Source organism: Gossypium hirsutum, chromosome A13, assembly GCF_007990345.1.
Source record: "Gossypium hirsutum isolate 1008001.06 chromosome A13, Gossypium_hirsutum_v2.1, whole genome shotgun sequence".
Lineage (NCBI taxonomy): Eukaryota > Viridiplantae > Streptophyta > Magnoliopsida > Malvales > Malvaceae > Gossypium > Gossypium hirsutum.
The window spans coordinates 2559392-2693155 of NC_053436.1; the positions used below are offsets into that span (position 1 = coordinate 2559392).

A 133764-nucleotide genomic window follows, 5' to 3' on the forward strand; every position below is an offset into this window, starting at 1 on the left:
ACTTTTATCATTTTTTTTTACAAGCATAAAATTCAATTCGCCCCCAATATTATAAAAAAAATTCATTTTAGCCTTCTATTTAATTTTCACCTTTTTAGTTTTTGAACTTGTAATTATTTGTCAAATCACCCTCAAAATGAACAAAAAAATTAACAAATGTTAACTTTGTTGACGTTGTGGTATCACGTGGACTGTCACGTTAGTAATTAATTTATCTTTTCAAAAAATTTAAAAATATATTATTTTATAATTTTTTAAAATTTTAATTAATTGATGATATGGCAATCCTCATGTATATCATGTCATCCAAGTTAAATGAATGTTACTTTTTTTTTTATCTATTTTGAGGCGATTTAATAAATAGCGTAAATTAAAGACTAAAAGAGATGAGAAATTAAATGAATAGCTAAAATAATTTTTTTATAAAGTTGAAAAATTAAATTTTTTATAGTTAATATAATTTTCATTAAGATATGATACTTAAAAGTTTCCTTCTGTTACATGGTTCAATCCAAACGACATAAAAGAAGGGCTAAAATTTTTTAACCTAAAAATCGCACCACGTGTCATATTCAACCTATAATAACACACCATGTGGCACATATAAAAATACTTTAAATTAAAATTTCAAAATAAAAATTATTTGTATTTTTATTTTTCAAATAAAATGAAAAATAATAATAATTATGAGTAAATGAAAATTAATTACTTTAATGTCTTTAATTAGTGAATAATTATTATTTTTCTAATTGCTTCAATTAATAGAAAAAAGTTACAAATACTAATAATTCCAACTTAAGATTTATCAAAGTTTACATGAATTAAGTACTAGTTTAAAAATAATTAAATCAATCTTGGATTTATTAAATATTGACATAAATTAACTACTAAATTAAAAATACAGATTGATATACATATAATTTATATCCTCATATGTTTTAATATTATATTCAAAAAATCATATTAATATGATAAAAGATAATCAAAATAAATTATTTATTATTAGATTATATGTGATTAAAAGAATATTTTATTCAGGCCGCTCCTTAAAATAAAAAAAATTTCATTTGAGCTATTTAAAATTTTTAAAGATAAAATTACACTTTAAACTCTTCAAAATTATAAAAATTTGATTTAATCTTTTAAAAATTATAAAGAGATAGAGTATTAAAATAGTAAAATTACCTTTTTACTATAGTAAAAATTCCTTTGATTTTCTTGATAAAGAATTTATATATAAACCATAACTAGCTGATCAGTTAAATTCTGAAAACAGTGGATTATACTCCCCGTGTCTGTATTTCTTATTTTGGAATGTTTGCGATTGTAGGGATGGTAAGTGCAAAAGGTGACCAACAGCCATCAATTTGCATCAAAATCTCAAGGGTAAAGACATATATACACTAGAGTTGCGTTTGCTAGGATCAGTAGAGCTAAATAAGAAAAAGGAAACTAGAAAGGAAGAGGATATCCACGGAGATACGTCGAATCCACACCCGACTCCCGCACCAGTGCCACTCTTCCGGTCCGAGCCACCTTCAACACATTAAACAAAATAAATAAAGGTTGACCAACCATCTGGGCGTTTTTACCAACTAGTTATAAAACTTGGTAAAAGAAACTTGAGCCACAAACCTCACAAATTCCATAGGGCTCTAATAATTTCTGAAGAGCAACCATCTTGTTTAAATCACCGGTAAGCTGTAGAAAGCAGGACAATAATAATGATCATCGAAATATAAATTCTGAAGAAGGAAGCAATATGTCAAATGCGTGAAGGTGACTTAAGGTATATAACAAGATTTGACCTCGAGAGTAATCGTGTGATCAGACACGTCAACAGCTTTGGCTCGGAATATGTTAGCAATGTCAAGGATGTCCCTTCGAGCAGGAGGGCTCACAGCAACTTTTATCAACATTAGCTCTCGCTCTGCAAATGGTGAGTGAGTCATATCCTGCACCTGAACCACATTATTGAAATAAGTCATTTTTTTCTTTACCTCAAGGCTGAATTTTCTAAAATTTAAAGTTCTTATCCTATGCCTCTCACCTCATAAAGATCTACTAACTTTCGAAGCTGCTGAAACAATTTTGCTAGTGTCTCATCCGTCCCAGGAATAACAGTTGTAATGCGAGAAAGTCCGTCTTTCTCAGCAGGTCCCACAGCTAGACTCTGGGATAGTCGATAAGCCTTAGATGAGCTAAATAGAAGGCATAGAAAAAGCAGCATGAAACAAAAACCAAGCTGACCTGAATGTTATAGCCTCTTCGGGAAATAACCCCAGTAACCACATTTAGAACACCAGGAGAGTCATTCACAATCATAGATAAAGTATGTGACCGAAGCCCACTTGACTGAAGCATTGAATTAAGCACAAAAGGAACACACATGAGAAATAGATTATTAATATAATGTGAAGAGCCATCAGCGAAAAAGAAAAAGTTATCTTACATCTTCATCATAGAGAACCCCCCAATGAGGATCAAGAACTTCATTTACGGGGAAGCCGTCAAAAGGTTCCACAGGATATACATCACCCTTCATGCAACAAATAGAAAGCTTGAGATTATCTAATTTCCTAAGACTTGATGCATGGTGAAAGTACACAAAAATATTAAATGAAGAGTGTAGAACAATGATAATGCAAATTCAGCAAAACACATAGACCAAGCTATCCAAATCTATTTGCAAGCTTTTGATTTATCCTCGTATGGGACTTGGGATGCATAAATCAGAAAAGGAAAAAAAAAAAGTACCCCTTGTAAGTGTCTCTTCAATTTCCCAATGGCATGATATGCATAATTTTAAATGGAAAATTGTTTAATAATCGTTAAACAAAGAGGCGTATACAGAGAATAGCATGTAAAGCCTTCCAAATAGAAGTAAAAAATGGTGGATACCTTTGAGTATGTATTGATATCACCATTAACTAGTCGTTTTGCATCCCTTATAACCACACCATTGGTTGATCTACCTTCAAGATCAGGATAAGAGGAAGCAGAAAATCCCCAAAAAGGAGCTGTTTCCCCCATCTTCTCACGCCTAAGAGCAATCTATCGTCATGTTCAACCTTAGTAAACATAATGATCTGATATCTTGATAGGAGGCCTCAAAGGTCCATTCTTTTACGTTACTATAATTCAATGAAACTTTCACATTAAGTCACAGTAAGTTCACAAAAGTACGAAGCTAAAGTGTGATAAGCATCTAACCTAAAATCAACTGGCGAAAGAGGAAAGATTCAACTTTAATATAAAACCTCAGAGAACTGAAGACTTAATAGTTGTCGATAAAATTAAAATGGGTGGTCCATCTCACATGAGGCTAGGCAAGAAGATGGACTACATTTGGGTTTTGTTACCATGTTAAGCATCCAATCTAAAACCAATGGTAAAATGCTAAGTGCCACCTGCATGAATATAAGACCATAGGAAACCCAAGACCTCATAGATGTCGAATAACACCATTTAACAATGTGAGAGAAGAAAATCAAACGAAATACTTTTGCTCTCTTTAGCAAACATCTAAGCACATGCACAACAGAGGCAAATAAACATACGTGAAAGAAGAGATCAAGTACATTATTATGATATAGAAAACCGAAAACCAAACCATCACGCATTAATCCCAATAAATAAAGATATAGTACAAAGAAATTTCATAAACATAACTTCATTTGAGGCATGTTCAAGAACTACATCGATAACACATGCAAAGCATAGGAAACATTATTGACACGATCCTTTAAACATACCCAGTGACCTTTCCAAGTAGTGTAGCACACCAATGATTCCCGATTCATAGTTTATGAAAGAAGATAGTGACTTATTTGAAGATCTCAAGTATAGAAGGCTGGTTAGGAAACTGAACTATCTTACAATAACTTGTCCTGATATTGCATACTCTGTTCATGCTGTTAGTCAATTCATGTCTTCTCCAACAATTAGATATTAGGCGGCTCTGGAACAAATTCTTTGTTTTTTAAAGGGAACTCTAGGACAACATCTATTACGTAAAAATTATGAACACACTAACGTTGAGTGTTTCTTAAATGCAGATTGAGCAGGATCGGTGATTGACAGAAGATCCACTTTGGGGGCATATTGCATCAACTATTAAGTGAAGTCAGTTTAAAAACTACATTGCTGGCAAAACTGTGGTGTGAATCCAAGCTGCTCTTCATATATTCCATAATACAGTGTTTCATGAAAAAACTAAGCATATTGAAATTGACTATCATTTTGTCCATGATAAGATTCAAAACAATTTCATCTCTACAGGCTATGTTAAAATTGGAGATCTACTAGGATACAACGTGAATGCATACAAGTTTTTCTCTTCTCATAATCTCTTCTTAATTTTTTACTTATGTAACAATTCCAATCATACTCTAAAATGCTACTAACGAAAATCTAGTGAAAATCTAGTGAATCTCATGCACATACTATTTTTTCTTCAAGAAAACTATTTATACAAGTTCATGGGAATTTCATACCTTCCCAGTCCTTGCAAGTTCTTTTATCCCAAACTTGCTCAAGTTTCTTTGAACCGCTGCCATCTTTCCTGGGTCTCCAGTAACCTAAGATATGCACATGCATTCAAATAATAAATGAATAAAAAATTTCAAAACATAAAGACCAATTTTGCTTTTTAATAAAATCCGCATATTAAGAAGCTTGTAATAAAATCGATTCATTCACAATGCTGATGTCAAGAGCAACTATGACACTTACAATGCCAATGGACAATAATGTCCAACTTAGTAGTGTTGATTATCATTTGACTGTACAAAGATTGCAAATTATTGTAAAATGAAATAATCACCTCACCTCAAGAAATAAACATCCACCTAAGATTATAAAGTTGTGATAATTTACAGTGTTTTTCTTTTCTTTTCTTCAACAATTTTGCTTGTCATAGCTTTTGATATTTTCACTAGTCCCATACCAAGATATTTAAAAGTAAATATGTCTAATTGCCAAAATCATACATATACAAATAAAACTAATCATGAAATATTAGAAGATCAAGAATCCACCTCAATAGTTAAAAAGTGTTCTGATGTATCCACAATCCTTGCTCGGAAAATGTCTACTAGCCACATGATCTAAAAAGTATAGTACAAATTAGAGACTGAACGCAGAGATGTAGGGAAAGAAATAGAATTGAAATCAAAGTTTCCAATGAAAAAGGATTGTATGAAACAATGACGCCACGTCATCTGTATCCCTTTCCAATAGTTTTATGCCACATCAGTATTCTTATCCTGAATTTCAGGATTTTATCTTGAATTTTAGTATTTTAATTTGGATTTAATTTTTTTCAGGATAAAATCCTTAAATTCAGGATAAGAGTACTGATGTGGCATAAAACTATTGGAAAGTGATACAGATGACGTGGCGTCACTGTTTCATACAATCTTTTTCCGTTTCCAATAACCCTTTAAGAGAACAATTTCCATCAACTTGCCACAAAAATTAGTTGAGCAAATAATTTTAGATGCTCACGTAATAACAAAAAATTAGCTACTCCAAACAGGTCAATACTTGCTTCCAAACTACACGATACCTCAGCACGAGTGGTTGGATTAGTGTTGAGTTTTATAAGCATTAATTCACGTTCTACATGTGGTTCCATCGAGATATCATCAACCTAATAGACAAGGTAGTTAATGCACAAATAGAAAAATAATAGATATTCGTCAGTTCCAATAGAAAATATAAATAATAATACCTATGAGCATTTACTTCAAAAAATTCCAAGTGATATAAATTCCGAGCAAAGGAAAAAACTGAGAAAACATTGGTAAGATTATCTGCATTACTATCAGTTTGAGATGTATGACGGCTAACTAAAGTTTAGGCAAGCAAATTTATTACTAAAAATAAATGTGTCATTTTAGTATTCTATAATCTTTTGGCTTAAGAAAAGTGTACATTATTGAACCCTCGTTGACCAAAAACAACAATCAAGTAGATCCTTCCATTAATGAAAACCGTCAATTGACTGATTTGACCGTTAACATCAGACTAACAAGCTGATGCATGGCATGCCACAAGGATAATATTCTGATGTGGCATGCCACAACCATATATTTGTTTTTTTTTTTTTGTGATTTAGTTCCTCATGCTTTGTATTTAAGCACTTTATCAAATGAATACAAATACTTCATTTCAACTGGTCTATCTGCTAATAGCAAGGCCTGCATTCAAAGGCGGACCATAATGGTGGCTTAGGAGCCTTAGCCCTCCAAAGATAGAAAAATCTTGATTCATCCCTTGAAACTTTTAGAAAATTTTAATTAAGCTCCTTAAATTTTTGAAAATTATCACTAATCTCAGAAAATTTTAAAAATTTTAATTAGACCCCAATTTTTTTAAAATTCTAATTAAACTATTATCATTTTTGAAAATTTTTTAAAATTTTACTAGGCACTGCAAAACTTAGTTCCAATATCCTCCACTTCCTGCATTGTTTTGTTTGTCAGCAGAATATGGAAATTGGGTACTTTGGTTGAATGAATATTATGTTATCAAAGTCTGTTGTTATAAAAACAGATCAAGAAGCTGAATTTATAAAAGCATAACATGATGTAATTGGCAATTTAGAAAGATCAAACCATATCTTAAAGCTAAACTATAATTGGAAAAAAAGACAAAAAAGAGTTGAAAAAGTTGAAATTATTATATTACCTTGATGACATTAACAAGCTTGTTTAATTGTTCAACGACTTGTCGCAAAATCCTTTCAGTCCCAGGTACAACTATGGTAAAAAGAGCCTTGTCCTTGTTGAGACCAACAGCAAGGGACTCAATATTGTAACCTCTCCTCGCAAACACCCCTGCTATTCTGTTTATGATCCCACTCTCATCCCCAACGAACACTGAAATTGTGTGGCGTTTAACCCTGTCCCTGAAGTTACAATTTTACAAATCAATTTACAAGAAATGATTCTAAAAGAGAAATAGTTAGTAAAGGCACTGAAACTGTGAATACTTACTTGGAAGCAGTGGGAGGAGATACAGTATCTATGGGAGGCAACGCATTGGCTTTGTCAGTAGTGGCAGAGGGTACATGCAAGGCCTTTGAGCTTGAGAGTTCAAGAGCTAATTCCTTAGCTTTGAAATTGGGTTTAGACCCAATATTGTTACTACGAATGCGGCTGCGGTTTGTGGAAAATGGGTTCTGAAATGGAACAGTGGCTGAAAGTGAAGCCGCCGCCATGTATGGTTTCTTTTCAAGTTACTGCTACTGGACTTGGCTTAGGAAAGGGGGGAGAGAGTTAAAGTTTAATCAGGCAAAGCAAGAAACAAACTCTTTTGTCGCGACTCACGAGCTACATGTGAATATGCAATACTAAGACGCATTTTGTCAGGTTCATTACAACACGTGCTTTCATTTGCCAATTTCAAAAGATTCCCGGGTTAATTTAGAGAGCAAACTAAAAAGAACAGTATATCTGTTTGTTTCTCATTATATTTTAATTATTTATATTTAAAATATTACGTTTTAGTCACTTACGTTATTTTTTTATTACGAAGTGGTCACTCTATCATTAAACTCTGTTACCTTCTTAACGGCAATTATACAACGCAGTCTAAATGGATTTTAAATGTTAACTTAGATGTTTAGTTGTTGGGATGAAAATATGTTTTTAATTAAATAAATTTAATTTGGACTGTGACGTAGAACATCTAAGTTAGCACTTAAAACCTATTTAGACTGCCATTAGAATTGTTTTTCAGGAGGTAATTAAGCTTAACGGTAAGGTGATCACTTCATAATAAAACGATAATGTAAGTGACTAAAACATAACATTTTAAACATAAATAACTAAAATATAATCTGAAGCAAACAAAAATGAATATTTTTATAGTTTGCCGTTAATTTATAGGTATATATCGTTTTCTTTCTAATATTTATGATTTTAAGCGTCTTTTTCTAATATTTATGAGAGTAGGTTGTTTTTCGAGAGATAATATGAAAACGCGTTTTGCAATGTCATGTTAGTCAAAACGTATCCTACAAAGCACATTTTCCTTAAAAAATTGCGAACTTAGTTTTTCTTTGAAAGTTAAATGTTAGTTTTTTTATTCTTAAGTCCTAAGTTCAATTCTTCTCTTACTCACAAAGTAATTTGATGAAAGCGTAATTATATCGTTATTCCCTATATCATGTTTGGTAAAACAAATTATAATTACATAGTTATATAATTTATATTTTAAAAATATTAATTGCTATAAAAAATTAGCAATGTAATATTTTTTTTTTCTAAATAAGTAACAAAAATTAAAATTAATCATCTTATATAATATGTTAGTTTAAGAAAGTAGTCGATAAAACGGTTACCAATAAAAGTAAAAAAAAAACATCGTGTGCAATTTTATGTAATTGATTTAGCATTCCATATGTGTTGCTCAAGCTATTCCCTTAATATTTAACATATACTCATTATCATCATTTGTTAGTCATTAACTGAGGTCTTCATCGTCTAAATTTGATTTTATATTATTGAGATTATTAATATCTTATTCTTCAGTGTTCTCTTCAAAAAACGGATCATTCCAATTCTATCCACGAATGAAGTTATGAAACATGCAACATACTAATATGAACCAATTTTATTTTTTATGTTATACTAAGGTGATGTTAATATGATTTTTTTAAATAACAAATGTACACTCAAACATATTTCGAAGTTTTGAATGTCTCAAATTAAATAGCTCGCAAGCCATTTCTAGTGCGTGTACCTGACTCCATCCTTTCAAACAATATTGTAACACTAAATATTGTGTAAAAGAACATTTTGTATTTGTATAATTAGCATCTACCATGTAAAAATATGGGTTCATAATGCAAACAATTAACAGTTTTGATTATATAAACTTAATTTGGAGAAATATTCATACTAAATTATAACATTTTTATAATACCTAAATTAGGTAAGTAATAATATAAAATATAACATTTATAAAAAAAAATTAGGCTATAACTTTAGAATTTATAAATAAATTATGGCAAAAACTATAATATATGTTTATAAATAAGTATATTATTTTTTATAATATATAGCATAGAAATTAAATAAGTTATATTTATATCTTTAGGCCATATTTTTTTTATAAATAAGTATATTATAATACGTAAATAATCTTTATAATATATTATTTGACCAGAATTTTAGAAATATTTTATGATTTAAGTAATATAATTTTTTGTTATAACTTTATAAAATACACATAGGGAATGTTTAGTAAATAGAGTTATGAGCTTTTTCATCTAATTTGGGCACAAATGGAAAATTGGACAGTCAAACCCTCAAATTGTTGTGTTTGGTGAATGGAGTTAATAGCTTATTGAGCTAAAACCTTCAAAACTAAAAATGTTGGGATAGACAATTTTTTTTCAACAATTGATTGTGAATGAGATATGTGATATGACATATCTCACTATACTTGCTAAAAAATTGCTCCATTTGCCATATGCTCTCAAATCTAATAAGAGTATCAAGATATCAGTAGCCTCGATTCTCTCATTTTCAGTTTTAACTCCAAAGTCCAAAGTAAATCTAAAAAAAATAAACTCCATCGTGAATTTACAAAAATCAACATTGTCGTTAGAAATTTTCAGTCGAGCCCATTCGTCCTTAAATATTTATGCAGTCTTAATTTATTTTCAGTTTACTTGTGAAAATGATTTCTTATGTAACTTTATATTAATTGAAATATGCTACTTGACAATTTTATTCAGTGACATAATTATCACGAATTTACATACTAAAAACATGACATAATCATTACTAATAATATAATTTACAATTATATTGATACAATATTAATATTTATCAATTTCCATAAGGTTAATATTTGTAAATGAGGAACTTAAGAAATTTATTTATATAAAATTTAAAAAATATTCACTAATTAATTTTCATAATGGATGTTTTAATTCATTGGAAATAGCGTTTTATTTCAATAAATTTACCCAAGACTAAAATATTATAAACAAATAAATACTTAACAATAAACAAATAGATATCAACTAAGTTTCATCAAACACTCTTAAATAAATCATTAATAAAATAGGGCCATAAATTATTTTTATAATATAATTTTTTTAGGATTTATAATATAACTTTAAAAATGTTTGGCTATAATAGTCTTAAACACTCCTGGTATTCATTCTTATAATATAGTTTTTATAACTTAAACTTGAGTAAAAGGTTAATTTTTTAAAATTAAATTATGAGTGTTTAGAAAATTATAGGGTAATTAGATTTAATCCTAAAAATTAAAGCTCTAATTACACTAAATTTAACTAGACCTGTACGTTATAATGATTAACTATACAAGCTCTAAAAAAACCTTCAAATTCTCGTAAAAATAAAAATATTAAAAATAAACACATTTTAGAAAACAATCCTAAATTCAGCATGTTTTAGAATTTAAAAAAAAATTCAAATAAATTGGACGGGGCCTAGAAGTTACAACTGGTCGGGTCAGGCCGGGCTCCAGTAAGACCAGCAGCACCAGTGTTTGGAAAATTCCCACTTCTGCAAGCCGAATATTGTGATTCCACGAATGTGAATAAGGGTTCTTTTGGTAATTACAGAATCTCTGATTTTTCTTGACCGATCCTTATTCTCAGCCCCTAAATATATAATGAAAACGACGGGTTTAAATTCTGTCTCTGTATTCTCTCTTCGATAACTCTTGGGTTTTTCACCTTCTTCGCCCCTCTTCTCAAGTTTCATCGTAAGCTTATTTTCTTCTTTCAATTTCTTATTTTTTTAAAAAAATTGAATTCTAATGCTCTTATTTGTTTAATTTCTTGATTTTTTTTATCTGTAGACCTGAAAGATTATTGAGCTTTTAAATCTGAATTCGCTCGTTTTTATGTTACTTGTTTTTCATGCTTATTATTCTCTTTTTAGGGCTTAGGATCTGTATTGTTTTTGGCTTTTTACATTGTTACAAATTGAATTCTGAAAAATTAAATAATACTCAAGGTGTTTACATTTCATGTTTAAATATAGGTTTCCATAAAAAAAAAAAAGATTGTGTTATCTTATGATACTTGTAATAAGAGATGATGCATAGAAACAACGAGTTCATTTAGGCACTGTTCGTTGTTGCTTTTATTTCTTTATTTTTACTTGTAATTGGATCCAAAGCAAATGATATTTTTGAAGAATTGAAAAAATCTTACTGAGTTAGTATTGCATTCCAATGATGTTATTTTAAAAGTAATTACTAATTTTATGTTCTACAACAGTAACCTTTTAAGATTTCTCGAGCTTATTGTATACTATTGGTTTTTATATTGAAGAGAAGAAGTCTTTCTTCTGCTATTTGTTCTAAGAACTAGAGTAATTTTATTATGTAAATATGTTTGATTGTATTGTTTTGGTTCTAATGGAAATAATGACTGCAGGTAAAGAAATATGCCTAGGTATGATGACCGACGTGGTGGCACTCGTTTGTATGTTGGTCATTTGTCTTCAAGGACAAGATCACGTGATCTAGAGGACATGTTTAGCAGATATGGGAGGTAATCAAGTCTTTTTTCATTGTTGAGTAATTTGTGAAATTTGTAGTTATTGCAATTAGCTCTGATTGGTTTACCGGTTGCATTTTTTTTATTTATTCCATTTGGGAGTTATATTCATTTTTTATGTAATATGGCCATTCAGATAGGTTCAGGGTGGGAGAAAATAGAGTCCTTGTTTTAGTGCTTGACATCTGGTCTTTCTTATATGAGCGAGAATGTTGTGACCCTCCACGTGTCTGTGTGGTTAACTTGAATGATCTTGTTGAAGGCTGTTGGCTTTTGCCTAACCTGGAGGTCTATGGTGAGAGGGTGACCTTGGTGGATTTGGCGTGTCTTTCTATAGTGTTATTGCGTGTTTTTAGCAAAATGGCAACAATCTCAAAAGTGGTGTTTTTGGTTCATCTGTGAGGGGCGAACTATCAACCCTTCAATAATTGTGTCATGATGGCCTTACTGTATCTGGCACCCGTTTACGCAGAGTACGTGATGTGGATATGAAGCGTGACTATGCATTTGTTGTACGTATTTCTTTACTCTTTTTGTTTAATCCCGACGGACATTTCTTATCTATAATATTCTTCACTATTTTAGTAAATATGATCATTTTGCTTGGAACTTTTTTCCTTCTTTATGTTTTGTATATTGTTGGCCTCCTTGATTGTAGGAATTCAGTGATCCTAGAGATGCCGGTGATGCAAGATATGCATTGAATGGTCGAGACTTGGATGGAAGCCGGATGATTGTTGAATTATCCAAAGGAGTAAGTTTTCTGATGACTTTTCCACATACTGTAGATTTTGCTAGCTTCTTTTTCTTTTTAATTGTTAATATCTCAAAAATGTAGAGAAGGTGGTAATTGATATATGTAAGCCTTTGGTAATTTGATCTTTTAGTGGTTAATCTTCTGGTCAAAAACAACTCTTTTATGTAACTACCTGAGTCAATATATCATTATTTGCCACTCGGTTTTCACATTTTGATAAAAGTGGTAATGGGGAAAATCATATTTTAGATGAACTTTCATTGAAGTTGTGGACTGGTTTTCCTATTTTGAAGGTTAAACTGGTCTGCATCATTTTATCTTGTTTTCTGTGACTCTTTTATCATTATTGTCCTAGGATTCTTCTGTGAGCTCACTAGCTGATATTGTTTGAATGTTGGTTCTGATTTGATTTGCAATTTAGGTGCCCCGTGGTTCAGGTGGATCTCGAGATTACCCTGGAAGAGGTCCCACTCCTGGGTCAGGACGCTGCTTCAACTGTGGAATTGATGGTCATTGGGCTCGTGATTGCAAAGCCGGGGATTGGAAGAATAAGTGTTACCGCTGTGGAGAACGAGGCCATATAGAAAGAAATTGTCAAAACAGTCCAAAGAAACTAAGGTCATCCCCCTATCCTTCCCATTGGTTTTTCTTATTCTGCTTGGTTTTATCTGTTAAACATTCAAATCTTCCATTTATTTACTTTGAAGACAACTCTTTTGATGCAGCCGCAGACCACGCAGTTACTCTCGCTCACCTAGCCCCTACCGTGGTAGAAGCAGAAGCCGCAGTTACAGCAGGGGACGCAGCAACAGGTTTGGATTTAGCTTTCATTGGCATCTGCTTTTGGAATGCAAATTACATTTGAGTTTTTATTTTAGTGTTGACCTGGAGTAAATATTCTTCCAATTTTTTCGTTAAAGTGTGCCTATGCAATTCAAGAATCAAGAAAAATTAAATCTGTCAGGAAATGATTGTTCTTTGTGCTGAATCTTGGCCTTTCTGCAGTAGATCAAGATCACCTGTGAAGAGAGACCGAAGTTACGAGCGCGAGGATAGAAGATCAAGGAGCCCTAAGCACCACAAGGGTTCTCCATCACCATCTCAAGGGAGGAAGCATAGTCCAGCACCCGATGAAAGAAGGGCCCAAGAAGGGGGTAGTCCTTCCCCAAAGGACCGCAGGCATGCGAATGGTTCGGATTATAGTGCAAGTCCTAGGGGAAGGAGCAGAAGCCCCGATGCTGAGGATGGGGCTTATCGGAGCTCTAGGAAGGAAAATGGCCACAGCCGCAGCCTTAGTCCACCCCCTAGGAATGACAGGAGCCCTGTTTACAATGATGATGATGATAATCATGCGTCTCCCAGACGCAGTGAATCAAATTAAGGCAGGCAGGCAGGCGGTGGTTCAAATTCATGTTTTAGGGACATTGTGTGTTTTCGCAACAACTTTGAATTTTTGTTTTATATATTGATGGATATTTAAGGTGCTGTTAAAGACTATATGGATTCATCTTTTTTATTTTTGCATTTGGTTATAATTTCAAAAGTATGCAGAAGGTTAGAAATATTGAAATTTAAACAAAGAGGAAGTAGATATCAATGAATAGTCAGAAAAGATCTCGATTTTGTTTGGTAATGCTTCACACGTCTTAAAATAGGAAATCCTACTAATTCTGACTTTGTTTTTTATAATTAAATAAATTTTAGCATCATTTCTTTTGTTGTTATCTGGGAGCAATGTAATTAAAAAGGATGATATAGTAAATTTAAATTTAATAAAATAATTTTAACACTATTAATAGTTAAACTAAATTCAAAAAAATTAAATTTATAAAAACAAAAATACAAAAATTAAATTCAAAATTTGTGAAGAGTATAAAGGTTATGGTATAGTAATATTTGTCTGCTTTTACTTATTTAGTATTTTTGTGTAATATGGGTGACGAAGGTCATTTGTCACATAATGTATACACATGTAAAATAAAATCCAATAATAATAATAATAATAAAACAAGAAAAAGAAAAAAAAAAGAGACTATTTGAGTGAGTCCCTAAATGGAGATTGGGTTTTACGTTGGGGAGACATAGGTGTGAAGTCTGTAATGACGGAGGCTTTGTGGTAGTTATCTTTAAAACTTTATTTTAATCCTCACATTATCATATTTCTTCTGTTTCTAGTTTCAGGTTGTTGTAGATGTATAAGCATATGGTTTTGGTCCTTCGCACCCTCCAAATCCAAAATTGATAATGTGAGAATTAAAATAAAGTTAACGCCATACATATATTTGGATAAGTAAATTTCATTTCATGCACAAAAAAGGAAAAGAAAAGAAAGGGTAATGCTTTGTTTTTGCTACAAACAAACAAAAGCAAACTTAAGTTACTAATCATCTAACAAACCCCACAAAAGTTTTTCGGCCTTTCAACCAATAATTCAAACGCTCATCTAGTATAACTTGAGTGTGACAATGCCCTTCTAGTAGAAATTTTGTTAGCTAGTGGAGTTGTTTTTAGTGGGTTGGTAGAGCTACGTTTAACGAACAACTTATTCTAACGAGAGAGAAAATCGCATAAAATTGTGATTACACGTCATTTATATCCCTTTATTATATTTTTTTTCTCCTCATTTTTAGCTTTTTCGGTTGGATTTAAAATTTTTAGGAGGAAAAAGTTGAAAACCTGAAGGAAAAAGTTGAAAATTAGGGGAAAAAATCTGATTTGTCATTCTTTTATTGAAAAAGAATAGGGATGACGTAGAATCATAATTTCATACAACCTTTTCTCAGAATTTGACATATCCAAAAGATAATAGAATCTGACCGTAGATCAAATGGCTAAGTATGCAAATAATGATACACCAAGACTATTATTGTTAATGGATCCACCAAACTTAATTTAAGAAATTCTAAGTAAAGACAGAAATATCTATACAAGAAGTTGACATTTTAATGTAATCGTTTAGAGCTATTATTTTCTAAAAATAAAAATAAAATTCCAACCAATAATTCAAACAATAAAAACATTCAAATTTATAATCTAAAGGCCGAAGATATAAAAACACATAATGCAAATTCCATTTAAACTCCAAAATTTAAAAGCATAATCCAAACTAATCCAATGTTCCAAACTCAATTATCCATAGTTTGCATATGAAACAAAAACAATAGAACACATTTTAATTTTAATAATCTTCATTAATATTCCAATTGTCTTTATTTTCATATTGATCATTGCTTCCATTAGCCCCAACACATGAAGATCCAATCCATTTTGAACTACGAAGACATCACTTACATTATCATTGGACACTTTATTATTAATATTCGACTCATCTAACGAAGTTAATGTTTAAAATGAAAATATGAATAATTTTAAACATTGTATTAAAAATAGTTCCGAACTTATATTTTCCTTGAATTTTTCTATTCTTTTTGCTTAATTTTTTTAATATAATAAATTGGTTTAACTAATTATCAAATCGGTTGAACTGAAAAGTGGTGTCTGGATAGACCAAAAACAGCTATATTATGTTGGCAGAAAACAAGTAACCCATATCCTAACACTTGCCTCAAAACCAGCCAGACATGGCAGTTTGCTATATTAGTGGTATTGGCTTTGGCCCTTCCGCTACCTTTCAGGATTCACCAAATCGTACAATACCCTTCTCATCCAATCAAATAACAACAGCAGCACTACCCAGAACCAAAGCCTTATCTTGTTTCCACCATGCCACAACTTCTGTCCAACCGACTTTCTCTTTTCACTGCAAAACTAGAACCCACTTCCCATTTCGCCCTCCATTGCCTGCTTCAAACAAACCTACCACCATTTCTTCAGCAATGTCATCTGGGTATGTAATCCATTCTTTCTCCTTCTTCTTTACTTGATGATGTCAGTCAGTAGGAAAAGCTCTTGATTTCTGGGTTTTTTATTGTCTTGATTCTTGGTTTTGTATTATTTTATTTCAAACCAATATATATCTACTTACAGATATGTGCAAGAGGATCTTCCACCAGCTCTTGATTCTACTTCAGACCCACCTCCAATCTTTAATGGAACAACAAGGTGAACTATTTTAGTAATCTGTCGTTTGGCTTTGCTTTTTCCTTTTTTAATCAGTTTCGAAGTTTTCAATACCCATATGATTGTTAATTCCATGTGAGTTTTCTAGATTTGTAATTAAGAATCTGGTTCTTAACTTTGGTTGGTTTTCCATCGTTACAATGTTTAAGGTTGTATATATCTTACACATGCCCCTACGCTCAGCGTGTTTGGATTACACGAAACTGTAAGGTACTTTTCTTTTCCTTATCTAAGTTCAAGCTGAGTTAGAACAAAAAAACATGAATTTGATTTGTTAATTATCAAGTCAAGCTCAAGCAGATCGAAATATCAATCAAGTCGAATTCGAGCTTAGTCTTCTTGGCTCGAATGACTCACGAGCCTACTCAAGCTTTTCATTTTTAATATATACTTTTATATTATTAAATTACGTTATTACTCTTAATATATATTATTAACCCTAAGCTTAAATTATCAAGTCAAGCTCGAGTTCAAGCTAGAATATGAAAATTGATAAACGAACTTAATCAAACTCTAATTTGAATAGCTAAATTATATCTCAAATCTAGCTCGAGCTTGACAATATTCAAGCTCTTGCAACTTGATTACACTCCTACTTTTGCCGTTTGTTTGGTTACCTTGATAAGTAGAGAGGGAGGAGAAATGTGTTATGTTATTGTTAATGCTGAAAAACCTGAACAGGTGGTCGTTAAACCGGTGAAACCTTTGGTTCCAGTTGGACTGATTAGTTTGATACATATATACATGACTAAGGGTATAGGATATGATCTTCCAAATATATGAAAAACTTAGCTCACTTTGTGTCTGGGTTAACCAAAGCCAATTTTGGGTTCATTTTTTTATTTTCCCTGTAGGACTGAACAGTATCATTCTTCTTTGCTATTTCTGAAAGCAGGGATAAGATAAAACTAGTTCCAATCGATCTAAAGAACAGGCCTACTTGGTACAAGGAGAACGTCTACCCACCTAACAGGGTCAGACCACATGTCTTATGATACAGCCTGGACACTATATACAATAACATAAGATGGTTGCATATTTGTTCCTAGACCACTTGCCAATTAACTCTGTCCTAAATATTATGGAAATGAAACTGCCAATTACTAATTTAAGTTTCTCTAGTGATGGTAATGGCTACCAAGAGCACCTACCAGACAAGGATGATGGTATAAAGAAAGTTAAACATTAGATTCTAAACAATGTTTCTCGGACTTGGGTGTGACGTGTGAGTGTTGGATACAAGTATGCGTCAGATATGGACATGTTTCAATTTTTTTCCAAGTCTTTTCTTGTATTTGGAAAGTCCTTGAAGGGTTATATTCTCGTACCCAAGTACTTTGAAGAGTTAGAGCAACATATATGCTAAAGGTCTGGAAAATGTAAAATAACAGAGTATTGTAGTCCTCTTTTCTGCACTAATGTGAAATCAATGCAGGTGCCAGCATTGGAACACAATAATGAAGTGAAAGGAGAGAGTCTAGACTTGATCAAGTATATAGACAGCCACTTCGAAGGGCCTTCACTTTTCCCCGATGTACAATCTCAAAAGCTCTTGATTAGTTTGTTTTTCAGCTCCATGGTTCTTATTTCATGCTCATACACTAAATAACAGGACCCTGCAAAGAAACAGTTTGCAGATGAGTTATTATCCTACATTGACTCATTCTATAAAACAGTGACTTCTTCATTCAAAGGAGAGGGCACTGAAGCAGGTGAGTTTGAGCACTTAATTTCACTTGATTTTGGATTCTGTAAATGAACTTGTGTCACCGTAATCTTAGTCTGTAAACTACACCAGGCATTGCATTTGACAACATCGAAACAGCTCTTACCAAGTTTGAGGATGGACCTTTCTTCCTTGGGCAGTTTAGTCTGATATGTGACTAAAACTGTATCATTGCTCTTCAGTTATTGATATGCGCCTAGTTTTCATCAAGTTTCAGAAAGTAGATTGTTAAACATTGACTTCCTTTCCAATGTAATATGTATGCATGTATGTATGTGTACATAAATAAATATATCTGTGTCATCTTCAGGTGGATATAGCTTATGCACCGTTCATTGAAAGATTTCATCCTTTTTTGTTGGATGTGAAGAAGTATGATATTACTCTTGGCAGACCTAAATTGGCAACTTGGATTGAGGTACCGCTAGACATTGCTTTATTCTTGTTGTGGCATTGCAATTTATATATACCTGAAACTTTTTTTTCGGCATTCCAGTTAAGGGTGGGAAACATGATATTTTGAACTTTGATATCATGGCCTAACCATGGTTCAAAAGTTCTATTTTTTTTAAGTCGATTCTCTATCAAAGGGTAATTGATTATCTAGAAAACATGTTCAATGTCAAACATGTTCAATGTCAAAATGGCTTCATGATTCTGTACAAATTGTAGCAGTTTGGGCTTTTTGGCCTTTAGTATATCAATGGGAAATCTATCCTTGACAGGAGATGAACAAAAACGAGGGTTACACACAAACCAGGTGTGATCCAAAGGAATTAGTTGAGAGCTACAAGAAACGCTTCATGGTAATCAAAATTTAAGGCTTAAGCAGTATTAAAAGTTGTATGGGATATTACCCTCTATCCTCCCCAACCCACTTTTTTACCTGACTTGTTTCTTTTGCAGGCTCATCTTTGAACAAATGATTTCCTAGTACAAAATCGAGGAACCTAGTCTGTTATTTCCAATGGCAAGCACTAGTATTGTCTGGTTCATGCTTTTATCATTGTTGAGAAAAATAGCTCCCTCTTTCCGCCGATCAGAAAATGGAAAAATAAGCATATTACTTCAGTTATGCAAAATTGATGTACTCTTACGCAAATGAGCACTCACCTTGGATTGAAAAAGTTGCTTTATTTCTAAAGCTTTTGCCTGAGATTGGGTAATCAATGGAGAAGTATCCATTGTTGCTTTGTTCAACAGAATAGAGGACCTGTTGTTATTAAAACAATGAAACAAGTATTAACCAGAAAAAATACGCTTGTCTATCTGTTATGTATGGCAGAACTTTTAGAATCTAGTTATGCCAACAATCATAGTTTTCTGTTCTCTTCATTTTTTCTATAACACCCGAACACTCGTATAGTTGTTTGACACATTCAAATATGAGTACCAGGATATTATATTTGTGTTAGATATATACTGGAATCAATTACCTCAAATCCTGAAAACATAAAGAGGTCAATGCCTAAAGAAACATTACTCATGGGGAGGTCGACGGCAACTTACTATTGAGAGAGAGACCTACATCCAAATGTTTCAGAAAAAGAAGCTTTCTTATCAGGAAACTCCATGAGGAACTAAATCTAGAATTTGCTGAATACCCTGTGAAACCATAAGCCTGCCTTTATGCTGATTGAAGAATATTCAAGGAATGTGCGCTAATTCTCTAACATCAATTTCATAATCTATTCACCATAAAACTTAGTTCATAAAAAGACAAACGTATAACAAGGAAAGCAATTACATTATACATAATATAATCTGCTTCAAATATTATCCATCACTTGTGTATAAGCTGTGTCCAGCTACTTGACTAGTAATTGGCATTTACAGTAGAATACCTCAGTAAGAATTTATCAGTCTCAAGTTGCAGTTGCAAATTATGGTGTAAAATGTGTTTCTATTGGGACTCAATTTAGGTACTCAGCATCCTCCACAAAAATAAAAGATGGCTCGTCCCAACATCTAAAACCTCATATCATTTAAAATGACCCTAAAACAATTATGAATTTTAAAACATAAGAACAGCCCATGAATATATGAATGTTGTCATCACCAAAATAGCTTAATCAAAAAGGACATTCCAACACGTGAACTTCAAGAAGCAAGGGCTTTCTAGTTAATCCGGTGAATAATGGCGGCAGCTTCAATGTGTGAAAATATTCATCATAAAGGGCATGAAGTAGCATGAGAAATTGCCACAAACAGTCCACGACAAAAGAACGCAGCCATTGCAATCCAGCAGGTGAAGTTAACGACTCCTATAATATTTTCCGTATCTTCTCCATATACACGACCAATGACATTACTGAGAGACCAGCTGAAAGATAAAGAAAAATAACACCCGAAGCAACTAAGATCCCAGTTTCTCCGAGACTGCATAAAGAGGGAGGAAGAAAAAACATGACAGTCAGATACTGCAACCAAGCTTGTTTGGCATTTATCATTTCATATTGGTCAAGGAAGAAATTTAATAAACCTGCTATCTCGTGTAGCCAGAAGGATGGTTAGTGCAGCCATTTGCGTGGCAGTTTTCCACTTCCCCAGCTTATTTACGGCAACAGCCTGATTTATGTATCAAACTTAAAAAATAAGCTAGAAGCAAAACTCAAGCATTTCCTACTTTAATATAGTAAAATAGGTAGTTTTTTGACATCCAAGGGAGAGAAACATACCGCTAAAAGCTTACCATTTTGAGAAGCAGCCCATTCCCTAACAGCGGACATAGTTATCTACAAATAAAATGTCAACTATTTGTAAGATATTTATAAATAATTCATACAAAGTATAGAACAAGACCAGCTATGGTATATATTACCTCCCTTCCAATGATGGCTATTGATGGTACATTCAGTAGCCATGGCACTTGCCCAAACACAGCAATGTTCAAAGGTCTAGAACATAATAAGACCAATGTAGCAGCAACCATAAGCTACATTCAACAGGCAGTGATTTCAGCAATTAAACTCAATCCAATGAATAACTTAAACGTTCGGAAAATAAAAAGGAAAAAGAGAAAACACCTTGTCTGCAACTGGATCCAAAAGAGCACCAAAGGCAGAACATAACCTCATCTGAAAGACAGAAAAACGATTTTACTATGATGAATTATATAGAATAACTAGCCTCTTATAAAACAAGAGGAAAAAGAAAGGCTTCCATAGTATTACAACAAGAGGGTGTGGTAGAAAGCATACTCTTCGAGCAATGTACCCATCAAGCCAATCGGTTATAGCAGCCGCCATAAATATGCTAGTAGTAGCAGTCCTTCCCCACCAACTATCAACAGAAAAGGCTAAAAAGAAGAAGAAAATCATTTCATTACTCCCGCAACATTGGCAATACAATTAACAATTGCCACTAAGAATCCAAAAGTACACCATCCATACAGCTAACAATAATCCATAGATTTCTTTACACCATCTAAACCATATCACATTGCAACCTATCATCATTGGTTGTCATAATTCACAAATTTATTCCAAATGCAACTAAAAGCTACAATTGCCAAAAATCATCAGAGTTTATCCTAATTCATGGCCCAAAACATGAAAATAGCAAACAAACCAGGCAGTGATTTTATACAGTCGCATGATCGTTAAGCATGTCATCACTTAAAACGTATAAAAAACCCAAACGAAAGCAAACCAAAAACCTCGGAAATGGACACTTGATTTTTTTTTATTTATCCAAACATTAAACAGATCAAAATTAAAGATCCAAACCATGGAGGAAACAACAAATCCAGATTGCACTGCCTCGAAATCGAAACGCCATTGTCAAAACATAGTCATCATAATTAGAAAATCCGAATAAATATTCAACAGGTAAACCAAAATCTAAAATCGCAGTTGACAAGAATTCAACTAAAATATTGCAATATACGAAAGTAAGGAAAAAAGAAGAAACTGAACTGAAAATCAGCAACGGCACGGCGGCGACGCGGCCGAGAGTTAAAACAGTGGGCAAAGTTAAAATTTTGGAAGAAGAATGATTAGAATAAGCTAAACTTTGGTGGTGGTCCAGTTGCTGTTGCAGCAAAGGCTCCGAATCCATATCCGCGAGAATGCCGGAAGACCCGGATCCCGACCCGTTAAAGAATCCTTTATTGATCGCTTTTGAAGAGGAAGAGAAACAACGCAAAGCAGATCTAATAAAAGGTAAAGATATTTTTGTGTTGTTACTGGGATACAAAATTGGAGATAGGGTTAAAAGGGAAGATAAAATGCGCCGGGTTAGGATGGTGGCTGTGGCGGTCACGGTTACGGTTCGCACTTTAATTTCACCAACTTTCAGGTTGTCGGCAGTAAATCTGTCTTTTTTTTTTTGTTTAGGCTTGGTTAAAAAAAATATCATTTTTTGTCAAATTATGTTTTAAAAAATATTTAGTATATGACACATTAATAAATAATTATTTTTAAATTTTTTTATAATTTTATTTTTTAAAATAATTCTAATAATACTTAATTTTTTAAAATATTTTTTAAATTTTTTAAATTTAAAAAATAATTAATTGTTGACGAACATACTACATAAATAAAATGATATAACAAATAATATAAATTTTAGAGTTAAAAATTGTGAAAATTAAATAGAGCACAAAAATAATTTTTTTTATAAAATTGTCAAATAAATTATTATACCTTCTTATTATTTAATTTTAATTTTTTATTTAAATACTAAATTTTTTTATTTAAATACTAACTTTATTAATATATGATATTTTAATTATCCCATCGTTAAATCATTAATAAATTGTTTTCATGGTTTCTTTATTTTTCATAGTAATAAATTTATTTCTTTTATTTATAAAAATTTATCACTTTAATCTTAATTTTTAGAATTCAATAATTTATAGCTTGATTGATTTACTAAGGCTGTAGCACCTATGAATGTTCCACGAGAACCGAATGGACGCATTGAAGCATGGAGGTATAAATTTCACAGCATTCACAATTTCTACTAGGGATGGTATTAGTAATAAGGCGAGGTGGAGTGGATTTTATCCCCTTACCTCGACTCTAAAGAAAAAATTCACCTTAAACTTAAATTCGAAATTTAGTAAAAGGTTCGATTTTGTTTTGTCTCATATCGAATTTTATTTTATTATTTTATTTTTATTTTGAAGTTATATATTTATTTATTGAAAGTAAAATTTTAGTATATATATATTAGGGGTATTTTTGTGAATATCTCAAGAAAGGGCGGGACAGATTTATCTTAAATCCGACCCTGGCCCATCTTGAACCTGATTTTTCAAAAAAAAAAATCTAACTTTAATAGATCAATTGGGTTGAAATTATTGGAGTCGAGGTTTTTGCCATCCTGATCACATGGATATATGATGATGACCATTAATTGTAGCTTGAAAACTACTTGTTGGTTAGGGATCACCATAAAATTCTCAGCGATGGCGAAATCATATACCATGGTCAGAACGGATAAAAGAATATTCACGTTCAGTGATTTTAAAGGAAAAATTTTAAAGTTATATATATTTTTATCAAAAAAAATTTTAACAATTTTATATTTTTTGAAAGTATTTTAAATTTTCATCTATTTTTAATTTTTTTATAGAACTTAAATTGAATGAATGTATAAAGTTAGGGCTAAATGTGCTATTCTTTTAGAATTAAAATCAATGTGATAGAATCTATAAATATTCGAGTGTTAAATTTGTTATTATGTCTAAAAGGCTACATTTGCGTTCTCTTAATGATTTAACGATGTATGACCAAATTATTAAATGTCAATAACATTATTATCTAAATAAAAAAATTTTGGAGTTAGGTGACTAAAATAGAAGTATTTTAATAGTTGTGCAACTATTGTTATAACTTACCGTAAATTATTTAAGAAAATATTTTTAAATTTGTTAGTTTTTAATATTACATGTTTTACATGTAATTTTATATTTTTGCAATTTATTGAATAATGTATCTATTACCATATTTAAGTGTTTTACTGGTTGGTATCAACCTCAACTGGGTCACTCGTTGAATTTATCAAAAATCCCTCACTCTTAATAAGATATATATATTATTCTAAGAGTAATTTTGTCTTTTTCATATAAAATCTAGAAAAATACTTGTATGTAATAGTATTTGAACACAAATTATTGTGATATTTGGCCTGTTAACTTTACCATTTCAGTCAAAGACATTTTATTGTTAGGAATAAATATCAAAATTATATATGAAATTTGATACAATTTAAACTTGAAAATATATTTATCATTTACCAAGACATAATAAATGTCTTATGAAATTGATTATCCTTTTTTCTCTTCGTCATCCTTATAAAGAAATTAAATTGCATTTGTATTTAAAGTTATCATGTAAACTCTTGTATTTAAAATTAAATTGCATTTGTCTTTACCTAAAAAAATGAACAAATTACTCATTGTACATTAGATCAAGGAGCAAATTGATTTTTAACAAATTACTCTATTTTTACTGTTAAAAGTTGATCCATGTACACAAACATGTGGTACATGTGACACGTCACGTGTAATCATCTAATTATTTAGTCAGTCATGTCAATTTTTAACAGTAAATATGAATGAAATATTTAACAAGAAATACTAATTTACTCTGTATAAAAAATATTTTCCTATTTTTAAATAGAAAGATTAAAATAGAATCTAACTTATAATATAAGGCATTTTTCGTAGTTTTACCCAAAAAGGTGGCGCTAATCTCGCCTTTCTTTTGCATGGGCCTGCCCGCCCTTCCATCCATTTTCCCTCCCTTTTCCATCCTAATAACCAAAACCGAAACTCCCTCTCCACCCTTTCTCTCCCTTCATTTTCTCTTCGCTTCTTTCCTTTCTTTTCCGTTACTGTAATTCAACCAACCAAACCACCAAATTCTCCGAACGATCCTCTCCATCCGTAACCGTCACCCTCCAAAATCTCAGTCACAGACCAATCAAATCCATCCACCTCATCAAATACTGTAACCAAAATGACATCCTCCACCTCCACTACCACCGCAACCACCACCACCAAAACCGTGAACCCCCATTTAACCTTCGAACACAAGAGGTAAGCTTTGCTCACCACGTGTCCCTTCTATTCCTCTCTCTCTGATCCATGACAGTTATGATCAGATACTTTTCCCCTTTTTTTAGTGAAAAATATTTAGACTGTTCTTTTTTTTCTACTCCGAATTTTTATCCGCGTTTATTGATTTGGATTTTGATAGTGTGAGATGTGATTTAATTCTTTTGAAAACTAATTTGAGTGGAAAATATGAGCATATGTTGTTTTCTACCGTAACTCGGCAATCTTCGGATGCCGATTTCAGGTATATTCGAGCTCCATTTTCATTGAAATTTTCATTTTTATTTTTATGATTTTTTATTTTTTATTTGTGATCAAGATCTTATTGAATTTCATCACGGTTTGGTTTAGTAATCGAGGATTGTGCTATCTGGCTGCTAGCTATTTAATTTTGTTTATTTGTTTGTTTGTTTTTATGAGAACGTTTTTTGAAGTTTGTGATCTTTCATTGAGAAAAAAAAGTTTCATGGAACCTGGTGTGATGTTTGTCCAAATTGAGTGGAAAATATGAGCATATGTTGTTTTTTACCGTAACTCGGCAATCTTCGGATGCCGATTTCAGGTATATTCAAGCTCCATTTTCATTGAAATTTTCATTTTTATTTTGATGATTTTTTTGTGATCAAGATCTTAATGAATTTCATCACGGTTTGTTTTAGTAATCGAGGATTGTGCTATCTGGTTGCTAGCGATTTAATTTTGTTTGTTTCTTTATTTTTATGAGAACTTTGTTTGAAGTTTGTGATCTTTCATTGAGAAAAAAAAAGTTTCATGGAACCTGGTGTGTCCAAATTGAGTGGAAAATATGAGCATATGTTGTTTTCTACCGTAACTCGGCAATCTTCGGATGCCGATTTCAGGTATATTCAAGCTCCATTTTCATTGAAATTGTCATTTTTATTTTGATGATTTTTTTGTGATCAAGACCTTAATGAATTTCATCACGGTTTGGTTTAGTAATCGAGGACTATCTGGTTGCTAGCGATTTAATTTTGTTTGTTTCTTTATTTTTATGAGAACGTTGTTTGAAGTTTGTGATCTTTCATTGAGAAAAAAAAGTTTCATGAAACCGGGTGTGATATTTGTCCAAATTGAGCGGAAAATGGTGATAATAAGAAGTAGACTATTTTAAGGTTTGACTAGGATACGTTTTGTACTGTAACTAGGCAATGTGTGGAAGTTGATTACAGGTAACTTGGAGCTGTGCTTTTGATTATTTTACACTCTATTTTGCTTTTTAGTTTGATGCTTTAGCTTATTTCTTGCTCTAGATTTTATTTTGCTGTAAGTTTAGGTTAGAAAGTTGTGGAAATTTGCAATCTTTCTTTGAGCTTCTTTTCTTGGAATAATCTGCAGTTAACTTGAAGATTTGTTGAATTTTGGGGTTATTAAATCTATCTTTTTATTTTTTTTCATTTTATAGGGATGCGTATGGATTTGCTGTGAGGCCTCAGCATGTACAAAGATACCGAGAATATGCTAATATCTACAGGGTATTTTTCATGACTCTGTTACTCCTTTCTGTTTTAAGCTCATCGCCTTCTTTTGGCTTCTGAGGAAAGGACAGGAAAATTAAATGCCAACTCTTATATCTTGGTGAACATTGAATTTTCAAACCTCTCTCTCTTCCTCATTGTTTGGATACTAAATGATTACAAACTCTATAGTCAAAAGTCAGAACTTTGATTTAATCTCGTATATTCTCATGACTTTAGGAAGAAGAGGAGGAAAGATCAGGTAGGTGGAATGATTTCTTGGAACGCCATGCAGATTATGCTCAATTGCTTACCAATGAGATGCCCTCGGAGGGAAGAAAGGAGGTCTCGCACATTGAAGTTACAGAGGATGGGAATAATGAAGCACGAAAGGGAGTTGAAGGAGATGATTTATGCAAAAAGAAGTTGGGTTCTGATAGTCTGTCTGCTAAGGATGATGCAGAAAAAGAGAAGGTGCTGCCTGCTCCAGAGAAAAGAGGTCGTCAAACTGCAATATGGACTGAAATTAGACCATCCCTTCTGGCCATTGAAGATATGATGAGTACTCGCGTAAAGAAAGGCCGTTTATCTGAAGAAGAGCAAGAAACCAGTCGAGTAAAGCCACTATCTCTTGCAGAAGATGCTAGATTCAGTAAGGGATCATCAGAAGATGATTCTGAGGATGAATTTTTTTATGCTGAGAGATCTGACCCAGTTCGGGATGCCCCTACACTTGACAGAACCGGAACTATAACAGGTGCTGCTGCAAATGCAGCTCCTACAAAATCTTCATTTCCCTGGAAAGAAGAGTTGAAAGTTCTTGTCCGTGGTGGAGTACCAATGGCTCTTAGGGGAGAGGTATGTATTTGCTCTCTCTGTTTGCCACACTCTTTCTTTGTCTCTCTTGTGAATTTGGTCATTGCAGATTTGGCAAGCCTTTGTTGGTGTAAGGAGACGCCGAGTAGAAAATTATTACCAGAATCTGCTTGCCAATGAAACTAACTCTGGCAATAACACCAATCAAAAGAGCTACCAGTCAGATGGTAAGGGTTCAGCCACCAAGTCTGCATGTGGGCCTGAGAAATGGAAGGGGCAGATTGAGAAGGTTGTTCCATTTGCAGTTTGAAATATGTAGTAGTTTTATACCCCTGCAATGGGTGCTGCCTTTTTTACTGGTGTTATTAGTTTGAGATCCCTAACTACTGGTTCTGGAAACAGGATTTGCCACGAACGTTCCCTGGTCACCCTGCTCTGGATGATGATGGTAGAAATGCTTTGCGACGTTTACTTACAGCCTATGCTCGACATAACCCCTCTGTTGGATACTGTCAGGTATTAGGTTCAGAAATATATTAGCTATGGTCATGGTTGCAGTGTTATGGCTTTCTGGGTTAAGTGTTTTCTTATGCAGGCCATGAATTTCTTTGCTGCCTTTTTACTCCTCTTGATGCCTGAAGAAAATGCGTTCTGGTATGTTGAGAGACTTAGTTGAAATCAACTCCTTGCAAATCCAAGTATCCATTGTTCTGTGAAATTTTTTAAGGTTACGGAGCAGAGCATATTTTGTTGCTTGAACATGATAATTTTTGTAATCCCATGATTTGCATGTTCTATTGTCTTGTTTATTTGGTGGGGGTTCTCTATTTTTAATTGCAAGCATAGCTTTCCAATTTTAAAATTAAGCACATGATTGGTTTTATATTCTTCTAAAATATCGTATTTGCTTCAGGACTTTGAAGGGTATTATCGATGAGTATTTTGATGGCTATTTCTCGGAGGAAATGATTGAGTCTCAGGTAATAACCTGCATTACTTTGTTGATTGATTTCTACTATCTGTTTCTCCTAAATGAGATTGTTAAAGTGGCTGATGGAATGATTATTCTTTCTATCTCTCTTGGTAACATTGTGGCCTTTTGTTAGGTTGACCAACTTGTTTTTGAAGAGTTGGTGCGTGAGAGATTTCCAAAACTTGGTTTGTTTTTTCAATATTCGTCCTTTCTTGTGTTTGAAATTTCTCAGATGTTATCTTTCCATCATGTTTTTTTGGGCAGGCAGTTTATGATTGACAATTTCATGTTTATTGCAGTCAGTCATCTAGATCACCTGGGAGTACAAGTGGCGTGGGTTACTGGACCATGGTTCCTTTCCATTTTTATGAACATGCTTCCATGGGAAAGTGGTCAGGTTTCATACCATGTCTTTTAGCAATATTTAACGAGTGCCTTTGTTTCTATTTTACTGGTGTTTGTACTCATTTTATAATCGGAATAACCCGTGCTTAGTTACAAGATTCCTGATGGATTTGTCCTCACTACAGTGCTTCGAGTCTGGGATGTGTTCCTATTTGAAGGAAATCGTGTTATGCTGTTTAGGACAGCACTTGCTCTTATAGAGTTTTATGGTATGGAGTAAAAGACGCAAGAATTTTGAACTTCTATGATATCTTTACGGTAATTGAAGCCTGGAAATTATGACTAAATGAACTGCTTTATTAAAATGTTAATTTTCTTACAGGCCCTGAATTGCTTACAACTAAGGATGCGGGAGATGCAGTTACTTTACTACAATCATTAGCTAGCTCAACATTTGACAGCAGTCAACTCGTATTGTCAGCTTGTATGGGTTACGAAAATGTAAATGAACAAGTATTACTTGAGTTAAGGGAGAAGCACCGGTCAGTTGTAAAAGCTGCAGTTGATGAAAGATTAAGGGGGCTTCAAATTTGGAGGGAATCACAGGGCCGGGCATCTAAGCTATATGGTTTTAAGCATGATTCTATGTCAGCGCTTAGGAAAACAAGTAAGACAGGAGAATTGGTTGATTCAAAAACTAATGGAGATCTTTCACGTTCCAAGTCCGAATCAATGAATGAGGATGAAAATCTTCTTTGTCTGACAGGAGATGCTAAGTCGGATTCTGTTCCAGATCTTCAACAGCAGGTAGTATATAAGTTTTCCTTTTGATGAATACAATATTTCATTACAGACCAAACTAATGTTTGGCAAGTTGAATAGATAATAGGCTACGTCTTACTCAAAATGTATATTTGCTTGCCTTAAGTTCATGCATGAGAATTTTGTTGGCCTCTTTTGTGATGTTTCACTCTTTAATTTATTATAAACATTCACATCAGGTTGTAGGGTTAAAGGTCGAGTTGTGCAGGTTGCTGGAAGAGAAAAGATCAGCTGTTCTCAGGTTAATAATTTATATTATGTCTATTACTTTTGGTTCTTCGATTGTCAGTTCTCTATTACCTCTGCTATGTCATAATGTTTTATAAATTGGATATAAGTGACTATTTAATCTTTGCATTTTAAGGAGGAACTTATCTGTTATTTACTTTAGAATTGTCTTTCTTCAGCTGAAATAACCCTTGACAAATGTGACATTGAATTCCTCACTTGTATCAGATCTGATGAACTGGAGACAGCATTGATGGAGATGGTTAAGCAGGACAATCGACGCCAATTATGTGCTAGGGTAAACTGGAATAACATATTCAATTTGCCAAAATTTACAGTCAATTGCTGACTTGTTTTTAAAGATAATTATAAAACTATGTCATTCCTATCATGCAACTCATTTTGCTTGCTTTTACCTGGCACCTTAGGCTGCTTCATGAAATTTAATGTCAATAGCATTACCAGAACTTGCTAAAAACCCTTGTTTCTGGTTTTCATGATTCATGAATTGAAAGTTGCTAGTTTTCTTAGCAGGAATATATTGCATACTGAGCATATGTTTCTCTTCTTTAGGTAGAGCAATTAGAGCAAGAAGTTGGTGAGCTTCGTAAGGCACTGTTTGAGAAGACTGAACAAGAAACTGCAATGCTTCAGGTTTGATTTGTTTTCCTCATCTTCAATCAGTTTGAAGATTATTTTCCTCTATCGATATGTATGTGTTTATGATAATGATGTTTGTTAAATATTTCATAGATCCTAATGCGAGTTGAGCAAGATCAAAAGGAAACAGAAGATGCTCGTAGATTTGCCGAACAAAATGCAGCCGCACAGAGATATTCTGTTGAAGTGCTTCGGGTACTCATCGTGTTCAAATCTCTTGTTTTCTTGTTTATAAATTTTCCCCTCAAACATACCTTACTGAGGCACTTAAAATCCTTTTTTTTTTCTTGTGAAAAGTAAGCAGATATTGTATGTAATTTTCCCGGTCCCATCACTGCTCTTAACTTCAACATTTATGTTAATGCAGGAAAAGTATGAAAAGGCCATTGCTGCGCTTGCTGAAATGGAGAAAAGAGCGGTAATGGCAGAATCAATGGTGGAGGCTACCTTACATTACCATTCTGGACAAAATAAAGCTCAGCCGTCTCTTTCTCTACGGTGTGTAGTTGACTTCCCACTTTCAAATCTTTTATGCTTGGGTGAAAAACGTTTTATAATGGATGATAAAACCAAACCAGACCAGCTGGTTCAACTAGTTCTACAGAGAACCTGGTAGTTTGACAGTTCAACTATATAAATTGAACTGCAAAATAAAAGAATCAGCCAAAACTCGGGGACTGGCGCAAAACCGGTCAATTAATTGTTGGCCGGTCGGGTGTGTGGTTTGGGGAAGACTCAATTAACTGTTGTTTTCTCTTTCCTATTTTTTTGCAACGCCTTTTTAAAGCTTTGCTCTTTACAATGCCTATTATTTATATTTTCCCTTTTCATTATCTACCCTCTTCTCACCAACAACTTAGTGAAGAACTGAAGGAAAAAATGCTTTAATTTTCAGCACATTATTTACATGTAAAAAAAATGTTGTGAGCCTCTCTGTTTTCATTCTATGCTTATCGTTGCTTTTGGATCGGTTTCTGCTATTTGAACATTGGCTTGCAGATCACCCCAGCCAAATTCACCACCACGCAACAATCAAGAGCTACAACAAGAGAATCCTACCAGCAAGCTTAATTTACTTGCTCGACCATTTGTACTTGGCTGGCGCGACAGAATCAAGGTTAGTTTTCACACGTTTACCTTCTTCCTAGTTGTGGGTGATCAGATGTGTGTTGGACATACATGTGTTTGACACGAGTATACTCAATTTTTTCTATCTTTTTCTATGTATTTAGAAATCCTCGTTCTACTTCAAGATTGCATCAGACACTGGTGTCAAAGAAGTAAACTTCTCAATTTTGACCCGAACTCAGAAACTCAACCTATTAACGCGAGGCAGCTCAATCCGATTTAATTATAAAACATCAATAATTCAAATTTGTTCAACTTGAACCAAAAGTGATCCAAATCCAAAATTATCCGTACTAAAAATGATTGAACCCTTAAAACTTGACCATCAAATTTGAACAACAAATTTGACTGACTTCAACACATAAAACACGACTTGCAAACTCAAATGACCCGAATTCCAAATAAAGCTGAACTTAAAATAATTGAACTTGAAATGATTCGAATAAAAATATTCTGAAGCTAAAATGATTCGTAAAATGTAGAACTCAAATTGACTTTACCTGCGTTGATCGCTTTCAAAACCAATTTAATCCACTTATTTTCCAGGCCAATCTAATTATAAACCTTTTTCATCATTTATGTATTAAACCAAGATTGTTATGACTTATGGAACAAAACAGGGAAAGATCAGTAATGCTGATCGACCAAATGATGGGAAGTCCTCTAGTGAAGATCAGAATACTGCAACACAGCAGGAAACAAACATTAAGGAAAACAACGCCGGGAATACAGATGACAAGGAAGCAAATGGCAACGAAGTTCATGGTAAGGAGTGTACGATTGCCGGTTTTTCATGTTAATAATTGCATACATATCCTTCATTTGCTGCCTTCAATTCTTACATTCATTGGCCTCGGTATGTATTTTTTTTTTTAACACTGCCATTTCTAGAGAGTAGTTGCTTGTTTGCCTCTATTAGAATAAAGATAATGTTAATTATAGTTCATAATACTTGTAGATATTTGAAATCTTAGCGTATATTTTTCGTTTGAACATATTTGGATTTCTCTCCGACAGCTGATTTGATACATCATGTTTCAGATTCAAGTAGATGAGTTAACCTATAAATTCTAAAATTGCTAAATGTTACTGGGACTGGAGAAAAAAATTGAATAAAATATTGACAAGCAGTTATGAATGATCTTTAACTATGCTGTTGGACTTACCTTTTGATAAATGAATAAGGACTAACTTGATTCTATTTAATGGTATAGGGACTGATTTTGAACTAATCCTTATAATAGAAAAGCTTTTAAGTACTTTTACCGATTTGGAATAGGTAAACCTTTAAAAAGAATCATATCTGTATATTCATATCCAAATAGGTAAAAGTAATCGAAAGGCTTTTCTATTATAAGGATTAGATCAAAATCAGTCCCTATACTATTAAATAGAATCAAGTTAGTCCTCATATTAAAAAAATGTCATTTTTACTACTTAGGTAAGCTCTTACGGTTTTACAAATAAAACTTTTGTTTGGAGTTGAATTGTAAGTGAAAAAATAATAATTTTTTGTCATTTTTAAATAGTAAATTTATTAAAATTTTAGTTTTTTTTACTAATACATAAATTAAATTGATCCATTTAATAATAAAAAGACTAATTTGAAACAATTCCTATAACAGGGGTATCATGAAATTTGACCCTACAATTATTTAGCTATTAGGATTACGTTCTATATTATTCTTTTCATGTTATAATCGCATTTAAATTGTAATATCTATAGGTCTTCCTTCTTTGATACTTGACTTGCTCCTCTTTCTTTCTATAACAATAATGGTTAATTTTTTATTTTAGTCCCTCTACTTTTTAATTATATAAAATAGTTAAATTTCAAATTTGGTTTTTATACTATATTAAAATTTGAGAGGCCTTCTTTCCTTGACACTTGGCTTGCTCTTTTTTTTTGGATTCTTAACAATAATAATTAACTTTCAATTTTAGCCCCTCTACTTTTTAATTATATAAAAATAGTTAAATTTTAATTTTGGTCCCTATACTATATTAAAATTTGAGATTTGATTTTTATACTTGAATTTTTTAATATAATTTAGTACGCCAATGTTTATAATGTCATTAGTTAGTCTAAATATTTTATTCTAATTAAACTATTGACGTAAATTTAAAGATTTGTTAACATTGTTAATTTTTTTGTTAAATTCAAGTTCATTATAATGCCATTTTGTATGTTATGATTATCGAGTGAGTACTATTTTTTAAAATTTTAAAACATCACACCAATAAATTTAACAGAAGAATTTTAATGATGTTAACAATTGGACCTAAATTTTTAAATTTAAAAAATAGAACTAAATTCTTATAAATAAAAAATTAGAGATTAAATTCTAAATATACAGAGAACATGAGTAGGAATAATTATGTAAAATTTGAGTTGTTAATAATTCATTTTAATTTTTTTTTTTTTTTGTTTTATGTTTTAGTTTTTTCTCGTATCATGTCTCTCAACTTTCAGAAGTCCACATCATGGAGGGAAGCATGGAAGTAATATATAAAAACCTCAGCCAAGCCCAAGGGATACATTTCTTGCCTTACAAGCAAGGCTTTTGTTCCCCTTAGCTGCATTGTTCTCTTTTCATTCTTGGAGTGGAGGAATCAACCTATGCCACAATCCTTCAACTGATCCAGTTTTAGGATCCTACTTTCTTTCTTTTTGATAGACGCAAGTTATATATATGTCAAAATTTTATTTAAATTATAGTTCTTATTCTATTATTTGTATAGATTTTTTAAAATATTTGTAACATTTTCATACCTGATCTGATTACTTGATCAATGCACCAGAATATCACATTAATTGTCGGAGCAATTACAATTAATTGTATATTGATTTAATTTTTTTATTCAAGTTTCTATGCTCATTACACATTTATAGCATAATTTATAAACAAACTTTATGCAAGCTTATGAAAACTCTCTTGATGTCCTATAGTTGATTAAGGACTAAAATATAAAACTTTAAACTTTACTCACTGACTTAGCTCATCACGACAAGATGAACTTGACGTTGCGACGTGTGTTCTATCTCTATGACTCCCATGAATTTCAATTCACAACTCCTAAAACAATGTTCATGTCTCAGCCGTGTAACCCCTGTATCTAAATTTTTGTAACTTTTCCTAAATTTTCTAAATGATTTTAATTTAGTCTCGAATTGTTTCTAAAGTATTTCTTGGGCCTCGAGGGCTCAATATAGGGATGATGTGTGTCCGTATGAATAGTTTATTATGTTTATGATATTGAATGAAATTAAGTTAAATGTTTTGATTGTACGATAATGCTCCATAACCCTAATCTGATGATGGAAACGAGTTAAGGGTGTTGCAGTTCATATACCAAAATTCAATCAAATTCAACCATTTATTTCAACTAAAAATATTTTACACATTCTGTGTTTTACCTATGTACATCTCCTATTCTATATCATAAATTTTATTTCATACCACTTTTCTTCCAACATTTGATGATGTGATGAGATTTGTTGAGATTTTTACTTCCAACAACTTGAATCTAGAGTTTTAGTCCAATATTTCATCTATGCATTTAAAACATGAGTTAAGTTCATGAAAGCTTAGTAAGTATATCAAGAATTAAACTTACAGTTACCTTAATTAAATTTAAGGCGTCAATACTTTAAATATAACAGAATGAATTAATAAAATGATCATTAAATATTTACTTCCACTTACAATCTTATCCTATTTCACTTACAGGCTCACTATTGATTTCACTTTACACTTTTCATTTAGCCCACAATATACTCAAGCAAGATATGTAGAAAGAACATTGAAATGCACCAAAGTGCAGAATCAATTAAATGCTCTAAAGAGTCACTATCACTTATTTGCACCGAAGTGTTACTGTCACTATGCACACTTAAAGTTTCTTAATAGCATGCCATCTATATCCAACAGGATCAAATATTGTCTACTTGAGCATTTATATTAGCAATTTTCATCTTCGTCACTTAGTAATTAATAGCATATAAAATTTTACGTTCTTTACAATTTAGTCTTTATTTTCATGAAAATAAATATTCATTTAATTATAACTTTGATTTCACTTAGAATTAAATTCACTATCATAAACACTTCATTCGAATTTTCAATTCGAGTGTTTTTATTTCATACTTCTAATTTTTTTACGCTCTTTGCAAATTAATCCTCTTTACACTAATTTCACTACACTTAACTTTACAATATTTCCAATTTAGTTATTGCTAACATATAATTAAATAATCAATTTATCCTCACTTTAGGATACATTTCACTTCCATATATTACTTCGTTTAAACATTTCATTACAAAATTTTACAATTTAGTCCTTATCATTATAAAATTTCATAATCACTATAAATCCACTTCAATATCACTTTAAATTTAACTTGCTACCATATAACCTTCAATTAAGCACTTATTCATAATATTATATTCTACACATTAATTTTTGTACACTTTACAATTTAATCACTTATTCCATATTTTCATTACACAACATTAATTCACCTAGAAAATTAAATTAAATGAATATCTTCACTATACTTTAATCAATTTCAAATTAAATAATAACACAAATATTTTTAAGTTAATCGCACAACTACTAATATAACAATTTCACATATTTTATACTTGGATTTTAATAGGTATAGCAAAATTCTTGAAGTACTTGCCTCTCTTTTGTTAGAATTTCACTATTTTGCCTTTAATTTTCTTCCTTCCTCACTTTTGTCACTACCTTTACGTTGTTTCCAACACTTGCATTATTTATTCTCTTTTTCTGTTTCATGAACACATTAAATACATCATCAATTTTTTTTTACTAGAAACCACTTTCTCATATCTCTACTTCAACTAAACATAATATTCATAAGAAAATGCTTAAAAATTCTTACATTGCCTCTTTAATCTCTTTGCTTTCTTCTCGATTTCTCCACTTTCAATTCCAATTTCTTGTTTCCAAGTTGATAATCAAACTCTCTAGAATCTCTACTTCACTTTTTATTTTTGGTGGTTATGGAAATTATCAATATTTTTTAGTGAAAAAGGTGAAATTGATGGAAAATGATTAATTTATGAATAAATGAAGGTTTCTTTTTTTTTTATACTAATTTTTTATAATTAAAATAATAAAAAAATAACTAAATAAAATATTATTAAAATAATTTAAAATATCACTAATATAATGATTACAATCTAATGGTCCATATTTTATACTTCAAGGCTAAGCAAATCCAATGACCATAATTCATCCACACATTCAATGGCATTTTGATAATTTTTTTCAAAATTATCTTTTTAGCTAAATGACCATTTTGCACTTGATCGAATTTTATATTTCCAATTATTTCCTTTCCACTTTTGGGCATTTTCACTTTTAGTGCTTTAACTTTTTAAATCTACAATTTAATCCTTCAACTTTTAAATATTCACATTTTGACCCATCACTTTTTACTTTTTCATAATTTAGTCAATCCCTCATAATTATATCTCACAACATAGTACCTTTTTCAACTTTCTCGGCATTCAATACCTTCGTTTACTAACACCAATGTACATTATTTCATTTACTCGATAAATTAATTATACACATTTCGAGTATAATACTTTACAAATTCAACATAATAATTTTAGAGATGTTGCAATATTCTTGTTTAAAATTAATATTTATTTACATTTAACTCAGTAGATTACATTTTTGTTTGTTACTTTCAAATATATGTTTCTGATCTACTCAAGAATTTGTGGAAATTATATTTATGAATGATTTTTTAAAACTACATGTACAAGGAATTTAACTCTTATTGATGATTTAAAGCTATGATTACAATGATTAAACTAATAACTGGTATTGTAAAATTTAATTTATAATAAAATTGAGATTAAAAATTATATATAATTTACATAGGATAAAATTTAAATTCAAAATTAAAAAAACGAATTCAAGTTTTAATTTTATCATTAAACTAATGTCTCATTGATATTAAATTTGTACCCAAAGTTCACTGATAATAGATTAAAAAGTGAGAAAGGATTGCTTAAACAAAAAAAAAAATTCACCATTTTAATAGTTTATATTTTTTTAATTTTTAAAAGATTAAATCAAATTTTTATTATTTTTAAAAAATCAAAGTATAAATATTTTATTAATTTAAAATTTTAAAAACTTTAAAAGATCTAAATAAAAAAATTTCTATTTTACGGAGTTTGAGACCCTTTCCAACCCCTATCTAGCATTGTATACTAATATATATATATATATATATATAAAGCATTGAAAAGATACTTTATAGCTTTATATTTTGATTATAATAAACAGGCATTAGCATTTATTCCCTAAAAAAATAAAATCAAATTACACATTTTCTAAAGTTCCCTCCAACCTATTAACATCAATCTCAGGGACAAAAATTAAAAAAAAAATTAAAAGTTGAATTGTTAAAAAGAAAAAAAAAAAGAATATAACCAAGTTGATTAATCAAACAATCCTGAGAGCAAATTTTAGCTTTTCAACCTTAAAAAACCGTAATCTCTAAAAGATACTTATACCAATGTCACTAATTTAATTAAAAAAATATTTATTTGTTGAGAAAGGGTTGGTTTCAGATTCTCAATGAAAATATTATTCTTGTATCAGAGTTTTATTTTTTGTATTTGAGAAGTGTCCAATAAATTTACACAGTAACGAAGCGTAGTGGATGATCCCCTAAAATGATAAAATTTTAATTTAAATTCTTTATAATTTATAAAATTTTAAATTAATAATAATAAAATTATATTTTAGGCCCAAAAATAATAAAAATTTTATTTAACAATTTAAAAATTATAAAGATGTAAGCTATTAAAATAATAAAATTATATTTTATTATTATGAAAATATATAATTTAATTTCGGCTCTCTAAAATAAAATAAAAAATATTTCAAGACAATACCTCCATTAAGAGTATAAAATTGAAGATATGAGAACCAAGACTCCAACACCAGGAGAATATTTTCATTGAAAGTCTCTAAAAATTTTAATGAATTTAGAATTTAAATTTTAAAATCTAAAAATTAAAAAGATAAAAGTTTTTGAAATAAAAATTTGACATTAAATTTTAAATTTTCAAATATATTTTAATAAAAACAGCAGAATGATGAAAGAACTAAATCCAAATCCCAACTTTTCTATGTTCCTATAAAAAATATTTGATTCTCCCTCCATCTTCCAGTCTATTTAGTTCCCTTCCCATTACAAATCAATTTTCCATTCCAAACCCTAACAAATGGCACCTTTGGACCCTCACTCCTTCATTGACTCTCACCACCCTTTAACCACTGACATCTCTCTTTCCCTTTACTTAGACTTCCCTTCCGCCACCATCCACGGCGTCGCTTTCTTCATCCTTAAATCCCCTCATGTCGGTCAACTTTCTTTTGATACCCGTTCCCTTTCCATTCACCAGGTCCTTTCTCCTATTACCCTTTCCCCTCTCCCTTTCTCTCTTTCCTCTTCACCTGACCCTATCAAAGGAACCCAGCTTTCCATCTCGCTACCAGACGACGACGTTTTGAACTCCTTCTTCATCGTTTTCTCTACTTTCCCTTCTTCTTCTGCTCTCCAATGGCTATCCCCGCCGCAAACGTTTAACAAAAAACACCCTTTTGTTTATACTCAATGCCAGTGTATCCACGCGCGTTCCATTTTCCCATGTCAAGACACTCCCGCGGCGAGAATCCGTTACTCTGCTTTGCTCAATGTCCCTCGGGAGTTATCCGCCGTTATGTCCGCCCGCCATGTCGATAGGAGGTCACCGGTTTCCGGTGAAGGACATTCGCATTTGTTGCCCGGTGGGTTTAATTCGTTGTGGTGTTCCGAAACGAGGGTAGTCGAGGAATTTCAGATGAACCAACCTATTCCGCCGTATTTGTTCGCGTTTGCAGTTGGGGAGCTGGGTTTTAGGGAAGTTGGACCGAGGACTAGGGTTTATTCGGAGGCAGTGAATAGTGTATTGGATGCTGCGGCTAAAGAGTTCGCCGGGACGGAGGAAATGATCAGGCAAGGGGAGAAATTATTTGGGGATTATGATTGGGAAAGGTTCGATTTGCTTGTTTTGCCACCGAGTTTCCCATATGGTGGAATGGAGAATCCAAGGATGGTGTTTTTGACCCCAACTGTGATTAAAGGGGATGCCAGTGGAGCTCAGGTGGTCGCGCATGAGCTTGCTCATAGTTGGACCGGCAACTTGATTACTAATATGAACAATGAGCATTTTTGGTTGAATGAGGTAATTTTCTTATTGATCAAATTTTGATCTTTGCAAATTGGGCTAATTTGATTTCACCTTGTTTTTCTTTTATTTGTGGTTATAGGGTTTTACAACATATGCAGAAAGGAGAATTGTTGAGGCTGTTCAAGGTGAAGACAGGGCTATATTGAACACTGGAATTGGTTGGAAGGGTTTAAATGAGGAAATGGAGAGATTTAAAGACAATCTAGAATTCACCAAGCTTAAAAACAATCAAGAAGGAGTCGATCCTGACGATGTTTATTCCGAAGTTCCATACGAGAAAGGGTTTCAGTTCCTATGGCGAATCGAACGTCAGGTATGTTGAATGCTTTTTCCTTTAAAGTTTTAATAAATCATGTTAGTACGTCATTATGTATTTGTTTCTTTGTGGAATGTTTAGATTGGTAGACCAGCCTTTGATGAATTTATCAAGAAATATATTGCTACCTTCAAGTTCAAGTCAATTGACACCCACACGTTTCTCAAATTCCTTAAAGCTAATGTCCCTGGCATAGAGAAAGAGATAGATCTAGTGTTGTGGACCGAGGGGACTGGTATTCCACCCGATGCATATGAACCGGTATCCAATCTATACACCAAAATTGTGTCATTGGCGAATGAATTTAAACTCGGGAGGATGCCGAGGGAGGATGAAGTTGCAGATTGGCGAGGGCAGGAATGGGAGCTTTACTTAGAGAACCTACCTAAAGTTATTGAGGCTTCTCAGGTAGTACTGGTTTTCTCTTAAAGCTTCATTTTCGTATGTTTCTATAAGATGTAATGATCGTATAATGCTTTCTTGAAAGTTTTTAAGATTACTCGAGTTACCTTGTACTGCATTCCACTTTCTTTGGCTGCTGTGAGGGTTCAATATCCTTTTTGCAGAGGATGAATTTGCCTATGTTGCTGAATATAAAGCTTTACTGTTTACTCTGATTCAAGACCAGTTTTAAGGTTTTAGTGTTTTTGGATGTAATCTGCTTACTTTCCCTGGTAAACTCTAGGTTGTTCTTGAAGATGAGACTTTTCTGCACACCTTTAGATTTGCCTAAATCCTGTATGTGGTGCTGCATACCATTAGATTATGCTTGGCAGGCTATTAAATTGTCTCCTGTATGTGGTGCTGCATACCATTAGATTATGCTTGGCAGGCTATTAAATTGTCTTTGTGCTGCTAAATGTCTTTTGGGAGTAAAATTACTATGGAGGTCCCTGTAGTAGAATTTAGATTGCATTTTGCACGCTCTACTCAAAAAATTGGCAAATTAGTCTTTGCATGTTAAATTAAAGAGCAAATCTGTCCTTTCTGTTAAAAATTTCATCCATTTCTATTGTTAAAATTTGACAAGGTTGATGGACTAACTAGACAGTGAAATGTGGCGTGTCATAAGTATCTCATATTGATTTACAGGAATTAATTTTTAACAGAAAGACCAATTTGCTTTATGATTAAAAGTACAGTGACTAATTTGCCAATTTTTTGAGTAGAGGTTAAAATGAAATCTGACTCTTGGTATAGCCGTATAGGGGGCCTTCATGGTACTTTTACCTCTTCTGGGTTGCCAAACTGGGGTATATTTGACATTTCTACTTTTATCTTGGAAGATAGTATCTTTTGTTTTTCTTGTTTGGTAGTGTGTGTGTAGGTTTCACTAGAGCTCATGTGTATGTCTCCTTTGATACATTTTCCGGAGTTGAAAACTTCAAATCATCGCATTTCATAATTGTCTCTGGTTTACAATACTGTTGTTTGTGTCATGCAGGTCTTAGCCTTGGATGAACGCTACAGGCTATCAGAATCAAAGGATTACGAGGTAAAAGTGGCTTTTCTTCAACTAGCAATTATATCCCAGTGCAGGAATTTCTACGGCGAGGTGGAGAAAACTTTGAAAGAAGTTGGGAGAATGAAGTACCTTCGGCCACTTTATAGGGCTCTCGTACAAGGTAAAGGGAAAGAGGAAGAAAAGATTTTGGCCAAACGAGTGTTTTCGGAGGCTCATGAGTGTTATCACCCCATAGCTCGAGGAGTTGTGGAGTCCATCTTTGCCAAGCACCTCTAAAATGGAACATTAACACTTAATGTAATAAATGGTATATAGGATTCTAAACCGAAAACAATGCCTAGAATAGAGATTCACTTGTGATGTTGTTGATAGATGCTTCTTGCTTGGGTGACATGCCTTGTTGCTTTTGGGCAATGTATGCTGAATTCTTACGCTTGAACTTCACTCTTATGTCATCTTTAACACCAGTGGAATATTGTTTCTGTTGGGATTCTTTTTCCTTTGCTAATGAAGGAATATTGGATTTGATTGGACCCAGAATATGTCGGGATATTGGTCTGGGCTCCGGAATAAGGGGTTAGAATGCTTAACCGTGTGCATGAATGACCGGTGGTTAACTCGTTTTTTTCTCTCTAATTTTTATGTTATTTTAATTTATTCAATTAAACTGGATAAATCAATCAAATCGGTTGAATTAAAAATAGATGATTTGATTGATTTGACCACATGTTCGATTTTGGAAACTTATGTAGGATAGGATTCAAGAACTAAGAATTTATAGCAAGTATGCTATGTCAAAAACACATACCATTCTTTTTGATCATTCAAACAGGCATTGCCTTTTAGTTATAAACTCTTAACTGAAGAAGCTTTCTTGATTCTAAACAACATTGACACCTTTGATTAGGGTTTTATAATTCTGATGTGCAGGATCCATATATATGGCAAGCACAGGGCATACTCTATCAAAACTAATAGTTAACTTATAAGCTCAACCTTGTCTAAAAGGAAATCCAGAGAGAAAGCAAGAGAATTTAGAAAGCTCTGGATCTAAAATACACTGATATCTTATTAGATAAAAACTCGATAATCTTACAAGGTGAAATACATCTTCTTTTATAGATAAAGGAGATAGAAACCGACAAACATAGTTGTACAGACTAATAATGCATCAATACAGTACACACTCATATCTTAAAAAGTAAAAGTAAAAATTCTTAATAGTACACACTCGTGACTTATTAAGGAAAAGCAATAAAACAAAAGTAGATTCTTCAAAGTGCTTTAACTGTTGGCATTGGAATGAGGAAGCTGTGCACTATCCATAGAGCTTCCACTATAGTTGTCTCTACACGTATTCTCATCTTCATACTTATCTTCTTGAATTGAGCTATTATGAAGTCTTATTCTTTCCATCTTGACTTGGCTACGGGACGTTGGATACGCTTGGGACCATTCAGTGGGATTTGGAATATCGACTTTATATTCATGAAGTGCTTGAAGAATTTGTTGATAGGCCTAGCATAGTATCCCAAGGAGCATCAATATTTGGAGGCTTGAATGTACTTTTTTACTTGCTTGGAGGTGCTATGAATCAAAGTTTTTATAGACCTCATAGGAGAAAAATGAGTTTTTAAGTAGAATAAAGATTTACAGTAAGAAGACCTATAGGTTGAACCTTATCTTCTTCTTTAAGATAATCTATTTCATTTTTGATCTAATCAGTATTTGGACTTATATTTTATCGCTCAGATAGGTACTTAAACTAACTTCTTCAGTTTATATTGATGTAGCATTAATAGTCAGTCTAGTGACGACACATGAAAACTTTTCAATATGCCATGTGATATACATAAATTAAAAAAATTAAAAATAAATAAATTAATAAAAAAAGTATAATATTTTTTCATATCAAGAACGAACTCGAATAAAATGGTTTTTAAAATACATATGAATCTAGGAGCTTGTTTGTCTAAATTTATTCTAGATGAATTTTTTTTAGTAATTTCATATATTTTAAATTTTTATAAAATATTAATTTTTAGGTTATCAACATTTCAAAAATATATAAAAAGCTTATAATATTTTGAAAAATATATAAAAAATTGTAATATATAATATATAAATTAATAAAAAAATAAAAAAATTTACAAAAAATAAAAGAATTAAAAAATTACAAATTTATAAAAATATATATATAAACAATAAATTAAAGTTTTATCTAAATTATCAATATAGATAGTTCAAATACAAATAATAATTAATTACTTTTTTAAGAAATTGGGAATCAAGTATTAAAGCAAACAAAAACAAAAACTTATGAAAGCCTTGAAAAAAGAAAGTATGTTTTGTTAAACAGAAACTCTGGTATCAGCTCATCCATGTGAGGCTTGTGAGCTTCTCTTCCTGCAATTATTTTCTCTCTTTCTGAGTCTTTTTTAATGTATATCCTTTTTGGGACTGACAAATCTGCTTAGAGAATAAGATTCTAGGGTCACATTTTAAATATATTAAAATAATCAAATAAAAAAACAAACTAAAAATATTAAAAGAAAAATAAAATATCAAGACAATGTTTCCTACATCTTCCATTAATTATAAATGAAGAACTAACTGCTCTTTAGAAATCTAAAGGTTTGTAACCATCCTTCTCATAAATGTTTCGTCCTGTGATTTTGTTAGAGCATCTATTCGTAGAAATAATGAAATAGAAAAGGTAGAGAAGATCGAACATAAACTTTACGTGAATTTTTTTTTCGAAAAAGATAAAAGTCACAGATCAATAAACGAGAGTTTGCTTCCATGAGAACCTTATGGAATAGCAAATCCACACCACCTTTTAAGCCTACTAGAAGTATCCGTCAAGGATGCTCACTTCCACCCTATTTTCAAGGTGAAGTCAGAATTAAATTATATATTTTTATGATAGTAAAAATATAATTTTACCATTTTAATAGTGTATATATTTATAATTGTAGAATATTAAATCAAATTTTTAGCATTTTAAAAGGGGTTAAAGTATAATTTTACTATTATTAATTTTAAATTTTATAAATTATAAAAAATTTAAATAAAAAAATCATTTTAGAGTAGATTGGGCCCGTTCAGCCCCTTAGATCGGACCCCAGGGCTTATTTGTTCTTTGCATGGAGCATTAGGGATAAAGCATTAATTATGCTGTGGAGACGGGCTTGTAAAAGCCTATTGTTCTTTCTTTAAATAGACCACATCTTTTTTTTTTTTACTAAAGATTTAGTACTCAAGTGAAAATTTACAATGTTTTTAAAAATTGGATTGGTAATCAAATAGGGTAGCCTATCAACTCGTCAATCCAATCTGTTTGATTGATTCAACTGAATTTTTTTCTTGAATTAACCTATCCAATGTTTTTCTTCAAATTGATGCTCTTACGATTTCTAGTACAATCGGTCCGATTCAACCATAAAGATTTAAGCTATCCATGTGTCAAAATTCTAGGACTCCGCATAAATATATTCATCTTTTATGAGAATTGAGAAGCTTCAGTTTTTAAATATTATATATAATATATAAGATTTAATTATGTGGAATTAAAGAAATAAATTTAATTTTTAAATAAAAATATTATTTTATCTATTCAATTAAACCTACCAAATTAGATAATACTCTATTTTTTTGTTTTTAAATTACTGTTCATTTTATAGTAAAAAGTATATTTTATATTAATATATTATAATCTATATTCTTGAATATCTATTATGTTGGTTAAAAATAATATCTATGACATTATGCTTCGCAAAATAGAATTAAATTATAAAAAAATATTAACTGAAAAATATCACAAACATATAAAATAATATATATTCATCATAATTCATATAAATGTATATATGTGTCAAAAATAAACAAAAGAAGGCATAGCATGTGGCTGCTGGGATTCGAGCCCAGGTCTCTACGGCCACAACGTAGAATTCTTACCACTAAACTACAGCCACTTCGTTGGTTGGAAAACTGTTCGAAATCATAAAATATAATTATGGGTAGTATACAATGTGCTCTTCGGAATTTTGAAATTTAGTCCCTATACTTTTATTTCTAAAAATTTAGTTATCTACTTTTTAGATTTTAAAATTCAAGTCAAACTATTAACACTGTTAAAATTATTTTATTGAATTCATTTTTATTACAACGTTATTTTTTTAGTTACATTACTACGAAGTGAGTATTAGTTTTTATTTCAAAATTTTACCACTAACAAATTTAACAAAAAAAATAAAATTAACAGTGTTAACAATTAAACTTAAATTAAATCTAAAAAATAAAAAACTAAATTCTTAGAAATAAAACTATATAAAATAAATTCCAAATTTAATAAATTTAAATTATGTAAAAGCTTCAAATTTGAGTTTTTTTTTAACAATTCTATAAATTTTACTAAATTTTACTTTCGTAAATTTTCAACACCGGCACTATGGTTGGGCAATGTGAAATATTAAGTTGGTGGTAATGCTATTTACTAAGTTTATATTTATATAATATTAAAATAAAACTAATTTACAAATTGGGTTGCAATTATTAAATAAAGTGAGGGATTCTCTTTTACTGATTGATGTGTTGGACTAAAATCCTCAATTATGGACGCATATTTATAATGCATAATGCTATTATAAAGTGTGATACAAAATTAAGTGACCAATTATGTTATAAATGTTATAGGTATTAAAGTGTCATAGAAATAATGTGTAGATACCATAAGTTGTATTTATAATTTGATGAGGGGCCAAATTATAAATACCCAAAATTGATTTAATAATAAGTTATTTAAAGAGGTAGTGGTCGCAAGAACTAGGGTTATCTCGTATTTCTTTTTCATCCCCATCAGAGAGATATACTAGGAGAAAAACTATTTACTTGGAAGATCAAAACTTTCTGGGTAATCTCCAACAATAGATTTAGATACTCTTTCGCATATAGTATTATTCTTAATTTATTTTTGATGATCTGACATAACAGATATTGATTTATTAAATTTTATATTAGATCTTATTTTTACTATTATAAAATAATACAATCACTTATAAACAATATTGGAGAAGAAAAAAAAAATGAAGAAAGATTGAAGGCAAGGCACTTTCAAAAGGTTTCTTTAATATGATAGTTTCTTGTTACAGTACAAAGTAGAACTTTACTATATTGGACTAAGCTTAGTGAGGATAAGCTAATAGGACTAGACCTGATTCAAGAAACCAAAGTAAAGGTGAAGTTGATCAAGGAATTATTGAAAATTGCTTCTGATAAACAAAACTCATATGATGCGTTTAAAAAAAGATATCGAATATAATGTTGGTGAAAAAAGTGTTTTTGAAAGTGTTACTGTGGAAGAAAGTTTAAATTTAGTAGAAATAACAAGCTAAGCCGAGGCTTATTGGTGCGTATGAGATCCTTGAATGTATTGGTCTAGCCTACAAATAAGCTCTATTATTAGAGTTAGAAAAGATTCACAATGTTTTTCATATTTCAATATTGAGTATATATAGATTTAATACTTTTTATGTAATCACCTTTGATACGGTTGAAATTTAATTAGATTTGACATACGAGGAGGAACTGATAAAGACCTTAGCTCGGGAAATCAATGAATTGAGAAATAAAAAGCTTTATTGGATAAAAGTTTTATGGAGAAATCATAATGTCTAGAAAATCAGTTGGGAGAGTATAAAAGTAATGTGACATAATATCTTCAATTATTTAATTTAGGTAGATTTTAGGGATGAAGTTTCTCAAGAGGAGGAGAGCTGTAACATCCCCAAAACTTGCGGAATTTGATAACGACACTATTCTAAAGCAGGATAGTAACTCTAGAATATTTACGTTTAAACTAAATACCTTGAAATGGAGTAGCTAATGGTAAAAATAGTTGAGGGACTGAAATGACAATTAATTACCGTTCAATTGAATAAGGTAGAAGGATGTAAATGGAAATTATACCATGGGTAAATTTTTCACGTCAAACATCATATCATCATAAGCTATCATATTACCATTTAACAACCCTTTAGAGATTTCACTGGAAAAATATATTTCAAGAATTTACTTTCGATTAAAAATTTAATTAATTTCGATTTTCATTTAAAAATTTGATTTTACATCTAATTAAATCGGTTTAACCATACTAAAAACATGAGAGATGTTAAATATGTAAATATTATTAAAAATGTTTATAAACAACGCCTACGTAGGTATATAAAATGTGCAAAGGCAAAGGAGCAAGTCCCTGTTCGTCTAAGCACAAAAAAAGCAATGTGGCGTTCCATTCGCCAACTCCCTTCTTTCCCCGTCCGTACAACCCGTACCCAAACGCTGCCTTACTCTTCCATCCTCTCTCTCTCTTCACCTCTCCCTAAACCCCAACCCTCCTCTTTCTTCTTCGCTCCCGCTAAAACCCTACGATCCGCCGCCACGTCATATCCCTCCTCCATCATCTTATGGACATTCAACAGAGGTTGCTGCAACGCTACCCGAAGTATCGCCGTCAGGTGCATTTCCTCGTTCCCTACTCCGCAACCGGAAATGGTGGTCGATTGGAACGACGCCGTTTCCTGCTCGGAAGTCGGAGATGGTGTTGAAGACAAAAACGGCGATGATGGAACGTTGGAAGAAGGCACTAAACGCTCTATTCCAGTTCGAGCTTATTTTTTCTCCACCAGGTTTTTGTTAATTCAATTGTTTTTTTTTCAATTAATTGTTGGTTTTTTAATGGAAAATGATTAGAATCATTTTGTTCTCGAAAGCTCCTTTTTTTATGCTGGTCGAACTTCTGAATTCTGATATTAAACCCTAAGTTTATTTACTTATTATACACTTCAATTTGTTTTTTTTTTGGGTGTAGTGTGGATTTAAGAGGATTGGTGGAGCAGAACAAGCAGAATTTTATACCGCCGACATCACGAATGACTAATTATGTAGTTCTTAAGTTTGGAGATCTTTCTAGTTCCTCTGTAAGTTAATTTTTAACATTTATTGCTAAGATCGGTCACTCTAATCAATTACAATTTTGTATGATGATATATATATTTTGAAATGCTTTCTAATCACTGATAGTATTTGTTTCTTGTGTAAAATATTTTTTTGAAGCTAAATTTATTCATTTATTTTATTTCACATAACTGTGACAATCAGGGTAAAAAAATAAGCTATTTTATAGAGGAAAAGATAGTGAGTTTGAATTGGTGGTAACTGCCTATGAACCAACAATGAACCCTTGAAATGAGATTATGCTTCTTGAGTTTCAACACTTACTTAAAGTTAGGGTTTTTTGAGGGTTTCTCGAAAACAATGTAGGGAGGAACTTGGTTCTGCTATGTATTGTTGCGACTGCCTTTTTATTTAAAAGGGTTTAACTGTTTATGTATCAGGTGTTTAGGACGGATTAGGATTCTGTTGTTTTCACTATGGAGAAAGTTGATGAAAAGCTTTCTCTGTTTTTCTTCTAGGGATGACGTATTTGAGATATTGCAAGTAAAACTGAAAACTTTTAGTTACGAATATCATTCCTCTTAAGAAATATTGGAAAAGTTGAAGAATAAGGAACTTCCTTGTCTCACCCGGTGTGCAAAACTTAATAATGCTTGCTATAATCCAGATTTAATTTTAAGATGTGTCATATTGTTGTTTATACATTTGCAGCTTGTTTGCTCTCTATCTCCTTTTGGATTCAAGTGGCATTTATCTCTAAGCCTTCTGAGTTTCTTTTAGAGCATAAATTACAAAATGACAACAAGAGGAACGTGTACAAATATATGGTTTTCATCCTATAAACAGCCATATGTGAAAATGTTTCTCGACAGATTTTAAATTTTTTTATGAAATTTCTGTATAGATGTGAGATTTGCCATCATTGTATGAGCATTCCCATACTCCTGGCTATGTTTTCTAGAAAGCAATGTCTCTAACATTTAAATGACGCATCTTAGTATTCTCTGGTCTCTTTTCATATACATGTGTGTATGTGTTTGTTTCTGGATTGTTCATGTATGAGTAATCAAGTAAAGTGTGTTCTTGAATTGATAAGTTCCTTATTTCAGGGTCCTGGTGTTTTCACAAGTGGAAGCGATTGCTGTTTCATGGTGGTATTCCAGTATGGTTCCATTGTTTTGTTTAACGTTCATGAATGTGATGTGGATCAGTATCTTAAAATTGTTGAAAAACATGCATCAGGATTGCTTCCTGAAATGAGAAAGGATGGTGAGTTTGTAAATTCTTATTTATCACTATTTTACAATTACGCTTATTTTGAAGTAGCTGGGAATAGAGACCGACGACCATTAAAAACTTGTAATACTTGAACTTGAGAACTGACATGATTATACCAGTATATATACATAGGATAATTAATGTGGTCATCATGCAAATGAGTTCCTTGGTTGGCCATGTCCTTTCTTTTTTATTTAGCACGGTAATACAAATTCCTTTCGCCATCTATCTCCATACCCTCTTCCTGTGAAGGATTGATTTGAAGTCGTGGAAAATCAATGGCTTAATTATCTTTTGTCTATTGCCCTCATGTATTTTCCTCAACTATATTTTATTTTTAATTTTCTATTAACCAGATTTCTTGCCAGTTCCTTTCTCTCTTGCTTATGCATGCCCCACACTTACATTCTCTAGGTATGTTGTGGTTTCTCATATATATGTTACCATATGCACATAATTACATATACAAGGGCATGTGAAATGGGTTTTGGTGGGAATGTCATTTTCCGTATATTTCTTCTTGGTAAAGATTTTCATTCACTTGATGCTATATTTTATCATTCTGTTTTTGATGAAACATTTTTTTCTGAACATATTTGGGTTAATCATAATAATTTTTCTGCATTATGACCTTGTTATTAGAGCTAGATCTGTTGCAATAGAGTTTTTGTTTTTTTTTTTATTGTGTTTCAAACTTGCAGAGTATGAGGTAATAGAGATGCCTACTCTAAACACATGGATGCAAGCTGGGTTGGATTACATTATGTTGCAGTTCTTGAATATTGATGGAATCCGTACCATTGGGAGTGTTCTTGGTCAAAGTATTGCTCTTGACTACTATGTGCGCCAGGTGTGTAGTATTATATTGTCAACCTCTATTTTCGAAGTATTTAGCTTGATAATGACAATCAATGCTTCTTCCTTAGGTTGACGGGATGGTTGCAGAGTTTACCGACATAAATCGTGGGATGGAAAAAACAGGAACATTTACCATGGACAGCAAAAAACTTTTTCAGATAGTTGGAAAGGCAAACTCTAATCTTGCTGATGTAATTCTTAAGCTCGGACTTTTTGAGAGGTAACTTTTTACAGCCCGTTATTCAGAAGGTAATCGACCCCCAATATGTATTATGACCATAGAACTTTGTATAGGGCTACTATTTCCAAATTAATTTGTAATAATCCATGATATTCTGGGTTCATCTAATAGTGGGACAAAAGTACCAATAGGAATGGGTCTCTTGGAGTGTTACAATTTAGCTCATGTGTTTTTCTTGGTTCTAACAGATCGGATATCGCTTGGAAAGATGCCAAATATGCCATAATATGGGAATTTCTACGAGACGAATTTGAATTAACTCAAAGATTTGCAAGTCTTGATTTTAAGTTGAAGTTTGTTGAGGTATGATATTTCTCTCTTACTCTCTTACACTTATATAATGTATATACATAAATGATATTCTTTTATGGTAAAACCGTATAATGTATATACATATACATATATGCATGAAAACGAAGTCGTCATAAATGATATTCTTTTATGGTAAAATCGTATGAAATATTGTAGATTACATAGCTTCCAAGTTCTCTAACATGTGACATCCTTTTCTCTTTGCCTTTGCAGCACAACATTCGGTTTCTTCAAGAAATTCTTCAAAACAGGAAATCAGATTTTCTGGAGTGGCTCATCATCGTGTTGATAAGCGCCGAAATCGTTATATCCCTTTACGACCTCATTAAGCGGTCGCTATGACACCCTTGGACAGGGGTTAGTAATTTTTCACATCGATATTTGTAGTAATTGCAATTCATAAAGAGGCATTAGTGTGAAAGCGGTTTCCGAACAAAGGTGACTGTGATGTACATTTACTTTCTCTAGTTAGCTTTTTGCTTGTAACGATTAGATTAATTACATGACCATCTAGTTTGTTGTAAATGATAAGGGTTCATACATATTTGACTTTCATATATATTTTGACTTTCATTTTCCTTTTTTCAGAAAACAAAATCTGAGTTTCTTTTTTTTTCTGAATTTAGTAAATAGTTAAATTTTGATCTTGGTATTAAGAACATTGATGGATTTAAGGAACTGATCATCATTTCATCTTATTTTCCTTTTAATGCTGAAGTGAAACCTTGGCATTCAATTGCCCCATTAACTGAATCTGGTTTTATCCTCTAATCTTTTAGCTTTATGTTAAAAACAATGTTAAAATATGCTATAAGCACCTAATACTCTTCTCAAATTTGAAATTTAGTCTTTTTTTTTTAATTTTAGGAGTTTAGTCCATCTATTTATTGGATAATTTAGGTTCAACTATTAACATCGTGAAGATTATTTCGTTACAATGTAACATCAATAAATTTAACAAAAAAAAAGTAATAGTTAATAATTGGACTTAACCTATAAACAAAGTTTAATCAAGTGTTTTTTCTTTTGTGTATTGATTACTAAATTTCGAACGTTAGCCATCGACAATCAACAATAAAACTATTAATCATAATCTATCATTCAATTATCTATCTAAAGCACTAGTAAAACTTCCAAATTAAACCAATTAAATAGTCTATAGCGTCCAATTACAACTCGACAATTGTAACTAAGTCTAATTTTAAATCTCATAATTTAGCCTCACATTGCTTTTCTTATTGGGTTTGGGAACACAACAACATACTTAGGTGTAGCATCGTTATGGATCACTTGCACACTATATCACTGTAATATTATAAAAGATTGTGTAAGTTTATAAAAACTCAGTGAGTAGTTTGAGATACTACATTTAAACTCCTATGCATAGGCTAAGATAACATATGCGAACCTCTACTTAATTAATATGCGAACCTTGATTTCTTCTGTGCAAATCATTTTTTTTTTTTAATGTGATGTGTATTTTCTTTTACCATTAAAAACACTTTTATCACAATAAGAAAACAATTGGTCTAACAAATAAATGTAGTAAAGGCAAATCCTTTAATTTACAAAAATATTGACATACTATTATAAATAAGGTGCAACTTCACTACAATATTTTGGTTCAAATTAATACATCTTCATTAAAAATTATATTATAGTTTTAAAACAACAATACTGTATAACAAAACTGATCTTTGAATGATGAGCATCCAAAGAATAGGACCAACTTTCATTGAAGATAATGGGATTCCACCTTTGAAGGCGATGACTTATGGTTCTTACGCACATACTTACGAGCCCAAACATGCTTTCCATTGATTGAGAACTTAGCTTTCTGCTTCCCATTCAGTATCATTTCAATGTCTGAACCATACTTCACTACCAACTTTGCATATAATGGCTGCTCCCCTTCAACCACTTCTTGCATCTCAATTCCTTCAAAAATTTTCCCAAATTTCCTATTACACCAACATCACATTATCACTATAGGTAAAAAAAAAAAAACACATGTATAAACACCTGGTGAAGAAGTCTCTCACTTCAGCCTCAGAAACAGAGTACCCTTTAGAGAATGTTAAGAAAACAGTTCTATCATCTGCTTCAACTTCTTTATTTTCTTTCTTCTTACCATTATTCTCTTCCAAGCTTTTAATGTTAATATTATGTATACCTTTCCAGAGATCCTCCATTTCATTGCTCCTTTGAGCTCCAATGAGAAAACCCAAATTTGGCTTCAAATTTTGCTGATTTCCCATCTTCTTCTCACTTTAAACAGGCATAATCAATGGATCATGAATCAATTTCATTATATCATCGAAGGCTCTTAAACAAATGTGGCGAACAAGTTGAGTGATCCTACAAACAATCTCGACACGATTTTCGTGAAAGAAACGGAGAGAAATTTCGTTGCCGGTTAACTTTCGAATCAACGGGATTGTACATTTATCGTCATGGAAATGACTGAAAGGGAACTCGTCGGTGTTTAAACAAATCAAGCATTGGACAGCTTCATCGGCTAATGCATTGATGAGTGGATCAGACCAGGGTTGGATATTGTAAACAAGGTTCAGACCAGGGGTACAACTATAGTTTTCGAGCCAAAGGAATAGAGCCATGACGTGCATTGACTCGAAGGGTTGGCGTTGAAGGTTCAAAACAAGCCTGGAGAAGATGGCTCGGTCTATGGTGTGGAACAGCTTGAGTTCTTCCAAGGAAATTGTGTGGTTCATTGAAGATGAAGATGAGTCCATTGTTGGGTTTTTTCTGGAGGGAATGGGGAAATTGGGTTGTTAATGAGAATTGATTTAGGGGATTTAAATTCATAGAAGGGAAAGGGCGCCATGGAAGAAGGGTTGAGAGTGATGAGTTGGGAATTCTGAAGAGACGCCATGTTTGAGGTTTTTGGCAGAAATGGAAGGTGTGAGAGGGGTTACTTCATTAAGAGTTTTGGAGGCAATGGTCATATATTGAGCAGAGGCTTCGTTTGGTTTAAAGAAAAAAAAATCATAATTTATCAAAATTATTTGGCGGCAACAATTACAAAACATAACCCCAATGTCTAAAGTTTTATAGAAACATGACAAATATTTTTTTAAAATAAATATATTAATTAATTTTTATTTAATTTAAAGTATATTTTTCGGATTAATATTTCTTTTCTTTTACTTTGGCTACCAACTTACCAATTTTAGTTAAATTGTTTTCTTTCGGACCTATAAAATTTTAATGACAATGACATGATAGTTTATGTGTATTAACTTTTAACATGGATAAATTTTTTTAAATCTTTAATAGATTTTTTAAAATTTGTTGAATTTTAAAATATTTATATATATTTTTAATTTTTATAAAATATACGTGGGTGCCACGTGAGTGAACACGTGAGTGCCTGTTAAAATTTTAATATGTTGTTTAAAAAAGATTTTAGAAAAAAAATATAGATAGTGCAAAGGATGTGTTAATGAAAATATTTATTTTTCTACTTGCATTGAAAATTTAATATATGAAAAAAAGTTATAGTAACCATATAGTTAAAAGAAAAATTAAATTAGTTGATTGAGTCTTAACTCGATGCATCAACATTGTTGTCAATGTAAGAAGATATTGATTTGAATGTGCTGAAATGCATTATCCTCTTATTTAAGAGTTGGAGAGATGTTATGAGTAGTTTTAAGTATTGTATTAGAAAGAGCAGATATGATAAGAAGTTAATGAGATAAATGTTCAAAAAAGAAAAAGAAAAACTAAATTGTCACACTTGATCAATTAAGTAACACAAAAGAAATAAATTAGTTTTATTATAGGCCTCGTTCATTTATTTTGAGCAAACTCTCTACCAGTTCACTTTAAAAGGTAACTTTTGGTCTCACTAGCATTGTGTTGATAAATGTGTAAGGTATTACCTTCTCTTTAGATGTCACGAGCAACTCACCTTAAAAATTTTGAACTTTGAAGAGAATTTAAAAACACCTCTTAATATATGAATAAATAAAACTACGATTGTTGAAGAGTTTTGCACTACTTGAGCTTGTGAAATTTAAGATATAGTCATCATAAATGTAAATATGGTACCACTTGGACTACCTTCGATATGACCTCTATCTCTTAGAAATCAAGAGACACTTAAAAGGGCGAAACGTTTCATGAGCAGGAGAGCTTTGGTCCCCCAACAATTTAAAAAAAAAAATTAATTAGTATATATATGTATAGTTAAATCAATCAAATTAACCTCAAAGATTATTTTTTAAATTCTTAGCATATGTTATATATTAAATTAAATTATTAATAAAACTAAATTTTATAATTTTGTTTATAATTTAATTGACACTTCAAAATGAGCTAAAGATACTCAGTTGGGGTTCTTATTTTTATTCTATATGCAGTCTAATAACAATGTTTGAAGCAAGTTGTTTTGTGCTTGAAATTATTAAAGTTGAAAGATTTACTTATTCTCAACAAGAGCCAAATAATAGGTTTAGCATGCAAGCACTGCATGCTTTGAAACCAAATGAAGAATACACTTAGCTCAAAAATATTATCATTTTGAAAGTTGAATTTGAGATTTCAATTGAAGCGTTTTGAATATGACATGCACAATGATGTGAAGCTACAAAATTTGTTTTGCTTGTCACAACTATGCCTCGTTTTAATAGAGACAAGAAGATCAAAAGTTTGTTATCTTCTTGACAAATTTATTAGATTTGTTGTGTCTACAATAATTAGTGAGCGACTTTTTTCAACTATAAAAATTGTTAAAACAAGATTGTGGAATAAGATGAAGGACGAATTTCTTGCAAATAACTTGGTTGTCTACATCAAAAGAGAGATTGTTAAAATATTTACTTCAGATTCAAGTCTTGAAGATTTTTGTTTCTTTAAAAGAACATCTTCACTAAGTTACAAAATAACCAAATCTATGCCACCTCTAAGTGAAAATGGCAGAAGTAACTGTAGTTGTTATTTTACTTTTTGAGAGCCTAAGGTTTATATCTCTAGGTTAGTTAAGTTTAGGGTTGATGGTTGTTGATGGAATATTAGCTCTCTTATTGGAATAAGTTTTTAAAATGTTTTTCTTTGAGGAGTCGATTCAGACCTTAAACAGTTAAGTATTGCTGGTAGAGTATTTATATCCGAACAACCACATGGTGTTACATGCATGCTCCTCCTATTAGTGCAATCTAATTGCAAATCTAATCAGAACCAAAATTATTCAAGTTAACCTGATCTAACCCCTAATACAACAAAGCGGGACGAACAGTGAAGAAGAATTGTTACAAAAGCTATTGGAGAACCAGGCTCAATCATCATGCTTTTGTAAATCAGCCCAATATCCTTGGATTTTGGGTATAACTTCTTTCATATTTATTTATTATTCATGTTAATTTCAATGTTGTATTTTTCTTTTAAAAGAAAACAAAAAAATTACATTAACTTAAGACATGAAATCTTTTTAGGAGTAGCTTTAAATAATATCAAACGTTTCTCTCTATTAAAAGCCATTTTAGTTATGCAGTTATTATTTTTATTTCCTTCTTTAGAAATATATTATAGGAATAATTGTCCAATCTTCGTCAAGAGTTAATAAATCTATATAATCATAACAAAGTTCGAGAATGTCGTGACAAAGTCTTGAATAGCCTTCACAACTTTCACACTATTAGTCTGAATCAATACTCTCTCATAATTTCAAGGTTATATTATATATGCTCTTATTATATATATTTCTTTTGGTAAGAATTAAGGTGTAAACAAATTGAGCTTAACAATTTTTTTAAAAGATTAATTTTTTATTGTTATTTTGTTTCGGTTTCTTTAAAAATATTTTTTGTTTTTTCTTATTACTGTTTTAGGCCAATATCTTAATTGGTTCATGGATAAATAAAATATATATAAAAAAAAACATAATTTATATATAGTAATCATATATTTGTTAAATCTTATAAAAAATTTAAAAACAAAAAATTATTTAATCAAATTTAATTCAACATATATAATTAAATCGTGCATATCACGAAAAAATAATTAATTATTCTAAAAATTAAATTTTTAAAATTAAATTAATATCAAATTTATTCGCAACACTAAATTAATCAAGCGCTTCAATAATGTATATATATTTTTCCTTATTTATTTTACTATTCTTTTGATAAGTACCCTTTAAAAAAATAATATAACAAATTATCAATTTGTAAATATTTGAAAAGTTATTAATTTGTTGGCGAAAGTATACTTCATGCAACTATACACGTGCCATGTTCTCATTTGCCGTTGAATATAAAAAATTACCCGTTTTGGTTACGTTATTATATTCCCATTTTAAGACAAAAATTTAGAATCTTTCCATCTTAATTCATGCTCATAACATCCGCTCCAAGACTCAAATTAATTAGTAATAATTACAAATTAATTGTCAAAAATCTTCAATTTTTCTAATTTTTTTTAAAAAGCTCTCACTTTTTCCCTCTCTTTTCTGTCTCACTCTGTTTTCTTTTCTCAGTTATTTTCTTTATATGCCTTTCAATTCCAATGCAAGAAATAGATAATAAAGAAGGAAAGAGAAATCTTGAAGAACAAATTGTCATCCCAAATGAATATTTTGCATGAACTTCAATTTCCTGGTACGTTATTTTTTCTGGGTTTTTGGTTTTTCTTTTTGTTTGGATGCTGAGGGAAAACAGAGGAATTTTAGGAACACTTTCTTGAATTCTTAGTGATTCATTGTTTCTTTCTTGGCTTTGAAATGATTGGGTTTTATTAATTTTCTGTAAAGAATAAATCTTTACGTTTGGTAGTTAATCATATTTCAAGGAAAACAAGATATTGATGATCTACAAGTTTACTAATTTTAAAAATGATATCTGGATTGAATTTTGATCAAATTATTGTGAAAAAATAACTTTAAACCATTGAATTGGGGTTGATCTTTCCCATTCTTACTATTTATTCATTGAGTAGATCAATTTCTTGATGGAATGTTATTGATTTAGCAGAGGCTTCAAGGACCAGAAAGAAGGTTGATATTGATGGATTCATGCTGATGGAGGCTTCAAAAGATGAAGCATGTCGAAAGGAAGAAGAGAAAAAGACCGATGGATTGGAGTCCAAGTATGATCTTCGCAAGAGTTTGGCTTGGGACAGTGCCTTTTTCACTAGTCCAGGTTGGTTTTTAAGCTTTTAAAATGACTGGTACAATTCCCCAGTAAATATCAACTCATTCATTCGTGATTCATGTTATTAGGAGTTTTGGATCCTGAAGAGTTGTTTGAGACTTTGAATATTAATGGTGGTGACAATGGACTTAAGGAACCAAGTGCTTTACCTTCTGAATCCATGGCAGCAAGTAGGATTGGTGAGTGTATTGCCCGAAGAAGTTTAGCTTGGGATGCTGCCTTTTTTACCAGTGCAGGTATGCGTATTTACACTTTTTTTTTTTTGGTCCTATGAAGGAGTTTGTAGATGTTGAGATTTAAACCTATACTAGCAGAATATTGTATCTTCAAGAGTTACTGTATGAACCAATTAAACTAAACTCGAGTTCCATATTGTATTGTTTTCAAGAATTGGTACCTATTTCCACTTTTTTTATGCTTAGGTGTATTGGATCCAGAAGAGTTGTCTTTGGTAAATAATGGATATAAGAGGTCTGAAATAGTAACACATATATTGCCTGGAACTGAAGAAGAGTTCTGGAAATCTACTGAATCAAACTCAACAATGGAAAGTGAATACTCTTTGTCAAGTCTTGAGATTGATCTCTTTGATGATATGAGAGCATCCATGCACAAATCATGCAAAGCGTCAGATTTGTTGAAATCTAGTTCCAAATTTCAAAGTCAAACAGGCATTCCAAATCCACATTGTAAGTATCTACTTCTTTCAACAATTCTTCATGTGGAACTTATTGAAGGCCAATCATTCTCTAGTTTGCAGCTAAATCTATTTTATTATAGGTTTGACTGTAAAGTTATGCATGTAACCTATGTTACTTGGACTCTTGGAGTTGGTTGAGTGTAGTATATGTGTATGTTAAATTTTTTTATGTATTTAGAGGATTTTTTGAATGTCATATTCCATAGCCACATTCGATTTGGTCCAACATAGCAACTAGCCTCCTTGCTATAGGCTTCTTCAGGATTAGCAAGCCCAAATTTAAGTTCTAGTAAAATAATTTATAACTTGTCCATATGATTCTTTTACATCATGAATTGGTTCTTGAACTTTTTTGCCTTACTATCAATTCTGCTTCTCCTTTGCAGCTTCAAAAAGGGTGGATACTACTTCAATGAGGGTTTGTAGATTTTCTTTTTGATGTCAAAACTGACACCATTTATGTTATTTTTGAGACTCATTCGTTTCAAAATCTTAGGTTAAAACCTTGCCAGCTTCCAGAAGGCCAAAAACTACGGCAGATGGAGTGGGGAAGACATTAAAAGAAGTTACCAATCCTACAAAAGCACAGGTAATTTTCAGTTCAAGATACTGCTACAGACTTCATGGTTATACTCAGACTTAGGGGGACATTATCCCGTACCCATATATGAGTATGTGTCAAACATGAATGTTGGACATGGATGCCTTGGGTAAATGATGAGGTGGGATTAACATAGCTTCATGGTATTACACATGTGCGCCTCATCCATGTTTCATTTGAGAGCTCAGATATAAGCTGACCTTTAGAGATAAGCAATTTCCTATATTTCCTTTCACATATGGTAGGCTCAAATTCTACGTAGTCGTATTTTGCTCATGTTATTTTTTCATATAGTGTATTGTGTCATGTTTTAGTTATGTTTTTCGTATAGTATTCGTGTAATTTTCATGCATGATTGAGTTGTTACAAACTAACCTTTGGATCTCACTGACTTAACTTCATTACTTATGGTTAAACAAACAGCATGGCACTCGAAGTGGAGAACTTGATTCATCATCTTCCCTTAGGCTGTCCAAGGCATCTAACCAGGCCAACCCTTTCTCACCTGGTGCAACCAAAAGAGCTTCATTGGGTGCAAACCAGATGAAAATTAACAATAAAGTCAGAAAAGCTGTATCGGGTAAACATTGCCGTTAACTTTGATTTACTCGTACAATGTTTATATATCTTTTTTGCTTAAATATATATTTTTTGGATTCTGTTTGATTAATGATTATAGGACAGAATATGTCAAAGAAACCTTGTATTGGTGACCGTGGTACACCACCTCCCGAATCAACTTCACGTGTACATATTGTCTCTAAAGATCTTTCAGGATCTGTTTTTGGTCACAATGCTTCTACCCTTAAGTCTCCGAGCTCTCTTAGAAGAAAGAATGATTTGATTGCTTTGGATTCAGATGCTCGGACTCCTTCAAAATCCTTAACAGGGCAAAAAATCAAACAGATAGATTCTTCTCAGCCAACTGGTTTGCAATCCACACCAAAATCTACGAGCACATCTCTTTGTAATTCCATGGATTGTTGGTCTTCTGAAACCTCAGCTTCTTTGAATCATGTCAACAATGATGCTTCTCAAGGTTTAGACACTCAGAACTGTTCTAATGATCAACTTGTTCCAAGTGGAAGTAAAGAAACAAGGTTGCCACATCAAGATGTCGGTAGATTCTCAAAGGGTAGTTGTCATCCACCATCGACTGTTTCAAGAGAAACAAAGCCTTCTGGCCTTCGACTGCCATCCCCAAAGATCGGATTCTTTGAAGTCGTGTGTTTCTTTATTCATTTGCTTTGCTTTATCTTGAGTTTTAACATCACATTCTAGCTGTTGAATGATTTGTTTTTTTTTTTTCCTCGATTGACAGGGAAATTCCAGGGAATTTACTCCAAATGGTGTGAAGTTCCATTCTGGTTTACAAAATAATTGTAAAACCAGAACAAGTGTGAATCATATCAATGGCACACCAAATAGATCAAGGTCTGGAAAGCTTCAATCACCAAGAACATCATCAAGAACTTCAAATCTAAAGGAGAAAAAACTGGGTTCCCTTCAAAATGGAACCCGAAGTTCCATGGATATCAAGCTTAATTGTGCTGCAAAGCTTGAAGTAGAAAAAGCATCACCCGGGACTCTTGAAAGCTCTCCAGCTGCAACTTCAATGGCTGAGACTGAATTATCTTGTGAGTCAACAATGGATATCGCTTGAAAATTTATGGTTTTGGATCATATGTAAAAGGAGATTACAAGGGTAGATTTCAACCTGAAAGCAAAGAACATGACACTCAATTGGTTGAAAAGTCATCACAGGATCAAAAAGAAGATAGATTTCAACCTGAAAGCAAAGAACATGACACTCAATTGGTTGAAAAGTGGTTGAAAAGTCATCACAGGATCAAAAAGAAGAGATTATAGCACCTAAATTCGATGAAAATGAAAACTTATTTAGTTTCAAGAGTCGAGTGGATGTCTTAACTAAGCAGATCGAAGCCATTGATGTCAATGGGGGGATTCGGTGATAGATTTGTAAGGTGAAAAAGAGCGAGATAATCATTCAAAATGTGTTTAGCTTTGATGTTAATCTTGTAAAACATGGTTCATTAGTCCATATTTTTTCCGAGTGTAGTGTGTAAAGGCTGTGTGTACTTCAAAGCATTAGAATCAAGCTTGTCAATTTTGCCCAAGTAACCTAAAATGACTTTAATCCAATGCGACCCAAAACTGAAAGTGACAATTTTTAAAACCTAATTTGACTTGAGGTTGACTTGACGTCCAATTGACAAGAACTTAAAATGAAAAAATGTGAAGCTTGTGCTATTTGTTTTTTGATTTTGAAATAAGTATTGAAAAACAATATTGAAAGAAATTGCAAAAAGGAATAAGTATACTTGTATCAAATGCAATCCATATACCTTACACTCATCCTCAAGTCCAAATAAACATAGGCTATGAATGTAACAAAGGGGGTAAATTTGGTACAAGGTTTTGTGATGGTAAGAAAGAATTACCAGTTTTCTTGGTGTAAGGATAAAAATCACACTCCCAATCAAATGGGAAACATATTACAAAAGTATATTAAACAATTTTGGCATAAAAAGGAATTTGCCATCAAACCGAAGACATAATGAAAATTAGCAGTTCAGGTCTGCCAAGACACTGACAAATTCCAACAAATTCAGGTTGCTGCCATGTTTTTCCTCATCACATCATCTGCACGATAAGTTAAAATGCATAAAGTACGAATCATGTCCATGTAAGTTGATCTAGTTTCCATTGCATTGCACAAGGTGTACCAGACTATGCTCTTGGTTTTCGGAGATGATTCTATATAATATTGTTTTTTTATGCCAGGAATTTCTTATGATAGAAAACAATAGATGTATGGATATGTCGATGATAACCTTGAATAAGTCGCCAAACATCCCTTGAAGCGGATTTCTACGCTGTATACCATAGAACTTTTCTGCAATTTCATCTAGCAACTGAACCATCATGTTTGTGTTAGAATCATATACGTGTAAGCTTTAACTATAAGCCAAAGAGATGATAAAAACGAAACATAATGGCCAGAACAGTTACATGCCCGTTGGGAACTGAAAATAAAGTCGAAAACATGTCTTAAAGGAGAGGAAATAACAATTGGAATAATAAGAGTATTTATGATCTGCAAAATCGATTGCCCACCTCATTGAATGCCGGTTCTCTGTCTATGCTAGACTTGTAATTCATCTTCAACATGTTAAAAAGTGGCAAGGCATCTCTCTCCAACCTGCATGCAAAAAGAGTCTTCAGAACAATGTATTGGACTATGTTAAAATGACCAAATATGGAAAGAATATGCTCTTAGCCAAAAACCAAATACTATGGTTTTAAGTCGGTTTTTTTCATGGATTAAAAAGTAAAATACAAGCATTACTTAATCATCATTATTGCAATTTTATGGTTTTTATCCATGTTACTTGGATTGAGATGTAAGCAGATATGAGAAAGTGCCCGACATGAGTATGTTCACTTTTTTCTAATTTTTCCATGTACTAAAATGGTTCTCGGAAGATCATATCCCCATATGCATGTCCAAAAATGTGTTGGAAATAGTGCTTCAAGAAAAATGAAGATGAAGAGTTGTAGTAACACAGGTTTTTATAGCTTCCCAAACCAAAACCAAAAAGAGTTGTGATATGTTTTGGAGATGGGAGCAGGTTTGTTTATTATACTTTCTTCATCAGTAATTATCTTAAGGCAAGGAAGTTCAATCCAGTCCAAGCACATAAACCTTGAAAATCTGACCACTTAACTGAGGATAAAAACTAGGTCGGAAGGTGAAGTATATGCATCAATATCATCCTTCAACTAAATTGTAGAGAATGCCGACTTCTAACAAGGAAGGCAGTATTGTCAACATTACATGATACTCAACAACATTGCATCGACACCTATTCGCATCGAGAATAGTAGGACCATCCCCTATACACATGGAGCATGAAGTGATGAAAGAGCAAAAGAAAAATAACTTACGTTAGCAACAGAAAGGTGATAAACTGAACCAAATCTGATTCAGGGAAATCAAGCTCCTGGGATTCCACTTGTCTCTTCAATTCATCCATAAGGCAATTAGCACCCCGAAGATTACCCATGGACAAGTACCTATAATGTAAAAGTCAAATTTTCTTCATTAGCTCACAATTTATAACTACATTAAAAATAGAAAAAACAGTCTCCATTTTATCAAGTTTGGACCACGTAAAGATTGAGGGGGGGAAAGGAACCTAAAATCCTGATCACAGATGGAAATTTATAAGTCACGTATGAAAGTTCAACAGATTTAAGTGACATAAGAAACACAAAAGGCAATGGCATATCATTGTAATTCAGTTGTTTTCCATCCATGGATTTTGTTTAGCCTACTCAAATGAATCAATGTATGCTGAAAGATCAAGCAATAGCTAAGTTCTAATTCTGCAATCCAGTTTACTTTTGAAATCAACAGAAAATTTTCAGTCAATGAATATTTTTGAATTAAAAAATGAAATTAATATATAGGTTGAAAGGGAAAACCGGCATGTTAATAATCAATTTATATAAATGTACAAAGGACCACTTTGAAAGGGGGGAAATGGAACCATAGAATTTTGAATTTGAGAACAGAAATTTATGATGTAATGTCAAGATTACAGCACATAGCGACTATAGGTTTCAACGGTAGTTACAACAGGAACAGTAAATTACAGGCCAACTGAGCAGGTTTCAGCAGGCTTACATAAGAACTGCGCGTGCAATTGCTATATCATCTTCATCAGGATAACACTGCATGGTTGAAAAGCATATCAGTCGATCGCATTGAATAAGTATCAAAGGAGAAGTAATCCCCACAGTTGATCATAGAGATGAATCAAAACCCAAGTTCATCAATTGAGTTATGCCATCTTCCATGCACTCTAACTCAAAACTCTTAATTATTTAGAACTCAAAATCCAAGTACATCGACTGAGCTATGCCATCTTCCATGCATTTTTTATGGCAAATATGCTAATTCCTTAAAACAAGCATAGCTTCTTAACCCAAAACTTTAAATAATTTATATACCTTAATTCTTTTGAATACTAATAAGAAATAGGCTTAGATGTAGGATCACCCTAGCAGAAGTAGCAATACATGCAATCGAATTTGAAGACTGAAACTTCCCAAAAAGTATTTATGTCCGTCTTTGATACACTAGCATTGGAACTTTTTAACTCCACAAGCAGGTAAAGAGTTTGTTGTGTGCCACACTTTCTAATTTTAAATAGCTTTTTTTTTTAAAACTTTTTATTATACCTAAGGGTATGTTTCACCCTGTTAAGGTCTCACTGTTCATCTATTATATATTGTATTGCTGCGCGGGGAATATGACTTTGAACTGTGTGCCTCCAACCATATTCATAACAAGGAGAGAGAAAATAAAAAGAAAATTAACCTTGCTCATGAAATTTACTAAAGTAGAAGCAAACTTCTTTGGGTTGTTTCCTCTAACAAAATGATATGACACTTTAGCCATGTTCTGCAAAAGAAAAAAAATCATATAATTGTTGGCATCCACAATCCACATGCATGTTAAATAATGAATGGACAATGAAAAACAATATACAATGAGGAGCAAGAAATAAGGTCACTTTTCAAAGTCTTGCATGGATTAAAAAGGAAGCATCTAATTTATTGACCAAGCATATTTTAACAGAGAGACAAAGGACCTCAAGAAAGACACCACAATGAAAATGATGATTTTGCCATAATAATAACTACAATGAACGTAATAGGCTTACTAAAGTTTTAAATGCAAAATCCCAAAATCTCGATACATAACTAAAGCTGAGAAGGTTTCAATAGGTGTAAATAAACTAGTTCAAGCCAACCAATCAACCAACAAATATGGAGATATCATTTTCGAGTACATAACGAACAATGTATGGTTACTAGAACAGTGTACGTGTTCTTTTACTCATTTTGAAGTGAATATAGGTTTCAGATTGGGATCATCTCTGCATGAAGTGCTCATACATACCATGCCAAGAGCATGCTTCCTTTTTATCATGAAGGATGCATACATTTACTGAAGTTATTCACATTTAGAAATTATATAGAATCTACCCATCTTAATTACAAATGTAAACGAAATGAATGTATCAAATAATGCTAGTGCATTATCTGCAAAATATTAAGTTTTTCATTAGCATACAGTAAATTATTAAAACCTTGTAAATCAAGACAAAAGAAAAATGTGGTTGAAGCAAAAGCAAAGTCAATTTTACTTCAAAACCTACCAACTCGGTAGACTCGGAATATATGTATTCAGCCAGCATAGCATGCAGTTGCGGATCACCATTTCTGGAAGCACCGAACTCTGCAGACCACCTAAAACCGAAAATAATAAAAACAGTTCAGGGAAAATAAGTAGTGTTACCATTAAACACAAATAAAAAAGTCTTTTATTCTCTCTTCTGTTTTCATGTCTTTCATTTTCGTATTACTCGTGACCGTAAACAGTATAATCTTATGCCCCCACACATATTGCAAATGTTGAGAGGATGTCATTCATCTCTCAAATAAGAAGTATAACTGGAGAGGCCGTTCCTTAATAACTTCAATCGACATGCCAATACTTGATATAATAGCAATTGGATAATCTGCCTAATATAATTTATCTCATGAATACATAGCACAGAAATCATAAAAAGAAAGAAAACAGCTAATCAACAAAATAATATGGGAGTGATGCCTCACTTTATTGCAGCTCTTAAGAACGATGAGCAGCCCTCTAGACATGTTTTTGCTGCCCCAAGAGCTTCAGTAAATTCTCGAACATCTTCATCATCTAACATGTTACTAGGCAAGGGCACCTTAGGAAACACCTCATAGATTTTCCTGACACGGTCTAACATACACATTTTGTTATAATCACAAGAGAAGAAACGGCAGAACTAAATAAACTGAACAGCTATATTTAAAATGGCATAATGAACTTTATGGTATCTTTTTTCCACACTGATAAGCAAATCAAACTACAAGCATGTACTGACCAAGGATGTCTTCATTATATGGAATTTTCCCTTTGACAAGTGTATCAACAAACAAGACAGCGAGCTCTGCCCCACAAGTAACCTGAAAATTCATTCCTGTGACTTCAATACAATGGCCTATGAAGGACAACAATGAAGAATACCAGCACAATGATTTCTTCATGCAAATTTCACATAAAACAGCACAACCGTTTTTAAGTGATTATCAAGTAAAATCCAATGCTAATTTGCATTTAAAACCATGAAATAATGCTAAGCTGCAGTAGATAGCTTATCCTAGCCTTTCCAATGCTAATTTGCATCATTCTTGCATATGAAGTTATATTTTGAATAGGAGGAAGGTCAACCATGTATGTAAAGCTTATAAACCATGAAATAATGGCATTACTATAATGATGTCATCTTATATTACTTTCAATTTAAGCTTTACAGTAGCCTTTCCAATCTGAAAACCCACACTCTAACCTGAAGAATCCTAAGGAGATAAACGAAAATAGACTGATACCAATCATCTTCACTACATTCTGAAGCCAAATTTCAAATAACCAATGTAAACTACATTATGCTTTAGCACAAAACATTGAGCAAAAACTTTACTAACAATCTCTGGACCAATGTAATTGAAGGAGGAAAAAGAAAACCTGGCCATGCTTCAACTGGAGACATGCACCCGACTCAAGCAGATCCAAGGCCTCAGAATATCTTTCAGCAGATACATATCTGAAATAAAAAATGCATGTCTCAAAATCAAAGATAAGTCTTCCAAAGTAAACTAAGGCATCAAACGTGGTATGCACCATTGCTAAATTTGTCCCAACTGCATAATTAGTAACATAAAATAAAGAATAAAAAGGGAAAACTCAAATTACTTGCTCCCTTACTTAACTACTAAGATAGAATCCTAAAGCAAATTGGAAACAAAGAATAATGCAAGCAGAACATGCTAGCCTACTCAATCTTACAAGCCTTTTATCCAACCATAAGGGGATTTACCCCATTAAGCCCCATCCAAGACTAAGTACAGTTAATTCCTATGTTGCTCAGGCTCTTTTCTTTTACTTTATTTGTGAAGTCCCTTTGTTTGACATGTACAATGGGCATGGCATTCCAACCCGACATACACCCGAGAAACGTAGAACAATAACAGTTCTAGAAATTTTTAACTCTTAAAAATAATAAAATAAAACTGGTGATGGCAAGCAGTCATAGTGTCATACCGTGCACTTATTGATTTGTACATCTGCTGAGCTCCATAGAAATTACCCTCATTTATAGCTTTCTCTAATTTATCAATATTCTGCATTTCATATCAAACGCAAAAACCAAAGCAATTAGAAATCATTCTTCACCAAAAAAATAAACTCATACTTCGATATAAAACTACACTATTAATTGGTCTAATTAGAAACCATTCCTCAGCATAAAAAAAAAGAGTAAAATCATACTTAAATCTAAAGCTACACTCTTTATTAGTTTTCTCTTGAATTATAATAATAATAATAATAATAATAAGAGCTTGTTTTTTCAAAGAACAGAACTTTCCACATGCAAATACTACAAACCCAAGATTAAAATAACAAAAAGGTTTAAAATCTCCTCTTTTTGAATGAAACTTTCCATCCTTCCAACCTCCTACACTTCTATTTTCTTACCAACCAAACAAAAGCTTAGGGAACAAGTACATAAATGTAAAATATACAAAATTATCAATTTGTTTCTTTTTTTTCCAGTTTTCCACGAAACAAATGATGGGTTATTTCTAATTTTTTTTCCTTCACTGAAAATAATCTCAAAAAAAATATATACTGAAAGCAATAGAAATAAAAAAGAACACCTCTTGAACAGGAGGAAGTGCGGCTCTTCTTAGTTTTTCTCTTGACATTTTCCCTTGATATCCTCTTTCACTTCTACTTCTTCAACGGAAAGAAAGTACTGATTTTTCTTCTTCTTATTCAGAAAGATCTGATTTCTTTTTCCTTCTATTGATTTTTTCAGTTCACTTCGATCATCTTTCAATTCAATCGGAGAGAATTCAAACAAGTCGAAAATGGGCTGGGCCTTTTTCAACAAATGGTTTGGCCTTTCCCCTTTTTTTCTTTCTATCACTAAAAAGGTTGATATATAATTTATCCTGAATTTGTCCGAAAGCACTTAGTTAATACTCAAATCTCGTTACTCACTTTCGCACTATCAAAATTAATTTGTATTGATGTGATATCGATAGTTAATTCAATAATGACTCATAATAACCTCTTAATATGGCATATAACGAATATAAATTTAAAAAATTAAATATATATAAATTAATAAAATAATATTTTTGTTACTTAAAAAATAAATCTAAACAAATGTTTATTCAAATACATTCGAATCTTGATACTTCTTTATCTAAATTCATTCTAAAATATCAAGTTATTATTATTTAAAAATTAAAAATATATAATAAAAAAAAGTATAAAAGTATAAAAAATTATATGAAAAATAACTGGATTATCCAAATTCAATGTATTTTTAAGGTTTAGAACCCACCATCCCATCAGACGGGTCTTCCTCCTTAAACTGAACTTTCTTCGTAGCCCGTCCAACATCCCGCAGCCCCACGCCGTGTCTGCCGCCACCATCACTCACTCCCATCGACACATCCATTATATATAATATATTTTCAAGGTGCTCGTTAACAAAATTTAAATTTATCAGTCCATCACCAATGTATTAGTCCCTCCTTTTTTAACTCTATTGCCTTTGTTTAATGATTCATTTTCTCAACTATTAATTTTATATTAAATAAATTAATATTTTTTATCCATATAATTATAAATTCAATGATTCAATTCATTAAAATATTATAAAATTATGTAAAATTAATTGTGATTGGGTTATCACAGTTTTTTTTTTTTGGTATATTTCATATTTATTTTACGTTTATGTTTGAAGTTCGTGACTGCTCATTCCCATTATGTCATCTCTAAGGTTTGAATCTAAGTCTTACCCTTGAGAGTGTAATGTGCCTTACTATTAGAACCAAGAAGCAAACAAGCAACAAATCATGTAAATTTAAGGATAATGTAAATCCTGACATTGGTAACCTCCATACTCTGCTTTCACTTCATCAAAACAGATTTGGCAATCTCCAAGTTTTCCTTGTTTTAAGAGTGGAGAAGAAGATGATGATGTCGCGAGACTTTTGATTTTGAGCGGCAATGAAGTGCAATTTGTCTGGACTTGGAGGTGGCATGGAAGACATATATAAGAAATAAACTTGCCAATGGTGCCACATGCATTACAATTGAAGGAATCATTTCTGAAAAGCAAGCTGGATGGATGCTCATGATACCTATTATCTTCAGTGACAGGTCTTGGCCAGATGCATTATCATCGTCTTCCTTTTGACATTCATCGCAAAAGAATTTGGTTTTATCAAACTGAAGATGAAGGGATTATCATCCCTATGATTTTCGAGGAAGATGAAGGGATGTTGGTGGCCATCATCCTTGAACACGTCTTTCTTTATCAAACATAAAGCACATTTGATGTTAAGACAAAAGGAGCACTCGCCGCACGTATAAAACAACATTTTACATTGTTCCTTGCAGAATGCACAAGCAGCCTTTGAATTCCACTCTTTGGAGTATAAGCCAGTGATTGGAAAGGGTGCCACTTTATGTAAGAGGGAGCATGGGCACATTCCCTATGAAGGTGATTGTTGCAGTGTACACAACTGAAGCGTGAAGCCGATGCCACTTCCCCACATCCCGAGCAGCAAGCTTTTTCCCAACACCAGTAGATGCTCATGAAATTCATGTAAACTATATATGCATAATCTTGTATTCATATAAAAATTCTTAATTTTATTCAACAAAACTATAACGTATAATAATGTGTTGAGTTGGATGTGTATCTATAAAGTTGCTTCCTTTTGGGTTTTTTCTTGAAAGAGTAAGAACATTGTCGGATGACGAGGTTAACCAAGATTTTCTTTTTCCTTTTTTGGAATAATTCTTAATGTTTTTGCAATTAATTTTCTATTTAATCAAGTTTGTTGGATTCACATATAATATATATTGGTAAAACTACCTTATTTTAGGAGTCAGATTAATTTTGCTCTTATTACTTAAAAAATAAATAAATTAATCCTTGTACTAAGAGTTAGCAAATTAATCCTTATTACTTCAAAAAAATTTTATGTGAGTGACATGGAATTAAAAGATGAGTAGGATTAAGCAAAAGTGTTATGGAGGTCCTTGTACTAAGAGTCAGCAAATTAGTCGTTATACGTTAGATCATAGAGCAAACCGGTCCTTCTATTAAAAAATTCATCAATTTCAATTGTTGGGTGATGACGTGGCTGATGAAGCAACTAGATAGTGACACTTAGTGTGTTGTGTGTACCTCATATTAATGTGACCTTTTTCCATGTAAGCAACTATTTTAAAAAAATTGAAAGTCCCAAAAATAAATAATTTTTAATAATTGTTTAAAAACTATGTCCAAAATGAACAAGGATAACCATGTCCATTAATCTTGTTAAGGCAATTCAAGCCAAGAACAAAGTCTTAATTCAAGTGAATTACCTCAAAGTTTTCTTTACCTTTCCATTGACCAATCTGTAGCTCAACTCATTGTGTAACCCCTACAGTTGGGATCTCTTTGGAATTTACTGTTTTGTTCTTCTTAGTCGATTTGCTAATTGAGAGACCAAATTTACCCACAACTTTTTCAGATATGAACAAGTTTGATGCCCCTGTATCAATAAAAGCACCCCTTCTTTGACTTGCAATGTTGATGTCCACAAACATCAACCCTTTCTGCTTACAATCCCTCTTCGTTTTTGTAAAATTGAGTATCATTGATCCAAGCTTTAAAGTCTTACTTTTTGGCTTCGCTTTCTCTTCTTTATTGATCACTAAATATCTTGAATTGCTTTGGATAGTCCCATATCTTATGCAGACCACAACATAAGAATCAATTCATTGACTTCTTTTCATTCTCTCTGACCCTCTTGGCTTCGATGGAACTCAAGATCGAACCAAGCTTCAATGGTACTTTTTCTGGCTCATCATCCCCTTCGATGGTAGAAAAGATATATCATTTCGAACAATCCCTTACAATATGTTGACTTTCACAAAGGAAGCATCTCACTGACCCCTTTGGTTTGTTGTTGGACTTCCACTTCCTATTATATGGTTCCCCGTTACCACTATTGTCGCTGTTATTCTCAACCTCCCTTTTTTCATCTCCCCCACCATTTCCCTTCTCTTTGGGCTTGGAAGGCTCAAACTTGTCTTTCCTTAAAATAAGCTCAATTAAGGACTTGCTACAATCATGGCTTTGGAAAGATTTTTGACCATTGATATTGCAATTCTTACATTGCCCAAGGCTTTAACCCATCCATAAAGGAGAAAAACATCTCATTCTCACCCAATTTGGAAATTAGGAGCATGAGCTCATTGAACTCCCGCACATACTCCCTAATTGTGCATTGTTGTGTAAGCCAATGCAACTTAGCTCTAGCCTCATCCTTGACATACTCTAGGTAAATTGCCCCTTGAATTCACTTTGTAACTTCTCTCAAGTCCCAATGGTAACTCCACCTTATTTTCCATCTGTGGACCTACGATGCCACTATAACAAAGCGATACTAGTAAAATATATAAAAGTAATATTTACCTTAGTAGCATTATTCTTGATGTCTTTGGCACAGAAGTATTACTTCATTCCCACAATAAGTTGTCCACATCCTTTGCAAACCTCGGCTCATTGAACTCTTTTAACTTCGAGACATCTACTTTAGGCTCAGGTGCCCTAACCAACACCTCATTACCCAAAGTTGCTTTGCCGATAACGTTATTATTACTCTTCAATTTGTTCCTTCAAGGCTAACATCAAGGTCTTGAGAGCATCATTCTTCTCAATCAACTCACCCAAAGCAGTATTGAGGACCCATTGCATCGCATCCACATTAGTATTGAGGGACTTTGCCACTTGTTCCTTAAGTTGATCTTTCCTCGATTTCAGCTCTGTGGTATGCCCATCAACTTCCTTAAGGGTCTCCCTCACATCACCTATAGAGTCCTCAAGTTTCGCAACTCTACCTTCCAAAACTGACGACATATCCCTCGAGCAGCTAGCTTTCTTGCCCCCACCACGAGTCTTTATAGGTTCAACATACTCGTCTACTTCTTTTGTCATCTTAATTGGTGCCTTCAAACCTTAGCTCGGATACCAACTATCACAAGGCTAAAACTTTAGTTTATCAAATCGTGTGGCCTTAAACGATTTCTTTGTTTCAAATTCGCTCAAATTAGCTTAATTCTCGAAAATGAAAATTCACAAAAGAATTTCACTAAGCCACCGAAATAAAGCAAAAGCAACCTGAAAAGATAAAGAGACTTGAATTGAATAGAAAAGCCACAAGAGAATAATGACACGCCAAGTGTTTGACTAAATGCTTTAAAAAATATTCTTTTAACTCAAGAATGAAGTGATTACAAATGAATGGGAGGACTCTATTTATAGTTGAGATCTCCCAGATCCAACAGTATACATCGAATTACATCAATGACTGAGATTAGTTTCCATCTACAATTAGAGGATCGTAAGGGTTTAACCTTTATACAATCTTATCCTTTAAGATTTACATTAACCATGGTAGCTCCAGTTTTACTGGAGTGTTTCACTAGGCCATCAAGGCTTCAAGTAGAAGAATTTCTCCATGGTTTCAACGAATCGAGACAATTCAAGTAAATCAAATGAACACCATTTAATCAGTTGACCTCTATGAAACAGTCTGTGTACATTTGTCACGGGTTTCGATCCGCAGCTTGTGACATTCTAAAAACGGTCTATTAATCACATTAGATAATAAATATTAAATATATTTAGAAAATTTACAAGTAAATAATCTTAAATATATGATAGTAAATTGTTTGATTTTTTGCCATCCATAATATTTTTTTTTCTCTTTGAAACGATTCCAAATTCATCAATTCTCTTATAAAAAGCACATAGATAAAGTAATCTAGTTTAAAATAGTTTCAACTTAACTGGATTCCAAATTTATTGGGATTCAATATAAAACAAACGTAAGCACTAGAAAAACATGTGGTTGGACATAGATTCAACTTCTGAAATGGCTTTATGTGCATTCATTCATGTCAATATTCTGCAACTTTACACTGCTTGACATGGATCTCTTGATCTGTTCCTTTCAAACATCTGTTTTCAAAGTATTCTTATGCCTGGATGGAATTAAATCAATTCCTACAACTGTTTGTCATTTGTCCAAATTTGCTCAAATCATGATACTTCACGAAAACTCCAGAAATGGTTGCTATGATGCAATAATTTAGCAAAGCAATGACGTCAAAAGTTTGTATTTTTGTTTATTTGGTGGTAGATACCTTAAATTGTAATTTTCTCACTTAAACAATAACAAAAAATATTACATCTAGCTTATTGATGATAATTCGATTAACATATGTATTGTTGTCAATATAAGAAAACGTAAATTCAAGTACGCTAAAACGCATTATTCTTCTAAGATTAGGGATAGACTATAAATAGTTAATTTTATCAAAAAGAACACACTAATTTAGTTATTTAAATTCTGAATTAAATTAATATCACAAGTTAACCAAACACTAACTTAATTATGTAAATTATAAAAATATTTATCTGTAATTAAAATAAGCTATATATAATAGAATTTGAACTCACACCTATTAGATAGTAAATTTTATTTATTTATCATCCAATCAAAATTTAATTTTTAATATATTTTATACATTTTTTTAACTGCACAATTTATCATTTTTATAAATTATTACTTAAGCTATTGATTAATGATACTAACTCAAGATTAATTATAATATTATGATGAACAATTATACTTCATTCAATATTCTTAATATAATGTATTTACATGTTTAAATTTCATATTACATAATATCGTATATATTTAACGTTTTTATAAAGATTTTTGTAAATAAATGTATAAAAAAGAATGTTTGACACAAGTCAACCAAGAAGCTCATCTATACTAAAACACTCATCCTCGTTAAAAAGCCATCCACCATCCCACACACTAATGTTGTTATTCCCTCCACAATTCAATGCAATGTCATCCTTAAACTCCAATCCATTAAGCCAACTATAATCCATCTCGTTCATGCTCTCATCTTCTTCAGCTGCTACTTTCGCCTCCTCCCTCACCTCAGCGTTTACATCACTTGCCGTAGCCGTAGTAGACTCCGAACAAGCTGATGTGGTAGTAGTAGGATCGGAACTGTGTGGCATGTTTAAGATAGCTTTTTCACCATACATGGTCTTAGCAGCTTCATCATAAGCTAAAGCAGCTTGGAAAGCAGTGGGAAAAGTACCGAGCCAGAGTCGTTTTCCTTTATTAGGAACTCGAATTTCAGCTACCCATTTACCCCAAGTCCTTTGTCGAACACCTCTGTAAATACAATTTTGATTTTGAGGACCTCCTTTGCCTTTCATACAACCCTTTTTTGAACCCTTTGCAGGGGGTTTAAGGGCTTTTTTGGTATCGGAATTTTCACTCCATTGTTTCAATGTGTCAGCTACTGATAAACCATTTCGCCTCTTCCTTTTTCTAGAAGAATCCGAGAACAGAGGAATACCCACATTCGGATTTTGATTCTCGGAAAAACCCATGGTTTATTTCTCAAAATCTATGAAAATCTGCAGGTATTTTGAAGTTAGAAGAGGACCCCAAATAACCCAGAATAGGGAGACAAAAAAAAAGAAGAAAAGGAAAACGAACCTGTGTAAAGAACAGAAGCAGAAGTAAGAAGAAGACCAACAACCTTATTTATTGGGTCTGTGTTTTTTCTTTTTCTTTTTTGTCTAGTGATCTTCGAAACTGTGTTTTGTCGAAAAAACTGTGAATTATTGTGAAGAACTCTGGTTACTTGGAGAAAATCCGCAGAGAGGGAAATACTGCGAGCCGAAAGAGTCTAGAATCGACTCTCAGATATTTAAATATTTCCGTTGTGAGATATTTTCACTTTTTTTAAATATTTTATAGTGTTTGTAAATGACGTGCAGATTTTCAATCGCTCTTGCACGTGTTACTCGAATCTTCCGAATTTATCTAGGATTTTCTCGTTTCCTTCTCTTTTGACTCCAAGTTTTTCATTAATTTCAGATTTGCCACTGGACTGTCCAATTAAAGGCCCAAACTGAAATTATGTACCGTAAACTTTAATTTGAAGCCCCAAGCACCCAATTTTAGTGACGAGGGTTGAGACTGAATATTGCTAAATTTAATATTACCTTCTATTTCATTATCACCTCTGTAAATGTTATATGTATTCATTATCATTCTGTTTTAATTTAATTTTTACTACTTATCTTTAATTTTTTTAAATATTTTTAAAGTAAAGTAAATATTTAAATATAATTTTTTTTAATATTTAAATAAAATATTTTTTTCTATATACGTTATTATATTTTTCCTTTTTTAATAGTTTATTTATACAAGAATAAAATAATAATTTTATACAGTAAAGCAGGTTGGGGCAGGACAAGTGATTATCGTTATGTTCCATACTTATTATCCAAAAGAATAAATTAACCCTGCCCCATCCGCATCCACTTTTGAAACAAAAAATTTATGGTTTGGAATTTATTTATTCCGCATCTGTATCCAACAAGATTGGCTCGGAATTCATTGGGTGATTCGAATTTTACCATCCTTATCCAAATTTAATCTGGGTGGGACAAGATTGGTTCGGTCCTATCAATTTTTTTATTTTTTTGGATTTTTGGGACCATCAATTATAATTTGATTTTGTTTGATTTCCTTTTTTATATAAATTTTTAGATTTATTTTGACAAAATAAATTTTGTTTTGTGGCTTTTAGATATTATTTTGTATAGTTTCAAAGAGTTTTTTTTTATATTTCTAAAATTTTAATAAAAAATAATCAATAACTTTTATATGATATTTTTAAAAAAAAATATTTTCTATAAAACTTTTTATAAATTAGATGAAAAATAACATACGGTTTAATTGGGGTAACTGTAATTTTTTAACTTGTATTCAATAAACCGTTCAAATACTTCAACTCAAATCATATTTATCAATTTTTTTCTTAGTCCACCTTAATTATGAGTTTCATTAAATATGATAGATATCATAAATTTGTATTTATTTTGATAAATAAATTATCTTTTTATAATTTAAAAAAGGCATAATGATTTATTTGGCCCTCCGACATTATAAAAAAATCATTTAAACATTTCATTTTTCACTTTTTTTTAACCTTTAAACTTGTGTTTTTTTGTCAAATTACCCCAAAATGGATGAAAAGGTTAACGTTTTTTAAACTTCGCTGATGTGACAAACACATGGATTGCCACATGGATGCCACATCAAAATTTATTATTTTTTTAAAATTTTAAAAAATTAATTAAATGTTGACATGTCATCGAACATGGTAGCAAAGTTAACAATTCCATCTATTTTTGGGTGATTTAAAAAAATGTAATTTTAAGTGCTAAAAGAGGCAAAAAAAAAATAAATGGATGCTAAAATGACATCTTCTCTTCTTCTTCTTCTTCCTTTTTTTATAAAATTGGAGGGTCAAAAAAGTTATTATACCTTTTAAAAAATAGTAATGAGAAAGTATTTGTAACACATTTTACCATTTATATATCATTAAACAATTTTCCTAGACACTCCTTATTAGGGATGGCAAAACCTGAACCGTCCGATGGATTTCGAATTGGTTCACTCCTTATTAGAGATGATTAAAATTCGATTGAATTCGAAATATTCGATAAAAAAATTAATTTTTTAATTAAATAGTTCTAGTTAATCGAGTTATTTGGATCAACTTGAATAAAAAAATCAAAATTTTCGGTTTAACTCGAATATGAATCACACAATTCAAGTTATCTGACAATCCAAATAAGAAAAGACAAAACTATGACATTTTGATAAATGATTACTTTTTCTAAAGTTAAAAGTCAAAATCATTAAATTAAAAGAAAAAATTACATCATTTTGATTAATGTTTACCTATTAAGTTAAAAATAAAATATTATATTATTTATATAGTTAAAAAATATTGTACTTCGTCTACTAGTTAAATAATCGATCTATTTAAACGCAATATTGAATATAAATAATATGATTTGTTTACTCGACTCGACTCAAAATTTTTTAACTTGATTCGAAAAAATTTCAAATTGAATTTGATTCCTAAAATAAGATTTGTCAACGCGACTAACTCAAAATTTTTTTATTCAATTCGACTCGATTGCACACTAACCCCTAACTTGTAGTAAAATTACGAGAGGACACGAGAATAAAGCAAAGTGACAAACTCTAGTAAAATAATAATAGGAAGATATAAAAGGAACCTTGAGTTTTTGTTTCTATTTTTAAAAAAATTTATATATTTTTTCTTTGAATTTTATGTATTTTTTAAAAATTCTGAAGAAAAATTTAAAAAAATTTATTTTTTAAAAATTGATATATATATATATTTTTACTTTTTCTTTATTTTATTTCATATAGTAAACATTTGGTGTGATTTGGCATTTTCCAACCCATCATATAAATCTTTTCAAGGGACAAAAAAAAAATTGGACTAATGGATATAGCGATTTGCAATTCAAGAAATAAATTAAATAATTTTTTTTTTCAAATATCAAAATGATGATATAGAGGTGTTATTGGATCGGGTTAGGTCATGTAAATCGTAATGGGCTAAACTTGTTCAGCCCATGACCCACAAATAAATAAACAGAAATAAAAGTATATATTTTTTTAACAACCCAAGATTCAAAAAATAGATGCCCAAACACAACTAAACCCAAACCCTAAATAACCCAAATGAAACCTAGGCCAAAAGGGCCCAAAACCTTAACACTTTCAGCCAACCTAGGAAACCCTAGCCCCTAATACTTGCAACAGCCGCTGCTCCAAAAGCCTCCGTGTCCCACGCCACTCGGACCTCTAACGCCGCACCACTCACACCTCCACGTTAGAGCTCACGTCCACCACGCCACCTGCAATGAAAAAACAGTTGTAAAAAGGCTATAAAAGCCTCCAAAAATCATTGTAAAGGGACGGTTTTTTTAATACACGAAATAAAGAGCAATCAAAGCAGAGAAACTTTTTTAAAGGTGTTCTTTTATTTTTTTTACTCTTTTGAGTTTTTTTTCGTTTTATTTTATTATTATTATCATTATTTTTCTTCTTATCATTTTTTTCTAAAAAATGGAAAGAAAATAGAAAAAGGAAATTTTACCTTTGGCGACTGCACGTGTGGTGGCGCGTGCGGCGCAGTCTTACCGGTCCCCTGGCCGGATTCTGGAACCCTTCAGAGAAAATAGGGTGTTTTTTTCCTTTTATTTTTTTGAAACTGAGGAGAAGAATGAAATTTAAAAAAAAAATCAGCTTTTATAGTAGGCCAAAACGGCATCGTTTTGTGCCACAAGCCCAGGCGCCAAAACGGCACCATTTAGGCACACGACCCGCTCACGTTACCCGACCCGGGGAGGATCCTCGTGTTTTCATTAATGGACTATTTTCCACTTTAGCCCTTCCATTTTTTAGAGTTTTGCAATTTAAATTTTCTTTATTTTTAATTTGGCCCTAAAAATTTTGTTTCTGTTTTAATTTGATCCTTGGGCCTTTTAAATGTGAGTATTGAGACGACGCCGTTTGGGAATAGGGTATATTTTCCCTGTGAGTCCCTCCTCTATGACGCGCGTTCCAATTCGATCCATAGATTGGTCCTATCCTTTCATTATTTTAAAATTGGCCACCAGAATCTCATCTAAACTCCATTTTAATCCCTATGCGCATGTTTCTTTAAGGGTTTACCCCTACATTTCATTTTTGGTTCTGATTTAGTTTTTTTATTTGGTTATTTATTTATCTATTTCAACATTTTATATTTTTTTTTGAATTATTTTATTCGTTTTTTATTATTTACATTAAAATGGTTCATTACAAATCATTATATTGTTTTATTTTGTATATTTATTGGTTAATTTAAACTATTTTCATGTATTATTTATTTTATTTTTTTACGTATTATTTATTTTAAAAGTTGTTTTATGATTATTTATTTTAAGATATTGTATTTTATTGTTTCACGCTTTTTATATATTATTCATTTCAAATTTAATAAATTTGAATTTATATATATTAGATTAAGTTGTTTTTAAATTAATTTTCTTTTCCCTTTTTTAAAATCAGTATTTTGCATATCGATTATTTTAAATTATCTTATATTGTTGCTATTGATAGAAATTATTTTAAATTTGTTTTGTTATATATTACCTATTTTCATCCTGCTTACAATAGTTTTTTTTTTTTACTTTTATTTGCTTTTATTTCGTTGTTCAAAACCTTTATTTTTTTACTCTTTTCATTATTTATTCAAATCTTTTTCATATCCTCTTTTATCCTTTATTTTGTTAGATATACCATTTTGTGTCATCTCCACCAATTGAAAATGTTTAGATTATATAATATGTGTTTATTGTGATCACGGGTATTAGAATTCTTTATTAGTTGTTTGTGATTAAATGTTGTGGCATTTTGTTTATGGATTATCACTTTGCGTTGTACACTATTGTATTTTATTCACCTAAAAAGTCATGTTTTAATATCATTTAAGTTTAAAATCGTTTTACTTAAAAGTTTCCAAAATTAGGCAATACTATATATTTAGCATTGACAAGGTTGTGCGCTAACTTACTGGGTTCCAATTTTTCTCGTTGAGTTTGAGTAACCGAGTACCATTTTCAATCAAAACGTGCAAGTTTCAAATAAAAGCTTATTCTCAGGATTTCGAAGTGTTGTGTCTTAACTCACTGGATATGGCTCTTTGTATCTCGAGATAAGGATTTCTAAAAAATAAAGGCAATGTTCTATGTTTGGAATTTTGAGAAATTGTGCCCTAACTTACTGGGTTCCAATTTTTTCTCAGTTGACTCAAATAATTGAATATCTTTTTAAACTTCACTGCATGAGTTTTAAAAAGACAAGCTTGGTTTCGAAAATGTGAAATGTCGCATCCTAACTCATTGGGTATGATGTTTTATTTCTTCGAAATAAGAGGGTCTTAGTATCCAATTTAATTTGCTCAAGTGTTCTTTTTAAAATAAAAGGTCCATATTCTAAAATCTTTTCAAATTTTTGACATTAGAACATTAATTACCCAATTAGGTACCAATTTTGGGCGTTACGAGGGTGCTAACCCTTCCTCGTGCGTAACTGACTCCCGAACCCATTTCTCAAATTTCGTAGATCGAAGTCATTGTTTTAGTAAATTAAAATGTTTTATTAAAATGATCAATTTCAGGGTGATCCGATCACACCTCGGAAAAGATCGGTGGTGACTCTTTTTTTTTTGTTTTTAAGTCGACTCCCGTTTTTCAAAATTTAAAATGGTTTTGACATAAGTTACCTAAGCCAAAATTTTAAGTTTGGACTTAGTCCAACTCGAAAAACAAGCTTATTTTTTTTTATCATTCAACCCAATTTAAGAAATATAAAGTTGAGCCCGACTCGGTCTATCTATATTTGATTTTTTAGATTATTTTTATTTAAAAAAATCTTTTAAAAAATATTATACACTAAATGCACCAAAAAATACTAAAATAAAAGTTTTCTAACATATTAACAATACATTGAAAATATTTATATTAAAAAATACTACCATAAATATAATAAATATTTTATTATATTAAAAAGTAAATATAATAAATATTTTATTGTATTAAATATAATTTTTAAAATTTTATATTTTGGGTTGGGTTATTTAGTTGGGTAAGTTTTTATATTAGATTTTGAGTAATGAATTTAATTGTTATTGGGTTAATGATTTAATATAAATATATATAATTAATATTATTTTTTATAATATGATATATTCGGGTTGGGTCAAGCCAAAAAATATTGCCTAAGGCTCAACCCATATAGAAAGTAGGCCTTAAATTTTACCCAAGTCATTTTTCAGGCCTTGTATTTTATTCAAACTTTCTCATTTTTCGGACATACCTTAGAGCCTAGACGAGTGACCTAGCTCATGAGGAGGTGTAATACAATACAACTTTAAGGGATAAGTCAATTTTTAATCCTATAATTTATTTAAAAAAAACACCCTATCTGAGATAGGGGTATTCAAATGGTTAATCGAACCGAACTAATATTAATCAAAATAACTGAATTTTTTAATCCTTTAACAGTTAACCAAACTAAATTTTTTCAAGAATAATTAGTCGAACCGAATATTTCGGTTAATTTGGTCCGAAATTTATTTATTTTTTTGTTAAAACAAGTATAAAACATATAAAAAAAATTGATAATGTTCATTTGACCGATTTAATCAAATTAGCAATAGCCTAATACATATTATATATATAATATTATTATTAAGTTTGATTAATTATTCGATTTTGAATTGAATTAACTGTTAACCAAAATTTCAAAAAAAAATTAACCGACTTCTGACCGAACTATATCGATTAACCGATTTTCTTTTAAAGAAAGAAAATCTAATATTTGCTTATGTAATCATTCAAAAGCTTTTCAACTTTTACAGATGAATTGTAATTTTGCAAAATTAATTTCATTACTGAAAACCCTAATTGAAGGAGTTATTTGCGCTAACTTTCACATAATAATCTAGAGCTTCCTTTATGATGGGCTGTCATACATTAAAAAGTAAAAATAAATAACAATAATAATAAAAGATTAGACATTTGCATGCATTCACAACAAAGCATAAGCTGACAATGTAATGATAAAGCAGACATAGCAAATTTTGGAAGACATGATTTTGCATTTAAGAATTGGACCCCATTAAATGCATGGATTAGGTTTGACTTATTGATGATCAAATGCATGTGACATCATTATTCATGATTATGCAAACCCTCAAGCCAGTTGTTTGCTTTTCTTTTTTCTTAGTGTTTTTTTTATTTGTTTAAAAAATTAAAACCTTTAATCTTTTATTATAATAATGTTTAGGGCTTTTTAGTTATGTCTGACGAGGCTCAGTAAAAATATAGTATTCAGGATTGAAACAAAGGCGGTTCTTGAATGCCTGCATTTAATAAGGGGCAAGGGTTTCTAACAATTGAAGTTCGAATGTGATAATGCTCTATTGGTGAAAACGATTTTAATTGGTGGATCTGTCGATAGTAATTTGATGGAATTATGCGTAATACATTGTCTATTTAATCGGAGTTAGAGGGTACATATTCGTCATGTTTCAAGAACCCAGAACAAAGTTGCAGACTATTTGACCAAATATTATGCTACAGGGTTCACAGGATTATATTTATTTGCAAAGCCACCTCCTTCAATGTAGAGTCGATGTTTCAATTTAGTTGTCATTTTATAATCGCTTAATATTCTCTTTATCTAAAAAAAAAAAACCATCTTGATTGTGGTAACACAAGTCCCATAAATTTTTATAAAAAACAATTATCACTTCATCAATAATAATTTATTAAAATATTTTTATAAATATATTTTTAATGTAAAATAATTTCATTTTCTCAATTTGTTTATGATTATTGATTCTATTGAGAATATTAATAATAAATTAACTATAATTTAAAAAACCTAATCACACCAGCATAATGCATATCTTAATTAGAGTTTCTAGAACAATCGATGTTTATAAGAGAAGAGGGTCAAAACCCTTATATGTAGCTTGTATTGGTCTAAATTGAATTACGTTTAATTTATTATATCAAGAAAAGATGATGGATAATCGATGATCCTCATGGATTATATTGTTAATATAATCAAGAAAGATATGGTTAGTGTTAGTATCAATTTTTTTTTTATATGTGCAAGACAGTCCATATTCCATAGTTTTTTAATGACTATACCTTAGTGGGGGGCACCATGAGAGGGGGAAAAACCCTTTGTAATTAGGGTTTTTTTATTAAAAAAAAAAGGAATTTCAGCTTTCTAGTTGACTTGCCCTAGAAAGTCTAACAAATTTAGAGAATGGTAAAAAGGAAAGGGGAATCCTATCCCCTTCACAAAGGTGGATTCTTTTTATGAAGGATTTTTTAAATAAAGGAAGAGTTAATTTAAAAAAATTGAAAAAAAATTAAATTTAATTAAATTTTGTGTCAACAAAAATTACAAAAAAATAATTTTTAATTTATTTATAAAAATTTAAAAATATTTTAAACAATATATAAGGAAAGTTAAAAATTTAAAATAATTTTAAAATAATAAATTTTGGGACCTAAATAAATTAATTAATAATTTAAGTTTATCATACTATTTTTCTTTCTTTGAAAAATTTGAAAAAGTTTTCAAATATATACGGTTTCAAATTTGTTTACTCTAACCTAAAATTAGTTATATTGTAACAAGATTTTAATTTGACATGTTTAATTTAACTCGAACAATTTCACTCAACTCGAATTTCATTTCACTCAGCTCAATTCAAAAATATTTTAAATCGAGTTAGAATGATAAAATAAAACTCATTAACTCAACTCGATTTAGTCTAATGATTACCCTATTTTTGATAATGGATCTCCACTCATTGCAAGGAGCCTCTTAATTCATCAAAATTTATCTCATATTTTTTGGGTTTCTTTTTTGTTCATAAATTAGTAATAGGCATGGGTGGTCATAAAAAGAGGGCTAAAATTAAAAGAAGTCATTGTCTTGGTTTGCATGTTGATGTTCCTTTGTGGGGGAGAGGAATAACTTTTTTTTCCCATTTTAAAAAGAAAGGGCAATTTATTTTATTTATCCTTTTAAAAGGTTGTCTTTTGAAGGTTTAAAAGTAAGTGGGAATAGGAAACTCCACTCAAATTCCCTTATCATTTACAATCTTACTCTTTTATTTATGTATTTTCTTTTTACAGTCCATGTAAAGTATTCATTGAAAATGGTAGTAAAAATAATTATAAAGCAATAAGAAAGTAAATGAAATTTTATTTGACAAAAATAAAATCCAAGTCGAGTCGAATGGAGTAAAATTGTTTGAGTTAAAGTAAAAAATTAAACATGTTAAATTAAAATCTTATTACAATATAACTAATTTCATGTTAGAGTATGTGAATTTAAAACCATATATATTTGAAGAAAAAATTCAAAGAAAAATAGGAAAAAAAATTAAGATAATTTAGTATGATAAACTTGAATCATTAATTAACTTATTTAAGTCCCAAAATTATTATTTTAGACAATTTTTAAAATTTTAACTTCCTTTATATATATTCTTTATAATTTTTTAAAAATATAAAATATGAGATTTTTATAAATATTTTGAACTTTAAAAATTATATTGATTTTTTTTTGTAATTTTTGTTGAGAGAGTGAGATTAATTTGCTCATTTCCAAATTTGATAGGGAGCAAATTATTTGAGTTATTCAAATTGTAAAATTCAACTTGAACTCGAAACTCGAATTACTTATTCAAGTTGACTTGAAAATTTTGAATAACTCGAAATTCGATTTTTATTTTATTTTTTCGAATTGAATTGAATTTTGTTCACCCCTAATTAATACGTCAAAAGCATATTACATCCATTTATTTATTCATTCACCAAAAAGGTATTTAATATAGAATTTTAGGTATAAATTCCATACTTAAATTTAGGGATGGCAATTATTGAAAATTAGCTCAATTAGCATAGTTATTATTTTAACAATTTAATAGACGTGAGTTTAAGAGCGCTTAAGCACAATTATTTTTTAATTTAATAATTTAGAATGTTATGAATAATTTAGAAATTGTATAGAAAATATTAAGGAAGACAGGTTACCATACAAAATTTAATAATTTGAAAATTTCAATAATTATTTAAAAGTACATTTAATATTTTTCTCCAGTTTTGAATATCAAGGAGAGGAATGCTTAAAATTAAATGTTTAAATTGAGCACAAGATTTTGAACACTTCCTTATTTTTACACTTTCAACCAATCCAGATTAATGGATGAAGATTTTTGGGCATAGACTTCCACAAATATGAACACAATGATTTTATCAAACCTATATGAGAAGGGTAAATTTTAAAAATAGTCACTTTTATTTATCCCATATTACATTTTAGTCACTTATGTTTGAAATATTACGTTTTAGTTATTTATGTTATCGTTTTGTTACGAAGTGGTAACTTTGTCGTTAAGCTCCATTACCTCCCTAATGGTAGTCCTACATGGTAGTCCAAATGGATTTTAAATGCTAACTTGGATATCCAGTTGGGATGAAAATAAGTTTTTAATAATTGAAAATTTTCAATTAATTACGCTTTGAACTGAAAATAAAAAATTGTTCGTTTCCTTTTTCTTTTAGTTTTCTTTTCTATTTTATCTGAAAAAACTCATCCCAACTAGATATTCAAGTTGGCATTTAAAATGCATTTGAACTGCCACGTAGAACTACCGTTACGGAGGTAACGGAGCTTAATGGTAGAGTGACTACTTCATAACAAAATGATAACGTAAGTAATTGAAACGTAATATTTCAAACATAAGTGTTTAAAATATAATTTGAGACAAACAAAATTAATTATTTCTATAATTTACCATATGAATATTATTTTCGAAGAAAAATTCTAGATTTCCCGCCGGAATTAATGAATACGTCTTTTTCTTAATCCAGAATATTGAGAATTTACCAAAGCTAATGTTTTATTGTTTTTAATATAAGCTGCACAAATTTCAAATAAAAAAAATTAAGGCAATGTTGAAATTTTCGTGCCAAAAGTTTTGACCATTGAATACCAATTTTTGAGGAGATTAGGGTTCACAGACCAAGGTTTTTGTAAGGAACACTAACGACAGTGCTATTAACAACTTCAAATTATTTTTCAATACTTCTAAAATAACGAATAATATAATAATTTATTTGAGCTTCTAATTTTATAAAAAAATTATTTTCGTTTAATTTTTTATTTTTTTAGTCTTTAAACTTAAATTATTTATCAAATCACTTCAAAATGAACAAAAAAATTAACGTGTGTTGACGTGGCATCCATGTAGCAGTCCAGATGTAGCCACAACAACAATTAATTACTTTTTAAAATATTTAATAATATTAAGAAAATTTATATATTTTTAATATTTTTTAATAATTTTAAATAATAATTTACGTGTATATATCACGTCAATAAAGTTAACAAGTATTAATTTTTCATCTATTTTGAGAATGTTTTGACAAATAACGCACGTTTAAAGGTTAAAATAATATTATTTAATTATTTATTTAAAAATATTATTATTTAATTATTATCTTAAGAAGTTTTAGTTTTGGTGGGCATCGGACCTAGGAAAGTTCAACATCATTATTATTTATTACGATTTATTGGCCTTTGCTAGGTGTCTAACACAAATCAATGTGTATTTGTCTATTTGACAATTTATTTAAGGAACTTTGTGCCATAAGAATTTTAAAGAGAAAAAAATATCCTCTTTTACCTATAAAGATTAAAGCAAAAATTAATGCTGGCTAGTACACGTAGCTTTCATTATATTAGATTTCTTTTATATATAATAAAAGAAGGTAATTTAATGCCTTAAATCGATTTATTTATATAGAATTCTTTATAGGGTTTATCTAATTCCCTTAGGTATCTAGGAAATTAGTTTATAATTGTGAATAAAAATATCTTAAAGATAGAATAACTATAGGAAATAAAAAAATATATAAAAATTTCAAAAGAAATTAAAAGGAGGTCTTCAATCTTGATGTAAATTTACTTCAGAGTTGGCTCCAATAGTGTTTGTTTTCTTCAATATTCTCATGGCCTTCTCCTCTCTTCTTCTATTTATTATTTATAGATTTTAGAATGCTCAGAAAGTTTAAAAATTATGTTTTTTCGTGTGTTTGAGATGTGAATCTCGAAATCAACACATTTTTGACACATGGCTGTGTGTCCAGCACATGTAGCTCCTGAAATCCGCTCTATTTGTCTAATTTTTGCTCATTTTGCTCCCAAATGCTCTCTTAAGTATAGAAACATGAATTCAAATGATTAGGAGTATAAGATTTACCAATATGCATAAATAATCATCCCAAAAACGCATTAAGAACGAGATTAAAACATGTTACTTTTATCAATTATCAGTTAGTTGATAAGTTATAAAGGGCTAAAATTGAAAAATTTTTCATATAATTTTTAAAGTTAGACTAAATTGACAGGTTTTGTAAATGTTGAGGGCCAAATTAGTTGAATATTTTAGTATTAGAACTAAAATGAAATTTTTTATAAACATTGAGAGCTAAATTTGTTGATTTTTCTATATTTAGGATCAATTTGATAAAATGTATAAATATTAGAAGACTAATTTTATTACTGAACCAATAAAAAATTTATAAAATATTTAATTTCAAATAATTTAATGATTAGAAAACTATAACTCATTTCAACTCTTAAATAAAAAATTAAACGTGCTACAACATACTGAAACTCATATTCTCCTGAACTAATAACGATGCCAATACTAACTAAGTCAAGACTCAATCCACATCGAATAATACTTAAATATTAAGGAAAAAGAGCAAATAGGGTTGACATAGGATGAGGGAGATCAAAGAAGAAAAAAAGAAGAAAGCGGCTAAGTTTGGTCTGGTGTGATGATGTGCACGTGTGTGTGAACACACATGTAATCATGTCATGCGGAAAATGCTACGCCATTTACCATTATTACGTTGCCCACCTTACTGATTTTATTTCTGCTTTTGACTGTATGCCTCCTCCATTGCCCTCTTTCTCCAAAACAATCATTCCTCACATACTTCCATCATCTACCGCCACGTGGACCAATATCATAAAAATTTACTCAAATTAATCCGTTGAATTAACAACCCATAATTTATTTAATCAAATATATAATCTTCCCAACTAATTAAAAACTTAATAAAAAATATAAAATAATTTAAATTTATTTTTAATAAAATAATTATTATACATCCATTAAGTTTATATTAAAATTTGCACCATTCAATAAAAAATATATTTCTATTAAATATTTATTTATATTGAATAATTTACAAATATTTTATCATAATAGTTCATTTACTTTATTAATAAATATAATGTATTTAAAAGTTTATTGAAATATTATTAATAATATAAAAAAATAATATTTGATGCACTGTCAGTGCATAAATCTCATGTATCATCGTTAAATAATTACATGACACATCATTACATAAAACAAAAAATAGTGGAGGACTTAGAAATAAATATTAATATTTTTATTTAAATTTTATTAAATAATAATTAATTATGAATAAACATTAATAACTCATGGATTTAGGATCTGGGTTTAATACAAGGGTAAAATTATCATTTTCAATCTATTCCATTCCTATTCAGTAATATTATTTTATTAACCAAACAATGTAATACTATTATAAGTCTATTCTATTATAATTCTATTCCATTCCAATGAATCAAATGTGCCGTGAGTGATTACATATGAGGATGAAGACCTCTATTTATAGTTAAATTCCCCTAAATTTAACGGTATAGTTTAAATTATATCGACGGTTGAGATCAAAGACTATCTATAATATGAGAGTCTTAAGAGATTTAAACACTATACAATCTTATCTCTTAGACTTACAAAATATTCACCGTGATAATTTTAGTTTTACTGAAATGTTTCACTCGACTACTAAGGCTTCAAGTAGATTAAAAATTGACATGTATCTCTTTATTTAAAATATTTTTTCAATATTTTATTATATCCCTATAGGATACTTGTCAACCTTTTAACTCTGCTTATGGAGTCTAAGTGTACCAAATAATTTATCTTTCTTAAAACATTAGAAAATTGATATAATTTTTAAAATATTTTTATTATAGTATATGTACTATAACGTGAAGATATTATCTTTTTTGGACGCGGTTGAAAAATCACACACCCTCAAATTTTTCGATGGTTATTTTTACAAAGGTAAAAGAAATTCAAAATGTCTAAATAAGAATCAAATATTTTTAAATATCCTCAAATAAAGTCTTTTCGTGCACTTCGCCTAGTTTATAGTACAAAATTATGTATACATTGACTTATTTAAAACATAATATATGTCAACTGAGACGTGTACGACTTAAAAAGGAAAACAAAAAGAAAAACATAATCTAAATCTATACAATATTTGAAAAGCTCTTATTTGAGGGCACTGAAAAAGATTTAGTTATTATTTGATTTTTGTAAAAAATAAATACAATTTCATTTTCTCCGCTTCAATAAATAAATATTTTTTAATGCAAAACAAATAAATAATTTGAATGGAAAAAATCATTAAATATATAAAAATAAGTAACATAAATAAATAAATATTTTTGAAAAAAGACTAAAAATAAATATATATTAATAATCATACAAATAAATATTAAAATAAACTAAATGGGGTGTGAATAATATGATTTAAATAGTCAAAATAAGAGGCTGTAGTTGAAAGGATTACACAATTGGTCATTCACAGAAGAAGGGTTAATGTTATATTCCAAATTGGTTTATTAATTTTATGAACTTGAAATTTCACACACGATACTAATATAATATAATATAATTACCATTTAATAATTAATTATTAATATAATAAAATTAATTTGAAATTTTAATTTTAAAAATATATAAAATACGAGATGAATTGGTAAGGGACAGTATAATTTGGCAAAGAGACATTGATTACTAGAAAGTATGATGGAATGTTTCTCCCATTTGCTAAAGTTGAACAAAAAGTCTGATAGTTTGCCATTCGTAATAAGAATATCAATTTCCAACTTTGATAATAAATTATTAAATTTATTTTCAAAAATAAAAATAAAACAATAATATCAGATTTTGTAGCATCCAAAGATATATATATATTATATTTTCATCAGTTGAGTCTTAACTCGATTTGTATGTGTGTTTTTGTTAATATGAAAAGATGTGAGTTTGAATGCATTAAATGTATTATTTTCTTATTTATATTTCAATTTAATGGATAAATTATTTTATGGATCATTCTCGCTACATCATTTATGTTTCATTTCCAATTATTTAATGACATTCAATAAGAATTTTCATGTTATTGATACATAATTTTGATAATTCTTTTACTTGAACCTTAAATCTCGAACCCTAAACCCTGAAATCTTAAATCTTGCATTATAAATCCTAAACCTCGAATCTTAAATACTAGATCATAAATCCTAAACTTAAAATCTTAAAACCAAAAACATGAACCATAAAATAGGTTAAACATTGAACCTTAAGCTCGGAATCGTGACCCTAAATAGGGTTCAAGTTTCAGATTCGGATTTTAAGATTTTAGATTCTAAGGTTTAATTTGAAATTTAAGATTTAAAGTTTTGGATAAATTTTATTAAAATCATGTATCAATAATATAAAAAATTATTAAAATATCATTAAATAATTAAAAACAGACCTTAAATGATATAATAGGATAAGTTATAAAATAATTTCTTAATTTAATGATTTTTTATTTTTTAATTTATAAATCATTCCCACAACTTTGAAAATACGGACAACAGAAAAATATTACATTCTAAAGGAATAAACATTAAAAAAAGGTACAGCGATAATAGATATGGTAGTATTAATTAATTAATGGAGCATTATAAATTATATAAAAAAAAGAAAGAAAAAAGTAGAAAAAAAAAGAGGTTTGCTTTCTACTATTAAAGCAAAACGTGGTTTTGGACCTGTCCCAACATCATCAACAACAAAGGTCAAACATTTCCCAAATCTCAATAATAAAAAAAATCCCATACCTCTCAGCTCAACCCCTTTCTCCTTCCCTCTACAATGGCGGCCACTAACACCAACAAGAAACCGAGTATTGTATTTGTAATCCTTCTCTTCCGATAACCCTGACTTAGTCCCTAGCTTTGACATTTTACCCACTACCAAAACAAAACTACAGCTTTATCAATCATCTTTACGTTTAAAGTTTAAACCTCTATCTCTCTCTTCTCTTTATATATATTTGTTTTCTCTTGGTTTTTGTGTTCCATTTTCACTTTTTTTTAAAGACCCTCCCTTTTTTTTTTCTCTCTCTGTCTTTCCCATTCTGAAGAACAATTCTGTAAAAGATAGCAACTTGACATAAGAATCAACTTCAAGATCCAGTTTTTAACTTTGGGTTTTTGTTTTTAAGTTCTGAAGACTTTATTTTGAGTCAAAATGGGTAGTAAATGGAGAAAAGCAAAGTTGGCTTTGGGTTTGAATCTTTGTGCTTATTTGCCTAGAACTTTAGATGATGACGATGATGGTTATTCTTCACTTCCTTCTACTGAGAGGTTATCTGATGCTGCTTTGTTATCTCCTTTAAGCTCGGTAAACATGGCAGCTTCTGGGCCAATGACTCCTTTGCCTTCTGCAAATGGTTTAAGGTTGTCTAAAAGTTTGTCTAGAAGTGCAAGCAAATCATCCAAGGTTTGGTTCTCTCCTTTCTTATAATGTTTTTTGAGCTATGCTTTTGATAAATGAGATTTGTTGGAGGAGTTAAAACTTTAGTAATTTTTTTCCCCTTTGGATGGTTTCCAGTTTCTTGTTTTGGTTGGTGAGAATGGAGAAGAAAAACATATAGTTAAACGAATTTCTTTATACCAAATTACCAAGTTCTGTTTTGATTTTTTTTTTTGCAATTTTCCTTTTTCTGTGTGTGTTTGTTTGCTTGTTGTAAATTGTGGGGATAGAGGGATGAAGGAGATAAAAAATTATTGATCTTGGTTTTGTTAGTTTTGTGTTTGAGGTATTTTGGATATTTTAGGCTTGTCTTATTTATTGCTTGGAAAAAGGAGGAAAATGAAGTTTTGGGGGTATTAGGCTTTCTATTGTTTAGCTACTAAATTCTAATGATAAATAAGGTTGAGGGGTTACAGTTGTAGTATCTGTTTGGTTCCTCAGAAAAACAAAAAAGGGCTGGAAAGAAAAGGTTACGTAGTTTTGGTAATTGCTTTTGTATTTATTTGAAAAAATAGAAAGCTAAAGGCAGCTAGCTATGTTACCATGAATGGTATGCGTTTGTCATTGTTGTTAGTACCATTTGCTGAGCTTGTGGTTAACTTATTCAGGCTGATGATGCTGATATTTCCAGTTGAATAATAAAGATCTCTACTTGGTTTATGCTTTGCAACGTAAATGATTGCTGTATCGGTTTAAAATATTTCTCTTTATCAGTTGCCAGAAGAAAAATCTATCTGTTTCTCTTGCAGCTCCAATTATGTTTATAGTTCATGTATTTTCCCTTCGAAAGTGATAGGGTGAAAGCCTCTGAAATTTCTCAATGTTCCGATGATCATGACTGCGGCTTAGTTAAATCTTTTCTTGTTTGGTTGGCACAATTGAAAGCATATTTTCTTGTTTATCCAGCTAGTGCATCTTTTTCCATGTTTGTGTTAGGAAAATGTCTAACTGAATAAATTAAGGATAGTAGTGTGGTCTGATCATTCCGGTCTTATTTTAACATTTTTCTATGATTGAGTTGGTTTATTGATCTAACTAGTTGAGCTTTGGATTTTTGCTTGGTTAATGCACAAATCCCTTTCAGGACCACTTTTAATTGCATTACTAGTAAAAGATGGCCAAAAAGATCTACCTTTCCCTTGTGAGAAAGAAAAAAAAGTAGCTTTGCTTGATGGCCTCGTATTTCAACTGTTAAAATTGCTACCTTTCTACCATATTATTTCCATCAAATAATTGTAAAATAAAAACAAGGAAAAAGAAAAGAAATACCTAAAAGCATAACTTGATATCCTTTTTTTGTCGTTAATGCGCCTTTTGAATTTTAAAGCAGTTGTTGTAAAGATCTGGTTCATTTATAGTAGTGAATAGTTTCTTGATAATTTCTCAAAAGTTCTTTGATTCTTAGCTTTATTTCCTTAATATTCCCTTTATTTGTTGGATACCTAACATTGACTTCTTTTTTAACTTTGCTAGGCTGATTAGTTACAGCCTAATCTATTTTTGTCCCTTTTTGTTTTGTGCTACTTTTAGCTCTGGCCCAAAGTAAAATTCATTCACACCTAAACCAGATTATTCTCAGCAATTTTCACTGTTTCCTTTTATCCTATGTTGCTCCAAGTCTTCATTTTTCTTGAAGTGCTTGTGTCTAAACACTTGCATCCAACACATATCCAGATACGGGAAATGGGTTAATCACCCTCTAAGGACTCTTCAAATACATGAAAATCTTGGAAAAGGAATTGAACATAGTTGTGCCTTGGCACCTACTCATGTTCAAAACTAACAACCGAGTCCAAGTGATGTATTTTTTAGGCTTGAGAATTTTTTTTTGATGATTTATCTTTCTTACAGAAAATGAAAAAAAAAGGTGCAGCATAAAACAATAAAAACTGCTACTCTTTGGATCATACCTAATTCCTAGTGTTTGTATAGTGGCAGTGGCACAGCCATAGATGTTGCTATCCTAGTGTTTGTATCCTTCGTTAATTTTGTTATGGAAAATTGGATTTAAATTTGAACAACTGTCTTTGATCATTAGCGCTTATGCTTCTCCTGGATGGTTAAGAATATAATACATAGCAACAGAAGAAACCGGTTATGTTTGATATTATATGTGCCTTGCTTCTTTTTCTTTGGCTGAATGTTCTCCAAAGATTTCCTTTTTTTAACGAAAATGAAATCTATTGCAGTTGATGCTAATTTTGTTTGTTATATGTGTTTCAGCAAACATGTTCAATATGTTTGATGAAGATGAAACAAGGAGGTGGCCATGCAATTTTCACAGCCGAGTGCTCTCATTCTTTCCACTTCCATTGCATTGCTTCAAATGTGAAGCATGGTAATCAAATTTGTCCGGTTTGTAGAGCAAAATGGAAAGAAATCCCCATGCAGAGTCCTAGTTTGGATCCTCCCCTTGGCAGGGCAGCCGTCAATCCCGTTGGTTGGCCACAAAATGATGCTTTGATGACCGTAGTCCGTCGATTACCTCCACCTCGTAGAGATTTAAGTCGGCGACATGTTGTACCGTTATTTCAGGCTCCTGAACCTGGTGTTTTCAATGATGATGAATCATTGGATCACCTACCAGTGGTTGCTGAGAGTACGAATGCCTCAGATAACTCATCCCTTAGAACAATAGAGATCAAAACATACCCAGAAGTTTTGGAGGCACCAAGGTCCAGTTCATATGATAATTTCACGATTCTTGTTCATCTTAAAGCTGCTGCCACAGTTGCAAATCAAAGTTCCAGCCGAAATCATGCTAGCTTGCCACAACTGTATCAAAACCCTCGTGCTCCTGTTGACCTAGTCACTGTGCTTGATATCAGTGGTAGCATGGCTGGCACCAAGCTTGCATTGTTAAAGCGGGCAATGGGGTTTGTAATACAAAACCTTGGCTCCAATGACAGACTTTCAGTCATTGCCTTCTCTTCAACAGCTCGTCGCCTCTTCCCCCTTCGTCGAATGTCTGACGTGGGGCGGCAGCAGGCACTCCATGCTGTTAACTCTCTGGTTGCAAATGGTGGTACCAACATAGCTGAAGGCCTGAAGAAAGGTGCCAAGGTAATGGAAGACAGGAGGGAAAATAATCCAGTTGCCAGCATAATACTTTTATCGGATGGGCAAGATACTTATACTGTCACTGGTGCCGGTGCAAACAAGTCTCAACCAAATTACCAGTTGCTTGTCCCTCTGTCTATGCATGGGAGTGATAACACAGGATTCCAGATTCCAGTACATGCTTTTGGTTTTGGTGCAGATCATGATGCTTCATCAATGCATTCAATTTCAGAGATCTCAGGAGGGACATTTTCTTTTATTGAAACTGAAGCTGTACTCCAGGATGCATTTGCGCAATGCATTGGTGGTCTTTTAAGTGTTGTAGTTCAAGAGCTGCAAGTGGGTGTGGAGTGCATGAATCCAAGTCTTTGCCTTGGCCCGCTTAAAGCAGGCAGTTATCCAAGCCGAGTAGCAGCTGATGGAAAAACTGGAGTTATTGAGGTTGGAGATCTCTATGCTGATGAAGAGAGGGATTTTTTGGTGTCGGTTAAAGTACCAGCTGAGTCTTCTGAATGTGAAACCTCGTTGCTAAAGGTGAAATGTGTTTATAGGGATCCCTTAACTAAAGAAATGACCAATTTGGAGAGTGATGATGTTAGGATTCAAAGGCCTGAAGTAGCTGGGCAGGAAGTAGTGTCAATTGAAGTAGACAGGCAACGCAACAGGTTCCAAGCAGCTGAGGCAATGGCAGAGGCGAGAACGACAGCTGAACTAGGAGATCTACCAGGTGCTGTTTCAATCCTTGAAAATTGTAGAAGGGTGCTCTCCGAGACTGTTTCAGCCAAATCTCATGACCGACTTTGTATTGTGTTGGATGCTGAACTCAAGGAGATGCAAGAGAGGATGGCAAGCAGACATGTGTACGAGGCATCTGGGAGAGCATATATCCTCTCAGGACTGAGCTCACACTCATGGCAAAGAGCAACTGCAAGAGGTGACTCCACTGATGGTTCAAGTCTGGTTCAAGCTTATCAAACTCCATCAATGGTTGAGATGCTTACTCGATCTCAAGCAATGTTACTAGGTAGTCCATCAACTCAAAGGCTTGTCCAACCAGTGTGGTCACTTGGATCACAACCAAAGCCAAGGTAATAGTTTCCCGTAGCTGTTTTCCCTGTATTTTGCGAAATTTTGTTTGGGGAGGTGATTTTGTGGAAGGATTAAGAGTATTACATGTGTAAATGAATAAAAAATATATGGGAAGAAGGCAAAAGAACATATTTTGGGAGTAAAAAAGGAGAATAGGTAGGGTTTACACCATTTTGTATTTTTCTGTGTTGTTGGGGGGGTGTATATAAAGAGAAATTGCTTTTTCTCTCTGGGAAAATCTGGGGTTATGTGTTTGTTTTTTGTTGAAACGATTGTGGTGAGCTTTAACCTAATATATAATTACCTGCATCATTTTGTTTTAGCAAAACTCTATTGCCATCTCTCTTGCTAATATCGACTAGATGAGCTCTTCCGCTGACTTGGACACTTCTTTTGTACGTATATTTATGACTTAGTGCAAGTATCAGCCTATGGAACTGCAGTTTAATGCATATGATTTGTACCGTTGATGTAATCACCGGCTACTCATTGGTTGCTTGGTAGACGAACACCTCATATTTTCTTTGTTAAATGAAGACCACAGCAGTATAATCTGTGTCTCATGTTTGTGGTTGAAATTTAGAAAGTCACGGAAAGAAAGTTACGCGCAGAAATAATTGAGTTGAAATCAACCTATACTGCTAAATCCATTCTATAAGCATCTGTGATATGGAAAACGACAGTTTCAAGAGGAATATAAAGAGGGTTCAATGGCAATGGCAAAATTAATGTTATTTTTATTTTTGAAACATAGCATAAATTCATGGTTCTGTAACATCTTTGGGTACACAAATGGAATTACATGCAGCAGACCTTGATTATTATATAAATTCTCAAATGGAATGCATACGTCAATCTAAAAAGTTCAACATGAGTGACAGATTCTCAGCAAACTAGATTGCACCAAGAATCTTTCAGGATGTAGCAAAAAAAAAAAAAAACTGAGATTTTTCCACCAAAATATTGATGTTTTCAGTAGCTATTCAACATGATTAAGTACTTTGATGCACAATAACCTAAAGCGTTTTGAAGCAGTAAGCGATTAAGCCTGTAAATAGAGTATGGTTTAGTTTTGCTTATAGATACCGAATCATAGGTCCTGCCAGAGTAAAACATCCGCAAGTCATGTAAAAGTGAGTGGATGATTATTTTAGACTTTAAATAAGATACCTTTTTACTTAAAAACTGATTTAACTCAAATTAAGTGATGAATATATTATTATTTAAATTTGATTATATAAATTAGATTATGATATATTTACTTGCTAAATGATTAAAGTTTATATAATATAAAAATAAATAAGATTTTGTTTGAAATGATAAAATTGAGATATTAAAAATTATAGTATTTTAGGTTCAAAACTTATCAAGTGAATATATTTTTCTAAATTTTATATAAAAATTTAAATAGACTAATAAAAAAAATTTATACTTTTAGTAATTTCACAACTGAATTGAAATTTGGTTGATGAGTGGCACTAACTCAAACACTTAATTGTATTGATATGGAAATATTAAGATAACAATATAAAAAGAGATCCACTTTCACTGATATAAAACTAATACAATTTCACACACTTCCATTGTTTTTTCCTACCATTGAAATTTTAACAATACAATTATTATATTTCATACTTTATTTATGTAAACCATGCATGATATATGTAGAGTTCAAATTTTGCCCGAGCCCAACAAGCAGAGCCCAAAACACTAAATAAATTAACAGTCCAATTAACACTCCACTAAATCAACCACTGAACCACTCCACTAACTCTATCACCCCACTTGCCTGCAAAAAGAAAGACGCAATCAGTTGTAAAATTTAGCTATAAAAGCCATTCAAAATTATTATAAAGGGGTTTCCTTTTTTTTAGAGGAAAAAAAGAGAGATTTGAATAGAGACTTTTAATATAAGAAATACACGAGATTAATCAAAAATCAAAGCAAAAGCGGTATTTTTTTCCATCTATTCTCGTTTTAAGTTTTTTGTTTATTTTATTTTATCTTTCAAGTTTATTTTATTTTTTTACATACGAAAGTAAAAATAAAGGGGAATAAGCTTACCCATTTTAAAATTGCCGAAAAAAAGGTTTTTTTAAGGTCCGGCCGCCGTGTACAGTGGCGCCAACAGCAGCTCGTGGGGGGTTCGGTGGCCGAAGCAAGGCCGGACCGATGGCCGAATTTAGAAAGGAGGGAAGAGTATTATTTTTAATATTTTATTATTATTATATATTATTACTTATTATTATTATTATATTTATTATATTATATTTATTTTATTACTGTTACTGTTATTTTATATATATTTATTACCATTATATATTTATTATTATTATTAGTAACATATTTTTATTTTTATTATTTTATTATTATTATTCTTATTATTATCATGGTACTATATTAACTAGTTTTGTACTGTTATTATGACTATTATTATATTTTCATTCTATTTATTTATTTACCTAAAAATAGTATATACCTTTATTTTATTTTATTTTATCATTTATTTATATCTTCTTATATAATATTATTTTTCCCCTTTTATATTATTATTAATATTGTCATTATTTTTAATATTATTGTTTTTAAGTTTTTTTTATCATGTTTATTTATTTCTTTGTTTAATATTAGTCCTTTTCCGTTTAAAGTTTTAGTTTTTTCTGCTTATTATTATTATTATTATTTCTATTTTTGGCTGATTTATTTTATTTTATATTATTTTTCTTTTTTGTATTGTTATTTACATTAACGCATTTATTATTCTATTATGCATGTAAATACCTTAATTTAATTTTCATTCTACCACGAAAATCATGTTACATTTTACCCGATACATTTAAAATTATGTTTTTTTAAAATAAGCATTATTTCGTATTTCGGGATTCGGAAAATTGTGCCCTAACTTACTGGGTTCTAATTTTCCTCGTTGAATCTAGGTAACCGAGTTCCATTTTTCAATCAAAACATAAGTTTCAAATAAAAGCTTATTCTCAATAATTTGAGGTGTTGTGTCCTAACTCACTGGATATGACATTTAGTATCTCGAGATAAGAATTTCTAAAAAATAAAGGTAATATTCTATGTTTGGAATTTTGAGAAATCGTGCCCTAACTTACTGGGTTCCGATTTTTCATTTGACCCAAGTAATTGAATATCCTTTTTAAACTTCACTGCATGAGTTTTAAAAATCAAAAGATAAGCTCAATTTCGAAAATGTGAAATATCGTATCCTAACTCATTGGGTATGATATTTTATTTTTTCGAAATAAGAGGGTCTTAGCATCCAATTTAATTTATTCAAGTGTTCTTTTTAAATAAAAAGGATCATATTCTAAAATCTTTTCAAATTTTCGACATTAGACATTAATTAACCAATTAAGTATCAATTTTGGGTGTTACGAGGGTGCTAACCCTTCTCCGTGCGTAACCTACTCCCGAACTCTTTTTCTCGAATTTCATAGACCTAAAATCATTGTTTTAATAAATCAAAATATTTTATTAAAATGATCAATCTCAATGTGATCTGATCACACCTCAAAAAAAGATTGGTGGCGACTCTATTTTTTTTTAAGTCGACTCTCGTTTTTCAAATTAAAAATGGTTTCGACAATATGTTTGAAGTAAAAGAAAATTTTTATTTTGACTTTTTGTTTTATGTAAAAAAAGTTAAAATTATTATGTATATTAAGAGAAATATTTGATACAAAGAGTTTTTATAAGATTATTTAAAAAAAAATTATACTTTGACAATTTGTAAGGCTTCGAATGGAATAAAAAAAAGCACACTTCCTATATACCAAATAGTCATCCACATATTAATATATAGTTTTTTAGATAGATATATGAGAGTATCATATCGGTTCAAAATTTTATACACATAACAAGTATAATTACATATATATTGATAAATTTAATAGATAGATTATTAAAATATCAAACATAAAAAAAAGTTACGAAAGTGTGTAAAACTATTATAAACATTATAAAAAATTTTAGATAAAATTTTAAAATTTTGTTACACCCTAAATTTTTCTTTAAAATGTTTTATAACATCATAAACATTAAAAATGAGGTATCAGATCGAGCAAGAGCACATTCAAACTAGGGTATAAAAATTCTTTGAAACCAAACTGCAATCCAATATGAGCAGACCCGTGGAGAAGTTTTAGCATATTTGATATCATCTATGTTTCTTCTCTTCAAATAGAAGATTTAACTTGTATTACAAGTATACAATAGAATATAGAAAATAAATGTTAGGGTGTTTTGTTTGTGTAGATCGGTGGTAGTGGGACTAATGTACAACTTTTTTCCAGTACCAAAAATGCTAACAAAGAGTTCGAAATCTTATCTAGAAATCAATAGGAAGACTACTCAAAAATGATAAAGTGTGAGGAGATGTGGACTTCCCAAATAATGAATACCATGGGGGAAGCTTCTCAAGGACTGTTTCAACCTTCGGTGTCACCACTCCGGGAAGATCAGTTCTGATCCTCAAGAGTGGTCGCTGCTCCGACTGCACCATCTTGTCTGAACGGCGTGTTGAATTTTGCAGCCAGAAGAGTGTGAGTTCAAACTTTGTTGGTGCATTCTTCCCTCCTGAAGCTTGAATAGTATGCCATCCGTCTATGCTACGCTTACCATCTGCTGCGACTAACTCTTCCAAACCCACTGCATGTGAGGTTGAAACTAAGATTATTAGACTGACGAACAAAAGACCAAGTATCGCAACCAATAATATCAACGTAATAGTGTAATTCTAAGTTACCTAAAATATTTCTGTTAAACACGTGTTCAAAATATATTTGAACATAGATATGAGGGTAATATCATCTAAATATAGAAAAATCTTTCTATTGTTAGATAATCCAATCAGTTCTAGAGTCATTCCATTAACAAATACTTCACCAAACACTTGCCTCAACTATCACCATTTCAAAAACTGAAATTTCTTATATTCATTCATTTGCTTCCACAAATGCCAAAAAAGATTGAATATCTTTTTGGTACAACATTGAAAATGGAGAATTGGGATTCGAATCCCAAACTTGCAGCACGCTAACTCTTAAAATGACTACATGAACCGAGTCAAACTTCAGGCTAAAAAATAAAGAATACATCCACTGAATCAACCTTACAAGTTGATCCTCCACTGCCCCACTATGGTCCACTATAACATGGAAAAGTCCGTTCAGATATACCTACATGTAAGAACAGCATTCCCAGAAAACACACTACTCAAGACAAGCCAATAAAAAGCATGTTTCAAATTTGAATGCAAGCAACAATATTAAGAATGATTCAAATGGGCCAATACTTCGCATCTGGCACCTTAATGACATGAGTTAGACATGACTTCAAACCCTGTCATCCTCCACCCTGATATTGTATTTATAATGAAAGAAAGAATGAATGAATAATTCAAATGGATTCTTGGACAAAAACTACCAACATGAAACCATAATCAATGCCATCATTACTTCATAGCAAGGGAAACCAGAGGAGAAAACTGGTGTTTTAGCTTATTAGTGCAATAGGAATCAAAAAAAGAGAATCCAAAACCAAAGGGTAAAACATTCTAAATGTTGTGGCATATAAAGTTTTGGATATTTCCTAATTTTCCACGATGAGACAGTCCATGTGGGACATTAATCCCATATACTAACCTGTTCTCACACAATTTTCTCAGTCTATAAAAGTAGAATTTCTGAAACTTTACAGTTAGAAATTGCATATCCGTCCTATCCTTCATAGCATGGCAATTGTTGTAATTTACCCTCTTGTAGACTTGCCAAAACTAGCTCGAACCCGAAAACTCAACTGACAATACACGAACCAACTTGATTTGAACAAGAAAAGTAAACAAACAAAACCCATCCAACTCAAACCTTTAACAACCCGAATCCAAATTAACCCAAATCCAAAATGAGCCAAATCAGAATAAGATGACATGATCTGAAATTAAATTAATTTGACATTAAAACTCAATAATTTGACTTAGATGATCTCAACACCAACAATCCAAATGTGAAACCCAAAATGAACAAATGCAAGTATGCCAATGGGAATATAAGATGAATGACAGACATAAACAATCTTCATCATACCATTAAACGTGAAATCTTCTATTTCCTCAGTATTGATTGCAAGAAACCAGCGTATGGACCTCTTTGTATCGATTTTTACTTGTGTGATTCTCTTATCTCCATTTATATCTTTAACAACATCTAGTGTGGGAATATTGGACTCATCCCATCCCTCTTCGGTTCCATCATAGGTCAAACAGCCATATTTGACTGAAAAAGTAACATAATCAATAGCGTTGTGTCTGCCACATGCAAACCCCTCTTTGATTTCCTCAACTTCCTTGGTGAACTTTCCCGGAGTGAAGGAAAATAGAGATATGTATGAGTTGGGCTTTTCACCAAATCCTCCTGTTGTATCCACAACATGCACCAACTGGAACCAAAAAAAACTTTTGTTACCTCAAGATAATATAAAAACATATTTAATCACATGCTAGAACTATGCTAACACTATTCAACAATCCCATTAATATTCAACATATTCAATAACTGACAACTAAATCTATTAATAAAAAACAAAGACAGTTCAATCTAACATAAGTGTAAAAATAAGTTGGAGCATCCCCAATCTGTTAATGCAACCTGAAATTTACCAATAAAAGAAGAAATGGAACTTGTTAATATCAAGTACTAAAGCACAGTATTCCGCAAGTGGTTCTTTAAATGGTAGCAGAATATCAGGATGAAACCATATTAATTAAAAAATAAATAAATTACAGAGAAAAATATCTCAACTTTTCGACTTTTTTTTTGAGTGTGGGGGTGAGGTTGCTAAGGGTTGAACCTAATCTTTCATGCCTCACAAGCCTCTTTCCACCTTTTTCTTAGCTTATTTGAAAATGATACAGGAATACATGTTCCCTCCTAATTAAAAAGCAAGGATACTACTTCAAGCTCTGCTGGAAGTGATTTCAGAGTTCATGTAATCGTTGTAAATCATCGCAAGTATAAATATCAAAAGGAAAAAACCTCATATAAATCTTGTTAATTTAGTTCCATTCCTGACCCTTTTCTTTATGGAAAATAAAGTACAAGATAAACATAGCTGTTAGAATTAAAAACTGTCTTTTAGACTTTCTTATTAGCTTAAACTTAGAGGATTGGTGCTTCTCTATTAAATTAAAATTCCCACTCTAGCTCTTTGAAGCTAAGCAAGCAAGCAGCTACAAGAATCTAGAACAAATCAAATACGTTAAACATTTCACTCATTGTAATTCTTGAATTCAAGAATCAAGACACTGAAGCACAAACAGGACATTTTCTCAAGTTATAATGTCAAGGGATGTCAACTATCAGTAATATACCGTAAGGTAATACCTTGATATGGTAGTTCAAGAATGCAATAGTTATACTATAGGTATGAAACTTACATTCACAGCTCTGGCAGTTTCCTCAGTGAATGGCGGAATTATACCAGAAAAGACCACAGCAAGTGACAGAGCAAACAGAATACAAGTTGAAAGGACAATCGATGTTTTTGCACCTAGCAAAGCAGTCAGACAACATGAAGAGAATAAACAAGCATTTCAAATACGTAATGGAGTGACAATATAGGAGAATAATTTCAAAGAGATGGTTAATAAGCAATATGACAATAAGGAGGAAAAGTAATTGACTGTGGAAGTAAAAGTGACTGTCAATCTCACAAAATATTTCCAAGGACATAAATGAATACTCGAGAAGCCCTTAAAATCATTACTACACTGGTGATGGCATGTTAATAGCTCACTTAAAAAATTCATTAACTTTGGAAGCAAAACTCACTACTCGTTATTGCATTCATAATAACACCCGCATTTAATCTAGGAACCTAATAATAATAATAATAATAATAATCAGCAGTAGCATGATTAGATTATCTTGCTCAGCCATAAGTTCTTTGCTCTTCAAGATCATCATGCCATCAGCTGATGGTCAAAAAACTTAATTATGTATCAATCATCTATACGTGAAGGGATCTGACCGTAAGGGCAGTTTAAACAAACGATTTATTATCATCTTATTACTCAACAGCCACTGAAATTGGAAATTTTCAGCATGTTCCAGAAGTGGAAAGGTAATGAAGTCTTGCTCATGCTATTTCATACAACACTTTAAATAACATGTCATGGATTAAATTCACATTGGTTCAAACTTGAAAGTCATCCTCTTTCTGCCTGGAATAAAAATACTTTGACCTTTAAATTTGGGTAATGACTATTCTTAATGGAAAATGTATTTGCAAATTTACAGTTTCAATATTCATTGAACAATAAAAACCTAAGATTGATACCCTCATTGTTACTAACAAAAATGTCAATGCCAGGGGAAACCGTAGAAAGCATTTTGTAATAATTAAACACCTGCATTTATTATAAACATATACCTGAAAGATGAATATATGAAAGGAGATACACCAGAGTTAGGCATATAACAACTGCAATAAAAAGGGAAAGTCCCAGACTTGGCAACCACTCAGGAGTACCACCTGGATGTCTAAATAAGCATATAAAGCAAGCAAGGTCAGTAGTGTTATAAAATGTCTAAAGCAAGTATACATTCCAAAACTAAATTAAGAAGCTTTGTTGAGGGCAGAAACATCAGAAGTTTTTATGCTTAAACAGACCATGCTAAGCCAATCCAGCATATACCACAAAGGATGTCAACTGGCGTACTGTCTAAGCACAAGAAAGATAGCCAAAACCTAGAAATCAGAATATCAGAACATGATCACTATACAACTCTAAATATCAGGTATTCCGGATTCTGGATCTTTCTGAATTCTGATCATAAGGCCACATAACAATAAGGTAAATTATTACAAACCACAAATCCCCAAAAATTTTCATAACTATGAAAAACTTGGATAAAATCAAAGAGTGCATCCAGAATCTTGCGTGACCAAAAAATACCAGTTAGGCTAAGGGAATTTTATAGTTCTACTGCAAAAACTTCGCAAACATGATCGAGTAGCCAAGCATAATTATGTATAGAGAAATTGTAGCCAAATGATGATGTTAAAACAGATGACCCCTCCCTCAACTTTAGCAAAATCCTCATAAAGCTCAATTCAAATATGATAATCACTATAATGAAACAAAATGGCAAACTGATTATTTGATACATTCATGCCCTCCAACTAATATCACATTATCTATATGGAACTTGGGTTAGGATGATTTGTAAAACAGAATATCACTTGAGATCGGATGCATATATTCTGAATACAAACACAGCAACCCCAAAGTTTAAGATGATTTGTTTGATTCTGATAAGCAAAAAAGCATATAACTACTCTCATCATCTACAGAAACTTACTCAAGCAGACAATTAATGACATGAGGAAGGGTTAGGATAGTATCTCAACCAAGGAGCAAACATTCAAACTAAGATGATCTCATAAATTTTACCTGATAAATCGCACACTAAGTCCAATGATTACAGTAGTTAATTTAATAACTTGGCCAGCTGAAACTAAAATCGGAATGGCCAAGCCCATCCACAGGGTTGCAAGTTTGAGAGGCTTCGGTAACCGACCCGGGGTTAAAGTTGCTTCCAACAAACCATCTGAGGAATACGGTAAAGAAAATTAGTCTAAAGCAAATACCATCAGGATACGAATTCCAATTATTGGCCAGGAATAAGAAAAGAAGAAGATAAAAGTAATTTCACATGTGTTATCAATATTAAGTATGCCAGGCATGCATCCAATCCACCGGGGCACAACTCAGCAATCAGAACAATGTACATTTTTCTTCTTAATATAAACAGACATCCTATTCATCCAAGTCATGAAAAGTGATGTACAGAAGGCAAACTAGTAAATGTTAGCTTACATGCAAATGCTGGTGGAACAAGCCAAACAAGAGCAAGGTAAGATGATCCAATTTTATAGTAAGTTCCTATAACCAAAAGAACAAGCCACTGCAGGGAACCAGCTTTAAAGAGCCATCTTTCAGTCTCTAATTTGATCAGATCAGCTTGGATAGCAGGCGACAGCTGTTTTCTCTTGGCATAAACATTTGATAAATATCTTTTCAAAACAAGATAGCCCAAATGCTGACCAGTTAAAGCACCAAGAAAAGCAGGGGCAGCAAATAACCCCAAGACCAACGACGGGATCGAAATATATGGCAAAGGTGATGAAGATATCAGGGGTAGAATGAATGCAGCGAGAACAGAAAAACTTATTGAAAATATCCACATGAGGATATTGCTCAAACATGAAAAGGCCAATGAAACTGCAGCTGTAGAACCACCCATAAGCAAAGATGTAGTCCATATAAGAAGCGACTGAAGTATCACTGAACTATGTAGCATGTTTGCAAAACGTTGCCGGTATATAACCATATATTGCCCCTGAAATCAACAAAGATTTAGCAATAGCATCCTGCAAATTTTTCATGGTAGCAGAAAGCCCTATGAATTTAACATGGCTAAAGAGGAAATAAAAATGTAAAAAGAAAGAAAGCAGGTTTCAAAATAGAAAACCATGTGCAAGAGATTATGAAGGTACCAAAATGTCATAATATACAGCAGAATCATGGCTAGATTGTATGTCATCAACCGTAGCATTGGCTTTTGAAAGATGAGAGGATGTTGAAATCTGAAGCAGGAAAGCAAGCATGTTTTCTCCAAGATGTTGGAGAGATCCTGACTTTAATAGCTTCAATTTGTCATTCTGCAGAAAATATTCAAATTTAACTATTGTGAAATAAGAAAGAATTAGAGTTGTCAATGTTCTCTCCATTTCTTTTTTTGTTGTTTCTTAATTAGCATGGAAAATGATTCAATTTCCTTCTTTTTAATTAATTATTTAGTTATACTAGGATTTCATTTACCGTCTCATAGACTATGAATAGCTTCCAAGACCAAGAATGCACAGAGGTAATATCAAGATTCAAAGGGAGCATTAAAAGCGAAAAATAATAATAACATGCACTCAGCTAACTGATAAATATAAGGATGTTAATTAGATTTCCTAATGAAAGTGCAGTTTGTAATACTAAATATCAAACAACTTATTCTAGTTAGAGGGTTACTAAGCAATGTTATGTGCATTGCATCATGTCAACTATTAGACCTAAAAAGAAAATCAGTTTCCAATCTTCGTAAATTACTAAAAGGGATAAATATCAAAACTATACATGAACTTTGATCCAATATGTAATCTCGTACTTGAACTTTGATTTTGTGTGATTTTATACATGAAATTTTGATTTAATTCAAATTTCACAAATCACTAACATTATCGAATTAGCACCACTTTATGTTTTCAAATCTCACGTCTTAAATAAAATGAATGGACTAGAATCAGCAGTATCCTATAAAACTCGATAGTATGGTAGAAAAAAAATATGAATCTTTCTACCATCCTATAAAACTCGATAGTATGTGTAGGAATATTCTGTAAATATTTTAGGAATATTTTGTAGATATTCTTTTTATTAAAATCCCTTATTTTAAGGGATCATATCTCCTATTTAGTATCTTTCCTAACTTAGAGTTTCCTAAAGTAGTGTCATAGGTTGTATATAAAAACTCTGATTTATGTTCTATTTAATAATAATACTCTGATTTCTACATGGTATCAGCTTAGGTTACGATTTCTTTTTCAACCTAGACCATGTCCGAAACTCCTTCTCCTACTTCGGAGATTACTTCAAATCCAGAAAATTTTTCTGGTTCCGATGCTCCATCAGATTCGTCTAGTCAAGGGTCTTGTGAAGGTAATCTGGTCATAAAAGATCCAGAAGGTAACCTTTCTTCTACTGCATTTTTCTCCTCCCAGTTGAATCCTAATTGGATCCTCGATTCTGGTGCTACGGATCATATGACTGGTAACAAGGCATTGTTTCACAATTTTTTCCATACCTTTGGTAAAGCTGTCAAAACGGCTGATGGTACCTTGTGCAAAATAGAGGGACATGGCACTGTTATTCTCAATGAACAGATTGCACTTAAAAATGTTCTCTTTGTACCAAATCTGGCGTGCAATCTCATCTCTGTTAGTAAATTGTCCACAGACTTGCACTGCTCTGTAATTTTTAATGATCGTGATTGTACTTTGCAGGCACTGAACTCGAAGAAGATGATTGGTAAGGCCAGCTTGCATAATGGTCTCTACATCCTCCCTACCTCTCCTAAAATCGAGATCTCCAAGTCATTTACCGCTTTAGGAAAAGTTGATACTGTTATGTTATGGCACTTTCGTTTAGGCCATCCTAGTTTTCAATACCTTGCAAAATTGTTTCCTGCTCTATTCATTAATAAAAGGCCTAATTCTTTTTCTTGCAAAGTTTGCTCTCTTGCCAAACATACTAAATCATCTTATTTTCCTTCTACATACAAGCCTTCTTACCCTTTTGCTTTGATCCATAGTGATATTTGGGGCCCTTCTCGGGTGAAGAATGCTGATAATTGTAAGTGGTTTATCACTTTTATTGATGATCACAGTAGGATAACTTGGACTTATTTGCTGAAAGATAAATCTGAAACTGCTAGTGTTTTTGTGCAATTTTATAACATGGTTCTCACTCAATTTGGGTCTAAAATCCAGCTCTTTAAATCTGATAATGGCAGTGAATTTTTTGCTAGGTCTTTAGGTGATTTTTTTAAGGAAAAGGGCATAGTTCAGATTAGTTCTTGTGTTGGAACCCCACAGCAAAACGGCGTTGCCGAAAGAAAAAATAGGCACCTTCTTGAAGTTACTCGTTCTCTTCTATTTACCACTAATGTTCCTAAATATTTGTGGGGGGAAGCCTTATTAACTGCCACATATTTAATCAACCGGATGCCTAGTAAGGTTTTAAAATTTCAAACGCCTCAATCTATATTTTTGCAGCACTTTCCTCATTTTAAGCCTATCTCCTCCATTCTGCCACTTAAAATTTTTGGCTGCACTGTTTTTATCCAAAATATTGCTCCTAATAAGTCCAAGTTAGATCCTAAGTCTTTAAAATATGTATTGGTTGGGTATTCTTCACTTAAGAAGGGTTATAAATGCTATCATCCTCCTTCTAAACGATTTTTCACCACTATGGATATAACATTTTATGAGCAGGATTCCTATTTCACTCAGGCTGAAATTCAGGGGGAAACATGGAGTGATTTTCAGCCACAACAGGTATCTCCTTCTAATCTTCATTCTCAACCTTCAGAATTGCCATCTTGTTCGCCATTACCTGCAGATCTGTCACCTGTGAATGCTCCCATTAATTCTCCTGTAGTACCTATGACTAATTCACCTACACCCACTTTAAACACTCTTCCTGAAAATACACCTACTCCAATTGACAGTCTTCAAAAAACACCATCACCCAAACAGCTTCGTGTCTACACAAGAAAAAGAAGACATATCCCTGAGACTGTTTTGCAATCTGATTCTTGCCGAGAATTGGATTTGGGTCCAGCTGCCGAAATGGAAGAAGAAATCAGTAAGTCCACTACTCTAGATGACTTTCCTATTGCTATTAGAAAAGGGGTTAGACAGTGCACCAAGCATCCTATTGAAAAATTTACTGGTTATAATTCATTGATGCCGTCTTTTCAAGCATTTACAGCAACTTTGGATAAAGAACAGGTTCCCACAAGCATAGCTGAAGCTCTAAAGGATCCAAAATGGAGAAGGGCTGTTGAAGAGGAAATTTGTGCACTAGAGAAAAATGCTACTTGGACCATTACAGACCTTCCTCAAGGAAAAAAGGCTGTCGGCTGTAAATGGATCTTTGCTGTAAAGTATAACTCCAATGGCAGTATCCAACGATACAAAGCTAGACTAGTGGCCAGAGGTTTCACGCAAACATATGGGATAGACTTCACAGAAACTTTTGCACCTGTGGCAAAGCTTAACACTATTCGAGTACTCCTAAGTTTGGCTGTAAATTGCGATTGGAAATTACACCAACTTGATGTAAAAAACGCATTTCTTAATGGCAAGCTTGAGGAAGAAGTCTATATGCAATTGCCACCTGGCTTAAAGTCTATTGAAGGTAGCAACAAGGTTTGCAAGCTCAACAAGTCTCTATACGGGTTAAAACAATCACCCAGAGCTTGGTTCGAGAGGTTCACTAAAGTCATTCTTCAAAATGGCTACAAGCAGTCCCTTGCCGATCATACGCTTTTCATCAAGGTAACTTCTACAAATAAGAAAGCTATCCTAATTGTGTATGTGGATGACATCATTCTTACTGGAGATGATGAGGAAGAGATTAGCAATTTGAAGAAGTTGTTAAACAGGGAATTCGAAACCAAGGACTTGGGAAAGCTAAGGTATTTCCTAGGAATGGAGGTGGCAAGATCAAAAGAAGGACTTGTGATCAACCAGAGAAAGTATGTACTTGATTTACTCAAAGAAACTGGTTTTCTTGGCTGTAAGCCGGCTGATACACCAATGGAGGCAAACTTGAGATTCAATAAAGAAGATGAGTCCTTAGTAGACAGAGAGAAATTTCAAAGGTTAGTTGGGAAACTAATCTACTTATCCTTGACAAGGCCAGATATAGCTTTTCCCGTAAATGTGATAAGTCAACACATGACTAATCCTACTGAAGAGCATATGGCAGCAGCAAATAGAATTCTCAAGTACTTGAAGAAAACTCCAGGACACGGCTTAATGTTTAAGAAGACACAAGACAGAACTGTTAAGATTTTTACAGACTCTAGTTGGGCTGGAGATCTCACTGAAAGAAGATCCACTAGTGGGTACTGCACTTTTTGTTTGGGGTAACCTTACAACTTGGAGAAGTAAGAAACAATCTGTTGTTTCAAGAAGTAGTGCTGAAGCTGAATTTAGAGCACTAGCTTTGGGGATATGCGAAGGAATTTGGCTACTTAAATTACTAAAAGAACTTGGCACAAATCAGGAGGATCACTTTGAAGTTTTGTGTGATAATCAATCTGCCATTCAGATTGCCAAGAACCCAGTTCAACATGACCGAACAAAGCATGTTGAAATTGATAGGCATTTTATTGCTGATCAAGTCAACAAAAAGACAGCCACTCTTTCTTACATTCCTTCAGAAGGACAGATTGCAGACATTCTTACCAAGGCTTTGCCAAAACCTGTGTTCAATAAATTCCTATTCAAGCTGGGATTATACAATGTATATTCTCCAGCTTGAGGGGGAGTGTAGGAATATTCTGTAAATATTTTAGGAATATTTTGTAGATATTCTTTTTATTAAAATCCCTTATTTTAAGGGATCATATCTCCTATTTAGTATCTTTCCTAACTTAGAGTTTTCTAAAGTAGTGTCATAGGTTGTATATAAAAACTCTGATTTATGTTCTATTTAATAATAATACTCTGATTTCTACAGTATGGTAGAAAAAAAATATGAATCTTTCTACCATACTATCTATATCTATTATTGTAATGTAGAAAGATACAAGCTTAATATAGATGAATCCACAATATGTATCTTCATACATGTCGATATCAATTAAATATATGTACTGTACATAGTATCTCAATTTTATTTCGATATATTACTTACACAAAAAATTATAGTAATTTAATATGAAAATAAATGTATGTATTCATTTCTTTAAATGTGTACAATTGAATCAAAATCAAAGTTTCATGAATACATATGAACCACAATTCAAATTTCATGTGTATGATTGCACCAAATCAAAGTTTATGTATCAAATTGCACATTAGATGAAAGTTCATGTATAAATTTGATATTTATCCCTTACTAAAACTATGAATCTTATAGAGTACAATAAATTGTTTCTTTTTTTTTATATTCCAGAAATATTTTTTTAAACAATTAGCTAGGCGTATGATTAATATAGGCTCTATTTCTCTTGATTAATTTTCAAGCTTGTTTATATATCTGTAATCACAAAAATCATCTAAAAAGGTGCCATATCCAATGAAAATGACAATAATTCTTAGAATTAGCAAGACAAAATATTTAAAGGATGATAAGTTAGTGAATTTAGTTAGAGAGGGATACATTAAGGAGAGCCTTGATCTTCGAAGATGCCAGTTTTTCCATATGGCACCTCTCACTTCCATTGGTTATTCCTTTGTCTTGTGAGAACCACAAGGATACCTTCTTTTTATTAGTTCAACCAAGCATAATGCTTCTTCCGACTGGCTGATCATAATGGCTTTCGATTGATATCAGCCCATCTAAATGTTTTAAATCTCCCTTATACAACAGGTGCTTCCAATAGATGACAGATTTCGTCCTCCACAAATTAATAACTCTCTCGTTTATCCTTAGAGCTTTAATCCAAAGAAGGGAATAAAGTGCTATTTGTAACCTTAGCATTAATAAGCACTAAAATAGATTTACATTATTATTATGCATAGATTTCATAATAAACTTGAGGGTTATCTAACCTATAGTCTCCAAGAGTTGCAACTTCTATCTTACTCGTTTTTCAGCCTTATTCTATCAATTTGTTGTTGCTTTTCTCCCTAAACCACACCATTCATTGTCCATTATTTGATAGTCTGAACCACCATAATGTACTCTACATATTTCAAAACTACGTATTCAGAGAATATTATATTTACTAACTCTTATGCATTAGAAATGTATTCAATCCATCCTGCGGTTACATCAATTTACATCCTGCTCCCCAAAGTTTACAGCGACTCAATGCTTCTCTTGCAAGCATCCCACTTGTCTGTGACAAGAACAGTTAATATTGGGATTCTATCCTTGCCTATCAGCAAGGCTATCAAATTTTGGACATACGGCTCAAGATTAGCATCTAAATTAAGGAGATTATCTTATCTAGGGAAAAGAAGACCTAGTAACTCCACTCCTTTCATCAGAGTAATAAAAGATTGCAGATCATCAATAATTTAATACCAAAATGTAAGTTCCCAATTAAATAGTGAAAAGAGGAAAAGAAAGAGAAGAAACCTTGGTGTGATATACTGCACCATGGTCTGCGTACACAAAGTCAAGCCCTGAAAGACCAGCAACCTCTCTGTACACTTGGAAATCTGTTGCAGATTTTATAACTCCAGAAGAAAAAATGTCCTACAGCATTGTATCATTTAGATTTTAAGGTTTCCTTCTGACTTTAGCAAATTTAACTACTAAAGCATGGCATGAAATAAAAAAGCATATAAAAACATGCACGTGCATTTGAATATGTGTGTACACACACCCAAAAGGAGAAGCAGGAAAAAACACACCTGAAATATGATATTACCAGATGGGTACTTTGCAACTGAAGCAAAAGTCTCAACAGCCAATGGATGAGGACCAGCCTATCAAGTAAAGAACAGGACATAAGATGACAGGAAATATGGTTAAATGTAAGCAAACTAGGTAAGCTAAGGAAATAACAAGTAATCTTGATTTTGATTATTTCGAGGTTCAAAACATATATGAAGAAGTACTGAAATTTTGACATGGTAAATCACAAGAACATCATTATTAACATCAAATCAATACACAACAATGATCTTACAACATCTCATACAAGCCGATGATAGATTCAATCATATGCTTGATGTCACAACGGCAAAAGCACTTCAAACAATACAAAGCATCAACTTTAAAGAAGGGAAAATGAGCATTTTGGTATGGTTGTCCAACAATCAATGTTGGCGACTATGTGTGAGAGGAAGAAGTTCCTGGTTAGTTCCTTCCAGTATTATCACAGTTGTCCAAAGTTAGATTGGAAAAAACTATTTGCCTTATCCACCAAGGCTACAAATCTTTGTTAAAACTAACACATATACAATATTTGACAACATAACTGAAAAAGATGCAATAAAATTGAAGATTGGGTAAATCAGACAAGCAGGTATACACCCAAAATACTATTCGGTAAATCTGCTTAAATCTGTTTTTAAGAAATTACCCTAATCTGATTAAGTGGATTTACCAGTCTCTTCCAACAAGTCAATTGGGGGACCAAAACTTCTCCCAGAGATATACCTGAAAAATGGCGGACTTTCCTCCAATACCCATGGCCTCCAAATCAATAGCCATACGAATAGTTGTACTCCAAGGGTGCTGCAATGGCAAACTTAAACGTTAATCCTTTAACTCAAAAGATTTTGCTATTTGTTGCTTTCTGTACTTGATCTGATAGTAACCCTACACATTCAATATTGGAGTAATACTGCAGAAGAATAATCACTCATTCATGTGTCTAATACTGACAGAACTGCAATTTAGAAGAATACAGAGATGGAAAGTATTCAAGATTGAATGTTCCAGTGTAAATTACCCACTAAAGTTTCATCATCTAACCGATTGTAAAAATCTACCAATAGATACTAATATTTCACTGAACTTGAGCTATGCTAGTTGTCTACTAAAACAATTTAGCAGTTTATCTGCTATGCTCCTTATCAAATACAAAAATAGTAAATAACAGAACTTGCAGCATTCTAAATGAATGCCTCCACATTCCCTTTTTAAGATTTTCAGATCTATGTATGCCTCCACCAATCTTGTTCCTCACCAAACTTCCTTCTCTAGTTTAGCTGTTTTTATTCTCTCTCTGTGGCACTACTAGATCTCGACCCCATGAAGAAAATATATATCTTTCACTTACATGCTTAACTAGAAACCATGCAACTATCCAACTTCACTATTGGAAATTTGTTTCATCAACCATTAAACTAAAGTAAGAAACCAACCATATGTTTCATACAAGTCAATCCAAGCACTATACATGTTGGACACATTCCTACATTCCTGTGCCTATGATATGTGCAAAATAGAAAATGGATAAGACTCTTCTATCTTTGATTAAATCATACTTTTTTTCTTATAAATCTTCCAGTCATTACCTAGTAGAAAACACATAAATGTATCATCATCAAGGAAAATGGAAAACATAAACAAATAAAACCATCAAAACAAAACCATTCACCTTTAAGAGGCTAATCTTCATGAAAATCATAGATAATACAGTTCAAGTTTCAAGTGAAGGCCTTGAAAACACTTCTAACCTGTGTTATAAAGCTATGAGCACCACTTAGACCCTCCTCCTCTCCAGTGTTAAACAAAAATATCACAGCATTCTTAAATCCATGAGCCCACTGAGAAATCCCCCGAGCAAGTTCCAACATAACAGAAACACATGAGCTACAATCACCAGCTCCTTCCCTGAAGCAGCACAGAGATGTTTTCCGAAGGGAAAAATCATCAGAATAACCAGAGCTGATGAAATATAGACAACGATGTCACACAAAAATAGGCAGTGTTGTAAATATCTGGTGTTCCCATATGAAAAGATTGCAACCACACCTTTTTGAAATTTTCAGGAAATGAGCTGAAAACTGTTGCAGCACATTTTTCCCAACCACAATCTTTTGAAACCGGATCTCAAAACTTTTTGTTTTGAATTTTGAACCAATAAAAAGAAGTTTGTATTTTTTCAGGAAACTAATTAATTTGAAGTCTTTCTATTTCTTGCCTTATTTGAAATGCAAATGATATCATTCACTGCGTATTACCATGTATCTAACCTATAATTTTTTTTAACAATTGAACATTATACTGGTTCATTATCAGCATACATATCACAATACAGGCTGTCAGAAGAAATTATAATTAAGAGCACTAGCTGAATTCAAATGGAAGCAACATAAAGGACACATACACTAAATATTGCACATTTTGGTCAAAAACAAAACTTATTTGAACCAACATGAAGTAGAAAAACGGAGAAGGAAGAAACATACGTTGAGAACACAGTATCAATATGGGAAGAAACCAAAATAGCATTTTCTCTTGCTTCAGGTGCATATTTTGGCAGCATTCTTAATACGATGTGATCCAGATCAGAATAAATAATTGTTCTGTCCACAAACATGCCACTGTCCAGGCGAGTTGCACCAACATTAACATGGAAAAGGTCCACTTCAACATCAACCTCCCAGTGAGCTGTTTTTTTAATATTTTCTAATTCTGCCAAAACATACTGTCGTTGAAGGCAGATTAAGTTAAATCTACAACATGATTGCACAAGAAATGGATCGCAAGAACAGCCACTGTAATTTAATATATATATCAATTAAGATGCTTGACCGATGCAAGAACAGCCCTTATAAAATAAGGGATAAATCAAATCATAAAAATGCAAAGTAATCCCTGTAAAACAGCAAAATAAGAACATTTTTAAGGCACAACACAATATACCAACAACAACATAATGTCATCCAGTTGTTAAATTTTTCTCAAAATGAAAATAAAGAAAAGGAGCTATATTAAGATCCTTTCCTATTTTTGTAGCCATAGCAAAGAATCCAATAACAATGCAAAGCGAATAGAATGTAATCAAGATTTGGGACAATAATCCTATTATCATTAGGAAAAAAACTAATGGTTAATTGACCCAACCTGCAGAGCAAGTTCAATAGCATCAGAACCAATGGTATGCGGACCCAATTCAGTCAGTGCCTTAACATGCTTCATTGCAGCCACCTCTGAGAAACCCCTTTTGCCTGCTTGCTCAGCAGTAAGTGGCACAGGCAAATTCTCATACTGGTATTGGTAAACAGCCCAAGAAGAGTATACAATCACTGCAAACAATGTCAGCCATGTGAAGCCTGACCTCCGTGCAGTTCTTATCTGAATACCGTGATTCAGTTTGGCTTCCTCATCAGTTTTAGAGGTACCACTTGATTTCTTGGCTGATGTATCAGGTGCAGTTGATGAACTTTCAGGTCGCCTTCGCATTTTCTTAACCAAAAAATCTGCTCAAAATATGATCGAAAGGTTAGTTTAAAGAGATTCTCCTTGGATGAGTCAAGGTAATATCATTTAGCATTCACCCTTACTTCCAAAGGCCACTAACTAATTCATGAGGGTAATATCTTTTAGCATTCAACCTTACTTCCTACCTTATTCTTGTCTACAATTATTATTATTTGATGAGGGGATAGTTAAGGGTGTCTACAGATCGAACCCAAAACCTGATATCAACTTGGAGTTTATTTCAACATTAGTCCTTTGCCATTACACCATGGACTTGGTTGACTATAATTTTTATTACTAAGAGGACTAATTTGCTACTAAACTTAGAGTAAAAGAATCTAAGCTGAACCAGAGGTGGTTGGCAAAGAACTTGTATTCAAATTCAATTGACACTAGTCCTGAGTTCAATCTTTGGACTACCCTACCCCTTATAAAAAAAAAAACTCCAAGTAATTTAACCTCATAATATATATTCTTATTCATCCAACGCAAAATTTGAAATTCTCCATCAATTCAAATCCATGGGATCATTGCTCTCAATCCAAAAACCATAAACAAAGAGAAACACAACATAAAACAGAAACGGGTATTTACAGAAAACTAAACCTATTCTCTTTTTCAAACTACATATCAATCAAAGTCAATGAAACTACAAGATTACATGAATAAATGGCCAATTCGAAAGCTAAAGAACAGGAACATTATTTAAAAAGAAAAAAAAGTAAATTGAAGAGGGATACGATAAACAAAAACTAACAAAGAAATTTTATTCAGAGAAGAAGGATAGACTTACGATGGAAATTTGATGCAAAAAGACAAAAGCTTCGGTTATATTCTGAGAGTCAAAAGAGAAGCATTTAAGTTCAGCGTAAGCAGGAGATGCGGATTGGGTGCTACTTAGGAGCGTACAATTTATAACATCGTTGAAATAAAGGCTTTCACATGGGCTGAGATTAACCGGTTGAATTGTTTTTAGGTGTAATTAAATAAATTATTAAAAGTTATAAAAATAATAAAAAATCAATTCTGACTTTCAATTTGTACAAATAAATGGGCAAGGTTTAATAAACATGTCTAAAATTTTGATTGAGTTCAAATCTCTAAATACAATGATGTCAAAATTATATTAGTTTTTGAAAACATGTCGAATAACATTTTATATTTTGTTTATTATTAAAAATAAAATAGTCCATTAAATCTTAACTCGATTGACATGAATATTGTTGTTAATACAGGAGTATTATTCTTCTATTATGAGTTAGGAAGGGATTATAAATAGTTTTAGATATTATGTTAAAAATAATAAATTTGATCAAAATATATAATGAAATTGTTAAAAAAATTATTAAAAACAAAATAACATTTTTTTAATAATTAAATTAATAATACAACTGAAAAATATTAAATGCTAAGTGATGTAGGTTTGGAAAATGATGCACATGAAATAATTAAGTGCAGTATTAAAAGCTATCAGCTTTGTTGAGGTGAAAGGTAATAATGAATAATAAGGCAAAGGAAGAGGTTCATTACCAGGGAATTGGCAGTAGGTTTCAGGTATTCAGCCTAGTTCAATGATTTACTAAATGGTATTATTATCTAATTTATCATTGTATTTAATTTGCACATGATTAGGTACAAAAAGAATTTAGAGAAAAAGTTTTTATTTATGAGTAAACCTCACTAGTTTTTATTTTAGTCACTTAATTAAAAAAAGTTATAATTTAGTTATTTAAATATTTAAAAGTTTTTATTTAAGTCATTGAGCTATATTTTCATAAGCAAGCTTCAAGTGATGATGTGACGATTAGTCATCGACAAGTAAAAGAACATACCTTAGATTCAAGTCGATTTAATGGTTAATGTTAGAGATCGGAGAAAAAAATTATTTGAATTTTGGTTTGTATATGCATAACGTTCAAAGTTGTTTCATAACAAAAAAAAAATTAAATTATAGAAGAAAAGAGAAAAAAAAAGGAGGTTTCGATTGATGCAGGTGGTGTAAACAGAGAAAGCTATATACCATCGATTTTAATAGTCTAGTGACTTAAATGAAAACTTTTGAATAATTTATTGACCAAATTGTAACTTTTATTAGTTAAGTGACCAAAATAAAAATTTAGCTATAATTTAGTAACTAATACTTTTATTTATTTATGTTTTAGGTTTTAAACTTTATTTGTTGTTAAAAAAAACAAATAATAAAATATTATTTTTGTTAATATTTATATATCTTATAATTTTTTTAAAGTCATGTATAATCTTATAAGTAAACTATTCCTATGGTGCATGGATATTTAATTACTGTGATAATATATTCATTTTTTTATTTAGTCAAATATTTAAAAATATTTCTTAATTTAATCAAAGATAAATAAAAGAAAATAACCACTTTTAAATATAATGAAGAATGATTAATTCTTAAAAAAAGGAATTATTAATTACAATAAAAACAATTTGACAAAATAAAACACATATTTAATATCAAAATCAATGCAATTAAAATTGTTAGTAAATGTAATTGAATTGATTAGAACCAAATCAATTAAGAATCAAAATTAAAAAAAATTAATTCCAAAAAAAATTAAAATAATTTTAATTGAAATCTATTTAGGGAGTAAAATAATTTATGAAAGATAAAATGGCTATTACTCAAATTAGATAATTATATAATGTAATAATTACGGAAGAAAAAAATATTGAAACATGATTGGTTAAATATATTATTATTATTATTTTATAAGATATTTATTAATATTTTATTTAATTAAAGTTAGTGTAAAAAGAAATCTTCATCTTTCACAAAAGTGTACATCCATGGAGAGGAAAAGAAGAAAATTTTATTTTCTTTACAATTTAGTCTTTTTCCATTAAAACTGTAACATCCTAAAAATTGGACTAGAAGAAATTGAGTTGTGAAACCAAGAACGGTTATCTCCCCATTTGTCGATTAAGGTTTCAGAAATTTTAACAAGTAAGTTATTCTTATTCAGTGGTTTAGTGTTGTGTTTGTGTGTGAGAGGTTCTGAATTTGAATACTTTTTTTGAAATTTTTTGCTACTTTTGTCTAAACTCCTTTTTTTGAACATCTAGCATAAATATTATTTTCGCCTAGTTGATAGCAAGAATGAGCTTGCTGATTCAATGGTTAAGCTTTTGTATACCTTGTGGTCTTGTGTGTGAGTTCATGCGAAAGCAATAAGAAGTTATTTTCTTGCGAGTTATTTTTTATTTTCTGAAATTAATTAAGTTTCTTTCAAAGAAAAACTTCCTCTCCTTTTTACTTTTTTTTCCTTCCATTTTTCTCTATACCGTTTCGTTTTCTTTTCTTTTTGGTTGGGATCTTCTCCCACCCTTATTTTATTGTCTGATGGGTGTCGAAACCATCAAAAACAATTCTTACAAAATAACTCTAAATAGTAGTAAAGAGTGGTAGTAGGATCAAGTCCACAAGGATTGGTGTTATAATCAACTTTCGTGTTTAACTTGTGATTAGAATTTCTGTCGTGTCGATAATCGTGGTTATAGTCGTGCCCACGACTCCAAATGGACCTGCAAAAAAATAAACAAATAAATCAGGGGTTTTGAAAATGTTTAGAAAGTAAATAATCGAATCAACGTAAATAAACAATTAATTAATATGAGAAATAAATTTAAATTGGGAAATAAATTCGGATTTTTGTAAATAGAGATAATAAGCTTTAGCCCTAGACTTAGTAGATTCCGGATTAAGAATCGATTCTCGAAAATTAATCTTCTCCTCCAAACGATAAGCTGGTTATAGTAGTCAAGAATGTCCTAACCACCAATTTTTCCTCTCGTAGCTGGTCCAGGTATGACCAGCAAACCAACCATTACCGATTATCTAACCGAGATACACATGTCACCGATTCAAGATTCCGGTAGCCTTGCCCTCTGAAGAACCCTACTCGAATTAATGGCCTCAACCGCGTGGGTCGTTTAAACCCGATCACTTCTTCATTGATTTGTTCTCGGCGATCCGAATACAGCACGGTCGACTCATTTCTCCAACTGTCAGCAAACACGACTCCAACCCAATGTGCACTTTTTGACTTGAAATTAAGTTAACTTTAAGGGATGAGTTGTCAATCCTGATATTTAGGAAAAATGTGAATAGCGGTTGGAAAGATTTTTAGCACGAATACGTATCTTACTATTCCAGACCAGAAAGAACACTTGCCTGAAGCTAAGATGGAATTTAGTAAAGCATGAAATTATTCATCTTTGTAGATTTTGAAAGGTAATTTGATGATGATGGTGAAAAATGGAAAATAAAGATACTTGGAAAGCAATTACAATTTTGAAAGAATAAAGAAATGCAAACGGAAACAACAGAATACTCACACCAAAATTGGAAGAAAAAGAAAATAATTCTATTCAATTTCAAATTGAAACTAGAAGGTAAAATTAAGTGTGTCTTTCCTAAGTACATTAAGGCCCTATTTATATACATGAAATTTACTAATTTTGGCCTTTACCACTTTAACATATAATTAAAATTAAATAAAAATAAAATAAAATAAGATTTTTTTTTCTATTTTTGGCTTTTACAAAGTCAAAAGAATTTGATGAGTCCTTGGCTTCTTCCACATTTTTGATTCGGCCACAATTTATAGATTGTGTTTTGATTTGGTCCTTTTCTGCTTGTTTTTTACTTTTAGCGTCACAATTACATCCTTGACAAGCTTAAAACATAAAAGCACTAACTCAGCAGGGACCAGTTCAAAAATTAACCAAATTAAACACAAAATGTCATGCAAATTAACATGTTATCACTGTCCAAATCCTGTTTTATTTGATATTCAAAGTTCTGTTGTGATGTAATTCTCCAGTTGGATTGTGTAAGTGTTCTTTGTCAAGTTTTTTTGTGTATGAGTTTTGATGAACCAAGTTATATTTTTCTATATGGAGTAGATTTTTGATTTGCACAAGTTTTTTAGGCGAAGATCTTAAGAGTAACACTTTTCTTCAACGATTTGAGTTGCGTGTTTTGGTTTACGAGCAAGGGTAAGCGTTTAAATCCGTTTAAGATTTGGTGTCAAAGTCTTTCGACGTACTTCACTTTGGATGTTAATTCCAGCGTTTTGTTTTGGTTTATTTGTCTGATTTAGTCATTGTAATGTTTTTTTAGGTTCCAAGATCGCCTCTGTTGCTTCTACGTCAAAACCGTATAAGGTGAGTACCAAAAACCTGAATTTCTGTAATTTGTGAACGTCGAAAAACATGGCCTTTGATGCCACACGGCCGTGTGGTAGACTGTGTGAGGCATTGTTTAAGATCACATGGGCTAGGGACACGAGTAGAGGTGCTCATGGGCTAGGCCAAACTCAACTAAAAATTTAGGCCTATTTACTAGGCCTGGGCCTGGCCCAAAAAATGAGCCTAAAATTTTACCCAAGCCCGACTTGGATAAAAATGCTAAAACCGGGCTCGACCCGGCCCGCCCGTATTAATATTTATATAATTTTTAAATATATATATAATACATCAAAATTACTAAAAACATCAAAATAAATATTTCCCAACAAATTGAAAATAAATTTTAGAAAATATGTAGATTTAAATAACACTAAGATAAATGTAACTTAACAAAGAAATGCCTTTAAAATAATAACAAAATTAACAATAAAATAAGTTTGATACAATATTTAAACAATAACAACAAAATAGTAATAGCATAATAGTAAAATGGTAACAAAATATAGAAAACAACAAGAAAATAACATTCAAACAAAAAAAAATAGCAGACTTTTTTTGTCATTTAGTGAATTCGGGCCAGGCACGGGCCAAAAATGCCTTACTCGAGGCCCGACCCGTTTTTTAAACGGGTCTTATTTTTTCCAAGTCCATTTTTTGGGCCTATATTTTTGCCCAAACCCTCCTACATTTTAGGCGGGCTTTCGGGCTGGGCTGGGTAGCTCGACCCATAATCTGGTCTAGACATGAGCGTGTGTCCAAACCGTGTAACTCATTGTTTGGGATCACACGACCATGTGCGAGATTGCGTGACAAGTCGTGTGAGTCACTAAGATGGCCACACAGGCGTATGCTAGGCCATGTGGGTCAAATGGGCCAAATACCCAAGCCATGTGGGTCACACGGGCCAAACACCCAGGCCGTTTATATCCACATGGGCGTGTGGGTCAAAATTTTAAAATTTTGTATTAATATTTTTCATACTATTATTGTTATATTTTAGGTATTATATCTCTATTTATATTTATGTATTAATATCATTATTTTACTATTGCTATATTTTTCATACTATTATTATTATCACTACTATTACTATCATTTTTAAATAGTTTTGCATAATATTTATTTATTTACTACCAATTTCTTTATTTTCAAATACTTTTAACTTATTTATTATTTCTCTCTTATTTCTTTTAGTTCATCCGTCTTATTTTATTTTTGCTTTTATCGCTATCGTTCACATTCGCGTTTATATTCATTCTGTCATACCTATTAATACCGAAATTTGTATTTGTTTATGCATTCTTTATTATCTCGTTTCATTACGAATTTATATTTTATCCAACCCAATATTAATTCTTTCATAAAGGTGATATTTCGTATTTAGAAATTCGAGAAAATCATGCCCTAACTTTCTGGGTTTCGATTTTTCTTGTTTAGCCTAAATAATGGAATATTCTTTTAAACCGCTGTCGAAACCATTTTTTGAAAAGGGGGATCGACTTTGGTTTTGAAAGTGAAAATTAAAACGGGAGTCGCCACCGATCTTTATTGGGTGTGATCGGATCACCCTTGTTTTAATAAAACATTTTAGTTTACGAAATTTGAGAAAACGGGTTCGGGAGTCGGTTACGTACGAGGAAGGATTAGCACACTCGTAATGCCCAAAATTGGTACCTAATTGATTAATTAATGTCTTAATATCGAAAATTGAAAAGTTTTAAAATAAATTTTGAAATACAATCCCTTTTTATGAATGTTGAGTTTAAAAGTGCTTGAATTGGATCAAAACGATTGCTAAAGATTTCCTTGTCTCGAGACATCAGAGAATCACATCCCGTAAATTAGGACGCGATACCTTGAACTTTCGAGCGCAAGTTTATCTTTAATTTTAATTGAAATTTCATGCGTTTTTAAAACTCGAAAGGATATTTGGCTATTTAGAATCAACGAGAGAATCGAAACCCCGTAAGTTAGGGCACAATTCTTCGGTGTTTTCCTTATTTTCAAAATTTCTTTTGTTTTAAATTTGGACCTAAAAGTTTTAATGAAATATTTAAGAGGTATACGTTTAGAAACAAATCGCGATGAATAATCCAAATAATGAAACGAATGTACACCATAAAAGTCATAATATCGAAATGTTTGGACGCAGTTGGGATGACAAGACTTTACAAATCAATATATGTTTTAAACATATGGGCCACTCGATGAATAGGTGAACCGGGTAAGCGTACACGGTATTGAGGATACACATTTCGAAGTAGAAATAATATATAAATAACATAAATAATGAAAAGACAAATAAAATAATATGGTAAACGAATAAATAACAATAACAGGTAAAGTGTTGGACTTGAAACATAAAACGTACAAGGGTATAATAAACGAACAAATAAGACAAAATATAATGAAAGTGCAATCATCTAAAATCCAAACATAATTTAACTGATTTTGCAATGGAATTTGGAACAGAAGGAATATACATGTATATATATAATTCAAAGTGGTGATAAATGTAAAGAATTTTAAAGTAAATAACATACACAATAATTTAAACCAAGTAATTCATATAAAACTCTAAAATAGAATATACGCAAAGATTTAAAGTAAATCATGTATATAAAAAAATTTAAAATAAATAATATGTAAAAATAATCTTCCAAAATACATAACGTATAAGAAGTATGTGAAAAAAATTTAATATAAGTAATATATGAAGTCTTAAGGTAAATAATGATAAAAGGTTTGTAATAAATAATAACAGAATTTAAAATTGTTTACATATAAAATAGTATAACAAAAGAACATGTAAAAACTTAAAATATGCAAAATGGTTTATCATACATAATGTATAAGATATTTAGAATAAATGGGGTGAAAAGAAAATTTTGAGACAAAACAATGTATGAAAACCAAAAAAAAAAGTATGTATATATATAATAATTTAGAGTACAAAGATACATATAAAAATTTGAAATGAATACTACGTATGATGATTTAGAAGAAATAACATATATGCAAAATTTTTAAAATTGATAATGATTTAGAATATATGATATATTCAAAATAATGCCAATAATAATAGTAATAATAATGTAGATAAGAAACAAAAAAATAATATAATATAATATGGCAAATTTAATATAAAATTGATTGATTTGATGACATAGTGGTGATACTAATGATAACACAACAATAATGACATAGAAAACAATGATATCAATAAAATAATAAGGACAAAAATAGCTCCAATATTAACAATAACGACAAGAATAGAATAACAACAATAACAAATAAAGAATAATAATGATTATAACTATAATGTAAAAACAATGATATAAATAGTAACAACAATGATGATAAAATATAAGAAATAATAGAATAATGGCAATAATAATAAGTAGTAATAATAGAATTAATAATAAAAATAAATTTGATTAATTAATAACAAAATGGTTGAATAATTAAAAAAGGACTATATTGAATTTTGGAACACAAATTTGGGGCGAATTTGAAATAAAAAAGGAGGACCACATTCGAACGCGTCAAGAAAGTAGAGGGATCCCATGCACAAATAGACCATCTGGTCAAAATGCGCGGATCCTCCGTGGGCGCGGGTCGGGTCGCATTCGGGTCAGATGAAACGGTGCCGTTTCGGCACTTAGACCACCCACCCGAAACGCTGTCGTTTTGTGAGTGTATATAAGGCCCAATTTTTGTTACAAAAATCATTTTAGCCTTCAAAAAAAAAAAACTGAAACAATCCCTTAAACTCTCTCTCCCTCCTCCATTTTCTCATTTCAGCTAGGGCTTCAACACCCATCATCGCCGCCATTGTCGTGGCTTTTTGAGGCCACCGTAGTTCCCACTGTAGACAGTGGTTAAGGGTATGCGAAAAGGGGCTTTCCACCTCTGTTCAAGGCGCCCGAGAGTTTATGAGGATAGACCCCTTTTTATTTCCCTTTTGAATCGGTCTCAATCACGGAGCAGAGGCTCCGGCGACGCGATTCCAGGCTTCGGTAAGTCCCCTCCCTTCTCTTTATTTCTGTTTATTTTCAGATGTCTAAAGAAATAAAAATAAAAAGAAAACAAAATATATGAATTTTAGAACTTAAAACGAAAATGGAAACGAAATCAACCTTTTGGTTTTCTTGCTATTATGTTTGCTTAATGTCTCCCCCTTTTACAATCGGTTTCCTTTTTGAATTCGAAAAAAAACCCCCTTTACAAATGATAGATTTTGGCTTTTTAAAGCCGATCTACCAAACATTCATTCCATATTTTTTTTTGTTCCTTTGTTTATTTTTTCTTTCATCATTCGCATGCTTTCTCTTGCTGTTGTTTTTGTCTCTGTTGCAGGTGCCATGCGACGCGTGGAAGAGGCGACGGTCAGGGCGTGGTGACCGAGGTGGCATGCATGGGAAGAGTGGCGGCTGCAATGCTTTGGTGGCTAGGGTTCTTTTTTAGCAGAAAATATTTTGTGGGCTAGGATTTCTAAGCTTTTAGGTTTATTGGGCTTCTTTTGGGTTTTAAATTTTTTTAGGCTGGTGTGGGTTTTACAAATAGACATTTATTTTATTTGGGTTTTGTTACTTTAATGGGTTTGGGTAATTTGTCTTGCGTTGTTTAACATTGTAAATGGACTTGAAAGTTGGTAATGTGGATTTTATTTTTTTGGCTTGTTTGCTTGGGCTAAAATTGGCCATTACAACCGCAATATGAGTTTTTGAATAAAAATGTTTACTCTCGGAGGTATGAAGTGTTGTGCCCCAACTTACCGGGTATGACAGCTTATTACCTCGAGATAAAATTTTAGTAAACAAAGGCAATATCCGATGTAGCGACCTAAAAATTCGGCACGGGCGCTAGTTGAAATGATTATTGAAAAATTAAAGTTTCAAATTTTATTTACAAAAGAGGAGTCGCCACCGATCTTTTTTAGGTGTGATCGGACACCAAATAAAATCCTTTTTTAGAAGAATTTTTTTTTTAAACTTTTCTAAAAAAAAGAGACAATTTTAGGTCCACGTCAAAATCCAGAGAAAATTAGGGTCCGGGAGTCGGTTACGCGCGAGGAAGGTATTAGCACCCTCGCGACGCCCAAAATTGGTATCTCGTTAAACGCATGTTGTCTTAATTTTCAAAAATACGAGTTCCATTTAATATTTAGTCGTGATCCGATTGAAATACGAGAACCCCTTTTTTTTAAAAAAAAACACGAGAATTTTGAAGCGCAGTATTTCTTTTTTAAAACGAAAGTTTTTTTTAAAATACGAGAATTTTTGAAAACACGAGAATTTGTAAACACGAAAATTTTAGAAACACGAAAATTTTTAGAAAAAACGAAATTTTCTTAAAACACGACATTTTTTTCTGAAACACGGGAATTTTTAAAACAGGGAAATTTTAGAAACACGAAAATTTTTAAAACACGACATTTTTTGAAACACGATTTAAAAAACAAAAATTGAAATGCGAGAATATTTTGAAACACGAATTTTTTTTAAACGCGAGAATTTTGAAAACATGGAAACTTTGAAACACTGGAGTTTTTGAAAACACGAGAATTTGTGAAACACGAAAATTTGTGAAAACACGTAAAATTTTTTTAAACACGAAAATTTTTGAAACGCCAGAATTTTTGAAAACACAAAGATTTTTGAAAACACGAAAATTTTTGAAAACACGAAAACACTAAATTTGTCGAATACTGAATTTTTTGAAAACACAATAATACCAAAATATTCACGAGAATTTTTTTTATTTTTTATTATTTTTTATTATTTTTATTTTTTTTTGAAACACGAGATTTTTTTTGAAAACACGAAAACACGAATTTTTGAAACACGGAAATTTTTGAAAACACGATTTTTTTAGAAAGAAACACGAATGTATTTTTTTCGAAACACGGGAAATTTTATTATTATTATTTTGAAACACGTGAAATTTTGAAGACATGAAAATTTTTGAAACGCGATTTTTTCTTTAAAAAATACCGTATTTAACACGAGTCGATGATATTCACCCCGATATGGCGATGAAACCATCGAATTAGTGTTAAATCAATTCAATTTAATCTTTAATCGGGATCCTAATAAAACACGAGAATTTTTATTAAAATACGAGGAATTTTGAATATTTTCGATTTTTTAGAAGGGCGTCCCGTATTTAACATAAGCCATCGATATTCACCCAACATAGCAATGAATTCGATGATTTAAAATTAAATCGGTTTGTTGTCTTATGCATTAAATATTTTTTATTTTTAAAATACAAGTAAAATAAATGTAACAATATTTCTAAAAACTATCTAAAAATGCTAATTTAATTGAAATAATATAATATTTAAATAAATGGACTAAATTTAAAAAAAAAATGAGAAATTACCAAAAGCCCCCTTTTCCTTTTTTCTTTTTCTTTTTTTTTCCTTATTTTTTTTGCTGGGCGTTGGGCCTAGGCCTGCTGGACAGTCTGCTGGGCCGAATCTGCTGCTGGTCTGCTGGGTCAGCTGCTGTTGGGCTGGGCAGTGGCCTGCTGCGCTACTGGGCTGCACAAAGTGGGCTGCTTCTTTCTTATTCTTTTTTTCTGCTTCTTTCTTCTTCTTTTTTTGCTGCTTTTTTTTGCTTTGTTATTTTTTGGGCTGGCCTGCTACTGCTGGGCCTGTTGGGTCGGTTCGCGGGTTGAATCCGGGTCGGGTCGACCAGATATATTATTTTTTTTATTTTTTTTCTTTCCCCTTTTTTCTCTTTTTTTTTCTTTCTTCTCTTCTTCTTCCTTCCCTCTTTCGGCTCTAGCCTCTTTCACCGCCGCTGCCACTTGCGTCGATCTCCTCCGCCCTCGGTGGTTGTGGTTGGGCTCTCCTCTTCCCCTCCTCTCTTCCTTCTCTCTTCTCTTTTCCTTCCTTTTTCTTTTTTTCGAAACTTTCTTCTCTCTTTTTTTTTTTGATTCATGGGGGTTCTTGATTTTTGGAGTTTAAACTCCTTTTTATAGTTGGTTTTGCTTCTTTTTTTGCAGGTAGCAAGTGGGGAAGGAGCAGCCACCCATGTTTATGGCCTGAAAATCTGGAAGTGGGTGCCCCAAATCATGTAACTTGTCTGAAGGACCAAATCGCAAATGCAGCAAAACTTCTGGGGCTAAATGTAATTTTTAGAAAATTTAGGATTAAAATGAAATTTAATGAAAGTTTAGGGGTCTAAGTGAAATTTAAAGAAAGTTTAAGGGTCAAAATGAAATTTAGGAAAAGTTTAGGTGTCAAAATGCAATTTTTTTTTTAATTTTTTTTTTTTTTTGAAATTTTGAAAATTAAACACAAACTCTAGTCGGACAAAAATTTAGTGCTTACAACTGCCCCTCTTTGCTTATCATTGTGAAACAAGGATAGTGCAAAGACTTAAAAGCACTAAATTTTGTTCAATTGTCCAATCTTTATTCTTTACTCGGCATGTGATCCTGAGCTCAACTCATTTCTCGCAATATGAATTGACTCTTTAAAACTAGACCTTAAAAATAAAAATTGAAAATAGCTCAGCACGTGAGCCAAGGCTCAACTCACTTCTCGCAATATGAGTTGATTTTGAAAACAGAATTTGCAAAAGGCTCAACTCACCTCTCGCAATATGGGTTGATTTTTGAAAAACAGAAATTAAAAGGCTCAACTCACCTCTCGCAATATGAGTTGAATTTTGAAAACAAAGATTGAAATTACCTCAACGTGTCTTGAGGCTCAACTCATTTCTCGCAATATGAGTTGAATTTTGAGAAGCAGAAATTGAAAATACCTCAACGTGTCTTGAGGCTCAACTCATTTCTCGCAATATGAGTTGAATTTTGAAAACAGAAATTGAAATTACCTCAACGTGTCTTGAGGCTCAACTCATTTCTCGCAATATGAGTTGATTTTGAAAAACAAAAATTAAAAGGCTTAACTCACCTCTCGCAATATGAGTCAATTTAAAACATAAACTAAAAATACCTCAATGTGTCTTGAGGCTCAACTCATTTCTCGCAATATGAGTTGAATTTTGAAAACAGAAATTGAAATTACCTCAACGTGTCTTGAGGCTCAACTCATTTCTCGCAATATGAGTTGAATTTTGAAAACGGAAATTGAAATTACCTCAACGTGTCTTGAGGCTCAACTCATTTCTCGCAATATGAGTTGAATTTTGAAAACAGAAATTGAAAATACCTCAACGTGTCTTGAGGCTCAACTCATTTCTCGCAATATGAGTTGAATTTTGAAAACAGAAATTGAAATTACCTCAACGTGTCTTGAGGCTCAACTCATTTCTCGCAATATGAGTTGAATTTTGAAAAGCAGAAATTGAAAATACCTCAGCGTGTCCTGAGGCTCAACTCATTTCTCGCAATATAAGTTGAATTTTGAAAACAGAAATTGAAATTACCTCAGCGTGTCCTGAGGCTCAACTCATTTCTCGCAATATGAGTTGATTTTTTTTAACAACAGAAATTAAAATTACCTCAGCGTGTCCTGAGGCTCAACTCATTTCTCGCAATATGAGTTGAATTTTGAAAACAGAAATTGAAATTACCTCAACGTGTCTTGAGGCTCAACTCATTTCTCGCAATATGAGTTGAATTTTGAAAACAGAAATTGAAATTACCTCAACGTGTCTTGAGGCTCAACTCATTTCTCGCAATATGAGTTGAATTTTGAAAACAGAAATTGAAATTACCTCAACGTGTCTTGAAGCTCAACTCATTTCTCGCAATATGAGTTGAATTTTGAAAAGCAGAAATTGAAATTACCTCAACGTGTCTTGAGGCTCAACTCATTTCTCGCAATATGAGTTGAATTTTGAAAACAGAAATTGAAATTACCTCAACGTGTCTTGAGGCTCAACTCATTTCTCGCAATATGAGTTGAATTTTGAAAAGCAGAAATTGAAATTACCTCAACGTGTCTTGAGGCTCAACTCATTTCTCGCAATATGAGTTGAATTTTGAAAACAGAAATTGAAATTACCTCAGCGTGTCCTGAGGCTCAACTCATTTCTCGCAATATGAGTTGATTTTTTTTTTAACAACAGAAATTAAAATTACCTCAGCGTGTCCTGAGGCTCAACTCATTTCTCGCAATATGAGTTGAATTTTGAAAACAGAAATTGAAAATACCTCAACGTGTCTTGAGGCTCAACTCATTTCTCGCAATATGAGTTGAATTTTGAAAACAGAAATTGAAATTACCTCAACGTGTCTTGAGGCTCAACTCATTTCTCGCAATATGAGTTGAATTTTGAAAACAGAAATTGAAATTACCTCAACGTGTCTTGAGGCTCAACTCATTTCTCGCAATATGAGTTGAATTTTGAAAAGCAGAAATTGAAATTACCTCAACGTGTCTTGAGGCTCAACTCATTTCTCGCAATATGAGTTGAATTTTGAAAACAGAAATTGAAAATACCTCAACGTGTCTTGAGGCTCAACTCATTTCTCGCAATATGAGTTGAATTTTGAAAACAGAAATTGAAATTACCTCAACGTGTCTTGAGGCTCAACTCATTTCTCGCAATATAAGTTGAATTTTGAAAACAGAAATTGAAATTACCTCAGCGTGTCCTGAGGCTCAACTCATTTCTCGCAATATGAGTTGATTTTTTTTAACAACAGAAATTAAAATTACCTCAGCGTGTCCTGAGGCTCAACTCACCTCTAGCAACATGAGTTGATTTTGAAAAACATAAATTAAAAGGCTTAACTCACCTCTCGCAATATGAGTCAATTTAAAACATAAACTAAAAATACCTTGGCGTGCCCCTAGGCTCAACTCACTTCTCGCAATATGAGTTGATTTTTGAAAAACAGAAATTAAAAGGCTCAACTCACCTCTCGTGATATGAGTTGATTTTCCTTGGAAAGCATGAACATTAAACATTAAAATACCCAAAACCAGTCTTTTGGTAGAACTCGGGTATCTTTTCCTTTGATTCAGTGCGACTCTCATTCAAGATTTCTTGCTCTGTTGGAGTACCTGTATATGCCATGTATCATTATATGCACATGTTTGTCTTAAATGCTTTTATGCCTACATGATTATGCGGTGCTCCTTAAGCATGTTTGTCGTATGTCCATTTAGCCACGATTGTTGAGGATCTGCGTTCATTGCTTTGATTCTCGACCTTCTCTTCAGGCCTCATACCTGTCTTCGAGCTTTACGAGTAATCGACGTTTCTCAGATATCACCCTTTTGCCCTTGGTTAAACTTTGTTCTTGCTTTGAAGATCTTGCACTTATCAAATTCTTATCCGGGTAATGCTTGACATTTCTTTTGTTTAGAGCATGTCATTTCACTATTTATCATTAAATAAACACATAATGAGATACATGAGAATGGTCAGGTAGGGACAAAAAGGATATCTCATATTCCTTTATTTCAAATGTGGCAAACAAAGAAAGTTAACCAAGGAAAGTAAAAATGTCAAAAAGAAAGAAAAGGTCGTATACAACGGATACAAATGCTCTAGATATTCAACACATGAACTCTTCCACGTTCCTCAATCAATAATCTTTTCGAGCATGGCTTCTTGCGTAGAAAATTTTGAGCTTTCAGAAGTGCTTCAAATACTGTAGTCTCACTACTTGACCTACCGTTCGACTGCCAGGTTTGTTTCATTAGGACGCCCTCTCGGGTTTTCATCCTAATCTTTTTGTACTAATCAAGACGCCCTTTTCGGGTTTTCGCCCTGATCCTTTTTTTTTTAGATGCCCTTTTCGGGTTTTCATCTTAAGCATAATATTTCTTCACCACATCTGAATTCACTGGATTCGGTAACTCCTTCCCATCCATCTCGGTAAGGATTAAAGCTCCTCCTGAGAATGCCTTTTTTACAACGTATGGTCCTTCCCAATTTGGTGCCCATTTTCCTAGTAGGTCTTTTTGTATTGGGAGAATCTTTCTTAGAACGAGTTCTCCTTCATGGAACTCTCTTGGTCGTACCTTCTTGTCATGGGCTGTGATCATTCTCTTTTGGTACATTTGCCCATGACAAATTGCCCTTAGACGTTTTTCTTCAATGAGGTTCAACTGATCATATCGAGCTCGAACCCATTCTGCTTCTTCTAACTTTGATTCCATCAATACTCGCAGAGAGGGGATCTCAACCTCGATAGGTAGCACAGCTTCCATTCCATAGACTAGAGAGAAAGGAGTTGCTCCCGTAGATGTTCGCACAGATGTGCGATATGCAAACAAAGCAAATGGAAGTTTCTCGTGACAATCTTTATATGTCTCAGTCATTTTCCCAATGATCCTCTTAATGTTCTTGTTAGCTGCTTCAACAGCCCCGTTCATCTTTGGGCGATAGGGCGAGGAATTATGATGCTTATTTG

The 133764-nt window shown here is 31.7% G+C and overlaps 13 protein-coding genes, 1 long non-coding RNA gene and 1 other non-coding gene across 33 annotated transcripts; 7 read left to right on the top strand and 8 right to left on the bottom strand.

Moving 5' to 3' along the window:
- Positions 1–1264: 1264 nt before the first annotated feature.
- On the bottom strand, positions 1265–7341 carry LOC107940798 (acetolactate synthase small subunit 1, chloroplastic). 2 transcript variants are annotated; one of them, XM_016874253.2, is made up of 12 exons: positions 7002–7341; positions 6694–6913; positions 5570–5653; positions 5040–5108; positions 4497–4580; positions 2902–3054; positions 2453–2539; positions 2251–2355; positions 2051–2173; positions 1809–1961; positions 1636–1701; positions 1265–1536 (listed from the first exon to the last, which is right to left on the bottom strand). In XM_016874253.2, exons 1-12 carry the CDS (start codon positions 7223–7225, stop codon positions 1453–1455), a joined length of 1452 nt encoding a protein of 483 aa, XP_016729742.1. In that variant the 5' UTR covers positions 7226–7341; the 3' UTR covers positions 1265–1452. The 2 variants fall into 2 exon arrangements, with proteins under 2 accessions (XP_016729742.1, XP_016729743.1); XM_016874254.2 differs by lacking the exon at positions 2902–3054 and having other exon boundaries at positions 7002–7335.
- Positions 7342–10561: 3220 nt separating this feature from the next.
- LOC107940811 (serine/arginine-rich splicing factor RS2Z32) lies at positions 10562–13811 on the top strand. Of its 8 annotated transcripts, none has more exons than XM_016874272.2 (7): positions 10562–10755; positions 11435–11551; positions 12030–12069; positions 12216–12311; positions 12736–12932; positions 13046–13126; positions 13320–13811. In XM_016874272.2, exons 2-7 carry the CDS (start codon positions 11445–11447, stop codon positions 13693–13695), a joined length of 897 nt encoding a protein of 298 aa, XP_016729761.1. In that variant the 5' UTR covers positions 10562–10755; positions 11435–11444; the 3' UTR covers positions 13696–13811. The 8 variants fall into 8 exon arrangements, with proteins under 8 accessions (XP_016729761.1, XP_016729762.1, XP_016729760.1 ...); XM_016874273.2 differs by having other exon boundaries at positions 13323–13811; XM_016874271.2 differs by having other exon boundaries at positions 10563–10755; positions 13040–13126; positions 13323–13811.
- A 1980-nt stretch (positions 13812–15791) lies between these two features.
- Positions 15792–19494, top strand: LOC107940808 (glutathione S-transferase L3). Its single transcript, XM_016874263.2, has 9 exons — positions 15792–16161; positions 16302–16376; positions 16544–16604; positions 17830–17928; positions 18007–18106; positions 18193–18269; positions 18431–18538; positions 18846–18926; positions 19027–19494. Exons 1-9 carry the CDS (start codon positions 15896–15898, stop codon positions 19036–19038), a joined length of 879 nt encoding a protein of 292 aa, XP_016729752.1. The 5' UTR covers positions 15792–15895; the 3' UTR covers positions 19039–19494.
- A 354-nt stretch (positions 19495–19848) lies between these two features.
- LOC107940809 (CDP-diacylglycerol--glycerol-3-phosphate 3-phosphatidyltransferase 1, chloroplastic) lies at positions 19849–22377 on the bottom strand. Its single transcript, XM_016874264.2, has 7 exons — positions 22038–22377; positions 21321–21418; positions 21147–21197; positions 20942–21055; positions 20799–20855; positions 20603–20688; positions 19849–20499 (listed from the first exon to the last, which is right to left on the bottom strand). The coding sequence occupies exons 1-7, from the start codon at positions 22177–22179 to the stop codon at positions 20385–20387; spliced, it is 663 nt and encodes a 220-aa protein (XP_016729753.2). The 5' UTR covers positions 22180–22377; the 3' UTR covers positions 19849–20384.
- Positions 22378–24845: 2468 nt separating this feature from the next.
- LOC107940810 (ecotropic viral integration site 5 protein homolog) lies at positions 24846–34448 on the top strand. Of its 7 annotated transcripts, XM_041084459.1 has the most exons (20): positions 25837–26046; positions 26610–26679; positions 26902–27519; positions 27587–27766; positions 27880–27993; positions 28073–28131; positions 28391–28457; positions 28584–28635; positions 28750–28842; positions 28981–29064; positions 29178–29462; positions 29562–29602; positions 29797–29858; positions 30074–30143; positions 30419–30499; positions 30599–30700; positions 30873–31003; positions 31505–31622; positions 32254–32398; positions 34075–34448. In XM_041084459.1, the coding sequence occupies exons 1-20, from the start codon at positions 25958–25960 to the stop codon at positions 34137–34139; spliced, it is 2526 nt and encodes an 841-aa protein (XP_040940393.1). In that variant the 5' UTR covers positions 25837–25957; the 3' UTR covers positions 34140–34448. The 7 variants fall into 7 exon arrangements, with proteins under 7 accessions (XP_016729754.1, XP_016729756.1, XP_016729755.1 ...); XM_016874267.2 differs by lacking the exon at positions 25837–26046 and adding an exon at positions 24849–25168 and having other exon boundaries at positions 29178–29602; XM_041084458.1 differs by having other exon boundaries at positions 25847–26046; positions 29178–29602.
- Positions 34449–38791: 4343 nt separating this feature from the next.
- LOC107940807 (leucine aminopeptidase) lies at positions 38792–42235 on the top strand. Its single transcript, XM_041084460.1, has 4 exons — positions 38792–39915; positions 40001–40234; positions 40319–40645; positions 41682–42235. Exons 1-4 carry the CDS (start codon positions 38914–38916, stop codon positions 41976–41978), a joined length of 1860 nt encoding a protein of 619 aa, XP_040940394.1. The 5' UTR covers positions 38792–38913; the 3' UTR covers positions 41979–42235.
- Positions 42236–45604: 3369 nt separating this feature from the next.
- Positions 45605–45676, bottom strand: TRNAH-GUG (transfer RNA histidin (anticodon GUG)). The gene has a single exon. It is a non-coding gene; the product is annotated as a tRNA-His (tRNA).
- Positions 45677–47931: 2255 nt separating this feature from the next.
- LOC107940797 (protein RETARDED ROOT GROWTH-LIKE) lies at positions 47932–51904 on the top strand. The gene is made up of 7 exons (XM_016874252.2): positions 47932–48388; positions 48571–48679; positions 49766–49925; positions 50636–50784; positions 50861–51012; positions 51222–51336; positions 51559–51904. The coding sequence occupies exons 1-7, from the start codon at positions 47982–47984 to the stop codon at positions 51685–51687; spliced, it is 1221 nt and encodes a 406-aa protein (XP_016729741.1). The 5' UTR covers positions 47932–47981; the 3' UTR covers positions 51688–51904.
- A 1711-nt stretch (positions 51905–53615) lies between these two features.
- LOC107940799 (uncharacterized) lies at positions 53616–54098 on the bottom strand. Its single transcript, XM_016874255.2, has one exon. The coding sequence runs from the start codon at positions 54096–54098 to the stop codon at positions 53616–53618; it is 483 nt and encodes a 160-aa protein (XP_016729744.2).
- A 3599-nt stretch (positions 54099–57697) lies between these two features.
- LOC107940813 (uncharacterized) lies at positions 57698–61906 on the top strand. 3 transcript variants are annotated; one of them, XM_016874276.2, is made up of 9 exons: positions 57698–57965; positions 58338–58505; positions 58586–58753; positions 58940–59206; positions 59604–59635; positions 59714–59806; positions 60242–60398; positions 60498–61042; positions 61140–61906. In XM_016874276.2, exons 1-9 carry the CDS (start codon positions 57935–57937, stop codon positions 61479–61481), a joined length of 1803 nt encoding a protein of 600 aa, XP_016729765.1. In that variant the 5' UTR covers positions 57698–57934; the 3' UTR covers positions 61482–61906. The 3 variants fall into 3 exon arrangements, with proteins under 3 accessions (XP_016729765.1, XP_040940396.1, XP_040940395.1); XM_041084462.1 differs by having other exon boundaries at positions 57720–57965; positions 58335–58505; positions 60678–61042; XM_041084461.1 differs by having other exon boundaries at positions 57722–57965; positions 58335–58505.
- A 275-nt stretch (positions 61907–62181) lies between these two features.
- LOC107940814 (protein GET4) lies at positions 62182–68919 on the bottom strand. 2 transcript variants are annotated; one of them, XM_016874277.2, is made up of 12 exons: positions 68660–68919; positions 68043–68122; positions 67467–67545; positions 66826–66907; positions 66530–66680; positions 66070–66160; positions 65226–65309; positions 64530–64576; positions 63788–63916; positions 62957–63041; positions 62674–62754; positions 62182–62482 (listed from the first exon to the last, which is right to left on the bottom strand). In XM_016874277.2, exons 1-12 carry the CDS (start codon positions 68705–68707, stop codon positions 62474–62476), a joined length of 966 nt encoding a protein of 321 aa, XP_016729766.1. In that variant the 5' UTR covers positions 68708–68919; the 3' UTR covers positions 62182–62473. The 2 variants fall into 2 exon arrangements, with proteins under 2 accessions (XP_016729766.1, XP_040940398.1); XM_041084464.1 differs by lacking the exons at positions 62182–62482; positions 62674–62754 and adding an exon at positions 62833–62865 and having other exon boundaries at positions 68660–68911.
- A 5776-nt stretch (positions 68920–74695) lies between these two features.
- LOC107940803 (dehydration-responsive element-binding protein 2A) lies at positions 74696–76008 on the bottom strand. The gene is made up of 2 exons (XM_016874257.2): positions 75611–76008; positions 74696–75528 (listed from the first exon to the last, which is right to left on the bottom strand). Exon 2 carries the CDS (start codon positions 75499–75501, stop codon positions 74842–74844), a length of 660 nt encoding a protein of 219 aa, XP_016729746.1. The 5' UTR covers positions 75502–75528; positions 75611–76008; the 3' UTR covers positions 74696–74841.
- Positions 76009–78478: 2470 nt separating this feature from the next.
- Positions 78479–79650, bottom strand: LOC107940801 (uncharacterized). The gene is made up of 2 exons (XR_001695504.2): positions 79110–79650; positions 78479–78867 (listed from the first exon to the last, which is right to left on the bottom strand). It is a non-coding gene; the product is annotated as an uncharacterized lncRNA (long non-coding RNA).
- An 11875-nt stretch (positions 79651–91525) lies between these two features.
- LOC121212161 (E3 ubiquitin-protein ligase WAV3) lies at positions 91526–96762 on the top strand. Its single transcript, XM_041084465.1, has 2 exons — positions 91526–92258; positions 94515–96762. The coding sequence occupies exons 1-2, from the start codon at positions 92007–92009 to the stop codon at positions 96441–96443; spliced, it is 2181 nt and encodes a 726-aa protein (XP_040940399.1). The 5' UTR covers positions 91526–92006; the 3' UTR covers positions 96444–96762.
- A 3833-nt stretch (positions 96763–100595) lies between these two features.
- Positions 100596–118153, bottom strand: LOC107940805 (endoplasmic reticulum metallopeptidase 1). Of its 2 annotated transcripts, none has more exons than XM_016874260.2 (14): positions 117992–118153; positions 116842–117197; positions 116184–116422; positions 115449–115605; positions 114424–114501; positions 113673–113747; positions 113395–113514; positions 107022–107186; positions 106342–106864; positions 105916–106072; positions 104892–105001; positions 103897–104009; positions 102548–102899; positions 100596–101111 (listed from the first exon to the last, which is right to left on the bottom strand). In XM_016874260.2, the coding sequence occupies exons 2-14, from the start codon at positions 117178–117180 to the stop codon at positions 100792–100794; spliced, it is 2748 nt and encodes a 915-aa protein (XP_016729749.1). In that variant the 5' UTR covers positions 117181–117197; positions 117992–118153; the 3' UTR covers positions 100596–100791. The 2 variants fall into 2 exon arrangements, with proteins under 2 accessions (XP_016729749.1, XP_040940400.1); XM_041084466.1 differs by lacking the exon at positions 117992–118153 and adding an exon at positions 117658–117989.
- Between the last annotated feature and the right edge of the window lie 15611 nt (positions 118154–133764).

Coding starts and splice junctions, on each gene's coding strand:
- LOC107940809 (XM_016874264.2), bottom strand. CDS start 22,179: ATGGATTCGGAGCCTTTGCTGCAACAGCAACTGGACCACCACCAAAGT. Junction 21,419..22,037: donor CGTGCCGTTGCTGATTTTCA/GTTCAGTTTCTT, acceptor TCTTCTTTTTAG/CCTTTTCTGTTGATAGTTGG. Junction 20,856..20,941: donor TAGCCATCATTGGAAGGGAG/GTAATATATACC, acceptor TTTTATTTGTAG/ATAACTATGTCCGCTGTTAG.
- LOC107940807 (XM_041084460.1), top strand. CDS start 38,914: ATGGCACCTTTGGACCCTCACTCCTTCATTGACTCTCACCACCCTTTA. Junction 39,916..40,000: donor AGCATTTTTGGTTGAATGAG/GTAATTTTCTTA, acceptor TTGTGGTTATAG/GGTTTTACAACATATGCAGA. Junction 40,646..41,681: donor AAGTTATTGAGGCTTCTCAG/GTAGTACTGGTT, acceptor TGTGTCATGCAG/GTCTTAGCCTTGGATGAACG.
- LOC107940810 (XM_041084456.1), top strand. CDS start 25,958: ATGGAACCTGGTGTGTCCAAATTGAGTGGAAAATATGAGCATATGTTG. Junction 28,458..28,583: donor AGGAAATGATTGAGTCTCAG/GTAATAACCTGC, acceptor GCCTTTTGTTAG/GTTGACCAACTTGTTTTTGA. Junction 30,144..30,418: donor GACGCCAATTATGTGCTAGG/GTAAACTGGAAT, acceptor TCTCTTCTTTAG/GTAGAGCAATTAGAGCAAGA.
- LOC107940797 (XM_016874252.2), top strand. CDS start 47,982: ATGTGGCGTTCCATTCGCCAACTCCCTTCTTTCCCCGTCCGTACAACC. Junction 48,389..48,570: donor GCTTATTTTTTCTCCACCAG/GTTTTTGTTAAT, acceptor TTTTGGGTGTAG/TGTGGATTTAAGAGGATTGG. Junction 49,926..50,635: donor TCCTGAAATGAGAAAGGATG/GTGAGTTTGTAA, acceptor TCAAACTTGCAG/AGTATGAGGTAATAGAGATG.
- LOC107940808 (XM_016874263.2), top strand. CDS start 15,896: ATGGCAGTTTGCTATATTAGTGGTATTGGCTTTGGCCCTTCCGCTACC. Junction 16,377..16,543: donor ATCTTTAATGGAACAACAAG/GTGAACTATTTT, acceptor ACAATGTTTAAG/GTTGTATATATCTTACACAT. Junction 18,539..18,845: donor AATTGGCAACTTGGATTGAG/GTACCGCTAGAC, acceptor TATCCTTGACAG/GAGATGAACAAAAACGAGGG.
- LOC107940813 (XM_041084461.1), top strand. CDS start 57,935: ATGAATATTTTGCATGAACTTCAATTTCCTG. Junction 59,636..59,713: donor TGGATACTACTTCAATGAGG/GTTTGTAGATTT, acceptor TCAAAATCTTAG/GTTAAAACCTTGCCAGCTTC. Junction 60,399..60,497: donor AGTCAGAAAAGCTGTATCGG/GTAAACATTGCC, acceptor TAATGATTATAG/GACAGAATATGTCAAAGAAA.
- LOC107940798 (XM_016874253.2), bottom strand. CDS start 7,225: ATGGCGGCGGCTTCACTTTCAGCCACTGTTCCATTTCAGAACCCATTT. Junction 2,540..2,901: donor ATATCAATACATACTCAAAG/GTATCCACCATT, acceptor TGTTGCATGAAG/GGTGATGTATATCCTGTGGA. Junction 2,174..2,250: donor GAAGAGGCTATAACATTCAG/GTCAGCTTGGTT, acceptor CGACTATCCCAG/AGTCTAGCTGTGGGACCTGC.
- LOC107940799 (XM_016874255.2), bottom strand. CDS start 54,098: ATGGACTCATCTTCATCTTCAATGAACCACACAATTTCCTTGGAAGAA.
- LOC107940805 (XM_016874260.2), bottom strand. CDS start 117,180: ATGCGAAGGCGACCTGAAAGTTCATCAACTGCACCTGATACATCAGCC. Junction 106,865..107,021: donor CTGTATATTATGACATTTTG/GTACCTTCATAA, acceptor TGTTGATTTCAG/GGGCAATATATGGTTATATA. Junction 102,900..103,896: donor AAACTGCCAGAGCTGTGAAT/GTAAGTTTCATA, acceptor TTTTGGTTCCAG/TTGGTGCATGTTGTGGATAC.
- LOC107940803 (XM_016874257.2), bottom strand. CDS start 75,501: ATGGGTTTTTCCGAGAATCAAAATCCGAATGTGGGTATTCCTCTGTTC.
- LOC107940814 (XM_016874277.2), bottom strand. CDS start 68,707: ATGTCAAGAGAAAAACTAAGAAGAGCCGCACTTCCTCCTGTTCAAGAG. Junction 66,908..67,466: donor TCCAGTTGAAGCATGGCCAG/GTTTTCTTTTTC, acceptor ATGAATTTTCAG/GTTACTTGTGGGGCAGAGCT. Junction 63,917..64,529: donor ATTGCACGCGCAGTTCTTAT/GTAAGCCTGCTG, acceptor TTTACATTATAG/GTACTTGTCCATGGGTAATC.
- LOC107940811 (XM_016874270.2), top strand. CDS start 11,445: ATGCCTAGGTATGATGACCGACGTGGTGGCACTCGTTTGTATGTTGGT. Junction 11,552..12,029: donor ATGTTTAGCAGATATGGGAG/GTAATCAAGTCT, acceptor CCGTTTACGCAG/AGTACGTGATGTGGATATGA. Junction 13,127..13,319: donor AGCAGGGGACGCAGCAACAG/GTTTGGATTTAG, acceptor GCCTTTCTGCAG/TAGATCAAGATCACCTGTGA.
- LOC121212161 (XM_041084465.1), top strand. CDS start 92,007: ATGGGTAGTAAATGGAGAAAAGCAAAGTTGGCTTTGGGTTTGAATCTT. Junction 92,259..94,514: donor GTGCAAGCAAATCATCCAAG/GTTTGGTTCTCT, acceptor TATGTGTTTCAG/CAAACATGTTCAATATGTTT.